At 37.6% G+C, this 142,621-nt stretch overlaps 10 protein-coding genes and 3 pseudogenes across 13 annotated transcripts; 7 read left to right on the top strand and 6 right to left on the bottom strand.

Annotated features, from left to right (window-relative positions):
• Positions 1-389: 389 nt before the first annotated feature.
• LOC143588990 (subtilisin-like protease SBT5.4) lies at positions 390-2,571 on the top strand (the record flags this gene model as incomplete). Its single annotated transcript, XM_077069860.1, has 6 exons — positions 390-944; positions 1,021-1,115; positions 1,198-1,443; positions 1,522-1,636; positions 1,715-1,904; positions 1,977-2,571. Coding segments are annotated over 6 exons (1,740 nt in total), but the record flags the coding sequence as incomplete, so codon positions are not given.
• A 1,631-nt stretch (positions 2,572-4,202) lies between these two features.
• On the top strand, positions 4,203-5,979 carry LOC143588987 (ATP-dependent 6-phosphofructokinase 2-like). Its single transcript, XM_077069859.1, has 2 exons — positions 4,203-4,950; positions 5,140-5,979. Exons 1-2 carry the CDS (start codon positions 4,375-4,377, stop codon positions 5,977-5,979), a joined length of 1,416 nt encoding a protein of 471 aa, XP_076925974.1. The 5' UTR covers positions 4,203-4,374.
• On the bottom strand, positions 5,942-7,999 carry LOC143588986 (DNA-directed RNA polymerases IV and V subunit 4-like). Its single transcript, XM_077069858.1, has 9 exons — positions 7,870-7,999; positions 7,700-7,765; positions 7,047-7,112; positions 6,895-6,960; positions 6,707-6,818; positions 6,557-6,634; positions 6,401-6,434; positions 6,259-6,327; positions 5,942-6,184 (listed from the first exon to the last, which is right to left on the bottom strand). The coding sequence occupies exons 1-9, from the start codon at positions 7,925-7,927 to the stop codon at positions 6,086-6,088; spliced, it is 648 nt and encodes a 215-aa protein (XP_076925973.1). The 5' UTR covers positions 7,928-7,999; the 3' UTR covers positions 5,942-6,085.
• A 732-nt stretch (positions 8,000-8,731) lies between these two features.
• LOC143588981 (C2 and GRAM domain-containing protein At1g03370-like) lies at positions 8,732-15,048 on the bottom strand (annotated as a pseudogene). The gene is made up of 9 exons (XR_013145196.1): positions 14,429-15,048; positions 12,018-13,233; positions 11,356-11,538; positions 10,991-11,274; positions 10,679-10,795; positions 10,326-10,588; positions 9,892-10,123; positions 9,525-9,797; positions 8,732-9,283 (listed from the first exon to the last, which is right to left on the bottom strand). The product of XR_013145196.1 is annotated as a C2 and GRAM domain-containing protein At1g03370-like (transcript).
• Positions 15,049-21,083: 6,035 nt separating this feature from the next.
• LOC143588982 (phosphoglycolate phosphatase 2-like) lies at positions 21,084-24,596 on the top strand. The gene is made up of 11 exons (XM_077069854.1): positions 21,084-21,277; positions 21,409-21,476; positions 22,115-22,207; positions 22,289-22,360; positions 22,445-22,516; positions 23,163-23,222; positions 23,297-23,349; positions 23,445-23,542; positions 23,635-23,734; positions 24,040-24,143; positions 24,258-24,596. Exons 1-11 carry the CDS (start codon positions 21,175-21,177, stop codon positions 24,356-24,358), a joined length of 924 nt encoding a protein of 307 aa, XP_076925969.1. The 5' UTR covers positions 21,084-21,174; the 3' UTR covers positions 24,359-24,596.
• A 7,319-nt stretch (positions 24,597-31,915) lies between these two features.
• Positions 31,916-35,348, bottom strand: LOC143588985 (phosphoglycolate phosphatase 2-like). The gene is made up of 11 exons (XM_077069857.1): positions 35,228-35,348; positions 35,032-35,099; positions 34,301-34,393; positions 34,148-34,219; positions 33,992-34,063; positions 33,286-33,345; positions 33,159-33,211; positions 32,966-33,063; positions 32,774-32,873; positions 32,365-32,468; positions 31,916-32,250 (listed from the first exon to the last, which is right to left on the bottom strand). Exons 1-11 carry the CDS (start codon positions 35,328-35,330, stop codon positions 32,150-32,152), a joined length of 924 nt encoding a protein of 307 aa, XP_076925972.1. The 5' UTR covers positions 35,331-35,348; the 3' UTR covers positions 31,916-32,149.
• A 14,923-nt stretch (positions 35,349-50,271) lies between these two features.
• On the top strand, positions 50,272-54,250 carry LOC143588984 (phosphatidylinositol/phosphatidylcholine transfer protein SFH9-like). Its single transcript, XM_077069856.1, has 11 exons — positions 50,272-50,452; positions 50,535-50,563; positions 50,923-51,006; positions 51,574-51,625; positions 51,757-51,836; positions 51,911-51,964; positions 52,053-52,112; positions 52,960-53,055; positions 53,140-53,241; positions 53,327-53,407; positions 53,861-54,250. Exons 1-11 carry the CDS (start codon positions 50,404-50,406, stop codon positions 54,185-54,187), a joined length of 1,014 nt encoding a protein of 337 aa, XP_076925971.1. The 5' UTR covers positions 50,272-50,403; the 3' UTR covers positions 54,188-54,250.
• A 192-nt stretch (positions 54,251-54,442) lies between these two features.
• Positions 54,443-67,158, bottom strand: LOC143588979 (sister chromatid cohesion protein PDS5 homolog A-like). Of its 3 annotated transcripts, none has more exons than XM_077069849.1 (31): positions 66,989-67,158; positions 65,292-65,495; positions 65,044-65,225; positions 64,819-64,945; positions 63,578-63,799; positions 63,286-63,502; positions 63,072-63,217; positions 62,858-62,988; positions 61,900-62,049; positions 61,764-61,812; positions 61,476-61,667; positions 60,541-60,708; positions 60,293-60,447; positions 59,543-59,669; positions 59,316-59,465; positions 59,175-59,234; positions 58,972-59,108; positions 58,762-58,879; positions 57,877-58,199; positions 57,188-57,338; positions 56,812-57,111; positions 56,302-56,727; positions 56,139-56,231; positions 55,974-56,065; positions 55,845-55,896; positions 55,667-55,753; positions 55,294-55,331; positions 55,136-55,198; positions 54,872-55,041; positions 54,697-54,800; positions 54,443-54,629 (listed from the first exon to the last, which is right to left on the bottom strand). In XM_077069849.1, the coding sequence occupies exons 1-31, from the start codon at positions 67,079-67,081 to the stop codon at positions 54,585-54,587; spliced, it is 4,572 nt and encodes a 1,523-aa protein (XP_076925964.1). In that variant the 5' UTR covers positions 67,082-67,158; the 3' UTR covers positions 54,443-54,584. The 3 variants fall into 3 exon arrangements, with proteins under 3 accessions (XP_076925964.1, XP_076925965.1, XP_076925966.1); XM_077069850.1 differs by having other exon boundaries at positions 54,872-55,017; XM_077069851.1 differs by lacking the exons at positions 64,819-64,945; positions 65,044-65,225; positions 65,292-65,495; positions 66,989-67,158 and having other exon boundaries at positions 63,286-63,498; positions 63,578-63,730.
• A 14,277-nt stretch (positions 67,159-81,435) lies between these two features.
• On the top strand, positions 81,436-110,552 carry LOC143588989 (nudix hydrolase 2-like; annotated as a pseudogene).
• A 2,426-nt stretch (positions 110,553-112,978) lies between these two features.
• LOC143588977 (nudix hydrolase 2-like) lies at positions 112,979-116,292 on the top strand (annotated as a pseudogene).
• Positions 116,293-118,626: 2,334 nt separating this feature from the next.
• LOC143588983 (uncharacterized) lies at positions 118,627-120,695 on the top strand. Its single transcript, XM_077069855.1, has 3 exons — positions 118,627-118,895; positions 119,420-119,467; positions 120,440-120,695. The coding sequence occupies exons 1-3, from the start codon at positions 118,627-118,629 to the stop codon at positions 120,693-120,695; spliced, it is 573 nt and encodes a 190-aa protein (XP_076925970.1).
• Positions 120,691-123,294, bottom strand: LOC143588980 (acyl carrier protein 3, mitochondrial-like). Its single transcript, XM_077069852.1, has 3 exons — positions 123,219-123,294; positions 122,104-122,307; positions 120,691-121,225 (listed from the first exon to the last, which is right to left on the bottom strand). The coding sequence occupies exons 2-3, from the start codon at positions 122,236-122,238 to the stop codon at positions 121,043-121,045; spliced, it is 318 nt and encodes a 105-aa protein (XP_076925967.1). The 5' UTR covers positions 122,239-122,307; positions 123,219-123,294; the 3' UTR covers positions 120,691-121,042.
• A 1,462-nt stretch (positions 123,295-124,756) lies between these two features.
• LOC143588976 (oligopeptide transporter 3-like) lies at positions 124,757-130,016 on the bottom strand. The gene is made up of 4 exons (XM_077069847.1): positions 129,428-130,016; positions 127,399-127,654; positions 127,074-127,256; positions 124,757-125,482 (listed from the first exon to the last, which is right to left on the bottom strand). Exons 1-4 carry the CDS (start codon positions 129,961-129,963, stop codon positions 124,868-124,870), a joined length of 1,590 nt encoding a protein of 529 aa, XP_076925962.1. The 5' UTR covers positions 129,964-130,016; the 3' UTR covers positions 124,757-124,867.
• Between the last annotated feature and the right edge of the window lie 12,605 nt (positions 130,017-142,621).

Here is a 142,621-nt window from a genome sequence, read left to right as displayed (position 1 = left end):
ACACAACCCGGTCTTGGGATTTCTTGAATCTTCAAAAGAATGGTCTCAGCGGTCCGTCCTCTTTGTTGACAAAAGCAAGATTTGGTGAGAACATCATCATTGCCAATCTTGACACTGGTAACATGTTTTGTGCTCTACTAATGATAATTTTTTAGTGTAATTATATTTTAATTTTCTAGTTTTTTATTTTATAACTTCTTCGCGTTTAAGGTGTTTGGCCCGAATCGAAAAGCTTCAATGACATTGGTTATGGTCCCATTCCACCTAGGTGGAAGGGTGGATGTGAGAATGAAACCTTAGTTTCTTGTAATAAGTAAGCATGCATATTACTTCTTTGTTCTTGTCTGTTAAAATATATCAATATTACTACATTTTTTATTTATTGATTGATTGATGATGTTGGCAGTAAATTAATTGGTGCCAAGTACTATAACAAAGGTTATCAAGCTTCATTTGCAAAGTTGGATCCTTCGATGAACAATGCGCGTGATCATGAAGGGCATGGTAGCCATACATTATCTACTGCTGGTGGTAACTTTGTTCCAGGAGTCAGTGTTAATGGAATAGGAACTGGAATCGCTAGAGGCGGTTCACCACGAGTGCGAGTGGCGGCTTACAAGGTGTGCTGGCCACGAACCCGTAATGGAGGTGAATGCGATGATGCAGATGTAGTAAAAGGGTTTGAATCAGCCATTCAAGATGGCGTTGATGTGATATCGGTTTCTCTTGGTGGAACCCCTACTGATTACATGGATGATGGTCTAGCCATTGCCTCATTCCATGCTGTCAAGAAAGGTATCACTGTTGTGTTTTCTGCAGGGAATAGTGGACCCACACCTGGATCAGTCACCAATGTGGCTCCTTGGGTTATAACCGTCGGGGCTAGCACGATTGACCGCGAGTTTCAATCCTTTGTTCATCTTGCTAGTGGACTTAACTTAAAGGTACAAACATCCACAGTGTGCAATATATTAACATCTTGTTTTTCTTTGTTGTGTATTTAACTATTTATAATAACAGGGATTGAGCATGTCCAAACCCTTGCCACAATCTGGATTTTATCCTCTAATTAATTCTGCAAATGCTAAAGCTGAAAATGCAACGATGATGAACGCGTAAGTTATTATTTTCTTGAAACGTTTTCTTAGTTTCTGGCAGTTTTGTATATTAATACTGATCGTGTTCATATATGTGTAGAACGCTTTGTGCTCCAGGTGCACTTGACCCGGAAAAGGTTCAAGGAAAGATATTGGTGTGCTTAAGGGGAGTAAATGGTAGGGTCGAAAAGGGCAGAGAAGCCGCACGTGCTGGTGCTGCTGGCATGATTCTTTGCAATGATAAAGCCAATGGCGATAGCATAAACGCTGATCCTCATGTGCTCCCAGCAACACACGTCAAATATGCGGATGGACTTCGTATCTACGCCTACCTCAACTCTACCAAGTAACTACCATTTTGCCACCTCTAAATTTTTTATAACTTGTGTCTCTATTTCTGACATTATAAATTATATTGATGTAGTGAACCATTGGGAAACTTAACCCCTCCCAAAGATGCTATAAACACAAAGCCTGCTCCATTTATGGCCGGGTTCTCGTCCAGAGGCCCGAATACAATCACACCAGAGATTCTTAAGGTTTTTGTTCTTTCAAATATTTTGGATTTCATGTCATTAGCTGAAAATTAATAAACTTAACTTTATGAAAATCAACAGCCTGATATTACCGCGCCTGGAGTGAATATCATTGCAGCGTTCTCCGAAGAACCAGAACCAGTATCTCCATATAACTTAGAATCAGGCACTTCAATGGCTTGCCCACATGTTTCTGGAGTTGTTGGTCTCCTCAAAAGTGTCCACCCTGACTGGAGCCCTGCAGCCATCAAATCCGCCATCATGACCACTGGTAAACTTAACTGATTCATTGTTGCTAATATGTTAGTTTAATAACTGCTTAACATCTCGTGTATTTGTACAGCAAATACAAAAGACAACACAGGGAGCCCAATGCTGGACGAAACGAAAACTGTGGCAAGCCCATTTAGCCGTGGTGCTGGACATCTTGATCCAAATCGCGCAATGAATCCTGGACTTGTTTATGACTTGACCGCAAATGATTATCTTGACTTCCTATGCACTAGAGGATATAACAAAACCATGATTCAGAAGTTTTCTGATCAACCGTACCAATGTCCTGAAAACAACAGCATCTTAGACTTCAACTACCCTTCCATAACCGTCCATAAACTTAACGGTACTGTTACTGTCACGAGAAGATTGACGAATGTGGGCCCACCCGGCGTCTATACCGTTAACGTTGAGAGCCCTGTTGGGATATCAGTGGATGTGAAGCCAAGCACTCTTGCATTTGGGAAGAAGGGTGAAGAACAGAAGTTTGAGTTGACCATGAAAGCTGAAGGCGCAAGTGTGATTAGTGATTATGTTTTCGGGGAACTAGTGTGGTCTAATGGCAAGCAGTACCATGTGAAAAGCCCCATTGTGGTTTATGTGGCCTAAACCATATGTTGCTTGTTCATTGATTCTTTTAGTTTTGACTTCTGTTTTCAAGTATCTTATTAGGATTTATATGCTGAACATTGTAATTATTTTAGTATTTATAAGGTGAGTTTATTAGGATTTATATGCTGAACATTGTAATTATTTTGGATTTATTTTGGTTTTCTATTTATGGAATATGATTTAGCTTTATAATTCCAATTCTCTAACAAGGGTTATCTAGTTTTGGTGCAAATTAGTTTTATCATTATCCAAAAAAACGAAGAGTTTTATACCAACTTAATTTCATAGAGATCTTTTTACATGGATAAATGATCTTTTTTCGTTGCGGTTAAATTCGTTGTTATTTACCAGCATGAGATGATAATATACAGAACTTGGAAGTACAAATGTCATCTAAACCCAAAATAGATTGAGTTGCTCTTGTTCACAAATCACAACTCTTAACATATTCTAGTTGGATATGGTTTCATTTACTTGTTAATCTAGAGCCAACACACAAGGGTGGAAGTGCATAAAACAAGGTAACTAAAAGCACCCACAACAAGAACCCTCTACAAACTGTTACATCAGCTCCACCTTATATTTCAAACTTCTCACAAACCACCAACCCTCACCCCTCTTTTCACTACAACAAACCTTCACAAACCAAACTAAAAGGTTATATATATAACTAGTTTTTATCCCCCCGTATTACGGGGTTATTTTATATTATTTGTTCTAATATTTATTTGTTTTTTGCATTTATATTTTTTTATTGTATGAATATATATTACTAGTTTTTATAACCCGTATTACGGGGTTATTTTATATTATTTGTTCTAATATTTATTTGTTTTTTGCATTTATATTTTTTTATTGTATGAAAGTTAATAATATACTTATGGTTTGATGATAAATTGTTTGACAAATAAATGAGATGTTATAACCCGGTTTAAAAGCTATATGGTTTTAATGAGACCTAAGACTCGTTTATTTGTTTTACTATAAAATTGGTTTTTTAATTATAAATAATATTTATGAAAGTTAATAATATAATTATGGTTTGATGAGACCCAAGACCCGTTTATTTTTTTTATTATCAAATTGGTTTTTTAATTTAAATAATATATATATCTTTTTTAAAATAAATAAGATATTAATTTTTAGTATATCCTATTTTATAGGATTTTTACATCAATAATTTGATGAGAATAATTTTTAATTTAATGAGATGTTATAACCCGTTTAAGGAATATCTGGGTTTATTAAGACTCGTACCCATAAATTCGGGTCAAATGCATGAGAAGCCTCCATTTAAAAATCAAGCAAATCTGGTGACTCCAAAAATAGGGAGAGCGATCGCATCACGACACGTAGGATTTTTATGTTTTTGTTTATACATATTATAGATAGATATATCTATATGTGTATGAGAATGGGAGTGACCCATGGTCCCACACTCCTTTGCAACCTCAGACGGACCTCGGGGTAGAGCGATGTGGGTGCTCTAAGAACAGGAAGTGACGAGCTGGGAATGAGAACTTGAATGGTTTAACTGAATGTAGCCTCATTCCTTTTAACAGAAAATGGAACCCCAAATAATAAAACAATGTGAACGCAATACTCAGAAAAAAAAACTATAATTTTATGTTTAATAATATTTATAATGAAACATAATAAGAAATATGACATTCATGTTAAATATAGAGCAAAATATGGTTGGTTTTATGCACTCCTACAACTGTTGTCCTTTGGCCAAGTGTTGGATCATTATATCAACCTCCCTCACATTCCCTTAACCACCAAATTAACATAATTCATGGCAAATGTTTATGTCAAACTAACTTAATTCTCTCCGGCCACCGGAATAAACCACCATGAACACCGACAACATCCAAGATCAGCTAGAAACCCTCACAATCTCCCCCATCAACGTCAAACTAAAACGACTCCCCTGCCTCACCGACTACCTCCCGGCCCTCCAAACCCGAACCAACCCATTACAACACAACACGTTTTACCACCACTCGTACCGAGACGGGTTCTTTATATCGCACTCCGATATCATCCTCCGTCAGACTGTTTTTGACTTTTCGGGTAACTTCCCATCATCGACACCGCATTTGGCATACCACAATGCCGGCCCCCGCAAGGAGATCTTGTTTGATCCCAAACAAGTGCGGGCTGCCATTGTCACGTGTGGGGGGCTTTGTCCCGGTTTGAACACGGTTATTAGGGAATTGGTGGTTGGGTTATGGGAGTTGTATGGTGTTCGGGAGATCTTCGGGATCAAGGCGGGGTATCGTGGGTTTTATTCGGGTGAGCCGATGCGGCTTGACCCGAAACTGGTTCATAATTGGCATAAAAGAGGTGGGACCGTGCTTGAAACGTCTAGAGGCGGGTTTGATCTTCAAAAGATCGTTGATGCTATTGAAAGGCGCGGATATAATCAGGTTGGTCATTTTGATTCTTCAATGCTTACAAAAAAGATAAAAAATAATTATATTTTCTATTTAAACCGGCCAATTGACTTCGGTTTGGACAGTTCGATCACATTTCAACGGTTCTTGAACACCTGTAAATTGCAGATATCATAACATACTTGTATAAAACCAATGATAACCCGCCTCAATTTGAAACAGGTTTACATAATCGGAGGAGACGGCACGCTTCGAGGGGCGGTAAAGATATTCAACGAAATCCACCGCCGCAAACTAAACGTTGCGGTTACAGGTATCCCCAAAACAGTCGACAACGACGTGGGAATCATCGACCGATCATTCGGGTTCCAAACAGCCGTGGAGATGGCCCAACAAGCAATAAGTGCAGCCCATGTAGAAGTCGAGAGTGCACCCAACGGTATAGGCCTGGTCAAGCTCATGGGCCGCAACTCGGGCCACATCACCCTTGATGCAACCCTAAGCAGTTGTGATGTAGATTGCTGTTTAATACCAGAAAACAACTTCTACCTCGAAGGCAAAGGCGGTCTGTTTGAGTTTATCGACGGTCGTTTAAAAGAAAACGGGCACGCAGTTATCGTGGTAGCCGAAGGAGCGGGCCAAGATATTATCCCTAGGCCCGATTCGCAAACCCAAAAAACAGATGATTCAGGGAACCCAGTTTTTTTAGATGTCGGGTCATGGTTAAACACCGAGTTAAAGAAATGGTGGGACCGGGATCATAAAGGCGAGTTGTTTACAATTAAGTATATCGATCCGACTTATATGATACGTGCGGTTACAGCTAATGCTACTGATAACTTGTATTGTACATTATTGGCCCATGCCGCTATACACGGGATTATGGCAGGCTACACGGGGTTTGTAACGGGCCCGATAAACGGGAACTACGCGTATATTCCTATGGATGAGGTGGCGAATGCTAAGAGCCCGGTTGGTACTAGTGACCATAAATGGGCTTGGGTTAGATCGATCACGACCCAGCCCGATTTTCATAGAACAGAGCCCAACCCGAAACATTAACTGTTGTCAAAAGTCAAAACAACGGGTACATAATAAAAGCCACGTCAGTGTTTACCTAGTCAACAAGATATTTAGGTTAAAAGTAGAATGCATCATACATGTTCATTTAATCATCAAGCACTATAGTGCTTTCGGTAACGGTTTTCAGTTTCTTCAGCTCGGTCAATGCAGCAGTCAACGGTTCCTTTACATTGCTTTTCTTGGCCTGGAAGATAGGATAACTTGTGAAGCAAGTAAAAGAAAACGTATATAAAGATGTATGTATCGTATATATCGTACCTTTAACGATGGCATGAAGGCAAACGCTTGTTTAGTAGATTCAGTTCCGGTATTTGCAATGACACATATCTGAAACGATATAAAATTTTAAATTTACAAATTAATGTTTTAAAGTTTTTGTCATAGAGGTTTAGATTAATACCTCGCCATCAGAAACATCATGTTTTTTGAGAGATCTAGATTTAAGTTAAAAATCAGCAACGATTACACAGATAAAAGACAAAATGAGTTAAAAAAATAAAAAAACAAAACGACTAAAATTGAAAAGTTATAATGCATATAACTCTATAAAGGATACTCTAGTACTTGTCTAACAGCCTGCGGGTTGGTGTAGAAGTTGCCTGTGTTAGCATACTGTAAAGCCCTGTCAAATGAACTGGAAAAAAGAATGCAAGTTCAGCAATGTATCGTTTTGATTACCAATTTTGACCCGACCCATTGGACGCACCTTGGGATTTTTATTGTCGGATCCTTGGACAATAGAACCATGTGGTCTTGGATTCCTTGCAAGATTTGAGCAGCTTCACAGTCCATCACACATGTGGCATTTTCAGGAAGCTCTGCATAATAATAATTTTATCAGTTTTTAAAGAATAATACATAAAAAATATTAATAATAAGTAAAACAATACTAACCTTCTTCAACCTTGAGTAAAAGTGCAGGAGGTTCTTTCTTTGAAGATCCTCCCTTTCCGCCTTTGCCTTGAGTTATATAAACAAGCATACACTAAATATAAGCAACATAAATTTAAAGAAAAAAGAAAAATGAAATTAAAATATAGTCATACCTTTACCACCATCTTTCCCATTTGATTTTCCATTTCCATTAGTCTCAAACTTCTCATCAAACATATCTATAACGTAAAACCATTATCATACACATAGCAAAAATATTACAAAAAAACTGAGAATTTTTTCGATTACTCACGGTCCAGTTTTGGCAGTTTTTAGCTCAAACCATGAGCCAAACAGTTAGTAACAATTTTCGGTAAACCAACACCAAACTGTTAAAAACTAAAACCAAACCATGAAACAACATCATCATACACATAACAAAAATATTATGAAAAGTGTAAACTTTTTGGGTTATTCGGTCCAGCTTTAACAGTTTTAGGTCAAACATTTAGTAACGATTTTTGGTAAACCAAAACCAAACCGTTTGAAAATTAAAACCGAACCATGAACACCATTATCATATACACATAGCAAAAACATTATGAAAAAAACTGAATTTTTTCGATTATTCACGGTCCAGTTTATGAGTTTTTAGGTCAAATCGTGAGCCAAACAGTTAGTAACCATTTTTGGTAAACCAAAACCAGCCAAAACTGAATTTTTCCAATTATTCATGGTTCAGTTTTTAAGTCAAATCATGAGCCAAACCAAAGCACTGAAAACCCTAGAAAGTATAATAATAAGAATTGAAGTAAAAAAATGAAACCTTCAGAATCGAATTGAACTTTCCTTCCTTTGGATTTAGCCGAGTTATCATCTTTCCCTTTAGAAGCTACATATGAATTAGTAACACATCAAATTAAAGCCCTAAATGTAAATTCAGAACATAAATAAATAAGCAAGTTTGAGAATTGAATCAGGGTGGGTTTTAGTTACCTGGAGATTTTAGAGCAGATTTTCCGCCTTTGCCTCCTCCTCCTCCTTTATCTGCCATTTTCCACGGAAGATTATTAGGGTTTAAGGTGGTGATCAGTCTCTACCTTGTATCTGATTCTCCGTCTTAACAAAAAAGAGAGAGTCACACTATTTAAGAAATTATTATTATTATTATTATTCTAACTTTGGTATTTTACTTTTAAAAAAATTTATATACATTTTATTTATGTCCTATTAAAATATGTTATTATAGTCTTTTGTTTTTTTTAGCTCAATTGACATTAAAGAAAGTAAAAAATTTGGATTGAGGTCGCAAGGTCTCAATAGGTCTTTGGGGGACGGGTATTTCCCATAACAGGAGATGGTGGACTTGGCTACTTAACACGATCTATGATCGCAGGCTTATGGAGTCATCCTTTACCATTGGGTTACCCTGGATAACCGGGATTTATTCGTTTGCCATTAAAAAAATAGCCTTTTGTTAGACAATTGATACAATAACAAAAGTCTTAAGTTGTTGGGAGTCTCACTAACTACAATATATAAAATCAATTAGTTCAAGTGTATGTAGTGCATAAGGTAAGAGTATAAGGTTGTCAGTTGGGATGAGATCAAGGGTTATTAGAATGCCGAGTCGCAACTAATGGGGTCCTTGATGCTTTTGGTGGTCGACACAATGAGCGATTACATGTGGGGCGTTTTATGATTACTTGAGTCAAGAAAATCTTAGCTCGGGAAGGGTACAGGGAAAGGAGTACGAAAGAGTCAGCAAGATATAATATTTAATCACATAACATGTCAATGTAATAAAGGTTCTAAAATAAGCATGAAACTTCCAACACAAATTTGTTGAATTACATACATGATTTCTCGAATTAGGTCTAGAGCATATAACACTACTTTGTTTAAAAATATAAATATATTTGTTTAAAATAAAGAGTATACAAAAGTGGCAAATGTCTACATGAATCATACAAGTCTAGACTATTTCCTACACTATCACACAACTATATCTATCATTCCAAAACCATTATTACAATCATCAAACTGTACAATAACAAATTATCAAATTACAAAATGAACCCTGAGCTTCCACTTAATCCCGCTTTTGACCCGTCTTTGCTTTCATGAATCGTCACCGAGAGCCCACGTAAACGGATACCCGACATTACAACTGGTGTTACAATGCTCTTTCACTATAGAATAAAGTCTGAATCTATTGCTTTCCCGATACGTATTCCTTCTCGATTGTACTGAACATGATGGTCATACGGTCTTGCAGATTCGCGTGTATGTTTTTGGTAATCTTTTTCTTATGTTTGGTGCTTTTTAACCATGCAATCCCAAAATGCACCACCACTTTACATCCTGTTGATCTTGACCCTATATCCTCTATTTGGTACTTTGTATGAAGCTGCAATAATTATGTTAAAATTAATTATTCACACTTTTCATAACAATTTTAACATCATAAAAAACCGGTATACTTTGTTATTAAAAACGGATTTTAATATACAACAATTAGTTTAGTGACTATTTCGTGTATCTTTTACAAGTCGGAGGACTTTTTTTGTAAAAATAATCAACTACATTAGTTTTTTACGGTATTAAATTATTAATCCTAATTGTTAAACGCATTATATATACATACATACCGTGAAATAGTCTCCAAGCGGGACCCCATGGAGAGTCGTTACTTCCTCTACCAGCCAGCCGTTTCTATCAGTCAGACGTGACTTTTGTTGACTTGAAGTAACCTCTCCTCCATACCGAGAAACACTAATGTCAAACTTATAATAAGTTTGTCTCTGATAAACATCCGTCTTTTCAAACTCCCACGGGCTCGTTGAATAGTTAACACAGTGGGCCCGGTCCATTGCTCTTCGCTCCAACTCACTCCCACTAAATAACTCCATCACAAAATTCGACTAAATTCCAAAAAAAATAAAAAAGAAAAATAACCCATGTCAGCAAAATGAATATTAATACTAAACTACTAACAATAATAATATTGGGACTTACTGGAACTGAAAGAACCGAGGAGTACACAACCGACATGCTGACATCTTCAAGTCCTAAAAAGGATCCACTTTCTTCACTTTGGAGGCTTCGGTTTTCGGAATCATCGTCACTTTTGATTGATGATGATTCATCTTCAAGAATCTGTTGGTTTTTATCATCTGATTCTTCTTCGGCTATTTCGGCCTTTTGTTCCGGGCTTAAGGCTCTAGCTCTCCATAGGGCCATAATTGTCCTGTGCTGTTTTAAACAAATTACAATTTTTTAGTCTACAACATATTAAAAACCTGGTTTCATAATGCAGAAGGCGCTCTGTGGCATTTAGGTCCAAATTTAATAAACAAACTTCCTGCTGAACAATTTACAAGCTGTTCACTGAACGTTCGGTTCATTGACGGGCCTAATAAGGATCAAAGATTTGTAACAAAATTAGTTACCTGTGTGCAACACTAAAAGAGACAAACGACTGAAAATGGAACTTTAGCCGGCATTCTGCATCTTGAGTTTTAGCACCATGTTTTGCATCCAAACCTCGGCCCGGATGTAATGTTATAACCACAACAGGACTACCCATTGATGACAAAGTTGGTGGGACCACTTGAACATCTTCTATATCTTCCCATAAAAAGTAAAAGTTTGTTTTGTGGCCAAACAAGTCCCCATGAAACCCTATTATTCTTGCTGATAAAAACAAACGCCCCTGCATACCGTTCAAACATTTAGTTTCCATTTCATTCATTTTCTGGAAAAAAAAACAAAAAAGAATAAAAGGAAGCAAATCATTTCTCACCTGAAGGGGCATTTTGCGCTTTAAATGACAAGTGAAATCATTTATCAGAAATTCCTCGGGTGGAAGCTTAAATAACTTTTGAAAAGCCGAATTTGTTTGAGGCGAGCGTACTTTTATCTAGAATCAAATATAAATAAAAAAGGAGAAGTAAGCATATTAAACAAACAAGAACTAGGGGGTGTAAGACAAGCCTGAACTCGCCTATGATCGAGCTCAACTCATTTAACATAAGAGAGCTCGGGCTCATATATATAATGTATGTGTGTGTGTGTATGAATTTAATACAAACCAAAGATTTTGTTAGTTTGTTACCTTCTTTCCAACCTCCTTTTCCATCTTGGTCAAATATTCTTTAATTATATTGCTACCCCGCGTATTATTCAAGAATATCCTCAAATGCAATTTAGATTGACAAGCTTGGGCTAACTGCCCTTGAAGCGGGACCCACACGTCACCTAACTCGGTTATATTACTTCTTACAAAGTTAATTTGTGTATGTCCCAGTGATACCGCTTCATCAAACGGTCCATCAAAATCAAAAACTTCAACATCCAGTGTAGAGGGCGGGTCATCCATTGCATCAAACTCAAATATTTCTGCAATTAACAATACAATATATTTGTATAAAAGATTATTATTATTATTATTACTATTATCAAAATAAATGTGTTTCTCACCGTTCCATCGAGGATCAGCTTTTTGGAATTTAATTGAGCTAGTTCTTGTTTTCCCATTGCAAGTAAAAACCACATACGGGTCAGACAAAACGTTTGATTCAACCGTTGGTATATTGCATCCTTCAACCAATGCAACTGTTAGCAACCATCCATCACCTGTTGCTTTTATTCCATGATCACCACCTACAGTTATTATTAAAGAGAAAGTTAAAAGTCATCCAACAAATAAAAAAGTACCAAAGTCACTCAACTACTCTTATTAGGTGTTCCTATCCTATGTGATTCTTTAATGAGTGTTAAAAAAATATATAAAATTTTGTTAGGCAAATGAAAATATATGAGTTGTGGTTAATATATTTACATAATTATAGTTATTATGCCTAAAATTATTATAAAATAACTGAATAATATACTTTGGTACATACAGAAATTGTAACTAAAAAATATGTATAAAATTATAATTAAATTATATACATAAAATAAATAATTACTTAATAATTAATAAAAGAGCTGAACCCCGAGCTTTAAAAACTATTCACGAGCTGAGCTTGACCTTCGGAAACAAAGCTCAAGCGAGACAAGCTCGAGCCTATTCAAACTCCGCTCAGCTCGGCTCGCTTACACATGACACAAAAAAGTTATCTTATAAACACTTTGCATACCTTTTTGCCCTCTCGCTTGCATGAACCTCGATATCAAATGCATAACCCGTTCACCTTGCAAAACCAACACCCCACACACAACAACTTCACCAATCGAGTCCGGTAAATCCAACCCACCGAACTCAAGCCCTTGAATTGTACTCGGCTTAGATAAAAATATATGCACAAGCAGATAAAACCCCATCAAAACGGTCGAAACGACCGTAAAATTAGCAAAGTACTGAACCGCAAGCTTCCAGTCCGACTGCTTTTCCACTTGTAACGAAGCCAACGCTTGTTCTTTCTCCGACCCAACATTTTTCACATCGACCAGTTTTAACTTTTCCGATAACAACCTAGCCACTTGTTCAAAACTCTCCTTTACCCCTTGGCGGGCCCCACCTTCAATCATTCCCTTCATCATTGTATTGTGTAAAAAGTTCATTCGCCACGAAACCACCAAATGTGAACACTCTTCACCCGACGGAAGCTCGGGCCCTGGTGATATGTTTGTTTGAACCTCGACCCGGTAATTACTTGCATACGGAGCTTCAGGCGTGTTCACGCTCGCTAAAACCGAGAAGCGTTTACCGTCTGCTTTTAAATACGTCTGATCTTCAATCGCTTTTATAGCTTTGATCAACCGAGACGGTGCTTTAACGTACGTAAACGTTCGTTTCAAACTCCCGGTTTCCGGTCCACGGACCCACTTGGAGATCCGTACTTCCTTGAACTTCCGCTAGTTGTTTCAGATAATTTGATTCAGATGAAAATATAAACGTGTTTAACTCCCTTGGTGAAATTGCATACATTTGATCCAACATGATCCCGCCCGGTAAATTAACGGGCATTTCACCACCATCATCTTTTTCTTCCAATTTTTTAATGAGTTCTTCAAAGCTTGAAGATGATGATGATTGATCTTCGGTTTTGTCTTCGGGCAGCTCAGATTCGTCGGTTTCGGGCACCTCTGGAAGCTCAGTTATTTTGTTTGATGCTGGTGGTAATAATTCGTTGTTTCTGTTGAATATTTGTGAAATTAGACCTGAAAGTTTTTCTTTGTTTGACTTTTCTTCTTTGACTGGAGCGGCCAACTCTTCTGATCTTAACGGGGATGACATTCGTGAACTTGTGGAAGTGGATGATCTTGCGGGTGACATTGTTCCGTTTTCATGTTGCGGTTGCGCATCTAATTGCGAGTTATTTTGTGTAAAGCATATTGTGAGAAGGATTTCACCTGGTAATAAACGCAATCTCGGGTTAAAAGCGTGTTTTGAAACTGACCCGTGTTATAGTAATCAGACTTTAATGTTTGGATAAACAGAATGTCCTGACTAGCTGACTGTTTAGGGGTCAAAATACCCACTTTGTTAAACTTAAGTAATTGATTATGCAAAGCCAGATAATCACTTTCAAACGCGTATCCAAACAACCCATATATGACTGTTTCTTTTTTGTACCTTACAGAGCAGCACATAGAGGCAACATACACACGAATCCCCTAAAGCAGGAAACACAGTTTAAATCATGTGACATCATCAAAAGCTGATTATCAAAATTTAAAGTTAATCTCCTAATTACCTCTTCGTTTAACCGAACTTTAAACACTTCTACATTGGCAAGAAACTACCCTGTTGTGACACGTGAAATGAGTGGGTACCCATTTAGTTAAACCTAAGTATTTGATTATGCAAAGTTCAATAATCACTTTCAAAACCGTGTCCAAACAACCTATATATGAATGTTTATCATTTTAGTGCCTTACAGGGCAGCACACAGAGGTAACAAAACACAGGTACCCCTAAAACAGCATACACAATTTATAATAAATGTCATCGTCAAAAGCTTACTGTCAAAATATAAAGTTACCCCACCCAATTACCTGTCCATTAACCAACTTTTATAACACGTATCGTCCCCTTCTTTACCAAAAAAAAGAGTCTTTTTCATCACTTTATGCTTTAACTTCTCAAATAATCATAACTTGTGTAACGCTCAAACAACCTATTATCTCATTCTTCCAACACTAAAAAGCAAATCCAAACACTCCATTTTCTTAAATGTACCCAGTATAATCCCACTTATATCAGAGCTAATTACCTCAGTATTAACCAAATTTCATAACATCTAGTGTCTCCATATTTACAATAAAAATGTCGTTTTCGTCACTTTATGCTTTAGCTTCTCAAATAATCATAACATGTTTGATGCTCAAACAACCTATTATCTCATTCTTACAACTCTACAAACTAAAAAGCAAATCCAAACACCATCCCAGACACCCTTTTTCTTAAACTAATTATAAAGTCCCGTATCCAAACAAGCAAACGTACCCAGTATAATCCCACTTACAGCAAAACTATTAAACCACAAAAAAAAAAAAAAAAAAGCAAAAAGCAAAAGCAAGAAGCAAAAGGGTATTTGAGATATACCACAATCTTTAATCTTGGACTTCTTCTTTGGCTCCAAAGGGTACCAAACAGTCCCTAAAGACTTGCCAACAGCGTCAAAGACACTAGAGACAGGAACCTTAACACTCCCAACAAAATCATCACTAAAGAACTTATCCTCATCAAACACAGACACCACAAGCTGCTCTTTCAAATCCTCAACTTTGAAGCTAAACTCCTCACACCAAGATGGGTTCAAACTCTTCTTCACCACTTTAGTCTTGAACCTTTGATGCCCTAATTTCAATTTCACGTATGGATCACTTGGCCCGTTTGGATCCATGGGTGGCATGTTTCTTGCTTCGATCACACGGACTAAAAGCTTCATGGGTAATTGATTGGGTGTTATTGTTGTTGTTAAAGTTTCAAACTTTAATTGGTTTGGATCAAGAAAGTGGGTTGCATTGTGGTGGGTTTGAATAATAATATTAATAATAATAAAGGTTGAAGCTTTTGAATTGATGGAATGATTATTGAGAAAATATTGAGAAATAGAAGCAAAATCAACAGGAATTTGTTGTTATTATTATTGATTTGGGGGCTTATGATCGAAGAGGAACAAGATCGTTGAATTTGTGTAGCAGACGACGGGAAAAAGACTTTTTATTTATTAATTTCTAAGAATATTAATAATAATATTATTATAATTTATATAAAGAAAGTATTAAAACATCCCACGTTAACAAATCAAAATAAATAATGGATTAGTTTTGTAAAAGGTTAGAATCAAATACAAATTAAATTAGACTTGCTAATTATGCGAGTCAGCTAGTGTAATTAACTAATTATATATACGTGTAATTACAGCATAGTTAATTACACTATGACGTAATTATATAGTTACACAACTTGTATATACATTTACACTACTTGGTTAACACGTTTTATAATTTGTACGTTAAATTTCCCCGTTTCATATATACACCTTTACAAAGCTGAAAATTTCATATATGTTCAACGAAAATGAATATATCATATACTTAACTTTAATGAACTTTTAGTTAATGACCTTTTTTTTCGTTTTTCATTGTATTTGTTTAAAATCTAATTTCTGTTTATGTGGATTTTATCCGTCGGTGATGATAATTAAGATAACTGAATCGTTGTTTCTTTTCTTTTGTTCTCTCGAGGGCATATGATCGAACAATCGAATTTGTATGCTTGAATAAGATAACTGAAACAGGTATAGTCACATTATAATTGAACGATTAGCAATCTAATAATTTAAGAGAACTGTTGTTTATTGGCAAAAAAAAATGTAAGTTAAAACTGGTTAAAATAGCTTAAGCTAAATATGGGTAAATAAAATATATTGAAATTATAGATTGCTATATATAAATTTAAAAGTTTTTGACAAATACAGTTTATTTATTAAATTGTTTTTAATTGATTGAATATATTTGATATTTTTAACAATTTTGTAGAAAATATACGGTTTTTTAGTTTTTCATGGATATGTATAATATTTTCTATATTTACAAGTGTATATATAAAATTGTCTCCAAAAATAGATCAAACCTTATTACTTTGTTATAGGCTTGTGTACCAATATACAAAGTTCAATAACTCATACTCATACATGGCCATATATGTTTGTGAAACTTAGGTTTTGAAAATTCCATTGGTGGTATCGAACTAAAAACCGAAACTTAGATTTTGAAAACTTCATTCGGTTTTAGTTTTAATTTACATGTAAAATCAAGACCGTACCGAAAATTTAACTTTTATAAAAGTATAAAATCAAACCGTTGGTTTTATTTGGGTTTGATTTTGATTATGAAACTCGGTTTTTACATTTAGTACAACATGATGATATAAAGTATGCATATCGTAGGTAAATTTATACAATGGATGAGTATGCATATAGCATCTTTTATAATATGAAAGAATAAATTATTAAATTATTTTTTGTTTGTGCAATCTAGTTACAATTGCACGTCAATGTTTGACTTTTTGGAAACCCGTAACGTATCTTGGTTTCTACTTTCCATTTATAGTTAACCAAGTTTGGAAAGTTGATCTATTCGACTATTCGAGTAATATATATGTAAATCATCCTTAAAACTATTTAAATAATTTAATTATTAAGAAACACGGGTTTGAGTGGAGTTAAACGGGTATTTTCACAAAGTGTGGTAAATTGAGAATCTTGAATCCATGTATGAATATGTAAATTGAGAATCTTGAATCCATGTATGAATATGTTGTGATCCGTAAAACTAACGTTGTAAGCCTTGTTACAGTAAGAGGAGTGTCCTGTAACAATCATATGGCATGAATCATTATGGTAAGTTGTATGTATAAAGAGAGAGTCGAGAAAGTGAGATCGGAATCCTTTACCATTTGGTGGAGTCGTTTATGTATAGTTGGAGGTATATAATGATTATTAGGCCACGTGTCATGAGAATATCTGGTTTGTCTCTTCTCTATAGTGAGATTGTTGACGTCATTTTGCGTGGGGCTCATTGTTCAATATTGTTGTGTCATTTGCATGATTGTTATAGTGGTTCCACACACACCTACTGTATAGGTGGTGTTACTTTTTTAGTGTTAATGCTTGCACAAATTTGGTACCAACGGTGATCCCGAGTGTACCTCACCTATTGGCCCCAAGGTGTGTTGGGGGGTGGGGGGGGGGTACTGTGGGTGTTTCTCTTTTTTGATGTTTTCCATGTTTTGAAGGTATTGTGTTTGGATTTGGGACCATATCTCTTCAGTTATCTAACTTGCTACTTTTAACAACACACTAACATACTTTTAAATATTTCCATAAATCATCTATACTACGCATCTACATCTTACAAACTCTTCACCTTTATAATAAAGACCATGCACATTATTGAAAGGATTTGATTATATAACTTATTCAATAAATATGTTATATTATGGTTTATTCATGTTTTTAGGATCTTTTTGTTAAAAAGCTTATGCTTTTGTATGGCAAAATTTGCATAGTCATTGATGTAGCTAGCCAACCAAACTAGTTTTTTTTAATAATAATAGGTAAAGTTATGGGTCTAAGACGAAACTAATCAAATGATATCAGGTGTTCTTGAAATTTAAATTTTGTTAGAGACTTCTCGACAAAGTTGCATGACCACAGACGGATCCTCTTAATGTTGGCCTCCAATCACGAGACCTAGGTTTTTGTGTTAACAATGGAGAAGTATACAAACATCGTAAGCATTCAAATAGTTATGCTTTTGATAAAATACAGTCAAATAGATGGTTAAGTTATATTTTCAGTTAAAGTGGTCATTTATGTGTTTCTCAAATCATCATCCTTCTCTTTATAATGTTTTTGATAGTGGTTAGATTATATTTAGAGTTTTCCTACTTATAAAGGTCAATGATAACATTATCTTATCACATTTCATTAACACTTTACAAAATTATCCAATTACAAGAGAGAAACAGGCAAGTAGACAATAAGATGTGCCGTCCTCTCTTGAATGGAAAAAGCAAATCTTACTAAAAACAAAGTTATAGTTCTTTGGTTTCGATAAGACCCTATACACAACGTGCTAAACTCTTTTCAGAAATATAGCAACTTTGGTGGCAAATGACTTAAATGTATCAAAATTAAAAGGAATAAAATTGTGTTAATTTTCATGCTGTTAGGCAAAAGACGTGTTAAATATAATGCACGCTTATGTTTTCCAATAAACTAAGTCTTAATTCTGTCTCATGTAGGCAAAAGAAAGCCATCACTGAATAGAAATTTAGCAACGTACCAAGTGAACTAGTCATTGTCATGTTAAGGCAACCAATACGTTATTCAACTATAGTTTGTCTTTACTAAATAAAGACTACAACGGCATTGATTAAGAAACAAGTGAAGATAACTTCAAACATTCTAGTCAAATTGAAATAAAGCTAAAAAGTCATTCGGTTTTACTATAATAATATTAAACAATATGTAAATCCTATATTAATCAATCAATCATACACAATAATATCCAGCCAATGGCAAGACTATTAGCGGGATCTAGGGATGATGTGATGTAAGCAAACTGTATATTTATCCCAAAAGATAGACATATTGCTTTTAAAGAGACTTGCAACTTCAAAATCAAGTGTATGCAGCCATAAAAAGAATGTTCAACAAAAGACTTCTAAACAACATGGAGTAAAAAACGAATAAACGCACTAACTAATATTACTAGTCATAACAATCTACCTATCTAACTATACTAATAAATAAAAATAATAGCGATGACGTGTCCTAACCACATTCGATCTTTTCTAATCTTCATTCTCCTTAATCCAAGCTATCCATGGGTTATGTATGTAATTGATATGACACATTAGTTGTAACCCGTATGAAAAAATCTACATATACTAATAAACAAAAATAATAATGATGACGTGTCCTAACCACATTCAATCTTTTCTAATCTTTATTCTCCTTAATCCAAGCTATCCATGGGTTATGTATTTAATTGATATGACACATCAGTTGTAACCCATATGAAAAAATGTATTTAATGTAATTTAAATCATAATAACTTTTACTAACCCATTAAATCTAATTTTACTACTAGATATATAAAATTTTATCATAATTTTTAAAAAAACATATAAACCATAAACCATTGAATATATATAATAAGTTTAAAATCAAACAGTGAATTATTAAATTAGTTAAATAATGATTTACTAACCATTATCGTATAATAGATATTTAGTTACGTGTGTATATCAAATTTCGTTGAATAAATAAAATATTTATAATCTTACAATTTGTGAAACACTATTTAATTTACATTCTTATTGATCATATAAAACATCTTGAATATATTTAGGTATCAATAATTGATTTTATGTCATACTGAAACATTATTTCAATATTAAGAAAATGTATAATTTAAATATGTAACATTTAAAGTGTGTGATAATATTAAAACTACCCTATAGATTCAAAAGAAAATCCGTGAATTACGTATGATTAAATACCTAAATATCAGCATTTGACAAATCATGTGTAATACACGGGTTCAAAAGCTAATAAATGGATAAATAAAAATAATGATACAACATACATTTATTTAAAAATCAAACATGATGGGTAACTTGTAAATTCCATTTCCATCAATTAAGCATATTGGCCTTAATTTTCCATGACAAAAAAGTCAAAGTCAGAAAAGCAATGGAAGCCACCACCACCATTCCAAATTTCCAACCTATATCATTCATTGAATGTCTAGGTGGATTGGATTTAGATTGCACTAGAAGTCTAGCTCTCACATTTTTACATATTTTATTGCAAATTTCAATTCCTCGCTTTTTAATTTCTCTCATTTTTCTTTTATAAAGTTTCTCTCTCATAAGTATCAACAACAATCTGTCTTCTCTCCACTTGCTTTCCGACGACTGTTGATGGCCGGCCGTTTCCATGGTGGTGGTTTTTGGAGAGGAAATGGAGAGAGATGGCCATGGGTGATTCGAGGGAGAGAAACTCGTATATTCATTTTCTAACTAACAAAAAAGTATAATAAACTTGTACAATGTTTAGAGCTACAGCATTTAATTTGATGAAACTGGTATTTAAATAGCTAGGTTGATGAATTGTGAAGAAAAACTTAAGTAATTCCAAACAAACTAGGCTGCAAACGAACTGGTCAAACACGAAAAGGCCTTGTTTATTACAACCCTTCAACATATGTTTATAGCCCCTAAGCTAGGCTGCAAACGAACAAGACCTTGTTCATGTTTGTTTGGTAAGAGATTAAATAATGTGTTCGCGAACACTTACCGAACAAGATTTTTATGTTCGTGTTTGTTCATTAAGGAAATGAAATGCCCACAAACACAAATAAAATCAGCTGGTCCTAGAAATTGAGATAGATGCATTCATCAATGTGATTAATGAGAAATAAAATGGGAACAATGCATGATAATGTGAGAATATGATTTCCTATTTTATGTTATGGGCAATAAATTAAATAATATAAAATGTTTAAATAAAATAAATAAATGTACAAAACACTTTCATAAACAACATATACAAACGAACATGAACGAAAGTTCACGAACATGGGCTCTATTCATGTCCGTTTGTTTAACTAAACGAACGGCATTTCTTGTTCATGTTTTTTCATTTAATAAACGAACGAACATAAACGAGCATTCTACCGAACGATTCACGAACTGTTCGCTGAACATTTGGTTCGCTTACAGCCCTACGCAGAGCACGTCTACAACCTATAAACCAATTTACAACTAGACAATCCGTTTAACTCGTTAACATAAATAAGTTAAGCGGATCATGTTTGATTTACATCATTTTAATTTTTTCAGTGCTTAACTAATATCCTTGTTAAAAACAAAATATACGAGTCATGCTCAAGTTTACTAATTCAACCCAACAACAAACACACTAAACATGCACTAAGTACGATCGTTGTTGTTAAGAAGGTTTAAACTACCGGGTACCAATTCAGTATTGACTTTTTGAGGTTTCGGATATGGATCTGTACGAAACCGATGTTTTACCAAAATTTTGCCTTCAATACCCTTACCGTACTACTGGCACATGTACCTATTTTTCACGAATTTCGGTACATGTATTTTCGGTACTGATACCATTGGATTAAAGTTTAAGCTAGTGGTGGTGATGGAATATTCATATTGGTATTCGTTTGTGAAATAACGCACTCTTTCTTTCCATTTTTTTCTCCATAATAATATTATTATTATTCTTATTCTTTCTTTGTCGATCAAGAATCATGGGCGACGAGAAATCAACAGCAGCTGCTTGCCAACGTCTATCTGTCAGCAACGTTCAAAGTCTCTTAGATTCAGTTGATTGCTTCCTCTTCGATTGCGATGGTTGGTTTTCATTTCATCATTTCAAATTGAATCTACTGTATTCAATCCTTTTGATTCATAAAGTTAGATCATAGTACATTATATTACGTGAATTCAAATATTATTATTATTATTATTATGATGATGATTAGGTGTAATCTGGAAGGGGGATACACTAATCGATGGAGTTCCACAAACATTGGAGTTCCTTAGGTCCAAGGTAAAATCAATGTATTTAGGGATAATTTTTAAATCAGGGTTTTCAATTTCATTGAAATTAGGACTGGCAAATGAGTCGGGTCGGTCCGGGCCAGTTCCGGTTAAAACGGGGACCGGGTCGATTTAGAAATGGGTTATTTTGGTTCGGGTCGAAAGGGGTCGGGTCAAAACGGGTTGGTTTACAAAATGGTTTTTTTTTCTTAATTTAAATTCTTGTATTCAGAACCGGTTACGCATGTGGCGTAGGTTATGTGGTTACGCATACCGGGCCCAGGAAACGAGCATAGGGAACCAAGTAACGCATGCAACCCAGCCCCGGTATGGCGTATGCGCTTAACCCAGCGCTCTGCACCAGGAACTGGTGTCGGTTACACGTTTAATGCTGGTTACGAGCATTTCGGTGTGGTTATGCGTGACGAGGCCGGGAAACACGTGTAGCCCGGCCCAGGTACGCGCTTAACCTAGTGCACCACACTAGTAATCGGTTACGCACATTCTGCTGTTGGTTACACGCACAGAGGTTATTACGTGTGTTTAATGCCGGTTACGTGCGTGACATTGTTTACTAGTGCTTAAAGCGAGTTACACGCATTATGGTTTTGAATTTCACTGAAAATTAGAAATGGTTGGTTATTACAGGGGAAAAAGCTGGTTTTCGTGACCAACAATTCATCAAAGTCCAGAAAACAGAATGCTCACAAATTCCAGTCCCTTGGAATCCAAGTTACCGAGGTTTGTTTCTTTCAATTACATGCTTTCATAAAGATGAACTATGCTATATATACACAATATTAAAAGTATAAGTGGTTGCAGGAGGAGATATTTTCTTCATCATTTGCTGCTGCAATGTACTTGAAAGTCAATGAATTTCCTCCTGAAAAGAAGGTCAATAACTCGATATACAGAAAATTTTATATTACAATTCATATCTTTGTTTATGATGTTTTGACTAAAGTGTGTTCGATATAGGTGTATGTGATCGGTGGAGAGGGTATATTAGAAGAACTAAAACTTGCTGGTTTTACCGGGCTCGGTGGTCCTGTAAGCATTTCCTTTGTTTTTCTATATACAATTTGAGAGTTTTTAAATCTTTTTCCCTAAATACAAATGTGTAGGTTCTATATTATATATATACAAAATTTGTTTTTTTTAATATTTCAGGAGAGTATTGCATGCCAACCAATTTCTTATTTTTAAAATAGTTTAAAATTGAAAAACTGAGTGATTCGTTTTGTTTTGCATATTTTCGCAAAAAAAAATTAGTGTTATGGCTTGAATTCTCGCGTATATAAAATTTGAGATATATAGTGTTCATTAAGTGTGAGAACCACATTAAATCTTGTACCATTTATTATTAAATGACTAGAATGCATGTACATTTCAATATTTTCAAGAAGTATAATATTGGTCTTTTATCTAAATCCATATATGCACATTTATATGCATATGTGCACATTTTAATGTACTTTTTTATAGAATTCAGGAGATAAGATAAAATCAAAGAAAGAACGGGGAGAGATAACTAAACATATGTTTTTCAATTTTAACTTTTTCTTTAAAGCGAAATATCACCTCTTATGCGGTTCTCAACATACTATTGGCCTTAAAAGATACACCCCTATTTGTGTGTGTGCGCTTGTGTTTGTGTTGAATATTTTGAAACTAATATAGGTATATGGATCTGCAGGAAGATGGTAAAAAGACGGTGCAGTTTAAAGCAAATACTCTATTCGAGCATGATAAGAGTGTAATGTAACAACTTAATATTAACATTTTTCTTTTATTTTTTATCAATGCTAACTTTTTGATTTATAATGCCAGGTTGGAGCGGTTGTGGTTGGAATTGACCCGCAGATAAATTATTACAAACTACAGTAAGATCATACCTCATTTAATAGTTCTTTGATAGTTTATTTCAAATATTTCAGTTAGAAACTAAAATGTTTCAAAAACGTTATGTAACGTGCAGGTACGGAACTCTTTGCATTCGTGAGAACCCAGGGTGCATTTTCATTGCTACAAACCGTGATGCCACTGGCAACATGACTGATTTGCAAGAATGGCCAGGTAAGCGCCAGCTTGGCAACTGCATTCATATAACAATATAAGACATAATACTAGAAAACTAATATTTTATTTCCATAATTATTATTCTCCAGGTGCTGGATGTATGGTTGCTGCAATCTGCGGGTCAACACAGAAAGAGCCGATTGTAGTTGGAAAACCTTCAACATTTTTGATGGAGTTTTTACAGAAACAGTATGTATTCAACTCCAATATTAACCAATTTAATAAACAGGTTGTGTTCGGGTTCACCTGTTTCACTGTCCCGTACTCCCGCCAACCTTTTCACTTAAACAGGTCGACCTGCTAACCCGTTTACGATATGTTTAACACATTTATTATCTGATTAACACGTTTGCAACTTGATCACTACCCAACAAACCGTTTGACACATTTAGATAAGTTAGTTAAGCATGCCATGTTCGGGTTTCATGATTTTTTGGCTGTGCGGGTTGTTTTTGACACAAATATGTAAGTTGACTCGAATCTTGACTTTGCAGATACAAGATACCCACAGCCAAAATGTGCATGGTTGGTGACAGATTAGATACCGATATTTTATTTGGACTGAATGCTGGTTGCAAAACTCTACTTGTTCTATCAGGTAGCTAAGTAAATTATATACACATATTTATCCGTTTAATCATACATTTTTATTTTCTATTTAGCTTTAGATATTCAATAGTCACAAATATTAATATGCTGATGATGGTTGCAGGTGTGACAAGCGAATCGAAACTTCAAGACCCCTCAAATCATATCCAGCCAGATTTATACACAAACCAAATTTCCGATATTTTTGATCTATTAAGTTCATAAATAACACCATGCGACGGTTGAAAACCAACCATTGTACCAGGTTTGTTTGTACTAAATTAGTGAGTGCCATAAGCATTGGCCTTTTACTGCCTAATAAATTTCCATTTCAATAACTTATAAGACAATGCTGAGATTTATAGCTTTGTAATTGGTGTAACAAAGAATTTAATGCAACTAGAACATGTATTCGATTATTCACCCGCTTGGTTTGCATAATACGTTAAAATTCGAATTCTCTTATGTTCGGTTATAATTTCTTTTGGGTATGTTTTGACTTCTTTTTTCTCTGAAGTTTGATTAACCACATACTATATTATCGATATTAAGCGGCTGTTATCGATGAAAACAAAGATACGAACAATCTATCTCTTCTAATAAAAGCCTACCACTTTTGTCACTTGTCAATACCATAGCCCTCATCACCTTTTTTCAACCAATTTTCATATATGGTCCTTATCTTTTAAGTCATTTCAATATATGACATTAAAATTATAGGTTTATTCCAACTAAATTGTTACTACATATAATAAGTATTCTCCATATGGATTGACAAGAGACGATTAGTAATTAGTGTTTATTATGGTTTATATTAAAAATAATAAACAATAAACAATCGATTCATAATATGTGGAATGAGAACAATCAACTTGGACTAAATCCTAATAACGTCAGCGGCTTTAATACCTAAAAATACATATGATTTTAAAACTAAAAGTTTTCAGGTTGACCCGAAACCTAGAATTCGGACCCAAGAACCAACCTGAATTACTTCGGTTCAGGTTCTGGTTAGTATTTTCTTGGGTTCGAGTTTCTCGGGTCGGGTTAGTTTGGGTTCAGGTACGGGTTTCTTGGGTTGGGTTCCATGTTATGGGTAAAAGTGACAGCCCTACTTTCAACGATTATATATAAACTTTATGCAACTTTAAATCTTATAATATTCTTCTAACTCAGAATAATCATTATTATTTGAACATGGTTTTAATGTTAGTGTGTATTTTTCATTTTCCTGACAATTACATTCATATGAAACAAACAAATCATTTTGTTATATTTAAATTTTCGGTTTTTAATTTGCTTGATTATACTTTTAATTGTAAAATATAAAGTTAATTAAAACATTTGTCATACACAGAATATTGATAACAATAAATTTATCATGATCAATCAATTTCAAATCGTAAAGATTCTAAGGATGATTATATCATCAAAGTTCAAGTATATGGTTTTTGAGATAATCATGTTTTTTTTTTATAAATATGAGCAGATATTATCAAATGACATGATATTTTATGTGTATGAATATTTTTTTTATTAGTATCATATATATATATATATTATCATTTATCTAGAGTTGATATGTACTTGGAAACTTTTTTTGTCACACGGAAAATTATATATGGCTATATCAATAGTTATAAACATGCCTATATGTTACTTTATTAATAGCTACAAGTAGACATGGACTAAAGATTTTGATTTTTGATAAACAATAAACAATAAACATATGATTTTGACGTTATGGTTTATATTAAAAAATAATAAACAATAAACAATCGATTCATAATATGTGGAATGAGAACAATCAACTTGGACTAAATCCTAATAACGTCAGCGGCTTTAATACCTAAAAATACATATGATTTTAAAACTAAAAGTTTTCAGGTTGACCCGAAACCTAGAATTCGGACCCAAGAACCAACCTGAATTACTTCGGTTCAGGTTCTGGTTAGTATTTTCTTGGGTTCGAGTTTCTCGGGTCGGGTTAGTTTGGGTTCAGGTACGGGTTTCTTGGGTTGGGTTCCATGTTATGGGTAAAAGTGACAGCCCTACTTTCAACGATTATATATAAACTTTATGCAACTTTAAATCTTATAATATTCTTCTAACTCAGAATAATCATTATTATTTGAACATGGTTTTAATGTTAGTGTGTATTTTTCATTTTCCTGACAATTACATTCATATGAAACAAACAAATCATTTTGTTATATTTAAATTTTTGGTTTTTAATTTGCTTGATTATACTTTTAATTGTAAAATATAAAGTTAATTAAAACATTTGTCATACACAGAATATTGATAACAATAAATTTATCATGATCAATCAATTTCAAATCGTAAAGATTCTAAGGATGATTATATCATCAAAGTTCAAGTATATGGTTTTTGAGATAATCATGTTTTTTTTTATAAATATGAGCAGATATTATCAAATGACATGATATTTTATGTGTATGAATATTTTTTTTATTAGTATCATATATATATATATATATTATCATTTATCTAGAGTTGATATGTACTTGGAAACTTTTTTTGTCACACGGAAAATTATATATGGCTATATCAATAGTTATAAACATGCCTATATGTTACTTTATTAATAGCTACAAGTAGACATGGACTAAAGATTTTGATTTTTGATAAACAATAAACAATAAACATATGATTTTGACGTTATGGTTTATATTAAAAAATAATAAACAATAAACAATCGATTCATAATATGTGGAATGAGAACAATCAACTTGGACTAAATCCTAATAACGTCAGCGGCTTTAATACCTAAAAATACATATGATTTTAAAACTAAAAGTTTTCAGGTTGACCCGAAACCTAGAATTCGGACCCAAGAACCAACCTGAATTACTTCGGTTCAGGTTCTGGTTAGTATTTTCTTGGGTTCGAGTTTCTCGGGTCAGGTTAGTTTGGGTTCAGGTACGGGTTTCTTGGGTTGGGTTCCATGTTATGGGTAAAAGTGACAGCGCTACTTTCAACGATTATATATAAACTTTATGCAACTTTAAATCTTATAATATTCTTCTAACTCAGAATAATCATTATTATTTGAACATGGTTTTAATGTTAGTGTGTATTTTTCATTTTCCTGACAATTACATTCATATGAAACAAACAAATCATTTTGTTATATTTAAATTTTCGGTTTTTAATTTGCTTGATTATACTTTTAATTGTAAAATATAAAGTTAATTAAAACATTTGTCATACACAGAATATTGATAACAATAAATTTATCATGATCAATCAATTTCAAATCGTAAAGATTCTAAGGATGATTATATCATCAAAGTTCAAGTATATGGTTTTTGAGATAATCATGTTTTTTTTTATAAATATGAGCAGATATTATCAAATGACATGATATTTTATGTGTATGAATATTTTTTTTATTAGTATCATATATATATATATATATTATCATTTATCTAGAGTTGATATGTACTTGGAAACTTTTTTTGTCACACGGAAAATTATATATGGCTATATCAATAGTTATAAACATGCCTATATGTTACTTTATTAATAGCTACAAGTAGACATGGACTAAAGATTTTGATTTTTGATAACCAATGTATACCTGCTAATACAATCACAAATGTAGTGTAAAAGGAAGTTTTTACCTATTTGTAAACATATTTGTGTAATCTTAGTTATGTAATTTTAATTTAATTGTAATTGTATTAACAATATATAATCAATTTCTTGAATGTATTTCACTTAATGGTCAAAGTTTAAAATTTTCAACACTTACCCGTGTAATACATGGGTCTCAAACTAGTTTATAATATATATAACGTCAACAACTTTATTTTGGTTATGTTTTATTATTTAAGATTGAACATATGTTAAACTGTGATATGAGATTATCTACTATATTTACAACTTTATTTTGGTTATGAATATATGATGTATGCATAATGTATGTATGTTATGATGATGGTACGTGAACGCTCTTCGGAGATTGCACGTATTGTCAAGGAAAGTATGTATGAACATGTACGGTACAGTTACACGAAACAAAGGGACCAGACCCTAATAATATCTGTGATGTTAGGGAGCACAGTTTAACATATGTTCAATCTTAAATAATAAAACATAAATATAGTAGATAATCTCATATCACAGTTTAACATATGTTCAATCTTAAATAATAAAACATAACCAAAATAAAGTTGTCAATTACAATTCTAAATAGTAATGAAAATTTCCAACTCTTCTTTAAGATCCCGAAGTACTCGAATAGGTAACTTTTCCATAATAATCCGCATCGTAGCCTTAAAAATTGCTCGTTGGCTATCAAAATATTTCCGCATAGCTTCTAGTTCAATTTTTTTCCTTTGATAGTCTTCTTCAATTTCTTTTCACATTTCAAGCAATTGTGTTAATGTTGATATAAAACTTCACTAACTTCACCCGCCATCGGATTAATTTTGACCTGTAAATAACCCGTTAATAGATCTTTGTTTGACCTGTAAATAACCCGTTTAATCGCCAGTGTTATTTCCCGGTGAGAACTAATAAAAAAATATTTTTAATTTTTAAAAGATATATTTCAATTTTTTTCTTTCATCTTTCTTATATGTTGTTATTTCTCACCGGGACAAAAAAAAACTTGATGTAGTGCACATATGCAATACATTGACCTTTTTTTATTACTCATGTGTAATAATATGTATTTCATAAAGATAATAGTGTCGAATAACATATATGCAATTGTTTGTATTGTATATGTGCATTATGGTTATATTGTTTGCAAAAAAAAAAACCCTGTTTAGTTTTATATACTAAAAATATTTATAATAAGATTAAACATTTTTCAAATACTCGGGTATTTAACAACCGAATAATTTTTATAAATAAATATTATATTTTAAACAAAAGTCTTCCGTCAAAACAACCTGCAACTCTGATATATTTACAAAACAGAAACTCACTATTGGTCGTACACTTAGACCAATGAAGTCGGATGTGGTATAATCCGCCTAAAATCGGAGTATTACATATATGAAATATTTTGACTGTTATCTTTATATTTAATACATTAATTTTAAATATATAAAAAACTCGTCTATCGGTGTGTAATTGTTTTATACATTAATTTTATATTTAATGTAATTGTTTTATCAGCGTGTAATTGTTTTATATTTAATACATTAATTTTAAATATATAAAAAACTCATCTATCCGTGTGTAATTGTTTATTACAAATATGTAATATGTGTTATATGTCAAATGACATATACGTAATATATGAAAATATATATAATGTGGCATATTACATCTGTGATCTGTGTGCTTGTGATATATGTAATTTGTCATATTATGTCTATCTAATGTGAGGTATTACGTTATAATTAGTAAACTGACGTGTTATGCTATGTAATATGTCAAACTACATACATATGTAATATGTAATGTAATATGCCATACTACATGTATATGTCGTGATATTAGACACGTATAATAACACTTGGTACAAAATTATTATTTATTATTTAATATAGTAATACCTTACTAATATAAAAGATAGAATTATTCGATTTTTTAGTTTATTTATATTTTTTAAAGAGTAATGCATGAAAAGTTACGAGCATTACGGTGGTGTTTGTTTTTTCCTAAAATCACTTCTTCACCTCTTTTGTCTGCGCTACGCAGACCACGCGCAGACGTTAAGCTCTGCAGCGTGTTTGATTTTTAAAAGACATTTCATTTAAAAACGTCTGCGCGCCCTCTTCTCCTAGAAGTGTTGCCCTAGTCACTTCTCACCTCTTCTTATTTTCATTATCAACAACACTAGCAGACCTCCACCCTCCTCCTTCTCTACCCCAACCCTAGCTGACTCCACCATCGCCGCCGCCGCCGGCCTTCCTCCTTCACCGCCGCCGGCTATCTCCAAAGATCCGTCGCAGTCCGCCTCTCTCTCTCTCTATCCAAAGTTCCGCTGCCTCTCTCTCTCTCTCCAACACAGATCCGTCGCCGTCTCTCTCTCTCTCCAACAGGTTATCTAATTACCTTTTGTTTTAACTTTGTTAGATTATGTTATTGTTAGTTTTTTGTTAGATTATGTTATTGTTTGTTTTCAAATCGTAAAGATTCTAAGGTTATCTAATTACCTTTTGTTTTAACTTTGTTAGATTTGTTTTAACTTTGTTAGATTATGTTCATATATTCATAACCAAAATAAAGTTGTAAATATAGTAGATAATCTCATATCACAGTTTAACATATGTTCAATCTTAAATAATAAAACATAACCAAAATAAAGTTGTTGACGTTATATATATTATAAACTAGTTTGAGACCCATGTATTACACGGGTAAGTGTTGAAAATTTTAAACTTTGACCATTAAGTGAAATACATTCAAGAAATTGATTATATATTGTTAATACAATTACAATTAAATTAAAATTACATAACTAAGATTACACAAATATGTTTACAAATAGGTAAAAACTTCCTTTTACACTACATTTGTGATTGTATTAGCAGGTATACATTGGTTATCAAAAATCAAAATCTTTAGTCCATGTCTACTTGTAGCTATTAATAAAGTAACATATAAGCATGTTTATAACTATTGATATAGCCATATATAATTTTCCGTGTGACAAAAAAAGTTTCCAAGTACATATCAACTCTAGATAAATGATAATATATATATATATATATGATACTAATAAAAAAAATATTCATACACATAAAATATCATGTCATTTGATAATATCTGCTCATATTTATAAAAAAAAACATGATTATCTCAAAAACCATATACTTGAACTTTGATGATATAATCATCCTTAGAATCTTTACGATTTGAAATTGATTGATCATGATAAATTTATTGTTATCAATATTCTGTGTATGACAAATGTTTTAATTAACTTTATATTTTACAATTAAAAGTATAATCAAGCAAATTAAAAACCGAAAATTTAAATATAACAAAATGATTTGTTTGTTTCATATGAATGTAATTGTCAGGAAAATGAAAAATACACACTAACATTAAAACCATGTTCAAATAATAATGATTATTCTGAGTTAGAAGAATATTATAAGATTTAAAGTTGCATAAAGTTTATATATAATCGTTGAAAGTAGGGCTGTCACTTTTACCCATAACATGAAACCCAACCCAAGAAACCCGTACCTGAACCCAAACTAACCCGACCCGAGAAACTCGAACCCAAGAAAATACTAACCAGAACCTGAACCGAAGTAATTCAGGTTGGTTCTTGGGTCCGAATTCTAGGTTTCGGGTCAACCTGAAAACTTTTAGTTTTAAAATCATATGTATTTTTAGGTATTAAAGCCGCTGACGTTATTAGGATTTAGTCCAAGTTGATTGTTCTCATTCCACATATTATGAATCGATTGTTTATTGTTTATTATTTTTAATATAAACCATAATAAACACTAATTACTAATCGTCTCTTGTCAATCCATATGGAGAATACTTATTATATGTAGTAACAATTTAGTTGGAATAAACCTATAATTTTAATGTCATATATTGAAATGACTTAAAAGATAAGGACCATATATGAAAATTGGTTGAAAAAAGGTGATGAGGGCTATGGTATTGACAAGTGACAAAAGTGGTAGGCTTTTATTAGAAGAGATAGATTGTTCGTATCTTTGTTTTCATCGATAACAGCCGCTTAATATCGATAATATAGTATGTGGTTAATCAAACTTCAGAGAAAAAAGAAGTCAAAACATACCCAAAAGAAATTATAACCGAACATAAGAGAATTCGAATTTTAACGTATTATGCAAACCAAGCGGGTGAATAATCGAATACATGTTCTAGTTGCATTAAATTCTTTGTTACACCAATTACAAAGCTATAAATCTCAGCATTGTCTTATAAGTTATTGAAATGGAAATTTATTAGGCAGTAAAAGGCCAATGCTTATGGCACTCACTAATTTAGTACAAACAAACCTGGTACAATGGTTGGTTTTCAACCGTCGCATGGTGTTATTTATGAACTTAATAGATCAAAAATATCGGAAATTTGGTTTGTGTATAAATCTGGCTGGATATGATTTGAGGGGTCTTGAAGTTTCGATTCGCTTGTCACACCTGCAACCATCATCAGCATATTAATATTTGTGACTATTGAATATCTAAAGCTAAATAGAAAATAAAAATGTATGATTAAACGGATAAATATGTGTATATAATTTACTTAGCTACCTGATAGAACAAGTAGAGTTTTGCAACCAGCATTCAGTCCAAATAAAATATCGGTATCTAATCTGTCACCAACCATGCACATTTTGGCTGTGGGTATCTTGTATCTGCAAAGTCAAGATTCGAGTCAACTTACATATTTGTGTCAAAAACAACCCGCACAGCCAAAAAATCATGAAACCCGAACATGGCATGCTTAACTAACTTATCTAAATGTGTCAAACGGTTTGTTGGGTAGTGATCAAGTTGCAAACGTGTTAATCAGATAATAAATGTGTTAAACATATCGTAAACGGGTTAGCAGGTCGACCTGTTTAAGTGAAAAGGTTGGCGGGAGTACGGGACAGTGAAACAGGTGAACCCGAACACAACCTGTTTATTAAATTGGTTAATATTGGAGTTGAATACATACTGTTTCTGTAAAAACTCCATCAAAAATGTTGAAGGTTTTCCAACTACAATCGGCTCTTTCTGTGTTGACCCGCAGATTGCAGCAACCATACATCCAGCACCTGGAGAATAATAATTATGGAAATAAAATATTAGTTTTCTAGTATTATGTCTTATATTGTTATATGAATGCAGTTGCCAAGCTGGCGCTTACCTGGCCATTCTTGCAAATCAGTCATGTTGCCAGTGGCATCACGGTTTGTAGCAATGAAAATGCACCCTGGGTTCTCACGAATGCAAAGAGTTCCGTACCTGCACGTTACATAACGTTTTTGAAACATTTTAGTTTCTAACTGAAATATTTGAAATAAACTATCAAAGAACTATTAAATGAGGTATGATCTTACTGTAGTTTGTAATAATTTATCTGCGGGTCAATTCCAACCACAACCGCTCCAACCTGGCATTATAAATCAAAAAGTTAGCATTGATAAAAAATAAAAGAAAAATGTTAATATTAAGTTGTTACATTACACTCTTATCATGCTCGAATAGAGTATTTGCTTTAAACTGCACCGTCTTTTTACCATCTTCCTGCAGATCCATATACCTATATTAGTTTCAAAATATTCAACACAAACACAAGCGCACACACACAAATAGGGGTGTATCTTTTAAGGCCAATAGTATGTTGAGAACCGCATAAGAGGTGATATTTCGCTTTAAAGAAAAAGTTAAAATTGAAAAACATATGTTTAGTTATCTCTCCCCGTTCTTTCTTTGATTTTATCTTATCTCCTGAATTCTATAAAAAAGTACATTAAAATGTGCACATATGCATATAAATGTGCATATATGGATTTAGATAAAAGACCAATATTATACTTCTTGAAAATATTGAAATGTACATGCATTCTAGTCATTTAATAATAAATGGTACAAGATTTAATGTGGTTCTCACACTTAATGAACACTATATATCTCAAATTTTATATACGCGAGAATTCAAGCCATAACACTAATTTTTTTTTGCGAAAATATGCAAAACAAAACGAATCACTCAGTTTTTCAATTTTAAACTATTTTAAAAATAAGAAATTGGTTGGCATGCAATACTCTCCTGAAATATTAAAAAAAACAAATTTTGTATATATATAATATAGAACCTACACATTTGTATTTAGGGAAAAAGATTTAAAAACTCTCAAATTGTATATAGAAAAACAAAGGAAATGCTTACAGGACCACCGAGCCCGGTAAAACCAGCAAGTTTTAGTTCTTCTAATATACCCTCTCCACCGATCACATACACCTATATCGAACACACTTTAGTCAAAACATCATAAACAAAGATATGAATTGTAATATAAAATTTTCTGTATATCGAGTTATTGACCTTCTTTTCAGGAGGAAATTCATTGACTTTCAAGTACATTGCAGCAGCAAATGATGAAGAAAATATCTCCTCCTGCAACCACTTATACTTTTAATATTGTGTATATATAGCATAGTTCATCTTTATGAAAGCATGTAATTGAAAGAAACAAACCTCGGTAACTTGGATTCCAAGGGACTGGAATTTGTGAGCATTCTGTTTTCTGGACTTTGATGAATTGTTGGTCACGAAAACCAGCTTTTTCCCCTGTAATAACCAACCATTTCTAATTTTCAGTGAAATTCAAAACCATAATGCGTGCAACTCGCTTTAAGCACTAGTAAACAATGTCACGCACGTAACCGGCATTAAACACACGTAATAACCTCTGTGCGTGTAACCAACAGCAGAATGTGCGTAACCGATTACTAGTGTGGTGCACTAGGTTAAGCGCGTACCTGGGCCGGGCTACACGTGTTTCCCGGCCTCGTCACGCATAACCACACCGAAATGCTCGTAACCAGCATTAAACGTGTAACCGACACCAGTTCCTGGTGCAGAGCACTGGGTTAAGCGCATACGCCATACCGGGGCTGGGTTGCATGCGTTACTTGGTTCCCTATGCTCGTTTCCTGGGCCCGGTATGCGTAACCACATAACCTACGCCACATGCGTAACCGGTTCTGAATACAAGAATTTAAATTAAGAAAAAAAAACCATTTCGTAAACCAACCCGTTTTGACCCGACCCCTTTCGACCCGAACCAAAATAACCCATTTCTAAATCGACCCGGTCCCCGTTTTAACCGGAACTGGCCCGGACCGACCCGACTCATTTGCCAGTCCTAATTTCAATGAAATTGAAAACCCTGATTTAAAAATTATCCCTAAATACATTGATTTTACCTTGGACCTAAGGAACTCCAATGTTTGTGGAACGCCATCGATTAGTGTATCCCCCTTCCAGATTACACCTAATCATCATCATAATAATAATAATAATATTTGAATTCACGTAATATAATGTACTATGATCTAACTTTATGAATCAAAAGGATTGAATACAGTAGATTCAATTTGAAATGATGAAATGAAAACCAACCATCGCAATCGAAGAGGAAGCAATCAACTGAATCTAAGAGACTTTGAACGTTGCTGACAGATAGACGTTCGTAAGCAGCTGCTGTTGATTTCTCGTCGCCCATGATTCTTGATCGACAAAGAAAGAATAAGAATAATAATAATATTATTATGGAGAAAAAAATGGAAAGAAAGAGTGCGTTATTTCACAAACGAATACCAATATGAATATTCCATCACCACCACTAGCTTAAACTTTAATCCAATGGTATCAGTACCGAAAATACATGTACCGAAATTCGTGAAAAATAGGTACATGTGCCAGTAGTACGGTGAGGGTATTGAAGGCAAAATTTTGGTAAAACGTCAGTTTCGTACAGATCCATATCCGAAACCTCAAAAAGTCAATACTGAATTGGTACCCGGTAGTTTAAACCTTCTTAACAACAACGATCGTACTTAGTGCATGTTTAGTGTGTTTGTTGTTGGGTTGAATTAGTAAACTTGAGCATGACTCGTATATTTTGTTTTTAACAAGGATATTAGTTAAGCACTGAAAAAATTAAAATGGTGTAAATCAAACATGATCCGCTTAACTTATTTATGTTAACGAGTTAAACGGATTGTCTAGTTGTAAATTGGTTTATAGGTTGTAGACGTGCTCTGCGTAGGGCTGTAAGCGAACCAAATGTTCAGCGAACAGTTCGTGAATCGTTCGGTAGAATGCTCGTTTATGTTCGTTCGTTTATTAAATGAAAAAACATGAACAAGAAATGCCGTTCGTTTAGTTAAACAAACGGACATGAATAGAGCCCATGTTCGTGAACTTTCGTTCATGTTCGTTTGTATATGTTGTTTATGAAAGTGTTTTGTACATTTATTTATTTTATTTAAACATTTTATATTATTTAATTTATTGCCCATAACATAAAATAGGAAATCATATTCTCACATTATCATGCATTGTTCCCATTTTATTTCTCATTAATCACATTAATGAATGCATCTATCTCAATTTCTAGGACCAGCTGATTTTATTTGTGTCTGTGGGCATTTCATTTCCTTAATGAACAAACACGAACATAAAAATCTTGTTCGGTAAGTGTTCGCGAACACATTATTTAATCTCTTACCAAACAAACATGAACAAGGTCTTGTTCGTTTGCAGCCTAGCTTAGGGGCTATAAACATATGTTGAAGGGTTGTAATAAACAAGGCCTTTTCGTGTTTGACCAGTTCGTTTGCAGCCTAGTTTGTTTGGAATTACTTAAGTTTTTCTTCACAATTCATCAACCTAGCTATTTAAATACCAGTTTCATCAAATTAAATGCTGTAGCTCTAAACATTGTACAAGTGTATTATACTTTTTTGTTAGTTAGAAAATGAATATACGAGTTTCTCTCCCTCGAATCACCCATGGCCATCTCTCTCCATTTCCTCTCCAAAAACCACCACCATGGAAACGGCCGGCCATCAACAGTCGTCGGAAAGCAAGTGGAGAGAAGACAGATTGTTGTTGATACTTATGAGAGAGAAATTTTATAAAAGATTGAGATAAAAGAAAAATGAGAGAAATTAAAAAGCGAGGAATTGAAATTTGCAATAAAATATGTAAAAATGTGAGAGCTAGACTTCTAGTGCAATCTAAATCCAATCCACTAGGCACCAACTCAAACATGTCTAGACATTCAATGAATGATATAGGTTGGAAATTTGGAATGGTGGTGGTGGCTTCCATTGCTTTTCTGACTTTGACTTTTTTGTCACCTTTGATGGAAAATTAAGGCCAATATGCTTAATTGATGGAAATGGAATTTACAAGTTACCCATCATGTTTGATTTTTAAATAAATGTATGTTGTATCATTATTTTTATTTATCTATTTATTAGCTTTTGAACCCGTGTATTACACAGGATTTGTCAAATGCTGATATTTAGGTATTTAATCATACGTAATTCATGGATTTTCTTTTGAATCTATAGGGTAGTTTTAATATTATCACACACTTTAAATGTTACATATTTAAATTATACATTTTCTTAATATTGAAATAATGTTTCAGTATGACATAAAATCAATTATTGATACCTAAATATATTCAAGATGTTTTATATGATCAATAACAGTGTAAATTAAATAGTGTTTTACAAATTGTAAGATTATAAATATTTTATTTATTCAACGAAATTTGATATACACACGTAACTAAATATCTATTATACGATAATGGTTAGTAAATCATTATTTAACTAATTTAATAATTCACTGTTTGATTTTAAACTTATTATATATATTCAATGGTTTATGGTTTATATGTTTTTTTAAAAATTATGATAAAATTTTATATATCTAGTAGTAAAATTAGATTTAATGGGTTAGTAAAAGTTATTATGATTTAAATTACATTAAATACATTTTTTCATATGGGTTACAACTAATGTGTCATATCAATTAAATACATAACCCATGGATAGGTTGGATTAAGGAGAATAAATATTATAAAAGATTGAATGTGGTTAGGACACGTCATCATTATTATGTTTGTTTATTAGTATATGTAGATTTTTTCATACGGGTTACAACTAATGTGTCATATCAATTACATACATAACCCATGGATAGCTTGGATTAAGGAGAATGAAGATTAGAAAAGATCGAATGTGGTTAGGACACGTCATCGTTATTATTTTTATTTATTAGTATAGGTAGATAAGTAGATTGTTATGACTAGTAATATTAGTTAGTGCGTTTATTCGTTTTTTACTCCATGTTGTTTAGAAGTCTTTTGTTGAACATTCTTTTTATGGCCGCATACACTTGATTTTGAAGTTGCGAGTCTCTTTAAAAGCAATATGTCTATCTTTTGGGATAAATGTACAGTTTGCTTACATCACATCATCCCTAGATCCCGCTAATAGTCTTGCCATTGGCGGGATATTATTGTGTATGATTGATTGATTAATATAGGATTTACATATTGTTTAATATTATTATAGTAAAACCGAATGACTTTTTAGCTTTATTTCAATTTGACTAGAATGTTTGAAGTTATCTTCACTTGTTTCTTAATCAATGCCGTTGTAGTCTTTATTTAGTAAAGACAAACTATAGTTGAATAACGTATTGGTTGCCTTAACATGACAATGACTAGTTCACTTGGTACGTTGCTAAATTTCTATTCAGTGATGGCTTTCTTTTGCCTACATGAGACAGAATTAAGACTTAGTTTATTGGAAAACATAAGCGTGCATTATATTTAACACGTCTTTTGCCTAACAGCATGAAAATTAACACAATTTTATTCCTTTTAATGTTGATACATTTAAGTCATTTGCCACCAAAGTTGCTATATTTCTGAAAAGAGTTTAGCACGTTGTGTATAGGGTCTTATCGAAGCCAAAGAACTATAACTTTGTTTTTAGTAAAATTTGCTTTTTCCATTCAAGAGAGGACGGCACATCTTATTGTCTACTTGCCTGTTTCTCTCTTGTAATTGGATAATTTTGTGAAGTGTTAATGAAATGTGATAAGATAATGTTATCATTGACCTTTATAAGTAGGAAAACTCTAAATATAATCAAACCACAATCAAAAACATTATAAAGAGAAGGATGATGATTTGAGAAACACATAAATGACCACTTTAACTGAAAATATAACTTAACCATCTATTTGACTGTATTTTATCAAAAGCATAACTATTTGAATGCTTACGATGTTTGTATACTTCTCCATTGTTAACACAAAAACCTAGGTCTCGTGATTGGAGGCCAACATTAAGAGGATCCGTCTGTGGTCATGCAACTTTGTCGAGAAGTCTCTAACAAAATTTAAATTTCAAGAACACCTGATATCATTTGATTAGTTTCGTCTTAGACCCATAACTTTACCTATTATTATTAAAAAAAACTAGTTTGGTTGGCTAGCTACATCAATGACTATGCAAATTTTGCCATACAAAAGCATAAGCTTTTTAACAAAAAGATCCTAAAAACATGAATAAACCATAATATAACATATTTATTGAATAAGTTATATAATCAAATCCTTTCAATAATGTGCATGGTCTTTATTATAAAGGTGAAGAGTTTGTAAGATGTAGATGCGTAGTATAGATGATTTATGGAAATATTTAAAAGTATGTTAGTGTGTTGTTAAAAGTAGCGAGTTAGATAACTGAAGAGATATGGTCCCAAATCCAAACACAATACCTTCAAAACATGGAAAACATCAAAAAAGAGAAACACCCACAGTACCCCCCCCCCCCACCCCCCCAACACACCTTGGGGCCAATAGGTGAGGTACACTCGGGATCACCGTTGGTACCAAATTTGTGCAAGCATTAACACTAAAAAAGTAACACCACCTATACAGTAGGTGTGTGTGGAACCACTATAACAATCATGCAAATGACACAACAATATTGAACAATGAGCCCCACGCAAAACGACGTCAACAATCTCACTATAGAGAAGGGACAAACCAGATATTCTCATGACACGTGGCCTAATAATCATTATATACCTCCAACTATACATAAACGACTCCACCAAATGGTAAAGGATTCCGATCTCACTTTCTCGACTCTCTATACTTACAACTTACCATAATGATTCATGCCATATGATTGTTACAGGACACTCCTCTTACTGTAACAAGGCTTACAACGTTAGTTTTACGGATCACAACATATTCATACATGGATTCAAGATTCTCAATTTACCACACCTTGTGAAAATACCCGTTTAACTCCACTCAAACCCGTGTTTCTTTAATAATTAAATTATTTAAATAGTTTTAAGGATGATTTACATATATATTCTCATGACACGTGGCCTAATAATCGTGTTGTGGTGATTGATAGGGAAAATGAAAGCGTTTAATCCTAAGTGCCCTCTAAAATCATGAAATTGCTCAATTCCCCCACAAATACTCGGTCAAAGAGTTTGATAATAACCCTTCAAAAAAAAAGGTCTGGTTCTAGAAATTAAAATCAATTAAGTGGATATAATATACGTGAAATTAATATTTTATTATTTATTATAATTTCCATTCATATTACATTTTAGTAGGGTCGTAAACGAACAGAATGTTCAGCAAATAATTCGTGAACTATTCGTTGTAAAATTTGTTTGTGTTTATTCATTTAATAATTGAATGAACATGAAGAAGAAATTTTGTTCGTTAAGTTAAATGAACAAACATGAACATAGGTTGCGTTTGTTCATTTATGTTCGTGAACATTCGGTAATATGTTCATTGACATTTATTTGTTTGTTTATTTATGTTCGTTAGTTAAATATTTGTTTTATATTTTTTTTTATAATTTTTTATTTATAATCAATAAACCAGACTGACTTTTTTTACCGTTGATTTCTTTACTTTTATCTATCATCTTCTTACATTTATATATGTAACTCACATATCTTTCATTGATTTTTTTTATATTTAATTAGTTTTCACGTTATATGAAATAAAGCATCAATATATTTTTTTGACATTTTTATTCAATTACGCAACCTTTAAAAATATGAGTTGTATATATAAGTTTTAACAATGTAACATTTTTAACAAAAGTTGTAAAATTCAAACAAATTTGTAACTTTTCAAGAAAAAAGTTGCAATATGTAATAAAAGTTGCAATTTGTAATAAAATCCGCAACTTTTTTTAAAAAAAGGCTACAAATGTAGTATAATTTTGCAACATTTTATGAAAAAGGTCGCGTAAGGTCTTCTAATGCAACCTTTATGTTCAATGAAGTTGCATTAGACCATGTGTAGTCGTAAAGCTCCACATCCAGGGGTTATGCGCCACGTGACGCCCAATCAGAGTTATGGTTTTGTACAAAAAACAAGTGTGGTCATAAAGCCTCCATAACTTGGAGGGGGGCGATGTTTCCAGAGTTATACACTTGTTTTTTGGTGCCATTCTCAGCGTTTTATATACAACGCTTGCAAAAATGAAATCAACATAACGCAGGGGGGGCGGTGTACCCCCCGCGTTTTGGTTCACAACGCTGGTGGCAAAGCCACCACTACGGGTGGTCTTAGAGTCAAATGCAACTCATTTGAAAATAGTTGCTACTAAAAAGTTATATTAGACCTGTTTTCTAGTAGTGGATTTTCATTTGTTATATGTTTTGACTCTTTTGGAACAAATATTGATATGTTCCATAGGAGTACGACTATTTAATAAGTTTAAAGTATTCACCTTTCTGCTATGTCGGTGAAGTGGTTATGATAATATTTAATTTTTTGGATGCTTAAGCTATCATAAATAAGTTTTGATAAATACCTAGATCTCCTGCTGTGATCCAGCTACATACCATATTGTCCTGGTTTATCGTGTCAAACATCGTTTATAAATACTGGTTCGGTTTTTAGGTTCAAAACTTAATCTCAAATACATTAATAAAGTTTAATTTGAGACGGTCCGTATCATCTTAATTTGACCAGTTGATTGAACCTTTGTTGTGCCGGACCGTATCAAGATAAGAAGTCCCATCTCATCCTTTTGTTTGGGCCGTTAAGGCTAAAAATCATTTGAACATCTTTCTGACATCCGTTTATATGTTCTAACAACTTATACATGCTTAAAAGACTTAGTGCAACTTCTTTAGCTTATTATGCCTGAGGTTTGATTGATAACAGCTTGGATACTCGCTTAAATATGATAAACAAACTTTAAACGAGTCTAAAACATTATATCTTACTTCCAAACTTAAACACGATCTAATAATGGGTTGTTAACCATTCTACGACTATTAGAACATGTGATCACAGCCTATGCTTGACTAATACACCTCCTTAATGCTTGAACTTGATCAAAATACACCAAAACTAGTCTTGGTTTGATATAGGGTGTTTAGTATATTAATTTGATTGTGAGTGCATGTTATGGTCGTGAAATGAGTTGTATTTATAGGCCTAAACAATCTAATGAGTCATAAATCGGGTCTTGACACGTTACGGTCGTATTTGCTAATTGCTATCAGGGGTGGTTAGTGTGACATCTGCCCGATCCGACCCGACCCAGGTACCCGTTTCTCTGACCCGATCTCTTTCTTTTATGATTTAATATTTATTTATACTTATATTTTACTTTTAATAATAATATATATTTTCCTTCCCGCCTCTTTCCCTCTTCCTTCTCTCTTTCCGCCTTCTTTTCCCTCTTGTCGCCGTCCCGCCCTTAAGCCTTGTTTCCCTCTTTTTCTTCTAACTCTTTGCTTGTCCTTTGTTCCTTCCCGCCTAAGGTTGTCTGCGCAGCTCCACGCGCCAGACCCCTTACAAGGAATCCTGCGTGAAGACCACCTGTTTCAGCGATACGCGAGACGAACTCTTCTCGCAGCGCGCTAAGAATTGTAATTCTTCTCGCAGCGCGCTAAGAACGGTAGTTCTTCCCGCGACGCGCTAAGGATTTGTAGTTCTTCTCGCAGCGCGCTAAGAATCGTAGTTCATCCCTCGACGCGCGAAGAATTATAGTTCTTCCCGCGGCGCGCTAGGAATTTTAGTTCCTCCCGCGGCGCGCTAAGAAATGTGATTCTTCCCGCGGCGCGCTTAGAAATGTAGTTCTTTCCGCGACGCGTTAAGATTGGTTCCGTCTGCCTTCGCGCTCGCGCTCTCTTGACCTTCTGTGTCTGCCTTCGCGCTCGAGCCTTCTCGCGCTAAACCCTTTGAGTTTTCTTCTGTTTAATCTAGCCGTTTGCTTTTGTGTTGTCTTATCTTTTGTGCTGTTGACCTAATCTGCTTTATGTCTGAAAAGTTACTTTCGGCGCAGCATGCGCACCAACCCCATTGGTTGGCAGAAAAAGTGACTGACATTATCTTTTGAGATCTGCTTTTTCCATGCTTGACCAGTACCTTTTTCTGAACTGCCCATGCCTTTTTTACTGTTCCCTGTCAGCTTTTTCTCTTTTTCCCTGCTGCCATATCTTTTGATATCTTTTGCTTTTGGAATCTTTTGCTTTTTGAGATCTTTTCTCCTTTTTCTAGGGATTGTGTTCCCTAGGGTTTCTCTATAAATAATAGTATTATTTTTCCTAACACTACACACACAAAACACTTAATCTCTCTTATTCTCTCTTGCTCCTTGCTCTCTCTGCCGTCCTCCTCTCTGCCTCCGTCTTCCTCTCCGTTCTGCCCTGCTTTTTCGGTAATATATATATATAATAATTTACTTATGCTAACTTATAATCAAGACTTAAAACAAATCATTAAAACAATAATCTTATTTATAGGTTAACTTGTGCTTGTTTAAAGTTGGTTCTTGCTTTATCTTACACCGCATCGTTTATCAAGTGAGTAATCTCGTACCTAATCCCTTTTTATTTTTAATGTTTTGGGATGTTCATGTGTTCGTACAAACTTGAGTCTTAAACTTGTTTATGAACTTTAGTCGCGCAGTATCCCATGTGTTGAGGACGTTTACTTGGCTGTTTATTTGTATGTGTGTATCATTAACCGCTTTGTTCGGCCTATTCCGAAGTTTTCATGGATCCATTAGATGAACACCGGAGACCTATCGTTTACGGTTTTTCTTTGTTTACACTTGCACAGATGTTTTCTCGTTTTTGTGCTCAATTGGGAGCACGGATTGAACTATGAACTATGAGCTATGATCTATTTAGGCTTGATCACAATCTGATTGCACCCTTGTTAAACACCAGACATACACGTGTTGCGCGCAGATTTATTGTTATCTATTATTATCTATTAAACTTGATTTCTCACCAACACGCAAGTGTTTGACGTTTATTTTAACACATGTTCAGGTTTGCAGTAGCTGTTCTGGAGCTTGTGGACACATAGGAAGTTTTCTTTATTTTGGACCTAGATTAAAATGTATCAAGACAAGTTTTTGCTGTTCGAATATTATGATTTATAATATATTGATTTATGTTATCTTGTGTTTACCTTGCGCGTGCGCGAATAAATGTATTTATTAAATATTGACACCCAATAGTGTCACGAGTAATGAAACAATATGTGGCGCCCCGATGTATAATCCGCCTTTGGTCGGGGTGTTACAGATTGATATCAGAGCTCGTTGACTTTAGGATAGGTGGTTAGACGTAACGGCCTAGAATACCTAAGAGTCCCTTCTCGCGCATGAGAGAAATCTCATGTTTGCGCGCTTATTGTTAATTACTCGTTATTTATGAATATGCTCGCGCTTGCGCAGTATATGATTTTATGGTTTATTTCGCGATATTTCGACTTTTGCTGAATTTCGATTTTTATTGATTTTTCTTGCATATTCGTTTGTTGGGATTTGAAAATCCGAAAAGTCATGGTGATGCATGAATAGTTGATTTTCAATTTCCATTTACGATTACGTTCTAAGGTTGGAGACTTGAAAAGTCATGGTGATACATGAATTGTCAACTTCCAATACTCATTTTCTTGTGTATTTTATATTGAAGATTGAAAAGTCATGGTGATACATGAATCGTCAATCTCCAATACTCGTTTGCCCGTATATTTTAAATTGGGAATTCGGAAAGTCATGGTGATACATGAATTGTCGATTCTTGATTCGAATTTGTTACCTTTATTAAGTCTGCATCTAGGGTCATTTATTTCACTTTAACTTTTGACAGTAACTGACTCCGCGAAACCAAGCTTTTCGAGGTTATACTTTGCGCTAAAACCAAGATATTAACTAAAATTAAAACTTTTATAGAATGCCTCCGCTATCTCGCCGATTTCAGAGAAGAGAAGCCTCGCGCATGCGTAGACAGCAACGTTCCCATGAAATGGCCGCCGCGATAGCCCAAGCCTTGAGCCAAAACAATACCTCCAGTTATAACATTAAGTCCTTTAACGCGGGTAACCCTCCAAAGTTCACAGTTGTTGAAGGAGCCACCGTGATGCTCCAGTGGCTTGAGAAAATAGAAAACACTTTCCTCCACACCCAATGCCCCTCAGACAGACGAACCCTGTATGCTTCCAGTGTCCTGGAATCTAGAGCGCTTACATGGTGGAATGGAGTAGCTCATGCGCGTGGCGCAGAAACTGCTTCTAGCATGCCCTGGGAGGAATTCAAAGAAATTCTGACGCGAGAATTCTGCCCTCCCAACGAAGTTAAGCGCCTGGAGGAAGAATTTTGGAATCTCAAGCAGTACAGCGGTGAAGCGCGCGAGTACGCGACGCGTTTCCATGAACTAAGTTTGCTGGTCCCTCACCTTGTTACCCCTTCCCGCCGAGCCATAGAGAAATTCCTTGGGGGTCTCCCCATGGAAATTCAAGATTCTGTATGGGCCAGAAACCCAGTAACCCTCTCTGACGCCATCGAGTTGGCCGCTGTGCTCAGCGACAACCATGTCAGAGCAGGAACCCTGTTCCTGCGGGGAACAGAAAAGACCAAACTCACCAAGACTGCCCCTGAACCAACAGAAACCAAACCTGAACCCTCAAACCGTAACAACCTCAAGCGCAGGCGCAAGGCCTATGCGCTTACCAACCCGCCCATTGTCCAGCAACCCATCTACCAACCTCCAGTTTACGCGCCTAACCCTCTGTCAGCCTACCCAACACCTCCAGTAGTCCATAACTATGCCTTAACCAATCCCGCACTCCCTGCCCCGCCACTTAAGAAACCTTACACAGGAAACCAACCCTTTTGCCCAACCTGTAGACTTCACCACCCAACCCAAACCCCGTGTCGACAATGTAACCGATGTGGCCGCGTTGGTCACTCTGCCGAATACTGTAGAGTCCCTCTCGCCAACCCAATTGCGCCAACACCACCAGTCTACCCGCAGAATCCACAACCAACCTACCAAAACCCACGACCCAGATCGTGCTTTAACTGCGGTGATCCCAGTCATTTCCGGAACGCGTGCCCAAGGCTACAAGTTCAGATTACGCAAGCGAATCCGGTGAACCAGATTTCGAACCAAGTAACGCGCGGACGAGCTTTTAACATAACCGCGCACCAAGCGTAAGCGAATAATGAGGTAGTTAATGGTACATTTTTGCTTAACGGATTTTATGCTTCTATACTTTTTGATACTGGCGCCGATCGAAGTTTTATCTCTCGCGCCTTCGAGCAGAAGCTTGCGCGACCGCGCGATAACTTAAAAGAAGATTTTTCAGTTGAATTGGCTAATGGCGAAACTGTTTTAATTAACTCTGTGATTAAAAATTGCACGCTTAACCTTAACGAAAACGATTTTCTGATCGACCTCATCCCCATGCCTCTTGGAAGCTTTGATGTTATCATTGGTATGGACTGGCTTACGCATAATCGCGCCGAAGTTATTTGTGCCAAGAAGATGATTCGCATACCTCGAGAAAATGGTGATCTTCATATCTACGGCGAAAAACCCTCCAGTGGTCTTAAGCTTATGTCTTGCGCCGAAGCCCGAAGGCTCATGCGGAAAAGGTGTATTGCATTCTTAGCCCATGTGGTTAAACCCGATGAAGGAAAGAAGAAGCTTCGCGATATCCCCGTTGTGCGTGATTTTCCTGAAGTTTTTCCTGATGATCTTCCTGGTATCCCTCCCGCTCGTGAAGTCGAGTTCCGTATTGATCTTGTCCCTGGTGCTTCCCCCGTAGCTAAATCTCCTTACCGTCTTGCGCCCGCTGAGATGCAAGAATTGGCAAGCCAACTTCAAGAGTTGACTGCTAAAGGATTCATCCGCCCTAGCTCTTCGCCCTGGGGTGCTCCGGTGTTGTTCGTTAAAAAGAAATATGGATCGTTTCGCATGTGTATTGATTACCGCGAGTTGAACAAACTCACTATTAAAAACCGGTATCCCTTACCGCGTATTGACGACCTCTTTGATCAACTCCAAGGTGCCTCTTGTTTCTCGAAGATTGATCTCCGCTCTGGCTATCACCAGTTGCGCATCCGCGATGAAGATGTTCCAAAGACTGCTTTTCGAACTCGTTATGGCCATTTTGAATTCTTGGTCATGTCCTTCGGTCTAACCAACGCACCCGCCGTTTTCATGGATCTAATGAATCGGGTGTGTAGGCCTTTCTTGGATAAATTCGTGATCGTGTTTATCGATGATGTTCTGGTGTATTCTAAGACCAAGGCCGAGCATGAGCAACATCTCCGATTGGTATTGCAAAAGCTTAGAGCTGAGCAACTCTATGCTAAGCTTTCCAAGTGTGAATTCTGGTCTGATGAAGTACAGTTTCTTGGTCATGTTGTTAACAAGATGGGTATTCATGTCGACCCATCCAAAATTGAAGCAATCAAGAACTGGATTACGCCATCCTCTCCTTCTGAGATCCGTTCCTTTCTGGGCTTAGCTGGTTATTACCGGCGCTTCATTTCGAACTTCTCGAAGATCGCTTTGCCTTTAACAGCTCTAACGCACAAAGGTAAACCATATATTTGGGGCTCGAAGCAAGAAGAAGCCTTTCTATCGCTCAAGCGATTGTTGTGTGAAGCTCCTGTTCTTGCGCTACCTGAGGGTAATGATGATTTTGTCGTGTACTGCGATGCCTCCAACCAAGGTCTCGGTTGTGTTCTTATGCAACGAGGCAAGGTTATCGCTTACGCATCAAGGCAACTTAAGGTTCATGAAAAGAATTATACAACTCACGACCTCGAACTTGGTGCAGTTGTTTTTGCCTTGAAGATCTGGAGACACTACCTTTATGGTACTAAGTGCATCCTCTACACTGACCATAAAAGCCTTCAGCATATCTTTGATCAAAAGGAACTCAACATGAGGCAACGCCGATGGAACGAACTCATCAGCGATTACGATTGTGAGATCCGGTATCATCCTGGTAAGGCTAACGTGGTAGCCGATGCGCTCAGCCGAAAACCCTGCCAGCTTAACTGTATTTTGCGGCGCACCCAGCTTCACTTCGCGCCGATTCAAAGCAACCTTGAATCGCGTATTCGTGACGCCCAGCGCGCATCCATCAGTAATGGTAACCTTCGCGCCGAGTTAGCGTGTGGCGCGGAAGCGCATTTTGTGCCTAATCTGAGTGGAATTCTCTGCTATCTCAATCGCATCTGGATTCCCTTTGATGAGAATCTTCGCGCTGATATCCTGAGGGAAGCGCATAAATCTCGGTATTCTATTCATCCCGGCGCTGATAAGATGTACAAGGATTTGCGCATTACTTATTGGTGGCCCGGTATGAAAAAGGATATTGCTGTGTTCGTAGCTAGATGCCTGACTTGTTCTAAAGTAAAAGCTGAACACCAACGCCCATCTGGTTTGCTCGAACAACCAGAGATTCCTACGTGGAAATGGGAATGTGTAGCGATGGACTTTATTACCAAGTTACCTTTGACAGCAAGCAAACATGATAGCATTTGGGTAATAGTGGATCGTTTGACTAAGTCTGCTCACTTTCTGCCCATTCGTGAAAACTACCGTGTTGAGCAACTCGCGCAGCTTTATGTCAAGGAAATTGTCTGCCGCCATGGTACTCCTTTGAGCATCATATCCGATCGCGATGGCCGTTTTATATCTCGCTTTTGGAAATCTCTCCAATCTGCGCTAGGAACTCGCTTGGACATGAGTACGGCATATCATCCTCAGACTGACGGTCAGTCTGAGCGAACTATTCAAACTCTTGAGGATATGCTCCGATCTTGTGTTCTTGATTTTGGAGGTAATTGGGATTCGCACCTGCCTTTGATCGAGTTCTCTTATAATAACAGCTATCATTCCAGTATTGGTATGGCCCCATTTGAAGCACTTTACGGTCGTAAGTGCCGCTCCCCGATTTGTTGGAGCGAAGTGGGAGAAGCTCAAATCACAGGACCCGAACTTGTTCAAGAGACAACCGATAAAATCGCCAAGATCCGTGATCATCTGCTGACTGCCAGAAGCCGACAGAAGAGTTACGCAGATCGCAGGCGAAAGCCTCTCGAATTTCAAGTTGGTGATCTTGTTCTCCTCAAAGTGTCGCCCTGGAAGGGTGTTGTCCGCTTTGGGAAGAAAGGTAAGCTTGCTCCTCGTTATGTTGGTCCATTCAAGATTCTCGCGCGTGTAGGAAAAGTTGCCTACAGACTTGACCTGCCGCCCGCGCTCAGTAATGTGCATCCAACGTTCCATGTATCCAATCTCAAGAAGTGTTTAGCTGACGAGAACCTTCACATTCCACTTGATGAAGTTCAAGTTGATGAAACTATACATTTCGTTGAGAAGCCTGTTGAGATTATGGATCGCGAGGTAAAGCAAACCAAGCGCAGTCGTATCCCTATCGTGAAAGTTCGCTGGGAGTCCAAGCGCGGAGCCGAGTTTACATGGGAAAGGGAAGATCAAATGAAGATCAAGTACCCGCACCTGTTCTCTGCGCAACCTACTTCGAGATAAATTTCGGGACGAAATTGTTAGACGGGCCGTCTAATAATGAGACAGTCAGTATCATCGGGTCGTCACAAATAGTAGGCGGATGAGACACCCCGTCACAAATTGAAACTTAATATCCAAGTTTGCTTTGATACGGACTATCTAATAATGAGGCGGTCCGTCTCATATGAAATTTGAAAAATTACATATTAGACCCCATACTTTATGTTTAGCAGAATGATCATTTGGTCCCTCAACTTTCAAAGTTGGTAAAATTGACACAAATTTTCAGGATGTTACACATATATGGTATCTAACATCATATTATCGGGACACAAATGTAAGACCCCAAATCTGAATCTCTCACAATTGGTCTTAGCTTATAGCATTGTAGTTATTAAACATAAGAAATTCTTGTAAAGTACAACTAAAACATTAAACGTATACATACACACATCAGTTTCATTCTTTAACCTCCAATGAAAACGTATATCTTCCAACTAGTGATGCGAGTCTTCAACGAGCAGTTCACTTCAAACAATTTGGTCTGATTTTTTATTATGTAACCAACCCAACCTAAACAAACCAAAAAAGTTAACCTATATCGATAGTCAACTGAACTCTCAAAACTTTCCAGTAAAAAAATTTGTGAGCCCGCTAGTTGTGAAAGAATATAAAAAAAATTACTTTTTTTTTCTAAAAAAACAAAAAACTGATAGGGGCCTACTGCACACTGTTTGGTTTGTAGTTTTATGCAATCTTTTATAAAGTGTGACGTGTCTACAAGCTCACATCACCATACCTTTAAACAGAAGAGAGAGAAAGATAGCTTCAGTGCTTCACGTTCACAAATCTTTAATACTAAAATTTTAATCTTTCTTCTTCTTCTTGATTTTTTTTTCTTTTTTTCGATTAATCCAGATGGGTCAAGAAGCAGCAATCAACCAGTTCAAGGCGTTAATGGAACAAAGTGTGTACTTTATTCATATTACTTCTCTTTTTTATCTTGATCTTTGGCTTACTAATTTTGACTTTTGGGACATTTTGTGTAGTTGATGAGCCTCAGGAAAGAACATTTAAGGTCTGCACACTTTCTGCTTTAAAACCCTTTTTAGATCTGTATGGAAATTAGTAGATGTGCAAATGCTGGTTGTTAAAGAAAGTGTTTTAAAGTCAAGATCTTTAATCTTGAAATTTGTGAATTTGAGTACCCAATTGGAAGCTTTAATTTATATAAATGATGGATCTTTAGACATTTGATTGCATTTGGTGATTTAATTTCTGAGTTGGGTTTGAATTGATGACCCAATTCTGAAGGTTTTTTTTTTTTCTTTTTTAGGGAAGGGGGGGTTAGTAATTTTAGAAATTTTCTTACATTAATAAGGGGTAATGTTATTTTAGTTTGGGTTTTTTTTAATAATTTTGATATTATTTGTTCAGAATGTTCATCAGGGATATATAGTGGAAACTTTGGAGAGGTTTCTGAAAGCAAGAGAAGGGAATGTTTCAAAAGCCCACAAGATGGTTTGATCCTTTACACTTACGGCTGTAAGCGAGCCGAACCAAGCTAGGCCTGCTTGGGCTCGGCTCATTTATCTTAACGAGTCAAATGCTGAGCTCAAGCCAACTCATTCAATTTAAAAAATTAACTCTATTGGCTTGGCTCGGCTCGGCTCGGCTCGTTTATCTTAACGATACGAAATGTTGAGCTCGAGCTTGCCTCGTAAAATGCTTCAGTCAGCTCATTTATTTAAAAAAGTTGCTTTTTTGGCTCGGCTCATAGAAAGCTTATGCCAGCTCCTCGCTTGTCATACCGGCTCGTTTATTAAAAAGTTACATTTATTTTTTTTACACATTGATATATATATAAAAATACAAAATAATATTTTTAACATAAACATAATGCAGATAATATAAACAAAAGAATTTATAGTTTTTGTTACACTTTTGGATTAATACTTATACATATTAAATTTTGGGCTTTAAATTAAACGAGCAAGCTAAACGCGGGCTCGGGTCGTTTACACTTAACAATACTGAATTTGTCATCTTTTTTCTCATTGTTATTAATAATCTTTTATGTAATTACAGTTGGTGGATAGCTTACAGTGGAGGCTGCAAAACGGGATCGACGACATATTAGCTGCAAGTGCCTTTAACCCGATCAATGACACTAAAACTCGATTAATCTTAAAACTATAAAGATTTGTTTGAGTACATTTTTTGTTTAATATATGTTGTTAATAATATAGTAACCCGCGTGTTTTTTTACACAGAAGCCCATAATTCCTACTAATTTCTACCGAGGAGTTCGTGATTCACAGCTGATTGGATTGTCTGGTTACACAAGAGAGGTTACATTTATTATTATTTTTTTCTTGGCTTTTAGATATTTTTAATTACTGTCACTTATTTTTATTTATTACAGGGCCTACCAGTGTTTGCTATTGGTGCGGGCCTCAGCACATTTGATAAAGCATCTGTAAGACTTCGGTTAAACAAATAGGAATTTACTTAAATTTTATTTATTGGAAATCTAATGATGTAGTTTATTTAATTTGAATTTGCAGATCCATTATTATGTGCAATCTCACATTCAAATAAATGAATATCGGGATCGTGTGATACTGGTGAGAAAAATATCAAACGATTTATTAAGTTTTATTATACCATGTAAACATGGGTGAAATGTTTGACACGACCCAAAATTTGCGGTTTGAATTTTGTTTAAAAGGATTCGGGTCAAACACATGGACACGTGTACCTAAACGGGTAGTGGTTGGGTTGACCTAGTTAGTAGGTTGAAAAGTTTATTTTATATTTTTTCTTAAAAAATATGTGTTTTTATGCCAAAATTTTAGGGATAAAAGAGAAATTGACATCATGTAACGAAACATTATTATTTTATACACATTGTATTTTTGGTTGCAAATGTGTTATTTTAGAGTATAATGTAATGTGCAAAAAAAGATTTAAAGTGTCATGTTTATGTCGACGTGTGAGCATTTATGTCGTAATCGTGTTCATATATCGGTCTAGCATGATTCTTGTGATCGGATTCATGTCTGGTTTGACCCGCAAACACTTTTAGCTAAACAGGATCGGGTTTGGGTCAATCTGGTGAGTTCACTTTGAACCATTCATTTATTATTTTAAGAAAAATATTTTGTGTGTTTAATGAAGTTGTTTGGGTATTTTATGTCAAAGCTTAAAGGCTAATATAGAAATTGCCATCATGTTTTATAATAATTAAATATAACTATTTTATAAACATTGTATTTTTGGTTGCAAATTATAGTATTAATGTGCCGAAACGATAAAAGTTGATTTTTTTCCTTATTCAACGAACCGTGTTTGTGTCCTGTGAACATTTGTGTCAGTCTGACATTATTTTCGTGTTCGGTTTCTTGTCCAATTCGACCCGTTTAGCACTCCTACTCATAAGATGCTAACCGCCACTTCTTAATTCATTAACAGCCGGCTGCAACTAAAAAGAACGGAAGATATATTGGCAAGTGTGTGAAGGTTTTAGACATGAGTGGTTTAAAGCTTTCTGCATTAAACCAGATTAAGGTACATTGATTAACAATATTATTTATTGATATATATAAAGTTAAACAAATATTAATCAATGATCATTGATGTTTTGCACTGCAGCTGCTGACGACAATCTCTACCGTTGATGATCTTAACTACCCGGAGAAAACGATCACATATTATATAGTAAATGTCCCGTACATATTCTCGGCTTGTTGGAAGGTCAACTCGATTCTGTTGACTCCATTTTGATTAATAAAAAAAGCTAATTTTAAAGACTGTTATAAAGACATTTTGGCACGTGCAGGTTGTGAAGCCGCTGTTACAAGAGAGAACAAAGTTAAAGATACGTGTGCTGCAAGGTGGGGGCCGTGACGAGCTGTTAAAGGTAAATGTGTCGGTTTTAACATGTGGCAGCTGTCCAGCTGATTTCAATGCCACATAGAGTCTGGGGGTGGCAATTTCGTACCCGTTTGATAAACAGGTCGTGTTTGGGTTTACCTCTTTAATTAAACAGACTGACCAAGGAGAGTGCATCCGTCGGTTTAGGGCCCAAATTAAACCAAAAACCGAAATTTGGTGTTTGAGCTACTGAAAACCATCCGGTTTAGTTTTCGGTTGCGGTTTGGTTCAGTCTCGGTTTTATCCTTTGGGAACAATGATTTGGGCCAAAAGTTTTTCTTTTTGTTAAAATGACTAATTTATTATTGATAATATATTTTGATCACTATATATTGAATTTGAAAAGAAAAACTATACATCGGTTCGGTTTTTTCGGTGTTTGTTACATGCAAAACCGAAAGCCGAGAAATGACTTGATATATGATACTGTTTTGTGTAGATAATGGACTACTCTTCACTCCCTCATTTCTGCCGAAGAGATGGGTCCGGATCCGGGTCTGGATCAGGCTCTGGGTCAGGCTCTATGAATGATAATTGCTACTCATTGGACCACCCATTTCATCAAGAACTTTACAACTACATGAGGCAACTATCCGGTATACAAGACCCAAAAGAGCCTACAAAGCAAGGATCAGTCCACGTGGACGTGCCATTCGACGACCAAGAAGGTGAAGAGTTACATCGAACATTGGAGTCAGAGCTCATGAAGCTTAGAACCCGAAAGAGCCTTTCGGGCTCTTTAGAGAAAGTCAAAATCAGTGATTAATAATATAATTATGAGGACGAGTGATTAGTAGTAAGATTATGTTGATGTATTTGTATTTGTATTAGATCTCTGGTCTATTTAGGTGGTATGTTTTAGTTGCTTTAGTAATGGATATAAATAGAGGTTCATGTTATTAACCAACTCTCTAATGTATCAATTATGTATGTTTTTTTGTCAAGTGGTTTAGTCTATCAAACATTAATGATAATACATTAGTGTATACATAAAAAGTTAAAAAAGCTACATAGAAGTCAAAAGTCCAAAACAAGTCAACTATATCTGTATTCAACAGCCTGTAAAACATACATCACTGCACATACAAAGTTGATCTAAAACATATGCTGCACATTAAATGAACCTTTTTGATATTTGCTGTGATGATGTATGTCATCAAAACCTATTTGCTTTCATTTGGCTTCCTAACTTGTGACTTCCATACACTCTGCATGCACATGATCATCATATTATAAAAAAGTACTAATAAAAATATAAAGATGTGTACGACTTACAAGAGGCATGTCATCGGACAATTCCGCCTCGTCTTCAACCAATCCTGACACGTCAGCAACATTTTCAGACTCGGGCTCACTGAACCTGTTCTCTGCTTCTTCTTCTACAGAAATAAATCGAAACTTTAGAAAAAGAGAATCAAAATGTAAGATTAAGTAAAGTCAAGATGTTGACCTGAGTCCAACGTATCGACTTTTGAGAAAGTCAAATCCTCATGTTCATGTTGAGAGTCTGATATATCATCGAGATCTTCTGGTTTTTCAACTTTATATTCAAGTCTTTTTCGTCTTTGCCTCGTGCTTTTTCTAGGGGCTCTTTTGCTTCTTATCATGGATGATAAATATCTGTTAATGTTATCCCTTTTAACATTAATATACATCTGTTGATGTTATCCCTTCAATAAAAACAACTGTAATTACATTGAAAATAAGCACTCACATGTCACTTGATTCCTTATTTTCCTTGAAAGCATCCGTAACTTCATTTTTCTTCTTTGATGACCTACATGCAAAACAGTCACAATAGACCAAAACCAAATCACTCGCTAAAATAAGTTTACAAAAAAAATATTAGATAAAGAGTGTGACGATACTCACCCTTTTTTAGAACGTGGACTCTTGGACGATTTATTCCGCTGTAAAGGTTAATCAAATATTTAAAAACATGTCAGAAACTAATCGTATAAGCTATATACACTCCAAACATGTTAAATACAGTTTATAACACGAGCAATGCAACCTCCTCACAATGCGAGATTTAAGAGAAGGGTATGCATGTCACAGATTTGGAAATAGGTATATCTGAGATTATGATTCTTTAGTAAATATGACCATTATAACCTTCTATTTCTTCTTACACGCCAAACTCTCATATCCTAATGCAAATTTTAAGAGTAAGGCGTAAATCTCTTATAAAACTAGCCCCACTTTAAGCATATAATGTAATTATAAAAACATATTTAGCGCTCACCTTTGTAGGCTTGGGACTGTTTTTAACAAGCATCCACCGCTCCTTATCCAAATGTAGCACTTCAACATCACCATCATTGTATAAGACCTTCAACATAATACAAATATGAAAAAGAAATTAGATGAAATAAACGTATTTAAATCAAATATTGCATTTAATAAATAACTGGTCAACTTACCACATGCCTATTCTTTTCATGGTCATAAGACTTAACCAATCCTTCATAAAACCTAAAAATAATATTTAGAAGGTTAATACTTAACAATTAACAATTATCTTACTTACTAAATACAGAAAAGAAGCTAACTCTTTATCTTTAGGCCACCAAATTTTTATCCTTCTGCCAATTAAATCGGTGGTGTGTTGACTTTTTTTATTTTCACCTTGTGTTGATGTGCACTTAAAAGAAGAAAAAATCATGTCAGAAACAACAATTCATAGTATTAAAAAAGTCAATTTCAAAGCAACAAACCTTTATTAGTCCTGCAACACTTGCTCGTTTCCGCTTCCTCACAGGTCCTGACTTCTTATTGTTATCATCGGTATTAACATCCTTTTTAGGATTCTGTAAGAAACAATGACAATTTTAGCAAATAAAAATGAATAAAGCAAGTTTTTATTTTTAAAAGAGTTACCTCCAAGTCACTGCCATCAGTATTCCCGTCTTCTTTTGTATGTATACCGTCTTCTAAATCACTCATTTTGATGTCATCAAAGACCGACAACACCGTTGACTTTTGCCGTTTGACCACTGAGACACTTATTGTTTGGTTGGGTATTCTTTTCCTCTTGTGTTTTTCATCAGCTTTAGTTATTTCGTGACCATTCGACAGGACTATGTTATCCACATTATTAGTATTATCATTATCCTTATTACTATTATTTTGTACAGCAGGCGGTACTGGTACTGATACTGGTACCGGTGAAGATCCAGTTTTAACTAACTTTCTGTCCTTTGCTCCTCTAGCTTTTAAGCGTTCCAGTATTTTTCCTAACGGAACCTCGTTACCATCTGTGTCTTCAATATCCTTCATCAGATCATCAATAATAACTGAATCCGCCTGAATAAAAAAAATATAATTATCACTAACTTGTTAATTTGTAAATCATGATTATGTGAAATAATAATAGCAATAAAAGCATACACTTTCATTAGCTTCAATATTAAGCGAATCAAAGTGGGCCACAACACTAGGTTCACCCAACCATGTATGGCCTTCGGTTTTCATGCCTTCTTTTTTGTCTTTATCTGCCACCTTTTCGTCTTTTTCTGTCTTGTTTTTTTCTTTTTTGTCTTTTTCTGTCTCGTTTTCTACTTTTTTGTCATGTGATACGTATAACCCCTGAGGCAGACTGACATGTACCAACGGTTCCTCAAGATCTTCTTGCTTTTGGGCTAACCGTTTGGTGATTAAGAAGCAAAGGTCGCAAATTGCATACAAGTTCTGAATACATATGAAAGTTTAAAAAGTATATCATTATGTAACTATGTTATTTACAATATTGTTTAATCATGACTACCTTTGACATGTTTGTATCTATAGCATCTTCAGATTTCCGGATACTTCCAAGAATAGAAAGTACTGAAATAACCTCCTCCTTCTTTAGAGTACTGCCAGGCTTCCCGTTTTCGTCTCCGTGTGCCAACATAGAAAGAAATAAATACAATTTCCTGGAAATTTAAACATGTATCGATCATTCAAACAATCAAATGTAAAAACCGAAACCAAACCGAACCCATTGAGAAAATTAACAAACGAATGGTTTTCAAAAAACTGAATTTCGGTTTTTGGTTCAGTGAGCCCAAAAGTGACTCAAACCCACCTATGCACACCCCTAGAAGCCGTTAAGTTATCGGGCCTAAGAGCATTCACATCCCCTCCATTTTCTAACCTATAACGTAACTAAAAATCAAACTTTTCAAAATTTATCTTTCATTTAAAACCCTTCCACATCCCATCCACCATTTTTATCTTTATCTTACAAACACTTATTTTATTATATTTCTCGTTTTTATACACTCACAATAATTTGATGGAGAATGAATAGTATCTTTTCATTGTAGCAACTTTTTATAATTTAGGGTTAGAGAAGTAAAATGGTGGAGAGGATGTGGTGTCAGGTGTGCCTTTAGAAGAATTTTTTATATTTTAAAGATAGGGAGAATTTGATGGATGGATTGTGAATGCTCTAGCTTAGATATATCGTACCTGTATATTGGTTCATATGCTTTGAGTTCCTTGCATTCATCAATATTTGGAAACAAAGGATGATGGGCAAGCGCATGAATCAAATATTGAAGAATGTATTCTGGATGAACAACAGAAAATTTTCCATCACTTTGCCCTGAAACCTGTCTTGCTTTTCCTTGCAGACACATCTGAATGATGTCATTCAATTTCTCTTTTTGAACTGATTGATGAGAGTTTAAATCTAATAAGAAAGCACAAGCATATTTAAGGTCCAAACTTCGGCCCTTAATATATTGATGAACTTTGTTGAGAAATAATCTTTTAGCTTCAGGGAATTCAAACTACACACATAATTACAGAGAGAAAACAATCGTAAGTTGTAATAATTGCTGCATACAAATAAACTGGATGAAGTATATAAAAATATCCATAGGGGTGTGCATGAGTAGATCAATATGCAAAATTACTCAATATGCAAAATTAAGATACATTCGGTCTGGTTCAGTTGTAGTTGCATGCAAAATCGAAACCAAACCAAAAATTCAGTTCTTATGAAAACATAAAACCAAACCGTTTTGTTTGGGTTCGGTTTTTTTGGTTTCATGTACACCCTTAAATAACTGAACCTCTAACGCAAATTTCAATCCACGTATTTAAAAACGAGAAAATTCGGGTTTTTATTGTTTTATAACGAGACAGTTCAGAAAATAATATAAAATGATAGCCAAACTTTATATGGGTCGAACTGGTCATACGAGTTAAAGCATATAAAATGTATTTCAAAACATACCACTCCCGAATCATTTTAATCAACAAAAACGTATTGTTACTATAATAACTTTTTGTTTTAATCATATTTAACACACTAATTATTTACAAAGTTTCATAAAAAGAGAACTTTACCACTGAAGTTCTTAACGCGAGGTAGAATACATCAACTGGGATCTTATTATCCCAATGCCTTGATAGACGAAGAATAGCCTTAGCTGAAGCTAGCTTTAAGTGAGCCTTATCAACACGACTGTGAATGATGTAAGAAAAACAATTAAAGCCTTAGAACATTAATAAGTTAAATAACCAGTGAACATAAAAAATTCCAGTAACCAAAAATACCTTGATTCAATATCTTTTGAGATTTCCCCAAAAGTAAGTATGTTGTTGAGATCTTTTATAAGTTCATCAATCCCAACACGAAGATGTGCATCTTTCATGGGCAAACAGCTTTTTACCAGAGTTTTGATTCCATATATCTAAATAGAATGAAAACTTTATAAAACCATCAAAATTAAAATTTTCAAGTAATAATAATAACTAACCTTGAGGGAACAAAGTTCAGTTCTATCATCCCAAGATTCTTTTGTTTTGTCACTTGCTTTCTGAAACACGATTAAGCAAACGTTGCATTACTCATATTAAATAGCAATTATAAGATAGATATAAATTATTAAATCCAATACCTCACTGCACCCTAAGATATCTTTCTTTATGAAATTCTGAATTTTGGCCTCTTGAGTTTCGAAAACTGGCATCGCAATCTGTGCAGTGCAACCAAGAGATTGTAGAACAGAGGGCAAATGTGTCTTTTTCTCTAGCATATCCACAAGTTTCTATACATTTTCCAAAAAAAACAAGTATAATTAAGACATGTTTAGAATAAATATTGAATGATATATCAACTCAGAACCTTGTATAATACAGATAGTGATTTGAACTCATCATCCTTTGTTATTGCTGCTAACGCCAGCACAGCATGCTTTGCCAACCGCCAACTACCTTCCAAGCATATTTTCTCCAAAAGTAGATCTAATTTACTGGAAAAGAATAATATAACGTTTAAAGAGACAAAAGTAAAAAAACATCATATAGGCCTGTAAACAAACCAACGTCAATGAACCGTTCGGCAAGAAGTTCGTCTATTTGATAAACGAAAAAACATCAAAAAAAAATTGTGTACAATTAGTTAAACGAACGGGCAAGAACTTGAGTCTCGTTTGTTAATCTGTGCTTGTTTACTTACGCTCTTTCATATTTATGTTCTCAATTGTTTAGTTCATTTAAGTTCATTTGTTAATAAATTCAATTAACTTGTTAGGCCCATTACAATTTAGTCCTATTTTGTATACTTTTTAGGTCCAACAAATTTATTCGCATTTACTTCTAATTGGATTTATCTGAGTTATGTTTGTTCATTGACGCTCAATTATGTTCGTTCATTTACGTTTGTGAACCACTCATTTATATTGTTAACGGACAAACATGAACAAGTTCACTTTCTTAATCAACAAACATGGAGAAGAAAACCTCGTTCGTTTAATTGTCCTTGTTCGATCATTTATTCGGTTAAAGTTAAACAAACAAACATGTCCGTTAGTCTTCATTCGGTTCGTTTACGCCCTAACACCTTAAGTTTCACAAAAGGTTCATTTATTCATACCTAGAGGATTCTCCCAATTGTTTCCTAATCACTCCACCAGCTTTTGCTAGAATATGCAAAACACCCTCCTTTATTATGTCATTATCATCTTCTAAAAGATGGACCAAATCTTTTTCAGTCCCACTGAGTAACAAAGGACTAAAGGATGCAAGAGTCTGAAAATATGTATCATAATTATGTCAATATTTTTAGAATCACAGGAAAAGTAAAGAAAAAACATATTACCATAATAATTAAAGAGGCTTTACCACGAGTATATTCATGCAAGACTGTGTAGAAGATCTATTTAATTCCATCTCTAGAATAATATCATTAACATAGTCCTTGTTAAAGAGTATATATGAGCATTTTATAGAAAGAATGCTCAAAAAACCATATAGCGGATGCTTCTGACCAACTATTTTAAGTAATTCATCCTGTAAAACAAAATAAAAATGTCACAGGTCAATTTTGTGTTTTACTGTATGTAGTAGCTTTATATATCCAACCCATCAAATAGATAACATTAGGCCTGCTGCCTGCAAATGAAGCGAACGTTCAATAAACCGTTCGTGAACTGTTCAGTGGGAAGTTCGTTTATGTTCGTTCATTTAATAAACAAACAAACATGTACGTACGCATGTCTTGTTCGTTTAATTATGTCCGTGAACGTTTATGTATGTTTGTTCATTTACGTTCATTCAATTATCAAATTTACTTTTTACTAATATTACTTTAAAATCAAGTGAACTTAATATTTTAGAACCAGTTGTTAACTTTTATAAAGTTGGATGTAATGATAATAATATTCTAGATTATTTACGTTCACTTTTAAATGGTGTACATTTATGTCAATAAATTAGAATATTTACGAACGGACATAAACGAACACATTCATTTTCTTAACAAACAACCACAAACAAAAAAATATGTCCGTTTAATTGTTTTTGACTGGTCGTTTGCTCGGTTAACATTAAACAAACATACATGAACAGCCTCCTTTTGTGTCCCTTCAATTTGTTTACAAGCCCAGATAACATTGTCAATTCGGGAAGAAAGCATAGAATCACTTTCTTTTGCAGTTTGTTACAACTTTGTTACTTGTTTTCGGCATCAATACATTAGTTGGGCACTGACACGGAAAACAACCAACAAAGGATCTACTTTACAACTAGCTCCTTCACTTTTGGTTATTTTTTCTTACCCGAGCTTTGAAACTTTGAAGCGAACTAGTGGTGGGATCAAGTAGTGTAGTCAATATTTTCCAAACGTTAGCATCCTTTAGTTGGTGAAGAAGCAAGAAATCTGACTCAGCTTTTGTGGGGTCCGTGAAACAGTGAGACATGAAGCGAAAACATGCCATGACTTTCTTCTTGACCTCTAAAGCATCACTCCCCTAAATTGTAAACAAAAAGAAAATCCTCTAGTTACAAATTATATATAGTTTTGTCTTACATGTGGCTGTCACTTGTCAGTTAATAAAAGGCCAAACCTTAAACATCTTCCTAAGAGAAAGATACTTCTGTAACTCTAGCTGTAACCTGCAATCCAATTAAAAAAATCAAATTAACTTTTGTAAATGTGTGTACTTATCAAAGAAAATCAGGTTATCTTAACAATTAGCAAACCTTTGTTTCTGCTCCAATATTTTCTCCAACGCTTTTATCTCAACTTTATCAAATTTTGAAAATAGTCGGACCCACATTCTAACCTTATCTTTAACAGAAAATTCAGATGGGAATAGTGACGTGGAAAGAATGTATTCAACCGTGTCTGATCTGAAACTCAACAAATGGTTCTGATTAGACATGTAAATGAACTGAACTTTAACTTCAACCAAACAAACGATCAAACACGACAATTAAACAAATGGGATTTTCACGTTCGTTCATTAATAGAATAAACGAATGTGAAATACCGAATATTACTGAACATAAATGAGCAAACACTAATTAAAAGTAACCATGAATATCAAGTTGTTCGTCCTAAAAAATTAATAAAACCAGCCTAAATTGTAGTGGGCCTAACAATTTAAATGAATACATAAACAAACAAACTTAAAGAAACGTAATAACGAGCATAAATGAATATAAACGAATGAAGATAAGCAAACGTTCATGAGCAAAAATAAACAAATGAGACGCGTGTTCACGTCCTTCCTTTGTTCATTAAATAAACAAGCATAAATGAACTTCACGCTGAACAGTTCATGAACCGTTCTGATGGGAATGAGCTATGATGGAAAAGTAATATATGTATTTTCAAAGGAGGCAAGGGGAAAATAATACAAGTGGCTAAAGTGTAATATGGAGGTAGTATAAGTAACAGAGATAAGGCTTGTTAGGGCTAGGATTGTGTTTGTTCAGATTGTTAAGGCTCCTGCATGATGCATGGAGAGAGGGCATAGCCCTGGATTATCTGTAACTCTCCCTTTGCCCCCTTTGAGAATACACATATTACTTTTCCATCATAGATCATTCCCATCATGTTCACTGAACGTTCAGTTCATTTACTTGCCAAATTGTAACAGTCAATATGGTATCATAGTTATTAAAAAAGAAATAACTAAAAAGTCATAACTTTTACCTAAAATCTTTATCATAAAAACACCTTAGAAGTCGTCCCGGAATCCAAATATAGCCATCACTCATGTGCTTGGTGCAGCTCGTGAGGTATATATCGGACAATCTCTCCATGGTATACTTTTTCACAAGAAGCTGTAATGAAATAATATTACTTGATATTAGCATAGAGTTTAATAGAAATCTATTCATAATATAAAATTACAAATAAGAATTACAGATTTGTCACGAAGCCGGTCAGCTACAAGCTTTATGGTGTTAGGTGATACAGAAGATAATTCACGGCACGCTATGCCTGAAACTACCTCAACCACTTTTTGGCGAATGCTTTCATCATAATCCAGCAGGCGGTCACATAAGGCAGCTATCAAGTTAAAAAAAATAACTATATTAGATAACATGGTAAATAATATAAAATTAATCAAGACTTACCAATTAATTGAGGAGATTCTGATCTGGAAGGAGTGGATAACATACAAAGCTTGATATGTTCAAGAACTGATATTCGAACCTCAACAACTCGGTCGGTCAGCCGCTTTAAAAAGTCCAAAAATAATGGATGAAACATGTCGGGAATGCTACATCCTGGGATCGAGAAAAGGTCTCCCACTAGTTTGACCGCTTTTAACCGGACGTCTAATTTATCTGTCTGTAAATCTCATTAATTTACTCGCTAAAACTTATTAAAGATTGTTATGCAATGAAATGACAACATTAAATTTACCAGGAGCTCTCCGCTTAGGTAGGGAATGATACCCGCTAAGGCCTGAGGGGCACAACGGTAAATATCATATATGATTTCATGGTAATTAATCTGGGAAAGTGAAGAACTAGCCGCTTCTCCTGACATTGATTTTACAATGACATGTTTTATGCCCGGTTCAAGTTTTACAGCACATTGCCCTATAACACTCATAGCAAGCTTCCTTGCAGCAGTAGTTGTTGCCTATAATAATCAATGTTACACGTTTAATCCTCGGTAGAAATGATACATATGTATTCTTTTCAGATACCACATCATGTAGAGATTTAAGAGAACTGCATAAAGCGCTTTTACCTAGTGCATTGATGATTTAATGAGATGATGGGTAGGCGGTTATGTAACTGCCCTATGTATCAAATTTATAGCAAAATGTACTATTCCATTATGCAGTTATCACAGTTCCCAAAATCTTTTGGCTCTGATTCGAACACATCCCTATGTATATATATCCTCTATGTACATATATGTATAGAAAAGGGTTCAAATAAGAATAAGGAGTTTCCTAAGAATGGTAAGAACCAACAAATTTTTGACATTTGGCATTACAAATGATGGTGAAAGAACAATTCTAGGAAACTATGTCGGTTATAATGATGAAAGAGTAATTCTAGGAAACTATGTCGGTTATTGGTAATTTTAAATCTCAACCATTGATTAACATGATCCAATTGCTATGATTTATTCCTAGTCTTCCTAGGAAACTACTTCTTTTTAGGATAACCCTCCCCTATATGTATATATACATATATATGTGTGTGTGTAGGTACATATATATGTAGGGTTAGGTAATTACAAAACACTAAATTATTGCAAGATCAAAACGAACAAAACTAATAATTTAATTCTTTGATTAATGATTCATAAACTGTGTACTTCTAAAATACAAATGTGCATGTTATGTATACATAAAACCATCAAACTAATTTGCTCATATGTTCCTTGAAATTTTTAACGGTTTACTGACACATTGTAGATTATGTGTAGGTTATATAACCTACACATGACTTACACATGTGTAGGTTCCATAAATAAATGAAAGTTGTTCATGATTTCTTTAATTTCAGGAGAGATGAATAAACATAGCATTTCAACACATTGCAGTACACGTGACTCGCACATGTGTGTGTGCGCATGTGTGTAAATAAAAATCTACATATATTTATATGTATATATGCATGTGTGAGTGAAATAAAATTGCTTACTTTCTTATCTCGGCCTAAAATAGACAGAATGATGAGCAAAAGGTCTTGGTTAATGTCTTCATTCTCTTCCAAAAGAACCGCCATGATTGTCTTCATTGATGTGATAACAGAATCAGAATGCACATCACTGCACACATAAAAAAGAAATTGGACACCGACTTAAAGCTACTTGTTTGAATTTACCGTTTGATCATCAAAACTAAACATCAAGTAACAAAAATGAACCTCGCAACAGCAAAAAATGTTGTGAACATTTCATTGATTAAATCATCACATTCAAGATCCAACATCACAATGCACAATCTATATTTAGCTAACATTTCCAAGATAGTAACTCGTCTCCCGTATGATGGGCCTTTGGTATCTCTTAACCCACTGAATGTGCTTACAATCAAATGAAAGATATCCTGAAGTGTGAAAAAACCACCATTAGTTGATTATTTATGCAACTAAAACAAATAACTAAATTATACCTTTAACACACCATCATCATATGGTGCTTCAGGAGCAGTTACTCTGGTTATTTCGCATGTGCATGCAGCAACAAGAAGCTTAACTTCTTTGTCATGATGTTTTAGCAATTCTGGCTTTACAATTGCATGTACAAAAGGTTGCATAGATTTTAATACTTCCTTTGGTGGTGATTGTTCCAACTCAGATAAAGATGATGTAGCTTGCTGCAGTAAACCAAAGCATATGCATTACGTTTATAACATCCATCATACATTACCACTTCAACTTTTGCCCATTTTTCCAATATATAATTCAAAGATGTTCTTGGTACTGGTAATATGATGCTATTACTGGCAATAAGTGATCTTAGATTTCTAAAATTAAAGGTTCAAGCTAGCCAAACCTAAAAGTATTGTACATTGACCCTCAAAAGTACAGGCCCAAAAAACATAATCAGATAAGCCATGGAGTAAGAATAATAAAATCTGCAAACAGTCACACAATTGCACCCACTAATTATCTTCCTCGCCCTTCAAACCAAACCCTAATGCCAATTTCCAACCAAATTTTCAACATGGTTATAAATTCTCCCCCAAAATTAACAATAATAAACCAAGAAAAACAGAAAATCAATCAATTTCTGTGTTTTGTACAAGTTGACATCACTGCCCTAAGACACCACAAAGCAGTTTTCTTAGATTACATGCCCAAACATATTATAAATTCGAATACATTCTCCACTCTCTAAAAAAAACCCTAATTTTAACCAAAATTCACACAAATTTCCAGCAGGCACACCAACATCCTCGCAACACTATTCTTTCCTCAACCCTTCAAACTGAACCCTAATTCCAATATCCAACCAAATTTTCATAAAATTGTCAACATATTTATTCATTCTCCCCCAAAATTCACAGAGAACAAATTTATGTGTTTTGTACAAGTGGAAATCATTACCTTATAACACCAGAAAGCAGTTTTCTTATATTAAACTAAAAATAACCTAACTACAGGTCCAAACATACGATAAACTTACACATATTCCTCATTATCTGAACCTAAACTATGCAGGTGATATCGCCAATATATCAGTTATCAGCCCCTTGGTAAAATATCGGTGCAAAATATCAGTCATGCTATTGGTCCCGGCAATATTGATGAATATTTGACCGATAGATCACCGATTTTCCCGATATCAGTTTTTTTAAGTCATAATTGTCAATTTTTAGCGTTTAATGTTAGTGTTTTAAGTCTTAATCAATTCCTAGTGTCTACAAATGTTAGTGTTTTGTAAGTTGCAAAAGATTAACTTGTTAATGGTAGGAGAGTATACTGAACTATTAGTGTTAAATTGCTACATATATGCATGATATTAAGATTACTGATATCCCACCGCAATAACAAATGTCTAGTATTTTTCTGCATTAACTGCGCATAACCTAAACCCTAATATAACCAAAATTAAGACAAATTACCAGCAAATACATGAATTATTCCTATCCTCCAGTACCTATTCATTGCTCAACTAACAAACTACAAAATCCAAAACCTAACACCTTGTACACAATCACAAAATTCAAAGCTAATGAATCGAAGCTAGGTCCGATTCACTTCAACGAAATTTGACGGAATTGAGGTATACGAGCTACGAAACCCTAGCAGACAGCTTAATTAAGAATAATCTGTGAAATGAAATGAAGAGATTGAAGGAAGGAACCTTAAGGAGTCTGATGAGAGCGTCTTTGTTAGGAGGTGGATTCTGGAGTTTGGATCCGACATCTTGGAGCAGGATTAAAGGCTTTTGAGACATTGTTTTGTTGAGAAAGAGAGAGTTTGAGGTCTAAATCGCCATTGAAGGAAGGGTGGGTGGGTTTGTTTGTTCGGACACGAAAGGATGAAAATTTGAAGAGTGTTAAGTTTCTCGAGTCGTTTTGACCTTGTAAGTCCACTAAAACTCGTCCTCACAGAATATCTGGGTTTTGTAAGAGCCATACCAATGAATTCGGGTTAAATGCATGAGAAGCCACCATTTAAAAATCAACCAAATCTAGTGACTCCAAAAAAAGGGGGAGCGACCACATCACGACACGTAGGATTTTTATATCTTCGTTTATATATATTATAGATATGTTGTTAGAATATATATATTTCACAGCGTACTTTGTGAAATCCAAAAATAAACAACAAATCGTGTTTGTTAAAGATTGAAACTAATATAATTTTAAATGTTAATATTAACATATTATACAATGTATATTGTTGAAGATTTTAAATAAAAAGAAAACTCTAATATGCTTCCATTTTATGAAGAAATTTTTTTAATCATTAAAATATAAATATATGCTTAAAAGTTGACCCATTTTTTAAATCAATACATTTATCTATTGATTTTTTATTTTTGGACATTGTCATATATATTTATAAATTATAAATATATGATTTAAATATACCCATTTGTTTTTTCAATTAATCTAGTAAGCTATATATATGTGTGTTAAATTGTAAGGATAATATATGCCAATCGCTTTCAAATATAATAAAGTGTACCATGTTTAGTTTATTGGTTTTGTTTTATCAAGTATTGTTTTGGGGTTTTGTGGAACTTAAATTTGATTGTTACGGATCAAAAGTTGATAAATAGATTGTTTTGTACAAATTAACTACATTTGGCTCAAAATTTGTTACGAGTAAAAAATGGATAATCTGAATATTTTAAAAGTTTGAGAATGCAAATACATTTATCATCAAATTTTTTACGAGTTCAAAGTTTTTACTTGAAAATGTAAAACAAATGAAAGTTGGAATTTTATATGTGATTGAGTTTCGAATTTATTTTCAAGGGCATCATTGAAGGTAAACAAAAAGATTCATGATATGGAAATTTGAGTATTTTTCCCATGACTATTAAAATTTAAGAAAAAATGATAAACACTTCCGACATGCCAACTCCAGGCCTATCAAATAATACTTTTAACCTTTATCAAATTTGAAACATTTGTGTCGGTATTGACTTTTCATTGAATAGTAATATAAATGTTGTATGTGAAGCCTGTTATACAAAATTATGTTCAAGTGAAGTAAAACATTCACAAAATTGAACGGGTTAGCGTGTTAATTTTTATGTTGCCACTATAGAAAAGTCGAGAAACACCTCAAACTTATCAAAATATTTTTCATGGCATAGCTCAAACTGTTATTGTATGAAAAGTATTCTCCGGAAATGGTTCATAAGCAAAAAATTTTCAGTTATACATATATGATATTGAGAATAAAATTTTTAATAGATAGATCGTTCTCGGGTATGTTTTTTCCCTAACATTTTTTTTATTAAGTTCATTCTTTTTTTGAAAAATAATATTTTGTGATACAAATAAAATCAATTTGTGTACACATAGTATTGATACAAACATATATGTAATACATTTTTTCATATTCATTATGTATTGTTTTATTTGTAACTTTATTAGTTAGATCATCAAGCGTGTAACACGGACTCTAAAACTAATATTATTATATAGCAATTAACACGTTTGGTGCCGCTTAGTCCCGATTGCCCCCTTGACATATGTTTTTTTTAAGTTACAGTGTTGTAACAAACATAATAAAAACCGATCGAATTCGCGTAGACTCACAGCCCCAATGCTCGGAATCAACGAGCAAATGCTCGAGGATTGACCAGTGCCCGAGTCAACCGACGCCATCCCATTGGTCCACCTCGATTTTTATATATATATATATATTTCGTTTTTTAGCAATGGTATCATAACGAAAGTAATTGAAACCGACCGAACTCGTTTTATACATTCAGGGAAGAATGATGTAAAAAGTATTTTTTAAAGAAAAAGGAAAAAAAATATAGGTTCAGTTATGATACTTCATTAAAGATATTTTTATTGCCTAATATGAAATGACAAGGATATCTACCTATACTAATAAAAGAAAATAATTCTGACACATGGCATTCTGATATTAACTCTTACTATCAAATTTCTGCTAAAATCACTTCCCTTCTATTGATGGAAAAGAAAAAAAAACTTGGTTCTAAATATAGTATTGATTATAAACTCAACATACCGTATTAATTGGTCAATCTCCATTGATTGAATTATTAATGCCATAAATTATATTCTAAATATACTTAATATAAAAAGTTATTAATATAATAATTACGTGTCTAAATATATTTTCTTTAAAATTGGAATGTATATTTAAAAAAGTTTTTGTTTAAATAATACATTAATATTCAATTTTCGTGGCATCTTCATATTAAAGAAAACTATAATAATTTTTTTTAATTTTTTTTACAAATATTTAATCTTAAAAATCAAATTTTCCATTATTTATATTTATTATAAGACTATTGTGATAGTTGAACAATCGTGTGTGTATAAGGACAACATGAAAGTTATTCAAAAAAAACCTGTTGTCTTTTTTGTCTATGACAAGGTATGGAATGTATAACGTTTTTGTGAAAAATTTTAGCTACCTCCTTCACATCCAAAAACCTCATTATTTTAAATGTTGCTTTCAGTGACATTGCTTCATTATTGTATACTGATAGTAGAACAACTCATTTTCGATTTAAAATTCAAATATATTTGATGATATAAAACGACTATATTTATAATAAATTATTTTTACATAATATAAAGAGACTTAATTATTTTTTTTATTTATATTAAATTATTTATTTTAATTTATACATAAATTTATCCCGTGTAATACACGGGTTTCTAAAGCTAGTTGAATATATATGCATAATTGATTGGTGTTGCCTCGTGTTATAGGCTTCTTCAATGGTACCATTATGCTTGGTAGAAAATGTTACCTAATTAGTATTATCTTGGATTCTTGCCTTTCTAAGCAAAATGTACAAACTGTTTACATTTGTAACATTTAATTTTTGCTTTTATTAAGACAAACTTTTGATCTGGGCATATTGTTAGGCCATGGGGTCAGTGGCAGAGCCATGTTCATGACACCGGGTTCGGCCGAACCCGGTCCATTTTCGGTTTTATATATAACTTATAGGTACGATTTAACGAGCGAATCCATTCTTTTTCGGCGAACAAACCCAGTGTCACGAAATCTCTGGAAACATTTCACCGTTCGCCGGTGAAAAAACAAAAACTTGAATTTTAGAGAGAGACAACGATGTCGTTTTCTTAAGCTTTGAGTACATGCCATTTAATTTTAGGGCATCCATAGAAAAGAAGATGGTATGAGGATAACTCTTGTCAATTTATTTGCGCTCACAAAATACATGTCTAGACAAATATTTTATAATAATAAACGTATCACCATATTTTGTTTGATGGTCGTCATCATTGATCCATATTTAATTTTGTTAATTTTAACGGCTAAATTATTAGTATTAAAAAACTCTAATGCCTAGCAAGAAGCTTGAAACGGAGGAACGCACAACACCAAACTTCAATTTTTTTAAATGTACAATTACATAAACTTGACCAATCGAATTCCTCTCGTCGCCCCCTATTTTTATCCATAAGAATATACTCCTATAATTTTGATTTCCTCCATCATCATATTATAAAATAAATATTCAAACTACTCGTATGTGTATCAGTTATATAAACAATGCTTGCATTTTTTATATTGAAAATAAGTTCTTTCTGATAGTAATGGTCGAAGATTTTATGATTTGTTTTCGATACATGAAAACGCGTATTGAACAATTATAATTTGTAAACATTTTTATTTAATTTGACTTTATATTTTATTTTAATATTTATAATGTACTTTGGTTATGGTTGTTTATATTGCATTTTATTTATTAGGCAGAATGACGGACCCGGCCCATCCGGGTATACTCTAACTCTCAACATAAGTTAAGATGACATGACACTTTAAATATGCATTGAACCACTCCTTACTATTGTTAAGTGTGTTAAAAAGGTCCATGGATTATGTTTTTCACGGGTTAAAAGGAACAATATGTATTAATTACTAATTGATTTGTTATTTTAATTTTTGATTAAATGGGTTAAACCATTTCCTTTGGATGACACAGAGTGAAATCAGAGAAAAAAACGAATGATGTGAAACTAAGATGGGTTAGATTTTACCCTTTGAGAATACTCTTCAAGTCAATTAAATAAACTCTTCTTACCTTTAAATAGATAATTGCTTATTAATACTGGAGATCTGGATCTTCTAGATCATCATGATGACTATCGTCGCTTCTAGCAATGAATGCTTCATTACGATTATCCTTTCTTGAATAGCTGTAAGACTGTAAGAGGTAGCATCAAGATTACTAGAATATATAGTAGGGGTGACGAGTGCAGGTATTGCGGGAACATGTGATCCTGCTTTGGTTGAAGATCTAGGAACGTATTCATGTACCTATTTAGATTCGTTAAGAATCTTACTATTTTGGATCATCTCAGGTTCTCATGTTTTCAGCTTCCCAGTTCATCTTTATCAAGGAAAGATTCTTTAGTTTAGACGAGTCTTATACATCCTTTAGTGCGGTGGCAATGCACACATTATAAACTTTTCCAACATCTCTTTGTTTCCATAAGTTCTTCCAGCGATCTTTAGCTCACTTTTCAGCCAAGTGAACCTTTCAAACTAGTGTGACATTGATTCTCCCTGAATATGAGTTGATTTCTATTAGGATACAATAAAGAACTGATAATACAAACATAAATACAAAAGATAAGCACTAACAGTTGCTTTCTATTATATCTAAGGTATTTATCCATGGCTCGGAAGGGTTACTACTAATGAAAAGACAGGAGGTTGTTGCTAGTGACTTGCTACCCATGAAGAAGGTTCTTTCGAAAGCAATTGCGATCGATAAGTGTTCATGCTAAAGAACGTTTCTACCAACGGTAAGAGTCACACTTGAAAGTTTAAAGAGGTCAAGATCGAGATAAGGATGTTATTAGTTATTACAGCTTAATATTGGTCTGTATCTACTATATTGTAATTGTTATCAGGATAATTATAGCAATTTGTATATACAAAATTGAAACTAAATACGAGAGAACGGTAAATGGGAAGCTCATAAATATTATTTATATTCTTCTTTGATCAAGTTTAAATGATTTCCTGTTTTGTTTAATTATTTCTTCATTAACAAACAAATACAATAATTTAAAAGAAAATGCATAATCGATCCAACAGAGTCTGTAAACAACTAAAACCTTAATAGTTAATATGTTCTAGGATTGTTAGTTGTAGATCTGAGTATGTTCTAGGATCAGGTTCTTGTTCAATAACGTGCGTATTTCGGCCATGCAAATGCTAATTATAAATTTCTTGATACATATTTGAAGAAACACCTGTCGAACCCCGACAGATTACGAGTAACCTGAGGGTTAGATAGACGTTTCCCACGAGGGGTTAATTCCGGCAAGATGGTTCTTCCGATAACCTGCAAAACAGACACCGTGAGCTCGTCACTAAGAAAGGGGGGGGGGGTTCCTCCTTGTGACCACCCTCCGGCGTGAGAATCAGTCTATATTACTCTTTGAATATAAAAGTATATTAATAATACTAGAGCAGTTATCAGGTAAATTATATAAGATATTAGATGATGAAATGATATTACCATTTGATGTCTTTTATAGCCGGAGGTGGGTTTCCAAGGAGGTTTAGCCGGCCTATTACTCTGCCAACTGTGGCCTACGCACGTGCTCTGCTGGTAATTGGTGGATAGGTAGCGGCTGACAGTGACCAGGCGTGCTGTTCACTTTTCCTTTTCCACCAACTACAGGCTAGGCACGTGGTATGGCAGGAGTTGGTGAGCAGGCGGCGGCTAATGGTCACAGTGCTGTGGCGTGTTGCCATGCTGCTGTCAGTGAGCTGTCGTATCGTTGGTCAGATCTTTTGTCCATACCTCGTCAGGTATCACACAAAAGATCCTCCATTATTATACGGACTGGCTCATTTAGGCGGGAGTTTTCCCCCTCCCGCCTTTATGCGGGAATGTTCCCGGCTTTGCTCATTCCTTCTTCAGGTGACTACTGAATTATTACGAGTCTGAGCCTTATGCGTGTAGCCATGCTGCGCGGGTGGCCAGTCCCTAATGGCGGGTATCCGCACCTGCGGGAACAGGGGATACTTGGAAACCATAGGGAGGCATTTCCTGCGGGACCAGCTTGCGTACCGCATGTGAGGTCGTCACAACTCTGAGCGTGGTGGGTCCTGCAGGTTTGGTAGGTCGCGGCGCAGACGTCCCTATGGTGAAGTCTGCGGGTTCAACTGCGCAGACGTCCGTTTAATGAGTCTTGCGTGTTCAACTGCGCAGACGTCTCCTTTTTAAGGAAGTCTTGCGGGTCCTAACCGCCTCTGCTGGGACCTACCTCTTCAAGTCCCCCCAGTCCAATGTTCTTCTCATGAATGTTTAATAAAGTGAGGTGAACTTTTGGACTTAAGCAAGGGGTTTTTGAAAAGGGTTTAGTTTTATGGGTTTTCCGCGGGAAGTCTTACCCACGGGTTTCCCAATGTCACGCAGAATTTCCCAATGTTCTGCTTGATCTCTGGGATGATGCGGATAGGTCTGTAACCTCCCCGCAAGTCAGGAGCGTTTAGAACCTTTTGTGTAGATTCTCCATGAGGTCTTGGTGGTTTTGAACATAGTGATCAATCATGTTATAACCACCAATTCCATCCTGAAGTTTCAATCAATCTAGTTCTTGACGTTCCCGCTATGCGGGGATGTTAATCCCGTTTCTGCAAGCATGGCCCAGAAGATCCTTCTTGGTTTCAATTCCCATGGAGTGCTCGGTATGCGAAGGGTTTTGCCTTGACGCTGTACCCGCACTTCGTCTTATTAGTTACTTTACTCCCAAGGTATCCCTGGCGTTAAATCCCTGCAGGGCTAGGTGCGTGAAGGGTTTTGCCTTAACACTGTACCCGCACCTGACTTGTGGTTGCCGAGGTGTTCCTGGCGTTTAATCCCCTGCGGGTGCTAGGTATGTGAAGGGTTTTGCCTTAACACTGTACCCGCGCCCGACTTACAATTGGGTGCCGAGGTATGACTTTTTACGGGTGTTAGGTATGTGGAGGGTTTTGCCTTAACACTGTACCTGTGCCCGTTTTGTAGTTGGGTGGAATGCCAAGATTTTCTCGGCTTCACTTCCCTGCGGGTGCTAGGTATGTGAAGGGTTTTGCCTTAACACTGTACCCGCACCCGGCTTTATAATTGGGTTTTTCCGGTTTCCGTTCCCTGCGGGTGCTAGGTATGTGAAGGGTTTTGCCTTAACACTGTACCCGCACCCGACTTCATAGTTGGGTTTTTCCGGTTTCCGTTCCCTGCGGGTGCTAGGTTTGTGAAGGGTTTTGCCTTTACACTGTACCCGCACCCGACTTCATAGTTGGGTATTCTTGGCTTCTGTTCCCTGCGGGTGCTAGGTATGTGAAGGGTTTTGCCTTAACACTGTACCCGCAGCCGACTTACGGTCAACTGGATAGCCGGGGTAAGGGGTTTTTCCCGCTTACTTTTCGAATCTTTTTGAATATTTGAAATTTGAAAAGTTGGTGAAAGGATAAGAACAGTCGTCGTGCGACGGTTTCTTCTGACTGTGTCAGGACGTGCTGGAAGTTATGGCGACGTGACATTATATGGTCATTCCAGACGCTTTTTACGGCGCGTGGGCGCGATTTTTCTGGCGCGTGGCCGCTAAATTAAATTCACTCGTCCTTTCAACAGCTGTTGCCAGCTTGCCTGGTGCCACATGTCACGGTTTCATTGCACCTTCAATTTCTCTCTCCTCCGCATTAAATTCATCGCATTAATTGCGATCCCTATATAAAGGGGGAGAGGGTCCTTTGTAATTCACATCTTCACTTCTTCTCTTCATCTCTAAGGCGATTTCTGGTGAATACTCTCTTATTTAATTGAGCATTCCTCCGAAATCGTTTCTTCTTCCTCTGCAATATGTCTTCTCATGATGCTGAAGCTGTAGCCGACGATAGGAGTACTGCTGGCGAGTGCCAGTGTGCTCTACCTATCGATCTGTACCAGTATGTTGTCAGGAAATTCATGCTTGAGTCTCTTGAGCCTGAGTTTCCTGAACCTCAGCAGACTGTGTACGATGCCCCCAGTGGCAAGATCGGGGTATATGCTGCATTCTTTGTTTATGGGAATCTTAGGTTCCCATTGACAAAGTTTGTGTACCGTGTCCTGGAGAGGCACGGTGTGCACCTGACCGAGGTGCATCCGATGGCGATTGCCAAGATTCGGCACTTCGAGTGGGTGTGCCGAATTCTGGGCATTGAGCCCTATGTGGACCGCCTGATGACCTTCTATACTTGGAGGTGCATCCAGGGGTGGTACACCCTGACAACCCGGATCAAGGGTTTGAAGATTTGCGCGACCGAGCGCAGTCTCCGATCGTGGAAGCGGGAGTTCTTCTACATTTCTGCCCGCGCCATCCCCATTGCCATGAAGTTTAAGAAGGGGCAAGCGCTTCCGAGCCTTCACGCTTCCAACTACCAGGAGGCGGAATGGTTCGCGAAGATATCTCGGGTCCAGTCTCCGGTTTACCGGTTTCCGGAGTCCGGGATGGTGATGCTGGGGATGAGCCGGGTATGGAAGGAGGCGTCTCGGTTTCCCATCCTTCTCGAATACGGTTTGAATTCTATTCCTTATGGTATGTCTTGTCTTTCTTGCCGATATGAGTTTGTCTTCTAACTGTTTCTTTTCTTTCAGAGAGGAACGATTTGGAGTCGCTCCTGTACCCGCGGGAAGCTGACGGTCCCGTGCGGGTGGGTACTCGTGCTCTAGACGAGCACGAGTTGCCCATCTTAGAACAAACAGCGGATCGGTTTGTGGAGGTCTATCCGCTGGGCCACGAGATCCTGAGCCATCGGCGGCCAGGTAAGGCGTTATTCTCTCCTCCACCCCTCAATGCTGTACCCGCTGCTGGAATTCCTGACATCCTGTCTTCTTCTGAGGAATCCGCAGATGGTCCTCCGCTGGTGCGGAAGAAGAGGGCTGCCGGCGGGAAAGGGAAGGAGAAGGCGGCCCCCACAGCCGATCCAGTGGTCCTATCTGACACCGAGTCAGATAATGAAGAGGTGGCGGGGAACCCCGGTGGTGAGAAGACCACTGCTCCGGAGGTTACGACTGTTACCTCCGGAGAACCAATGACGACGACGGTGACCGGCATCAAGAGACCGGCTCCATCGGGTTCGTCCCCGCCCGTCCGTACGTTCAAGCTCAAGAGAACCCGTAAGTACAAACATCCTTCTTATCTTCGTAGATTTCACTTTCTAAATTTATTGAAACACTTATCTTCTTGTGCAGGCGTGGATGTTGACGCATTCCAGGGTGGAGCGCAGAGGAGTACCTCTCCGCCGATGACGGTAGGCTCGGTCAGCCTACCTGAGGCGACGACCCAGGCGGCTGCGCCTGCTTCCGCTGGATCAGTTGCTCACTCCTTTGAGCCGACTGTTCCAGCCGAGATGACGTCACCGCCGGTGGTAAGTGCGATTTTTACAGCATCTTTCACCGAGCCGGCGGTTACGATTGCTGCAGATTCTGCGGCGGCGACCGCGGCGGCGACCACGGCGGCCGCTACTATGCCTCCGCCACCGGCAACGACGGCCGGCCCATCAGGTACGCGCAGGGCTTCTCGCCAATCTTTGTCACCTTCCCATCTGCCCGACCTTTTGGATGGATTTCCCTTAGGTTCAGGCGATGGGTTCGGTGGCTATCGGCCTGTGATCGACCCTACAGGTGCGTAGGGTTCTTTTAGCCTTTATATTTTTTCTTCATCTTTTCCTAACTGCTTTGTTTCTTTTGCAGTGTCGGATTCCAATGAAGTGTATGTTCCGCGATGGAACATCCGCCGAGGAACAACCCTTCGTACCCCTGTGGAGTGCGTGGAATGGGCTCGCCACGCTGCTCCCCATGGTGCGTTGGGGGAAGCCATGGCTAGCTACCAGGAGGGTAGGCTAACCAATGAGCTTCGGGTTCTCCAGGCCCGGATGCAGCCACGCGTCGAGCTGCTTTGTCGTGAAAACGACAAGTTGAAAGCAGCTCGCGCCAAGGAAGTATCTCAAGCGCGGGCTCTTCGGGAGGAGAACCAACAGTTGGCCGCAGCTGCTGCGGAGAAGGAGAAGGCCTTCAAGGCCCTCGAGGTTGAGGTTCAAGCGCGACTCGAGGCCCGCTCCAAGGCTGCCCAAGCTGTTAACGAACAGCTTCGGCTGGCTAAGGAGACTGCGAGGAACGCAACCGAGAGGGCCACCAAGGCTGAAGCCGTTGCTGAGCCTTTACGCGTGGAGAACGAGGAGCTCAAGGCCAAATTAGAGGCTCTCCAACGTGCTCATGATGCCTTGGCGATGGAAGATGCCAAGAAGCTCCAGGAGATCCTGGACCAGAGGGGCGTGCTTGACCATACCGAGCGGAAGCTTAAGGGCGTCGAAGAGGCTGCCGCAAAAGAAGTGCTACTTGCCAACCTTAACAAAAGCGAAGCCGAACGCGCCTGCACCCAAGCTCAAGCCGCCCTCCAAGAAGCTCTGGTTGCCAAGGAGTGGCTTCTTCGAGAAGCGTTGTCTCAGGTATGTTTAGCTTTACGTCTTCACGCTTTCCTTTGTTCATAGAAAAGGTGTTTGACACTTGTATTTTCTTTGTAGGTTGTGCATCGGGTCTTCTCAGAGACTACTTACGATGATGCCATGAGCGCAGCCCTCAACGCTTCTCATGAGGATGGGGAAAAGGCCGGCTTCCTGCTTGGTCTAGGGTTCGTTGAGAAAGGCGTCCCGCCTTCCAACTTCCCTTTGTTCGATGCGGACACCGAAGCTGCATATGACCAAGCGGTGAACCAATATGCCGCCTTCCCGCATCCGGTGGTGGAGAAGGTGAAGGAAGTCGCTGCTGCTGATGATGGACTTGCTATCCTCAAGGCTTTCCTTGAACCGCCACGCTCCACTGATGGAGCGGGTCCAAGTGGAAGTGGTCCTGAAGCTTGATTCTGAAGATCCCTTCCCGCTGCTAGGATAGACTAGATTTTGTTTTGTAGGCGGGTAGTTACCCTGCCATTCTTTGTAATATATCTTTGTGAAATACAAATCTTTTTGTGGATAAGACTGTTATTTCCTTTGGGTTCATTGCTTTATAAACCTTATATGACTTGCATACTTAGTTTAAATTAGCGATTTCCTAAGTGTTTAGAATAAGTTAACCTTGAATGTGGTTGACAGTAGGTTGAGGTTTTGCTTCCCCCTTTGTGAGTGTGCGGATAGGGCCGGCACTTGCACTTGGTAGGATGGCTAAACTTTACCTATGTCTGACATGCGCATAGGTTTTTCCTTATCCTTTCAGAATGACTTTTAACCGTTCAACGCGCGGTTGTTAATGAGTTAGTGTTCAGCTTCCGCTACCAGGATTCATGCGGGTATACCGGCACTTTCACATAGTGGGATGGCTGAACTCTTCCCCTTTAACTGTCCTGCATGAAGGTCTTGTCATTCTGGGTTTATGCGGGTTTTGCCGCCTTCCCCACGCAACGATTCTTCACTTGATGCGGTGAATACCGGCATTAGTGTTCGAATCGACCGTTCAACGCGTGGTTGTTAATAGGTTAGTGTTCAGCTTCCTCTACCAGGGTTCATGCGGATATACCGGCACTTTCACATAGTGGGATGGCTGAACCTTTCCCCTTTAACTGACCTGCGTGAAGGTTCTGTCGTTTTTTGGGTTTGTGCGGGTTTTGCCGCCTTCCCCACGCAATGACTTCTTGATGCGATGACTACCGGCATTAGTGTTCGAATCGACCATTCAACGCGTGGTTGTTAATAGGTTAGTGTTCAGCTTCCTCTACCAGGATTCATGCGGATATACCGACACTTTCACATAGTGGGATGGCTGAACCTTTCCCCTTTAACTCACCTGCGTGAAGGTTTGATGCTTTTGGGTTTGTGCGGGTTTTGCCGCCTTCCCCACGCAACGATTCTTCACTTGATGCGGCGAATACCGGCATCTTCATGTGCAAAGTTCATAAAATACAAATATAAAATCATCAGCTTCAATTTGAAGGAGAATCGTTTCCATTAGAAGTGGCTCTAGGCCTTTTCTTTACAAATTTGGAATTGATCTACATAAACTGTGTAATTGAGCTCCCATTAGGCGTGGCTTGGATGGGAGCACCATCGAGCCGACATGTATCTTGTTCGGGATCTCGTTGTTTACGCAGTATGTAGTCTCTGTTGAAGCTGCGATTTTTATTCGTGCGTTTCCCCAGGTGGGGTTCACGCATCAACCTGCTTGACGCTCACTTCGCCACAAGGTGCGCGAGTGTCCCATCCTTAACAAATGCTTCGACCAAGTCCTTTACGTCTAAGCATTCTTCAGTGTTGTGGCCTTTGACTTTGTGAAAATCACAATACTTTCTCCGATCAGCGTTGTGGCGATGTGAGCGTCAAGCAGGCTGATGCGTGAACCCCACCCACGAATAAAAATCGCAGCTTCAAGAAACACCGTGAGCTCAAGAAACACCTGTCGAACCCCGACAGATTACGAGTAACCTGAGGGTTAGATAGACGTTTCCCACGAGGGGTTAATTCCGGCAAGATGGTTCTTCCGATAACCAGCAAAACAGACACCGTGAGCTCGTCACTAAGAAAGGGGGGGGGGGGTTCCTCCTTGTGACCACCCTCCGGCGTGAGAATCAGTCTATATTACTCTTTGAATATAAAAGTATATTAATAATACTAGAGCAGTTATTAGGTAAATTATATAAGATATTAGATGATGAAATGATATTACCATTTGATGTCTTTTATAGCCGGAGGTGGGTTTCCAAGGAGGTTTAGCCGGCCTATTACTCTGCCAACTGTGGCCTACGCACGTGCTCTGCTGGTAATTGGTGGATAGGTAGCGGCTGACAGTGACCAGGCGTGCTGTTCACTTTTCCTTTTCCACCAACTACAGGCTAGGCACGTGGTATGGCAGGAGTTGGTGAGCAGGCGGCGGCTAATGGTCACAGTGCTGTGGCGTGTTGCCATGCTGCTGTCAGTGAGCTGTCGTATCGTTGGTCAGATCTTTTGTCCATACCTCGTCAGGTATCACACAAAAGATCCTCCATTATTATACGGACTGGCTCATTTAGGCGGGAGTTTTCCCCCTCCCGCCTTTATGCGGGAATGTTCCCGGCTTTGCTCATTTCTTCTTCAGGTGACTACTGAATTATTACGAGTCTGAGCCTTATGCGTGTAGCCATGCTGCGCGGGTGGCCAGTCCCTAATGGCGGGTATCCGCACCTGCGGGAACAGGGGATACTTGGAAACCATAGGGAGGCATTTCCTGCGGGACCAGCTTGCGTACCGCATGTGAGGTCGTCACAACTCTGAGCGTGGTGGGTCCTGCAGGTTTGGTAGGTCGCGGCGCAGACGTCCCTATGGTGAAGTCTGCGGGTTCAACTGCGCAGACGTCCGTTTAATGAGTCTTGCGTGTTCAACTGCGCAGACGTCTCCTTTTTAAGGAAGTCTTGCGGGTCCTAACCGCCTCTGCTGGGACCTACCTCTTCAATATTAGTACGTAATATATAATAATCATAATAATAATAGCAATACTAATAATACGTTGATAATAATAATAATAATATATTAGTACATATTATTATTACGTACTAATAATAATAATAATATATTAGTACATAATATTATTATATAATAATAATACGTTGATACTCGTACGTATTTTCCATATTCATACTCACATCTGCCCACCCTCCATCTTACTACACACTAAAAAGACACAAAATCTATGAGTAAAAACTAACAAAATGACTTAAGAACATTCACAATAGATTCTCTATAATTACGTGAGAGAGTTCTCTAAGATTAATTATAACACAATAATTACACTCAACCAACTATCAATTTTGAATCGCCATTCCGTTACATAAAACCCTTATCTAATGTCTAACTAATGAGAAACCAACTCAGAGTTCTAACGTTGCTAGTCTTGCCAATCATATAAACTAGGTTTAAAACCCGCCGCGTTGCGGCAACGGCTTGACCAAATTCGGCTGGTATCAGTAAAGTTCGTCTCGACATCAACACTAAATAAAAAAAATGTTGTGAACGTCTAAAATAGTGTCAGCAAGTGTATAACTTATGATGAGAGCGTATAGCTCATCATACAAAAAATAATATATGTAAAACCACGCTTATTCAATTGGCAAAATGGTGGGGGAAATTCAGTTAGTATCAACAGGTTTGCCATAATACTGGAACTAAACACGAAAGATAATTTCGAAAAAATATTTAAAAAAAAAAAACAATACGCGGGCGTTGCAGCGTTGAGTCGACACGCATTCGGTCATCGTACCAGAAGTAAACATAAAAAAATAATTTCGTTATTGGCTAGGTTCGTTACGGTAGCAAAACTAAATAAGAAAAGCACGGGTGTTGCGGCGACGATGCGTTGCATATTTAGTTGGCATCTCTTAGATTTGTTACGATATCGAAACTAAATATAAAAGTTAGTTTGCTCAAATTAGTATACTTAAAAAAGACCTGCTCAAATTAGTATACTTAAAAAAACCTTTAAAAGAAATCCTAAATTCAAATAAAAATATTTTAAAAAACAAATACAATACGCGGGCATTGCAGCGCTAAGTCGACAGACATTCAGTCATCGTACCAGAAGTAAACATAAAAAAAATAATTTTGTTATTGGCTAGATTCGTACGTTACCAAAACTAAATAAGAAAAACACAGGTGTTACGGCGTCGATGCGTTGCGTATGTAGTTGGCATCGCTTAGATATCGAAACTAAATATAAAACTTAATTTGCTTAAAGTAGTATACTTAAAAAAAACTTTTAAAAGAAATTTTAAATTCAAATAAAAATATTTAAAAAAACAAAAACAATACGCGGGCGTTGCAGCGCTGAGTCGACACACATTCGGTCATCGTACCGGAAGTAAACATAAAAAATAATTTCGTTATTGGCTAGGTTCGTTACGATACCAAAACTAAATAAGAAAAACACGGGTGTTGCGACGACGATGCGTTGCATATTTAGTTGGCATCGCTTTGATTCGTTACAATATCAAAACTAAATATAAAAACTTAGTTAGCTCAAGCTAGTATAATAATAAAAAACCTTTTAATTTCGTTATTGGCTAAGTTCGTTACGGTAGCAAAACTAAATAAGAAAACACGGGTGTTGCGACGACGATGCGTAGCGTATTTAGTTGGCATCGTTTAGATCCGTTATGATATTGAAACTAAATATAAAACTTAGTTAGCTCAAATTAGTATAGTATCTTTAAAAGAAATCCTAAATTCAAATACCTTTAAAACAATAGATAGATACACTAAAACAATTAAACACCAAAAAAGAGAAAGATTTGAACAGCCCAGACAGTCGAGCCCAGGCCAAGCAAACCCAAAGAGGTTAGCAAGACAAACTTCAACCAACCAACTACACCCACAAAGTTGATTAAAGGGTGAAACTAAATACATAAATGCACAAACTGTCTATTTCCACAAAAGTTGTGACACCGACAAATGCATATTAATCTATATATATAATTGGATAGATATGATGCTCGGTATACGTTAAAAGGGCCGGCCATAAGGCCATAAGGTGTGGCTGGCTAGTCAACGACCACAGGTCCGACACTCCGTTAGGTCCGAATTTTTATTTTTTAAATTATATGTATTTTTATTAAAATAATATGTATATTTAGTGTTTAAACTAAATTAACTAATTACTTGGTCTAGTGGCAAATGTGTATTATTTCCAACCCAAAGGTTATGAGTTCTAGTTTTTCTGAGGCATGCTTAATCCTATTTTTATAAAAACGTTTTTTACACAACCCAAATTTTAAACAAGTAAGCCTATGCAAAAATTAAATTGTTTAAACCCAACAAAATACTCCTTTTACTTAAGAGCAAAAAAAATTCCGTCTTCAGCCCAATTATTTTTTTGATTTCTTAGAGCCGGCCCTATATGTTAACTAACACCAAAAGTCTTTTGCATGCATGTGAATTAGATTAACCATTTGTAAACCTGATCGATTCCAAGATATTCACGATCATTTATTATCAATTAATTAGATCACTATTTCATATGTAGATAACAAGACGTCTAACCCCATTAAAGAATTTTAAAGAAGCATCAATTCAAATTAACACACGGAGTTGACAAAATTCAAAGCAAAATTGAATTAACATCTAAACATCAAAAATTTCAACAGATATTAATAATCCTTGGTAAGAGTTTGTTTAAAGTATACAAAGTCTATTGGAACATGATGAATGCGAAAAACAAGCCATAAGAAGAATGTTAAAAGCAAAAGTCTTGAAACATGTTTAATGATGAAGTTTCACTAGCTATAACTAAAATTTTTATTTCTAAAGTTAGTAATCTTTAACTATTAATTGTCATAGTACTATTTGAAACTATCGAAATCTCCCAGGAGCACAAGAATTATAAGAAGAAACTAATAATTCTCTGATTAATCATAACGAATGAAAATTACATAAAATAACCCCGGTCCCCCTAGTTTATGATTTTTATAATACATTTTGAGTCCCCCCCGACGAACTCGCCCAAGCTTCGCCACTGATCATGCAATACCCATTAGAAATTTTTAAAAATCTAACAAATTATAAAATAAATACAAAACACTAGAGAAATAAGCAAACATATAATAATAATAATAATAATAATAATAATAATAATAATATCACATACCAAATCTAAAGCCTGTATCTTGATAAAGAAACAAAATCCTTAAAAACCTTTTACTTGGTGGCTATGGAAACTCCAAGAGATCTTACTACATGTTCCACGTAAAAGATTGTACATGCACTTGGTGGCTATGGATCACACACATTAGTAGTAGAAGCCGTGTAATCATGAATTTTGACAACAATGCGTTTAACTAGATTTCATAACTCCTTATTAATTTCCAACACCTTCAGTCTCGGGTCTCTATATAAGCTTCGCCCATGTATACATACATACACATGTTCTTCACTCTCTCTGCAAGAACACCCAGATTATATTAAAACATAGCGAGAAGTAGAATGATTATCTCCAGTCCATCACCAGCTCCATGTTTCACCACGGCCCCTAGTCGACGTTCCTTCTTACGTCTCCGGCCAAACTTGTTCCATGGAAAAGGTCAACTTTTTTACTTTGCTTGTTACACTTTAATTTGGATTCTTTTATGATTCTTTTAATTTGTTTCCAGACGGATACAACCGCACATATGGGATGCGTTTGAGTGTACGATCCATGCCAGCTTCTGTGAGTTCTTCTTCTCCATCACCAGATAAACTGGTGCAAACAGTAGATAGCATATTAATGGGTAAAGATGATGAACATGGAGGTGTGATTGTGGAAATGCCTACAGAGCCCATTGACCCGATTACGTTTGTGTCTTTACTCAAAGCATCAATGTTGCATTGGAAGCAAAAGGTCATTCTTACTTAAAAAAAATATTAGTTTGATTTTATAAATTATTATATATATATTAAAAGGTGGATTCTTTTCCCCTCACACAATTACTATTTAATTTACGATTCATTTACTTTTTCTTTTATTAAGCTCACTACTTTCTACATGTGTTGTGTTTTAAATTTTTATTACTTAACTTTTTTACTTTATTATTTGTAATTATATATGTTTTAACTATTAAAAATATAGTATAGATCTGTACCCCCCTATATTTTGCTTTTTATTTCAACTATTTATAATATTTAACAAACTATATTTCTAAACCTTAAATTTGGACAAATGTCAGATTTACATGTTTTATTTATTGGTTAAAAATTTTCTTAAACTTTGCTTTCGTATTTCTTATGGTTGGTCTTTAAAATGGCCGAAACTTTTCACGATTTAAAATTATCTCATCGTCACATGTTTTTATATCCGCGTTTAGAAGTTTGAGACCACACCTTTAAAATATGATTTTTTTTGGCTTACTAATTCATGTTTACCCATTTGTGGTGATATCGTCGATACTAACCGAATTTGCGTTGGTTCGCAACTGTAACATACTCATTTTTTATTCCACATGATAATATGTCGTATTTTGACATTGACAGGTTTATTTTTTTTTAGTTTCGATGTCGTAAGCCGATATATGTTGATTTCGCATCGACTCACAAGAAGTTCATGGTTTAACATTTTTACGTATGTAATTTTTGTTGTTTGGTTTATGGCTCCGCAGCGAAGCGCGGGGTCCTATATCCTAGTTAGTATTAAAATGGGTTCGGACTAAAATGAATTTTGGTTGAAATGAATTATTAAAAAAAGTATTATAATAGTTACGTACGTGCGCTATGTTTTTAGTTGAAATAACAATTTCTTGAACATAAGCTTTCCATGTTTTTAGGGCATACGGGGTGTTTGGATCAAATTGCCAGTCGAGCTTGCGAATCTAATCGAGCCTATGATTCAAGTAAGGTTATTACTTTTCTTGTTACATCTATACAAGGGCGGACCCACATAGGTCCGATCGGGGTCCCGGGACACCGATGTTTTTTAAAAATTACTTAGAGACGGTATATTAAATTTTGTAAGGACCCCATAAAAATTAATACTTGGAACCCATGCTATTAAGATTGAACTGGTACAGTGGAAAGTCTCTTGTTTTACTTGTGAGAGGTTGTAGGTTCAAGCCCCATCATACTCCTTTTTTGTTGTTTTTTTAATATCCTAGTCTTAGTTATTCAGTTAGGGTATTTGTGCTTTTTGTTAGTTTCTCTCATATAGTCATTATCACCATGCAACATATATAATGTTAACATGGATTTTGCATATTCTTTTATTATTTACCTTGTGTATGTATACTATAATTAATCATTTATTTGTGTTAGAGTTATTTGAGTAGATAATTATTTGAGTCTTACTTTAACGGCGGCTAAAGGGTGCAATTAAACCTCATTTTTTTCTCTATTGTTGTTTGTAGGAAGGCTTTTATTATCATCATGCTGAACCAAAAGACTTGATGCTTGTACATTGGATTCCAGAAACAATAAATACTTTGCCACCGAATGCAAGTCATCGAGTAAGTATCGGTGCTTTTGTGATGAACGAAAACGGAGAGGTATTTGCTTGCACTTGATCAATATCCCGATAATTTATTATTTTATATTTTATAAGATATATGTGGTGGACTCTTATGTCAACCAAGTTTAATAAAATGACTCAACTAAACACGGATATGACTTTTGATCCATCTAGAGTTACATGCCCGTAAAATATAGACAACACGGAATAGCTAGACGGGTGTTGTTAGTTGTCACAAACGACCTAGGAGGTTTTCTTGTCTCTCGAACTCAAATATCCTCTTTATGACTTTGACAGTTGTTCCCCAGATTTTATGATTTCAGTTGATTTGATTTCTATTAAAAACACGTGAACCGTGGGATGCATTTCTCGTGTAATTTAGGCAGCCGGTTTAAGAATTATAAAACGATATTTGAGATAAGATACAATTGAAATTGTGTATTTAGGTTACTAACTAATAATTTAATGTATTTGAAGTCAAATGTCTCGTATACTTATTATATCTATTTAATATACTTAATTAATTTATAATGTTTAATTACTATAAATACAAGTGGGTGAAATAATAGAAGCGGAAAAAAATATCTTAGGCTCACAGAATTGCGATACGTGGGCGTGACGCAACCAGTCACTTAATTATATATTAGGTAAAGATTTTGCTAGTTTTGTTGTGCTTTTAGGTTTTGGTTGTGCAAGAAAAGAATGGAAAGTTCCAAGGAACTGGCTTATGGAAGTTTCCTACCGGAGTAGTTGATGAGGTATGTTTCTGCTGGTATATTCGTCATCGCAAACACTAAAATACTTCGATATGAAAGGAACTATTGAACAGGGTGAAGATATATGTGATGCGGCAGTTAGAGAGGTGAAAGAAGAGACTGGAGTAAGTCGCAATTAATCACTTCATCTCTTTTCGTTGATTGGATCTATAGGTGTAGTTTCGACCCATTTAGTTATGAATAGTGACTCTTGTATTTTCCAATACAATTACATGAATAATAAAGAGTTTTCCAACCTTAGAATTACTTATAAAGTTCATGTGTTTGAAGTTTGAACTTGTGGTAACTAACTGGACTTTTTTGATGCTTCAGATAGACACCAAGTTCGTGGAAGTATTAGCATTCAGGTAAGCATATGAGTATATGACAACAGCCAATTTGGAAATAACCAGACTTTCCTAGGAGTAGCAATTCTTGCTAAACATGAGTCAAACACAAAATGAAGAATATCAGTTTTTGGGTTGTCATTTCTAAGTTCTAACCTATTTAGTAAACAGATCTTATCCGGTTGGCCGGTTTAACCCTAACAGGTTAGCCCATTTAACTTATTATTACAACCCTACAGCCTGTTTAACATGTTTACATTTTGGCTGCATCATGACAACTTGTTGTACTTTTTTAGATAACCCGGTTAAAACACTTTATGATCACACATTTTAAGTGAACTAGTGTCAGGGTTGATGTCCTTAAGACAAATAAATATTACGGGTCGTGATGGAGCTCAACAATTCAACCCATCAACCTGACATAGTGTCACATGATGTTCAATGGGGCTGGTCGGGTATCGGGTATACCTATTAGTTTGTTAAACACTGTCATTTTATATAATTTTATTACCCAATAAAATTTAAAATATAAAAACAAAAAATTAGTGAATTATTCTATTGCTTAAGGGACAAAGAAAATGAAATGTTTACGGGTATGGTATGGTTCGAGTAATGTATATATGCATGTTCAATACCCGCAATTTTTTTAAACTAGTCACATACCTGAATACCCGTTCCAAAAAGTCAACAATGATCAAAGCATTTGCCCTTTATTTTGTAGACAAAGCCATAAATCATTCTTTGAAAAGTCAGACTTATTCTTCATTTGCATGTTGCAAACTTTATCCTCCAACATTCAGAAGCCAAAAGGAGAAATAGAGGCAGCCCAGGTTAGCTTCTAGGCTAATAACTCATAATGAATGAAACCGTCTTTAATTTTGTTAAACCGTTGTATAGTGGATGGCATTCAAGGATTTTGCTGCTCTACAATGTGACAATCGTCAATTTCAGGTTAACTCCGTTAACTCAACTCCGTCAATTCAAACTTTAAGATCGTTAAATTTATAACGCACACTTCATTACATTTAAACTAGGGTTTAAATGACGCTTAACACTTACTACATGTGTAGTCTTTCGGGATTTGCACCGAAACGCAAACGAGTTGACGCAAACGATTGATAAATGAACGAAAAACGTCAAAACAATAATTATGTGATAATTATGTGTTAGATATATGTGTGTTACTTGATTATGTTATGAGGAATGTTAAACAAGAAACAAGAACCAATTAGTTAGGCTAGAGATGTAACACTTGGAAGTAGAGGGACTAGAGTGTAACTTGTATAATTATAAATATAACCTTAACTACAAACCCTAACTTATTTTCTTTTCTTTTCCCCCACACCACAAACCCCGATCGGCCCTCCCTTTGTTCTCCACGGCTGCCGTCCACAAGAACACACACATATACACATCAAATCAAGTGATTAATCCAAGAACTAGGTGCTAGGAAGGTATAATTGATCATCCTTTACCTTCTTGTTGTTTAATTTTGATGTTTAATGGGTTAAGTACAAACCCTAGGCAGCCGATTTTGTTCATGTATATGGTTAATATGATTGTTGTTATTTGGATAATGAATTGATAACTAGATTGATGTTGTTGCATGATTCATTGTTGTCTTTGATTTGAGTTAAAACACAAACCCTAATCTTGTATGTATGGTGTAATTGAGATGCATGGATAGTAGTATTAGTGTCTAGCATGTTATATGATTTATTTGTGATCCATGGCTAGTGAAATTGTTAAGTTTTGATGTGAACAGAATCTGGGCAGAATGTGTATACGATGTTTAAATGACTGTAACGAAGTGTAAACGTGAAAATTGGTTGAGATTGTGGGTACTGCAGTAAACTAGGTTGAGTCTAGTTTCCATGAAGTATAAGTTTGTAATTTTTGGACAAGTAGAAGTGTACTTTTATTATTTTACAAAAACGTGGTGCAAAGCTGAGCTGTTAGACCTGCTGTTAGGTTAAGTTGTAAATGTTATATCTCATGAACCACGAGGCCAATTGGGTTGGTTCCACTTCTGGAAGTTGACTCATTGAGTTAGGAACCAAACCCAAGTGGTCTTGCATTTATTGGATTTTTCGTTTAACGGGAATTGCAAATAACATTCTGTTGCGCATGAATCTGACTGATATGAGTTTGCTGTAATGTTTTGGTCATTATAAGAAAAATATGTGGAATAAAAATAAGATAAAATATGTTCTGGAAACCTAAGATATGTATGCTTCTGTGGTGATTTTTGGTGAATTAATTGAGACGTTATGATCGGTGAAATAGTACAATCTTTCAAGTAGAAATTCTGTCATAATGAAACTAACTGCTGAGTTGTGTAAAAATGCATGAAATATGATAGTTTTTATATATTTGTTATGTTTTGACCAAAATACCCTTGCGGGGAATAGTTGCTAATTGATTGCCATGAATTGACCAAATTGCCCTTATGGGGAATAATGGTTAGTTAATTTTGTTTGTTGACCAAAATGCCCTTACGGGGATAATTGCTAGTAAAGTATGTTATTAGTACGTGACACGAAAGTAATTGCTCACTCATGTATCGTATCACAATTGTACTTGTTTAAGTCACACACGATTCACAAACGAAACACGAAATCTGTTACGTGCATAGGTATTATGTGCCGAGTCTAGAGACTCGTTAAACGTACCGATACTTAGAAAATCTCTTTGTTATTTAGAACGCTAGAGAGTTTCTACGACGCGCATCACTTGGTGATCTATATCGGGATATTCTTCGCAAACAGTGAGTTTCACTTACCCCGCTCTTTGAACTGTTTTCAAACGTTTTTCACTTGGGGGAGATAACATACTCCGATAAACGCATTTTCTGAGATAAGCGCATATTTAAGATTTTGTTATAAATTATATATCACTTGTAAAGGCTAAGCGGCAAACGTAACATTTGAAGTCCCACACATCGAACCGGTTAATATTTGGAATAGCGAGTCACTGTTGAGTAGTACTACTGGGTTTGACAAACCCCACCCGACGCTAAGCTCAACTGGAGGTTGAGTGGGTGTAATTTTGGCTAACACTTACCATGGTCTGGGTTGACCTGGTGACGGGCACTTGATAAACAGTCAGCTTCGGTCTCGAACCACTTAGCGATACTTGTTGTATAGATTAGCTACCTATCGATATATAATTTGACGTAACACTATCTGGTAATGCAAAACACTTAAACGCCGTAACGTGGTTACGCAACACTTAAACGCCGTAACGTGGTTACGCAACACTTAAACGCCGTAACGTGGTTACGCAACACTTAAACGCCGTAACGTGGTTACGCAACACTGAAACGCCGTAACGAGGTTACGCAAAACGCTAAACGATTTATCTTATATAACTTGTGAACTCACCAACCTTGTGTTGACACTTTTAGTATGTTATTCTCAGGTAGCCGAGGCGGGCGCGCGGTTTAGGAGCATGCATTAAATGAAAACACTTTTATTCTGCAAACTTATTTTTAACAGTTATCTTTGGTTTTAAGTCGTCCTGCGTGACGCAGCTTTTGAATTAAGGTTTTTTACGCTTCCGCACTTATTTGCATTTAAACGTTTTTATGGTTTGATTATAACTGATGATTCCGATCCTGCCAGTTCACACCCTCTGACGGTAAAACTCCGTTAGTGGATTTTGAGGGTGTGACAGATTGGTATCAGAGCCATTGGTTATAGCGAACTAGAAGCTGCATGCATACTAGACTATAACCGCGACGACCCATTAGTTATAATGATACGCACTGCATAGGTTTGTGTAGTCTGGTAATCTTATCTCTTTATCTCTTTCACTCATACGCGCGCATACACGGCTTACCTGTAGGAATGTCGACGCCACCCTCATCATCGTCCGATTCGATGACGCATGCTCACGGGAAGGAACCTCAGTTACCTACCGCCTCGCCACCCCGCGTAGTCCCGGGACTCGAAGCTCCCGCACCGAAGAGGTACCGCCTATCCGGAGGCCTTTACGAAAACGACGTTAGCTGGGATTGGTACCCTAACATGATCAGACGTATGGTCTATCGCGAACAAGTTCCCCCGTTGCCTCACCCGAACCACCCTGCTTATCCCAACACTCTACCACCCATAACCGAACCTGTGGAGCGAGTTCTCGCAGCTGTTGTTTCTTGTTTGGAGCGTGATGTGGGTTACATGCGCTACACGAGAGAAAATGTTGCCAGACTGTTTAAAGACGGAACCGAGACTCAGGAGGAGATTGCCCGCATGGCAGCGGCAATGAAAGATATGCAAGAGACTAGTGAGCAACAAACGAAGGTTATGATGAACATGCAAGCTGAGATGATAGACTTGCAAGAGCAACTCCAAGAAGCAAGGACCCGAACTGAGATAGCTTTAGAGCGTTGCGATGTCTTACAAATGCAACTTGCTCAGAACGCAGCCGAACCTGAGGCAGAGCCTGAGGCCGAGCCCGAGGCAGAGCCTGAAGTAGAACCTGAAGAAGATCCCGAAGAGGAGCTTGAGGAAGATCCCGAGGAAGATCCCGAGGAGGAACCCGAAGAAGAACCGGAGGAAGAACCGGCTGAGGAGGAGGCACACTCGGAGGTGTCCTCAGATGACGACATCTAGTGATGATGACACTTAGATGGAGGGGTTGTCTCCATCCGAACTATTATTTTCTATGATTTTAAGGATTGATTGGAAATACTTTGTAGCGAATACAATGGTTTTAATCATGAATTTTTATTTAGACTAATATGTGGTTGTGATGTGATGTTGTTTCTTATTTTCTTTCTTACCTATTTTTTTTTTTACATGTATGGTGTGTTGTATATGAAGGAAAAATTCATGTTTAACATTTTATACTGTGATTCTAGGAAATGGCCGGAAGAAACGCTGGACGAGGACGTGGTAACATCAGCATGACTGCAGCTGAACTCCAAACTTTGCTGAATGACCATGTGGCGGCCGCTTTAGCCGCACACGTTCAGAATCAAACTGGAGGTCCGAGTGGAACGTGTACCTTCAAGAACTACCTAGACTGCAGGCCCAGTACGTTTAAGGGCACTGAGGGAGCTATAGGCTTCCTGCGTTGGGCTGAGAAGGCCGAGTCGGCTTTTGAGATGTGTAATTGTCCCCCTGCCAGTAGGGTCAAATTCGCTGCTGGGACACTTGAGGATTCCGCCCTCACTTGGTGGAATTCAAACGTCCAGATCCTTGGGTTGGAACTGGCTAACGCGATGAACTGGGAGGAGTTCAAGAGCATGATGCGAGAGGAGTACTGTCCGAGGGAAGAAATTTCGAAGTTAGAGTCGGAGTTTTGGTCGTTGAAGATGGTGGGTTCGGAAATCGAAGCCTACACCACTCGTTCGCACGAGTTGGCTGTGATGTGTCCGCGGATGGTGGATCCGCCGAGCAAGAGAATAGAAATGTACATTGATGGTTTAGCACCGCAAATTCAGGGCATGGTGACGTCTTCCCGACCAGCCACGATCCAACAAGCGATCCGTTTAGCTCACAAACTGACGGATCAGGCTGTGACCCAAGGTGCGTTACCACCTAGGGGTTCGACCACTAAAGCCCGTGACAACCCGAGTAATGACCACGTCAGCAACAGTAACAGCAACAGCAACCCGAACAGCGGGAAGAGAAAGTTTGACAACACCAGATCTTCATCCTCGAACCTCCCACCGCAACACCACTACCGTAAGCCCGAATTTACTCGGAGCTTTAACACTCAGAATCACAACAACAACACCAACCACAACGGTAGCGGGCAGGTTTCGAGCGGATATGCTGGGAAATATCCAAAGTGCAACAGGTGCAACTTTCATCATGTTGGCCAGTGTGACCGTGTCAAGTGTCAAAGATGCGGAAAGATAGGTCACCAAGCGAAAGAATGTAGAGGAGGCCTTGCGGCAAAGGGGTGCTCCTAAGCCACCGATGACAACTAAGGGATGCTTTGAATGTGGGCAGGAAGGTCATTTCCGGAAGGATTGCCCCAAGCTGAAACAGAATGACAATAACGGGGGTAATGGAAGTGGCAGTAATGGTGGAGGCAATGGCAAAGGAAGAGCGTTTGTGATTGGATCGGGTCAAGCCCGCAATGATCCGCATGTGGTGTCTGGTAAGTTCCCTGTAAACGATTGTTTTGCTTCTGTTTTATTTGACACTGGAGCTGATAGGAGTTTTGTGTCGAAAGCCTTTAGCCAACTTTTAGACCTTACTCCAACCCCGTTAGACGCTAAGTTTCCTGTCGAATTAGCTAACGGTAAAACTGTAGTAACAACTCATATACTTGCGGGATGTAAGTTGAAACTGTCAGGTCATGTCTTTGATATCGACCTTATTCCTTTTACGCTTAGTAGTTTCGATGTCGTTGTCGGCATGGACTGGTTATCCGAGAACCGAGCGGAGATTATATGCCATGATAAGATAGTCCATATTACCACCCCTTCCGGCGAGATCATTTCGGTCCGAGGCGAGAGAAGCGGCATGACCACCAGCGTCATTACCCTTTTGAAGGCACAGAAGTATCTACGAAAGGGTCATCCGGCAATTTCCGCGGAGGAGAAACGAGTTGAAGACATACCGGTTGTGCGAGACTTTCCGGAAGTTTTCCCAGAGGATTTGCCCGGACTCCCTCCTATTCGTCAAGTCGAATTCCAAATCGAGTTGACACCCGGTGCAGCACCCATAGCACGAGCCCCGTATCGGCTCGCACCGGCGGAACTTCAGGAGTTGTCCACTCAGTTGCAAGATTTGTTGGATAAGGGTTTTATCCGACCTAGCTCATCGCCATGGGGAGCCCCTGTCTTGTTTGTCCGAAAGAAAGACGGGACTTTCCGAATGTGCATCGACTACCGGGAGTTGAACAAGGTGACGGTCAAGAACCGTTATCCTTTACCCCGAATTGATGATTTGTTTGACCAGCTTCAAGGATCGAGTTACTACTCGAAGATTGATCTACGATCCGGTTACCACCAGCTGAGAGTGCGCGAAGAAGATATCTCAAAGACGGCTTTCAGAACACGGTATGGTCACTACGAGTTTTCGGTTATGCCTTTTGGCCTAACCAACGCGCCAGCCGTATTTATGGATCTCATGAATCGAGTATGCAAGGCGTACCTCGACAAGTTCGTGATTGTTTTCATCGATGATATTCTCGTCTACTCCAAGAACGAGACTGACCACGAAGAGCACCTAAGGGTAATTCTGGAACTATTGAAGAAGGAACAACTGTATGCTAAACTCTCGAAATGTGAATTTTGGCTTCGCGAGGTTCACTTTTTAGGACATGTGATCAACGAGAATGGTATACATGTCGATCCCGGTAAGGTAGAGGCCATCAAAAACTGGGAAGCACCTAAGACTCCGACTGAGGTGCGACAATTCCTAGGACTGGCCGGCTACTACCGGCGTTTCATCGAGGGATTTTCAAAAATTGCTCAACCCCTCACCGCTTTGACCCACAAGGGCACTAAGTACAACTGGGGTGACGCGCAAGAATCCGCTTTTCAACTGTTGAAAACCAAGCTTTGTAGCGCCCCTATTTTAGCCCTCCCCGAGGGAACGGAAAATTTTGAGGTACACTGTGACGCATCTATACAAGGTCTCGGTTGTGTGCTGATGCAACTCGAGAAGGTTATAGCCTACGCCTCTAGACAACTACGGGTTCACGAGAAGAACTACACGACCCATGATTTGGAACTCGGAGCTGTGGTGTTTGCTCTTAAGATATGGAGGCATTACTTGTACGGTACCAAGTTTACCATTTACACCCACCACAAGAGTCTCCAACATATCTACGATCAGAAGGAGCTGAACATGCGACAGCGTCGTTGGGTCGAGCTGCTTAAAGATTACGATTGTGCCATCAAGTACCACCCTGGCAAGGCCAATGTGGTGGCCGACGCCCTCAGCAGAAAGGAAACAGATAAACCCAGACGGGTGAGAGCATTGCAACTCACGATTCATGCCAGCTTACCCGATCAGATTCGCGATGCGCAACTGGAAGCTTTGAAAGATGATAATCTTCCGTCGGAACTCATGCGGGGCATGAACAAGCAACTTGAAACCAGATCAGACGGGGCCCGATATTTTGAGAACCGGATTTGGGTTCCACGATACAGAGAGTTGAGAATTCTAGTGATGGACGAAGCTCATAAGTCCCGATATTCTATCCACCCTGGCTCAGATAAAATGTATCATGATTTAAAGGCACTTTACTGGTGGCCGAACATGAAAGCCGACATTGCCACCTACGTGAGCAAATGCTTGACTTGTGCCAGAGTCAAGATAGAATACCAGAAACCATCTGGTCTACTGCAACAACCGGAACTCCCAATGTGGAAATGGGAGCACATCTCAATGGACTTTATTACGGGTTTGCCTAAGACACCGACGGGATGCGATACCATCTGGGTAATCGTTGACCGGTTGACTAAATCGGCACACTTCCTAGCAATTAAGGAAACGGACAAAATGGAAAGACTGACTCGCGTATACATGAAAGAAGTGGTGTCTAGACACGGAGTGCCTGTCTCGATCATTTCCGATCGAGATTCTCGTTTCACCTCGCACTTTTGGAAGTCGCTGCAAAGCGCACTGGGCACCCGTCTCGATATGAGTACAACATACCATCCTCAGACGGATGGGCAAAGTGAACGGACTATTCAGACCCTGGAGGATATGTTGCGTGCATGCGTTTTAGATTTCGGAAAAAGTTGGGAACCCCACTTACCCTTGGTAGAGTTTTCGTATAATAACAGCTACCACGCAAGTATTAAGGCAGCGCCGTTTGAAGCGCTGTACGGACGGAAGTGTCGATCACCACTCTGCTGGGCAGAGGTGGGTGACAGCCAAATCACTGGTCCGGAACTGGTACTCGAAACCTCGGAAAAGATTGTTCAAATCCGAAATCGCATGGCAGCAGCACGAGATCGCCAAAAGAGTTACGCCGACAAGCGCCGAAAACCTCTCGAATTTCAAGTGAACGATCGGGTGTTACTCAAAGTCTCACCTTGGAAAGGTGTGGTTCGCTTTGGAAAGCGAAACAAACTCAACCCACGGTATGTTGGTCCGTACCGGATAACTGAGCGCATTGGTCCGGTGGCGTACCGACTGGACCTACCAACAGAACTCAGTGGCGTACACGAAGTATTCCACGTATCAAATTTGAAGAAATGCCTATCTGATGAATCCCAAGTAGTCCCTTTGGAGAAACTACAAATTGATGAACAGTTACGTTTCGTTGAAGAACCAGTCGAGGTTTTGGATTGGGAAACCAAAACGCTCAAACACAGCAAAATTCCAATCGTTAAGGTTCGTTGGAACTCGAGACGTGGACCGGAGTTCACGTGGGAACGCGAGGATCAAATGATGAAAAAGTATCCTCACCTTTTTGAAGGGCTAACCAAACACAGAAAACCGCGAAACTCGGCAAACCGTCAAACATCACCGGAGGTATGAATTAAATTTCGGGACGAAATTTCTTTCTACTAGGGGATGATATGACAAACTGAAAATTTTTTTTTTTACTCTTTCAGACTCTCATCACGACTTGACTCAAATTTTCGGGACGAAAATTCTTTAACATGGGAATGATGTGACAATCGTCAATTTCAGGTTAACTCCGTTAACTCAACTCCGTCAATTCAAACTTTAAGATCGTTAAATCTATAACGCACACTTCATTACATTTAAACTAGGGTTTAAATGACGCTTAACACTTACTACATGTGTAGTCTTTCGGGATTTGCACCGAAACGCAAACGAGTTGACGCAAACGATTGATAAATGAACGAAAAACGTCAAAACAATAATTATGTGATAATTATGTGTTAGATATATGTGTGTTACTTGATTATGTTATGAGGAATGTTAAACAAGAAACAAGAACCAATTAGTTAGGCTAGAGATGTAACACTTGGAAGTAGAGGGACTAGAGTGTAACTTGTATAATTATAAATATAACCTTAACTACAAACCCTAACTTATTTTCTTTTCTTTTCCCCCACACCACAAACCCCGATCGGCCCTCCCTTTGTTCTCCACGGCTGCCGTCCACAAGAACACACACATATACACATCAAATCAAGTGATTAATCCAAGAACTAGGTGCTAGGAAGGTATAATTGATCATCCTTTACCTTCTTGTTGTTTAATTTTGATGTTTAATGGGTTAAGTACAAACCCTAGGCAGCCGATTTTGTTCATGTATATGGTTAATATGATTGTTGTTATTTGGATAATGAATTGATAACTAGATTGATGTTGTTGCATGATTCATTGTTGTCTTTGATTTGAGTTAAAACACAAACCCTAATCTTGTATGTATGGTGTAATTGAGATGCATGGATAGTAGTATTAGTGTCTAGCATGTTATATGATTTATTTGTGATCCATGGCTAGTGAAATTGTTAAGTTTTGATGTGAACAGAATCTGGGCAGAATGTGTATACGATGTTTAAATGACTGTAACGAAGTGTAAACGTGAAAATTGGTTGAGATTGTGGGTACTGCAGTAAACTAGGTTGAGTCTAGTTTCCATGAAGTATAAGTTTGTAATTTTTGGACAAGTAGAAGTGTACTTTTATTATTTTACAAAAACGTGGTGCAAAGCTGAGCTGTTAGACCTGCTGTTAGGTTAAGTTGTAAATGTTATATCTCATGAACCACGAGGCCAATTGGGTTGGTTCCACTTCTGGAAGTTGACTCATTGAGTTAGGAACCAAACCCAGGTGGTCTTGCATTTATTGGATTTTTCGTTTAACGGGAATTGCAAATAACATTCTGTTGCGCATGAATCTGACTGATATGAGTTTGCTGTAATGTTTTGGTCATTATAAGAAAAATATGTGGAATAAAAATAAGATAAAATATGTTCTGGAAACCTAAGATATGTATGCTTCTGTGGTGATTTTTGGTGAATTAATTGAGACGTTATGATCGGTGAAATAGTACAATCTTTCAAGTAGAAATTCTGTCATAATGAAACTAACTGCTGAGTTGTGTAAAAATGCATGAAATATGATAGTTTTTATATATTTGTTATGTTTTGACCAAAATACCCTTGCGGGGAATAGTTGCTAATTGATTGCCATGAATTGACCAAATTGCCCTTATGGGGAATAATGGTTAGTTAATTTTGTTTGTTGACCAAAATGCCCTTACGGGGATAATTGCTAGTAAAGTATGTTATTAGTACGTGACACGAAAGTAATTGCTCACTCATGTATCGTATCACAATTGTACTTGTTTAAGTCACACACGATTCACAAACGAAACACGAAATCTGTTACGTGCATAGGTATTATGTGCCGAGTCTAGAGACTCGTTAAACGTACCGATACTTAGAAAATCTCTTTGTTATTTAGAACGCTAGAGAGTTTCTACGACGCGCATCACTTGGTGATCTATATCGGGATATTCTTCGCAAACAGTGAGTTTCACTTACCCCGCTCTTTGAACTGTTTTCAAACGTTTTTCACTTGGGGGAGATAACATACTCCGATAAACGCATTTTCTGAGATAAGCGCATATTTAAGATTTTGTTATAAATTATATATCACTTGTAAAGGCTAAGCGGCAAACGTAACATTTGAAGTCCCACACATCGAACCGGTTAATATTTGGAATAGCGAGTCACTGTTGAGTAGTACTACTGGGTTTGACAAACCCCACCCGACGCTAAGCTCAACTGGAGGTTGAGTGGGTGTAATTTTGGCTAACACTTACCATGGTCTGGGTTGACCTGGTGACGGGCACTTGATAAACAGTCAGCTTCGGTCTCGAACCACTTAGCGATACTTGTTGTATAGATTAGCTACCTATCGATATATAATTTGACGTAACACTATCTGGTAATGCAAAACACTTAAACGCCGTAACGTGGTTACGCAACACTTAAACGCCGTAACGTGGTTACGCAACACTTAAACGCCGTAACGTGGTTACGCAACACTTAAACGTCGTAACGTGGTTACGCAACACTGAAACGCCGTAACGAGGTTACGCAAAACGCTAAACGATTTATCTTATATAACTTGTGAACTCACCAACCTTGTGTTGACACTTTTAGTATGTTATTCTCAGGTAGCCGAGGCGGGCGCGCGGTTTAGGAGCATGCATTAAATGAAAACACTTTTATTCTGCAAACTTATTTTTAACAGTTATCTTTGGTTTTAAGTCGTCCTGCGTGACGCAGCTTTTGAATTAAGGTTTTTTACGCTTCCGCACTTATTTGCATTTAAACGTTTTTATGGTTTGATTATAACTGATGATTCCGATCCTGCCAGTTCACACCCTCTGACGGTAAAACTCCGTTAGTGGATTTTGAGGGTGTGACAGATTGGTATCAGAGCCATTGGTTATAGCGAACTAGAAGCTGCATGCATACTAGACTATAACCGCGACGACCCATTAGTTATAATGATACGCACTGCATAGGTTTGTGTAGTCTGGTAATCTTATCTCTTTATCTCTTTCACTCATACGCGCGCATACACGGCTTACCTGTAGGAATGTCGACGCCACCCTCATCATCGTCCGATTCGATGACGCATGCTCACGGGAAGGAACCTCAGTTACCTACCGCCTCGCCACCCCGCGTAGTCCCGGGACTCGAAGCTCCCGCACCGAAGAGGTACCGCCTATCCGGAGGCCTTTACGAAAACGACGTTAGCTGGGATTGGTACCCTAACATGATCAGACGTATGGTCTATCGCGAACAAGTTCCCCCGTTGCCTCACCCGAACCACCCTGCTTATCCCAACACTCTACCACCCATAACCGAACCTGTGGAGCGAGTTCTCGCAGCTGTTGTTTCTTGTTTGGAGCGTGATGTGGGTTACATGCGCTACACGAGAGAAAATGTTGCCAGACTGTTTAAAGACGGAACCGAGACTCAGGAGGAGATTGCCCGCATGGCAGCGGCAATGAAAGATATGCAAGAGACTAGTGAGCAACAAACGAAGGTTATGATGAACATGCAAGCTGAGATGATAGACTTGCAAGAGCAACTCCAAGAAGCAAGGACCCGAACTGAGATAGCTTTAGAGCGTTGCGATGTCTTACAAATGCAACTTGCTCAGAACGCAGCCGAACCTGAGGCAGAGCCTGAGGCCGAGCCCGAGGCAGAGCCTGAAGTAGAACCTGAAGAAGATCCCGAAGAGGAGCTTGAGGAAGATCCCGAGGAAGATCCCGAGGAGGAACCCGAAGAAGAACCGGAGGAAGAACCGGCTGAGGAGGAGGCACACTCGGAGGTGTCCTCAGATGACGACATCTAGTGATGATGACACTTAGATGGAGGGGTTGTCTCCATCCGAACTATTATTTTCTATGATTTTAAGGATTGATTGGAAATACTTTGTAGCGAATACAATGGTTTTAATCATGAATTTTTATTTAGACTAATATGTGGTTGTGATGTGATGTTGTTTCTTATTTTCTTTCTTACCTATTTTTTTTTTTACATGTATGGTGTGTTGTATATGAAGGAAAAATTCATGTTTAACATTTTATACTGTGATTCTAGGAAATGGCCGGAAGAAACGCTGGACGAGGACGTGGTAACATCAGCATGACTGCAGCTGAACTCCAAACTTTGCTGAATGACCATGTGGCGGCCGCTTTAGCCGCACACGTTCAGAATCAAACTGGAGGTCCGAGTGGAACGTGTACCTTCAAGAACTACCTAGACTGCAGGCCCAGTACGTTTAAGGGCACTGAGGGAGCTATAGGCTTCCTGCGTTGGGCTGAGAAGGCCGAGTCGGCTTTTGAGATGTGTAATTGTCCCCCTGCCAGTAGGGTCAAATTCGCTGCTGGGACACTTGAGGATTCCGCCCTCACTTGGTGGAATTCAAACGTCCAGATCCTTGGGTTGGAACTGGCTAACGCGATGAACTGGGAGGAGTTCAAGAGCATGATGCGAGAGGAGTACTGTCCGAGGGAAGAAATTTCGAAGTTAGAGTCGGAGTTTTGGTCGTTGAAGATGGTGGGTTCGGAAATCGAAGCCTACACCACTCGTTCGCACGAGTTGGCTGTGATGTGTCCGCGGATGGTGGATCCGCCGAGCAAGAGAATAGAAATGTACATTGATGGTTTAGCACCGCAAATTCAGGGCATGGTGACGTCTTCCCGACCAGCCACGATCCAACAAGCGATCCGTTTAGCTCACAAACTGACGGATCAGGCTGTGACCCAAGGTGCGTTACCACCTAGGGGTTCGACCACTAAAGCCCGTGACAACCCGAGTAATGACCACGTCAGCAACAGTAACAGCAACAGCAACCCGAACAGCGGGAAGAGAAAGTTTGACAACACCAGATCTTCATCCTCGAACCTCCCACCGCAACACCACTACCGTAAGCCCGAATTTACTCGGAGCTTTAACACTCAGAATCACAACAACAACACCAACCACAACGGTAGCGGGCAGGTTTCGAGCGGATATGCTGGGAAATATCCAAAGTGCAACAGGTGCAACTTTCATCATGTTGGCCAGTGTGACCGTGTCAAGTGTCAAAGATGCGGAAAGATAGGTCACCAAGCGAAAGAATGTAGAGGAGACCTTGCGGCAAAGGGGTGCTCCTAAGCCACCGATGACAACTAAGGGATGCTTTGAATGTGGGCAGGAAGGTCATTTCCGGAAGGATTGCCCCAAGCTGAAACAGAATGACAATAACGGGGGTAATGGAAGTGGCAGTAATGGTGGAGGCAATGGCAAAGGAAGAGCGTTTGTGATTGGATCGGGTCAAGCCCGCAATGATCCGCATGTGGTGTCTGGTAAGTTCCCTGTAAACGATTGTTTTGCTTCTGTTTTATTTGACACTGGAGCTGATAGGAGTTTTGTGTCGAAAGCCTTTAGCCAACTTTTAGACCTTACTCCAACCCCGTTAGACGCTAAGTTTCCTGTCGAATTAGCTAACGGTAAAACTGTAGTAACAACTCATATACTTGCGGGATGTAAGTTGAAACTGTCAGGTCATGTCTTTGATATCGACCTTATTCCTTTTACGCTTAGTAGTTTCGATGTCGTTGTCGGCATGGACTGGTTATCCGAGAACCGAGCGGAGATTATATGCCATGATAAGATAGTCCATATTACCACCCCTTCCGGCGAGATCATTTCGGTCCGAGGCGAGAGAAGCGGCATGACCACCAGCGTCATTACCCTTTTGAAGGCACAGAAGTATCTACGAAAGGGTCATCCGGCAATTTCCGCGGAGGAGAAACGAGTTGAAGACATACCGGTTGTGCGAGACTTTCCGGAAGTTTTCCCAGAGGATTTGCCCGGACTCCCTCCTATTCGTCAAGTCGAATTCCAAATCGAGTTGACACCCGGTGCAGCACCCATAGCACGAGCCCCGTATCGGCTCGCACCGGCGGAACTTCAGGAGTTGTCCACTCAGTTGCAAGATTTGTTGGATAAGGGTTTTATCCGACCTAGCTCATCGCCATGGGGAGCCCCTGTCTTGTTTGTCCGAAAGAAAGACGGGACTTTCCGAATGTGCATCGACTACCGGGAGTTGAACAAGGTGACGGTCAAGAACCGTTATCCTTTACCCCGAATTGATGATTTGTTTGACCAGCTTCAAGGATCGAGTTACTACTCGAAGATTGATCTACGATCCGGTTACCACCAGCTGAGAGTGCGCGAAGAAGATATCTCAAAGACGGCTTTCAGAACACGGTATGGTCACTACGAGTTTTCGGTTATGCCTTTTGGCCTAACCAACGCGCCAGCCGTATTTATGGATCTCATGAATCGAGTATGCAAGGCGTACCTCGACAAGTTCGTGATTGTTTTCATCGATGATATTCTCGTCTACACCAAGAACGAGACTGACCACGAAGAGCACCTAAGGGTAATTCTGGAACTATTGAAGAAGGAACAACTGTATGCTAAACTCTCGAAATGTGAATTTTGGCTTCGCGAGGTTCACTTTTTAGGACATGTGATCAACGAGAATGGTATACATGTCGATCCCGGTAAGGTAGAGGCCGTCAAAAACTGGGAAGCACCTAAGACTCCGACTGAGGTGCGACAATTCCTAGGACTGGCCGGCTACTACCGGCGTTTCATCGAGGGATTTTCAAAAATTGCTCAACCCCTCACCGCTTTGACCCACAAGGGCACTAAGTACAACTGGGGTGACGCGCAAGAATCCGCTTTTCAACTGTTGAAAACCAAGCTTTGTAGCGCCCCTATTTTAGCCCTCCCCGAGGGAACGGAAAATTTTGAGGTACACTGTGACGCATCTATACAAGGTCTCGGTTGTGTGCTGATGCAACTCGAGAAGGTTATAGCCTACGCCTCTAGACAACTACGGGTTCACGAGAAGAACTACACGACCCATGATTTGGAACTCGGAGCTGTGGTGTTTGCTCTTAAGATATGGAGGCATTACTTGTACGGTACCAAGTTTACCATTTACACCCACCACAAGAGTCTCCAACATATCTACGATCAGAAGGAGCTGAACATGCGACAGCGTCGTTGGGTCGAGCTGCTTAAAGATTACGATTGTGCCATCAAGTACCACCCTGGCAAGGCCAATGTGGTGGCCGACGCCCTCAGCAGAAAGGAAACAGATAAACCCAGACGGGTGAGAGCATTGCAACTCACGATTCATGCCAGCTTACCCGATCAGATTCGCGATGCGCAACTGGAAGCTTTGAAAGATGATAATCTTCCGTCGGAACTCATGCGGGGCATGAACAAGCAACTTGAAACCAGATCAGACGGGGCCCGATGTTTTGAGAACCGGATTTGGGTTCCACGATACGGAGAGTTGAGAACTCTAGTGATGGACGAAGCTCATAAGTCCCGATATTCTATCCACCCTGGCTCAGATAAAATGTATCATGATTTAAAGGCACTTTACTGGTGGCCGAACATGAAAGCCGACATTGCCACCTACGTGAGCAAATACTTGACTTGTGCCAGAGTCAAGATAGAATACCAGAAACCATCTGGTCTACTGCAACAACCGGAACTCCCAATGTGGAAATGGGAGCACATCTCAATGGACTTTATTACGGGTTTGCCTAAGACACCGACGGGATGCGATACCATCTGGGTGATCGTTGACCGGTTGACTAAATCGGCACACTTCCTAGCAATTAAGGAAACGGACAAAATGGAAAGACTGACTCGCGTATACATGAAAGAAGTGGTGTCTAGACACGGAGTGCCTGTCTCGATCATTTCCGATCGAGATTCTCGTTTCACCTCGCACTTTTGGAAGTCGCTGCAAAGCGCACTGGGCACCCGTCTCGATATGAGTACAACATACCATCCTCAGACGGATGGGCAAAGTGAACGGACTATTCAGACCCTGGAGGATATGTTGCGTGCATGCGTTTTAGATTTCGGAAAAAGTTGGGAACCCCACTTACCCTTGGTAGAGTTTTCGTATAATAACAGCTACCACGCAAGTATTAAGGCAGCGCCGTTTGAAGCGCTGTACGGACGGAAGTGTCGATCACCACTCTGCTGGGCAGAGGTGGGTGACAGCCAAATCACTGGTCCGGAACTGGTACTCGAAACCTCGGAAAAGATTGTTCAAATCCGAAATCGCATGGCAGCAGCACGAGATCGCCAAAAGAGTTACGCCGACAAGCGCCGAAAACCTCTCGAATTTCAAGTGAACGATCGGGTGTTACTCAAAGTCTCACCTTGGAAAGGTGTGGTTCGCTTTGGAAAGCGAAACAAACTCAACCCACGGTATGTTGGTCCGTACCGGATAACTGAGCGCATTGGTCCGGTGGCGTACCGACTGGACCTACCAACAGAACTCAGTGGCGTACACGAAGTATTCCACGTATCAAATTTGAAGAAATGCCTATCTGATGAATCCCAAGTAGTCCCTTTGGATGAACTACAAATTGATGAACAGTTACGTTTCATTGAAGAACCAGTCGAGGTTTTGGATTGGGAAACCAAAACGCTCAAACACAGCAAAATTCCAATCGTTAAGGTTCGTTGGAACTCGAGACGTGGACCGGAGTTCACGTGGGAACGCGAGGATCAAATGATGAAAAAGTATCCTCACCTTTTTGAAGGGCTAACCAAACACAGAAAACCGCGAAACTCGGCAAACCGTCAAACATCACCGGAGGTATGAATTAAATTTCGGGACGAAATTTCTTTCTACTAGGGGATGATATGACAAACTGAAAATTTTTTTTTTTACTCTTTCAGACTCTCATCACGACTTGACTCAAATTTTCGGGACGAAAATTCTTTAACATGGGAATGATGTGACAATCGTCAATTTCAGGTTAACTCCGTTAACTCAACTCCGTCAATTCAAACTTTAAGATCGTTAAATCTATAACGCACACTTCATTACATTTAAACTAGGGTTTAAATGACGCTTAACACTTACTACATGTGTAGTCTTTCGGGATTTGCACCGAAACGCAAACGAGTTGACGCAAACGATTGATAAATGAACGAAAAACGTCAAAACAATAATTATGTGATAATTATGTGTTAGATATATGTGTGTTACTTGATTATGTTATGAGGAATGTTAAACAAGAAACAAGAACCAATTAGTTAGGCTAGAGATGTAACACTTGGAAGTAGAGGGACTAGAGTGTAACTTGTATAATTATAAATATAACCTTAACTACAAACCCTAACTTATTTTCTTTTCTTTTCCCCCACACCACAAACCCCGATCGGCCCTCCCTTTGTTCTCCACGGCTGCCGTCCACAAGAACACACACATATACACATCAAATCAAGTGATTAATCCAAGAACTAGGTGCTAGGAAGGTATAATTGATCATCCTTTACCTTCTTGTTGTTTAATTTTGATGTTTAATGGGTTAAGTACAAACCCTAGGCAGCCGATTTTGTTCATGTATATGGTTAATATGATTGTTGTTATTTGGATAATGAATTGATAACTAGATTGATGTTGTTGCATGATTCATTGTTGTCTTTGATTTGAGTTAAAACACAAACCCTAATCTTGTATGTATGGTGTAATTGAGATGCATGGATAGTTGTATTAGTGTCTAGCATGTTATATGATTTATTTGTGATCCATGGCTAGTGAAATTGTTAAGTTTTGATGTGAACAGAATCTGGGCAGAATGTGTATACGATGTTTAAATGACTGTAACGAAGTGTAAACGTGAAAATTGGTTGAGATTGTGGGTACTGCAGTAAACTAGGTTGAGTCTAGTTTCCATGAAGTATAAGTTTGTAATTTTTGGACAAGTAGAAGTGTACTTTTATTATTTTACAAAAACGTGGTGCAAAGCTGAGCTGTTAGACCTGCTGTTAGGTTAAGTTGTAAATGTTATATCTCATGAACCACGAGGCCAATTGGGTTGGTTCCACTTCTGGAAGTTGACTCATTGAGTTAGGAACCAAACCCAAGTGGTCTTGCATTTATTGGATTTTTCGTTTAACGGGAATTGCAAATAACATTCTGTTGCGCATGAATCTGACTGATATGAGTTTGCTGTAATGTTTTGGTCATTATAAGAAAAATATGTGGAATAAAAATAAGATAAAATATGTTCTGGAAACCTAAGATATGTATGCTTCTGTGGTGATTTTTGGTGAATTAATTGAGACGTTATGATCGGTGAAATAGTACAATCTTTCAAGTAGAAATTCTGTCATAATGAAACTAACTGCTGAGTTGTGTAAAAATGCATGAAATATGATAGTTTTTATATATTTGTTATGTTTTGACCAAAATACCCTTGCGGGGAATAGTTGCTAATTGATTGCCATGAATTGACCAAATTGCCCTTATGGGGAATAATGGTTAGTTAATTTTGTTTGTTGACCAAAATGCCCTTACGGGGATAATTGCTAGTAAAGTATGTTATTAGTACGTGACACGAAAGTAATTGCTCACTCATGTATCGTATCACAATTGTACTTGTTTAAGTCACACACGATTCACAAACGAAACACGAAATCTGTTACGTGCATAGGTATTATGTGCCGAGTCTAGAGACTCGTTAAACGTACCGATACTTAGAAAATCTCTTTGTTATTTAGAACGCTAGAGAGTTTCTACGACGCGCATCACTTGGTGATCTATATCGGGATATTCTTCGCAAACAGTGAGTTTCACTTACCCCGCTCTTTGAACTGTTTTCAAACGTTTTTCACTTGGGGGAGATAACATACTCCGATAAACGCATTTTCTGAGATAAGCGCATATTTAAGATTTTGTTATAAATTATATATCACTTGTAAAGGCTAAGCGGCAAACGTAACATTTGAAGTCCCACACATCGAACCGGTTAATATTTGGAATAGCGAGTCACTGTTGAGTAGTACTACTGGGTTTGACAAACCCCACCCGACGCTAAGCTCAACTGGAGGTTGAGTGGGTGTAATTTTGGCTAACACTTACCATGGTCTGGGTTGACCTGGTGACGGGCACTTGATAAACAGTCAGCTTCGGTCTCGAACCACTTAGCGATACTTGTTGTATAGATTAGCTACCTATCGATATATAATTTGACGTAACACTATCTGGTAATGCAAAACACTTAAACGCCGTAACGTGGTTACGCAACACTTAAACGCCGTAACGTGGTTACGCAACACTTAAACGCCGTTGTAACATCCCGACCAAAGGCGGATTATACATCGGGGCGCCACATATTGTTTCATTACTCGTGACACTATTGGGTGTCAATATTTAATAAATACATTCATTCGCGCACACACAAAGTAGACAGAAGATGACATAAATCAACATAAATTAATATATTATAAGGCAAAATATTCGAACAACAATAACTTGTCTTGATACATTTTAATCTAGGTCCAAAAGTAAAAAAAAACGTCCTACGTGTCCACAAGCTCCCAATGTAGCTACAGCAAACCTGAACATTTGTTAAAATAAAACGTCAAACACTTGCGTGTTGGTGAGAAATCAAGTTTTAATACCATACATAGATAACAATAAATCTGCGCGCAACATGTGTATGTCTGGTTTTCAACAAGGGTGTAATCTGATCGGGACCAACTCTAAGATTCATAGACTGCCAGTGCTCACAATTGAGCTCACAAACAAGAAAGACTGTGCAAGTGTAAACAAAAGAGAAAATCATAAACGATTGTTCTCCCGTGTTCATCTAATGGTACCATGAGAACTGCGGAATAGACCGACAAGACGGTTAATGATCCACACATACAAATAAACAGCCAAGTCTACGTCCTCAACACATGGGATACTGCGCGACTAAAGTTCATAAACAAGTTTAAGACTCTAAGTTTGTATGAACACATGAACATCCCAAAACATTAAAATAAAAAGGGATTAGGTACGAGATTACTCACTTGATAAACGATGCGGTGAAAGATAAAGCAAGAACCAACTTTAAACAAGCACAAGTTAACCTATAATTAAAGATTATTGTTTTAACGATTTGCTTTAAGTCTTGATTATAAGTTAGCATAATTAATAAGTAAATTATTATATACAATATATATTACCGGAAAAGCAGGGCAGAACAGGGAGGAAGACGGAGGCAGAGAGGGAGGCAGCAGAGAGAGCAAGGAGGAGGTTAAATTAAGTGTTTGTGTGTGTAGTGTTAGGAAATATAAGTTTATTATTTATAGGGAAACCCTAGGGAACACAATCCCTAGAAAAGGGGAAAAGATCTCCAAAAAGCAAAAGATTCCAAAAGCAAAAGATATCAAAAGATATGGCAGCTGCAGGGGACAAGGAAAAGCTGACAGGTAACAGTAAACAGGCATGGGCGGGTCAGATAAAGGTACTGGTCAAGCATGGAAAAAGCAGATCTCAAAAGATAATGTCAGTCACTTTTTCTGTCAACCAATGGGGTTGGCGCGCATGCTGCGCCGAAAGTAACTTTTCAGACATAAGATAGGTCAGGTCAACAGCACAGAAGAATAGACAACACAAAAGCAAACGGCTAGATTAAACAGAAGGAAACTCAAAGGGTTTAGCGCGAGAAGGCTCGAGCGCACGCGCGAGGGCGAAGGCTGACAGAACAAACCTTAGCGCGCCGCGGGAAGAACTATTATCCTTAGCGCGCCGCGGGAAGAACTTCCGTTCTTAGCGCGCTGCGAGAAGAACTACAATTCTTAGCGCGTCGCGGGAAGAACTACCGTTCTTAGCGCGCTGCGAGAAGAACTACAATTCTTAGCGCGTCGCGGGAAGAACTACCGTTCTTAGCGCGCTGCGAGAAGAACTACAATTCTTAGCGCGCTGCGAGAAGAACTACAATTCTTAGCGCGCTGCGAGAACAGTTCGCCTCGCGTATCGCAGGAACAACTGGTCTTCGCGCAGGCTTCCTTGTAAGGAGTCTGGCGCGTGGAGCTGCGCAGACAACCTTAGGCGGGAAGAAACAAAGGACACAAAAATAAGAGAAGGGGTTCAAGGCTTAAGGGCGGGACGGCGACAAGAGAGAAAGAAGGCGGAGAGAAGAAGAGGGACGGGACGGAGGAAAGGAAAAGAGAGGAAGAGGCGGGAAGGAAAATATTATTATTAAAAATAAAGTATAAGTATAAATAAATATTAAATCATAAAAGAAAGAGATCGGATCGGAGAAACGGGTACCTGGGTCGGGTCGGATCGGGTCAGATGTCACAGCCGTAACGTGGTTACGCAACACTTAAACGCCGTAACGTGGTTACGCAACACTGAAACGCCGTAACGAGGTTACGCAAAACGCTAAACGATTTATCTTATATAACTTGTGAACTCACCAACCTTGTGTTGACACTTTTAGTATGTTATTCTCAGGTAGCCGAGGCGGGCGCGCGGTTTAGGAGCATGCATTAAATGAAAACACTTTTATTCTGCAAACTTATTTTTAACAGTTATCTTTGGTTTTAAGTCGTCCTGCGTGACGCAGCTTTTGAATTAAGGTTTTTTACGCTTCCGCACTTATTTGCATTTAAACGTTTTTATGGTTTGATTATAACTGATGATTCCGATCCTGCCAGTTCACACCCTCTGACGGTAAAACTCTGTTAGTGGATTTTGAGGGTGTGACATACAATTTCCTCAAGAGCATGATCTTCTTATGTATATGGTGAAGATATGCACAGCAATAAGAAACGGGAAGTATACTGGTTTCTTTCCCGTTACTACTTTCGTACGTTTCCTTAATCAAAGAAGCAACCTTTACTTTTAACACCAAAGATGTTAATCCTTAGTTAATATCTCCATCTTCTTTGTAATCGACGCATAGCTTCATATTGTACGCCGTAAGGTTATCGTTGTAGATCGGTCAGTTTGTTCAATAATGTGCATCAGTGCATGTTATGGCCAAGAAAATGTATGTTAGTTTCTGTACATATCAATAAATGCTTACATTAAATATTGTACTCTTGTTTGTAATTTTGTATCGACACACTTATGTAACGTCTAATTATTGAGAAAATAAGTACAGAATTTTAAGGTGGCTAATCATGTAAATCATACAAATTTGCTCAATATATAAACTAACACCAAAAAGTCTTTTGTATTTTGTTATTCATGTGATTTGAGTGGAACCATTAGGAAACCTAGCAAATCCTTAAGCATGGAAAAAATAAATAAATAAATAAATAAATAAAGACCCTCAAACCCGATGAGAATACTTGAAACAACGGTACAAGAAATGAGACGGGTAACCGATATGGGTACCGAATTGACAAAAAGAAAAATTACTACGAATATGGTAATCTGGAACCATGTATAAGTTTACCCGAACCATATACACGATTTTTTTGTTTTAAATTTTATTTTATTTTAACCATGTTTTTTTCCCATCAAATTACTTTTGATAGTATTATGAAATCATATGATTCTTTACTTGTTTTCATAAAATGATTGATTTGTTTATTTCCGGCTATTACATGAAGTGTTAAATTTTTTTGAACGACGCATGAAGTGTTAAATTAAATGTTTTATGACATGTCTTACTCTTAAATGTCATGTGGTTTTTTGTTTCATCATACGTGTATCGGATTCTTTTATACAATCTGTAGAGATAGGTATTAAACCCACCTCTAAACAAGTTATATACTATCCCGCCGGTTGGAAGGGCCAAGCGCCATGCGGATACCATGGCGCCAAAACGATGAAAATACATATGACCTTATATGATAAACATTCACTAACACCTCGGGAATGGTAGCGCCAAAGATCTCCACAAGCATGAGACAAAAAGGAAGGATATTCATCGTGAATGACGCTCAACTAATAAGGGATAAACAACACATAGACGATAGTACTACCTAGTACGACATGTCAACGTCAAATGACCACGATGCCCACCAACTCCCTAGAACACACGTGCAGGGAATATAATTGGTGGGGAATCTGACAAGGCAGTTGACCACACACACTCTCTCTCATCCAATGGCTATAAATACCAAGGTATCTTCAAATGGTAAATGATCCTAAATTGAATACTCTCACTCTATATACTTATCGCTAGCCATATACTGATACTCACGCCGGAGGATGGTTACGAGAGAATCCCCCCCATATTCCTCGTAACAAGCTCACGGTGTTCTGTTTTGTAAGTGACATTCATCTGCGCCAAGAAGGAAATCCAACCCATCGTGGGAAATACTTAATCATCACCCTTGGACTAAGCAATTAGACTTAAGAGGGAATTTCGTGTTTCTTCACAATCATATGAAATCTAAATTTCTACAGCTATAGAAAGTGGTTATCTTGTTGTTGGCTTCTAAAAATGTTTAAAAATTAAAAATACATTTTTTCCTATGGGCCTTTTTTTTTCTTTTATTTGCATATGAATTTTTGGTGAACTACTGGACTTCAGCATCATGAACTTATTCTTCTTATGAATCAATGTCCAACCGTCACACCTTAAATCTTGGTTTCCTCTTAGCGGTGAATTCTCTAGCTACCGCTGGTTCTCCAACTCCATTGCTCGCCTATTTAAATCGGTTCGGTTACAAGGGTTAAACCATAACCAAGAATGTCGGTTAACCATTGGTTATGTGTCGATTTCAGTTTAATGCGTAATTTATTAAACTTTGAAGATAAATGAGATGATGAATGCAAATTGAGGCTAAACTTATAATGCTTTTTATTTTTAATTAAGAATTTTGTTAAATTTTAAACTCTATTTAACAACTTTATATTCGTATAGTTTCACGTAACACGTGTCTGTTTTTGTATTTTTTAATTCAATATATATGTGGTAATTTAATACGTTCTCATACAAGTTTAAAATATGCATTTTTTTTGCAATGTCTACACAGTTCACAAAAAAAACCCGAAAATAACTGAACCGGAATCGAAAAAACCGAAAAACTAGAAAACCGAAAACCGAAAACTAAACGGTTTTTATATTCAAATAACCGATTACTTCGGTTTGGGTTTGGGTTTCGCCTAATAACTGAACCGAGCTCGGCCCTAAGTTATGATGTGTAAAAAATAAAAACAGAGTGGTAAAAAAATGGAAATAGAAGTATACAATTTAGGAAAAAAAAAGCATAACCATAAAAGGTTCAATACAGTTTCTGTTAACAGGAACACGTTAACCGTAACCAATGAGTCCGTTAAATCATATTGTTTGTAAAGTAAAACCCCCAATTATAATACTGAGACAGTCTCACAAATACAATGATCATCCGATTTCTCCACAGACCAATACAAATACCATCATCATCAATTCTATGTTTCATCACCACCAAACTCCGTCTCAGACCAAATTTGTACTCCGGTGAAGCTCAATTTCACAAACCCACTTCACTTCTTAAAATCCAACCGAGGAGGTGTCATTGTGGAAATGTCAACCGAGGAGCCCGTTGACCCGCTTGTGTTTGGTTCTTTGCTCAAAGCTTCAATGCTGCATTGGAAACAACAGGCTGGTCATTCTTGCTTTCTTTTGTTTTGATGATTTTTTAGCAATGTTGATTAATTGAGTTGGTTATTGTATGAAATATATGAAATGAGTAGACTTGTAACACGGCCCATTTAACTAAATGTATCGTTTAGCTGAACACGGATATGATCATGTTTAATAAACATGTTACACGACACGAGCTGTTTAACACCATTAAATATGACATTTAGGTTTTTTAGGATATAACTATATAATTTATAAAAAATTAATGTGTTCTATCATTAAAAAAATGTGTATAGTTAGATGGTTTTTAATTTTTATTGTATCATAAATGGGTTAGGCGGTTTAATCATGTCATAGACGTGTCAACATGTTTATGACACGGGCATGTTTAAGTCTAACCCAAACCTGCTTAGCTTCCTGTCGTGTTAACGGGTCTTGTCAGAAATTGCCAGCCCCTATTTGTGAATCTTGTTAACTTTGGCACTAAACCATAATTATTTTCTCATGACTAAGTTCTTTCATGACCGGAGTTATAGCTAGTAAAGTCCTATATTGATCAAGGATATGTGTTCAAGTTTGGTTAATTATGCATCAACCTAGATAATTCTTTTTATTACCATTTTTTCTGTTGAAATAACATATCTTGAACATAAGGTTAATATGTGTCTAGGGTAAAAGGGGTATTTGGATCAAATTGCCAATCGAGCTTGTGAATCTCATCGAGCCTACGGTCCAAGTAAGTCTTTTTTTATTACATCTACAGATGCGATTTTTTTAATACATTTATAATTTATCTCAAATTTTCTTTGATTGCAGGAAGGCTTTTATTATCACCACGCGGAACCAAAACACTTGATGCTTGTGCATTGGATTCCCGAAACAATAAATACTTTACCCGCAAATGCAAGTCACCGGGTCGGTATTGGTGCTTTTGTGATGAACGAAAACGGAGAGGTACTTGACCAATATTTATATATTTAATAATTTTATATTTTTTTATGATGTATAGCAGACTCATATTGAACTGCATATTGCATAAGAAGCAATAGAACGTGACCCACTTTAAACTGACATAAGATTTTATCAGTCTGGAGTTGCGGGGCTTATAAAATATGGACAAAAACAGTGTAACGGGCTGGACATTGTGACAAACGTTCATAGATGGTTTGCCCAACTTTCCAACCCAAATTTACACATCCGGATCCCTGATATTGACTTTTAACAGTTTCCCCAATTTTTGTGATTTTACTTGAATTTATTTTGTTTGCAAAACGAGTGAATCATGGATTTTTTAAGCGAGTCGCGAGCTTTTTGAACAGCTCTAATCACTTGTGCCAAACCTAAATTTCCCCTATAAAAAGGGTTGATGCAATAGTTGTTCTTATTGAGTAATTCATCAATTTTTCTCTTAATAGAGAGTTTTTTTTTAGTATATATTTTGTGCTCCCTCAGTCCCGCTCTGTGACTCTGTCAGCATGTGAACTTGAACGTATAATTATTTTTGTATATATTCTATATTTGCTAACTTCTTTGTGGTTTTATAAGGTTTTGGTAGTGCAAGAGAAGAGTGGAAGGTTCCAAGGGACGGGCATATGGAAGTTTCCTACGGGAGTAGTTGATGAGGTATGTCTATTTTGGTAATTTACTCATCACATACACAAAAATATTTTGATATTATGAAAGGAATGTTTTTACAGGGTGAAGATATTTGCGATGCAGCAGTTAGAGAGGTGAAAGAAGAGACTGGGGTAAGTTGCAGTTACTTTTAAGCTATTTTTGTTGATTGGATGTATGGGTGTCATATTTGACCCGTTACTTATGAATGATGAATTTGGGTTATGTGATGATTAACTGGATGTTTTTTATGGTTCAGATCGACACCAAGTTCATGGAAGTATTAGCGTTCAGGTAAGGAAATGATTGCAACTAATTTGGAAATCATTACATTTGTACCAAAACATGACACCGACACGAAAGTATTAGATTTTGGGTTGCCATTGCCATTTCTAACCCGTTTAATAAATGGGTTTTTTTCTGGTTGACCCGCCAATCTCTTTAACACATTTACAACTAGGTTTTGGTTTGTCATGTCTAACCTATTTTAACGGGTCATGTGGTTGACCTGTATAATTATACAGGCCGTGTGCGGGTTGATCTATTTAATCCATTTAACTAAAGAAATTGACCAGCCTGTTTAATTAATCAGGTTGACTCGCTAACCCGTTTAACTCATTTCAATAACCCATTACCCATCAACCCAATCAACATGTTTGCAACTTGATTATCATTTATCAGCCACTAACCCGTTTGACACGTTTTGATGAATCTGTTAAACAGATCATGTTGGTCAGACAATTTCAAGCATGTGCGAGTCAAGATTGATGTTTTTTTCACGAATGAAAATGCGGGTCGTGTTCAGATTGAACAATTCAACCCACCAACCCGAAACCCATCTCGGTTGCCCATTTGACGTTTTTTTTATATAAAAGGCTTAAACAGATCTGTGTATGTTTTACACAATTTTAAGTGTATCGCGTTAGGGTTTATCTATTTTTTGACACGAATAAATACACTGCTCGTGTTTTGCAGACAAAGCCATAAGTCATTTTTCGAAAAGTCAGATTTATTCCTCATGTGCATGTTGCAACCTTTATCCTTCAACATCCAGATGCAAGAAAGAGAGATAGAGGCAGCCCAGGTTAGTTTTATATATAGCTAAGAACTCATGATCAATGAAACCGTCTTTATTTTATTAAACGTTTGGTTATTTTATGCATAGTGGATGGCGTTTGAGGATTATGCAGCTCAACCATTTGTTCAAAATCACGATCTTCTTAAGCAATTGGCGAAAATATGCATGTTAAAACGAGATGGAAAGTATGCTGGTTTCTCTCCTGTGCCTACACTCACAAGTTTACAAAATAAACCAAGCAACCTGTACTTAAACACTAAGGATATTAATCCTTAGTTAACATTTGTGTCTTCTTCGTAATCTAGCATATCTCGAGGCACAAGTCATTGTTTGTTAAAAGTTGCATTATGGTTTTCACCCCATAGTGAAATGTAGAGTGTTCATAAACCCTTGAAACTGAACCGTGTAAAATGAATATGCCATTTAACTTTAATTATTATTTTATAAATATTTAGAATGTGTGGTTATGTATATGTTTTATATTCTATGTTAGCGTATACTGGTGTCTCTCATCATCAAGTTTTCTAAATAAACAAAGCAACCTATACTTCAACTACAAATGCCTTAATTCTTAGTTGACATTTGGGTCTTCTTTGTAATCAACACAAAGCTTGATACTCCGGTTAATCTTCTCGAGACGTGTGAGTCATCGTTTGTAAAAATAGTGCCATTGTATTCATCCGGATGTGAAATGTAGAAGTGTTCATAAACCAATGAAACTGATGACTTTGTAAAAGGAATTCATATTTAACCTTTATTATTATTATTATTATTATTATTATTATTATTATTATTATTATTATTATTATTCATGACCCATTCTTTATTAAAAAGTTTTAGTACAAAAACAATTCAAACTGTTAAGACCGAGTTGTCAAACCATCAAAGGGCTGTCTTGCTAACCCAACCAGACCGGTTTATTGTCATTTCTTGAAACCGTAGTTAGTGTTTTGGTCCATAATTGACAAGCGAAACCAGACCATGAACATAAGTGACACATGGATTAAAATTGATTAGAGACATAGAAAGATTTTGGGACACATGGGTTAAAATTGATAAGCAAGATAAAAAGATGGTTAGAGTAGGCTTGACCATGAGTGTGTGTTGGTTAGCTACCAAACTAACAGCCTCTCTTTCTTTTGTGGTTATCTCCCTCTCCATGTATGCTTACAAAATTTCTACATTTACCTACCACTCATGTTAAGAAGTTAACAAAGAAAAAAAAAAGGCTAAAATACCCTTCCCACATTCATGTGACCAACATGTGCCCACATTGTTTAGAACTAGGGTGGCTTATGGTCCACTTCAGTTGGAATGAGGTGGTTTAACAGTTAAGTCAACGGTTTACTTTTAAGAAACATACAAAAGTTAAGTTGAGATTAAATCAACAAATAAGTGAATAATAATATTACAATTAACATTGTCACAGTCTCATCTTTATATTCTTCATTTGTAAACCAATTAAATAACATATAACATAATACAAGGATATTTCTTTTTTAATTTATACTTATGAGTAAAAATAAAGGAACATCAAAGAATCACAAGCTTTTTGATTCTCATTAAAAAATGACAACCCAACTCTCACTCCTTATTTCTCTCTCTCTCTCTCTCTCTCTCTCTCTCTCTCTCAATATGAGTATATATAAAATTGTGTATGTATGTGAGTACATAGAGATGTTCATTAAAGAAGACAATTTATTGCAAGTAAAGAAAGAACAAATTTGAATCATTTTACTTCCTTTTTTTTACCAACTGTTCTTTTTTAAGAAACTTTTACTTTTAACACACAAAGGTCTATTTTGTATTAAAAAGAAAAAAAACACCATTAAACTAATTTATTTATATGCTTTTTTCACCTTTAAACGTTTGTGCAAGCATGTGTATGAAATATACATACACATGATACAGATAACCTACACATTTGTAAGTTTTACAAATAAATGAATTTTGTTTATAACTTTATATATTAGTTAACACTGTAAAAAGTGATGAATAAACACTGCATTTCAACCATTTTCTTGTATTTTTTTTAAAAAAAGTGAAAAAATGATTGATATAATCTTGTAATTTACCTTCTTGTAATAAATTGTCTACCGCGTAGTACCACCCATCTAGACAATACACACACATGGGAAAAATCTACACGTAACTCTAAATATTACGAGAAATGTAATACAAAATTTATTTTTTCAGTTTTAAAGAATTTCAAATTATAAGAGATTAATAGGAATACGTACAATGCTCATTCGTATCTTTTGAAATAAACAAAAATAAAAACAAATTTCTTTCATACATATAACACACAAATAAATTTAAGTCATGTGACATGTAAATGATTAAAAAATTTTTTAAACATTTTAAAAATACAAACCATTGATAAAATAAATAAATAAATAAACGATGTATTGCACTTATTTAGTATTTCTTTATCTGAGTCATTTGTAGTTAGATGGTATTTGTCTTGAGGGGTATTACCTATCCAAATAAGGTGCAAGGCACCGGTCAAAGCTTAAAGTAGGTACACAACCACAAGAATGTTGACAAAAAGTATAATTTATTTATAATATATAACTCTATAAACATAACTTTAATTAACCCCATGCACAAGCATAGGATTAAAGGCATATATATATAAATAAATCCTTCAAGGCAGTCAGGTAGCTTTTCATTGTCTTACCCATTGCGTTGCTCCTAAGTTCTTTCCTAATATCCACAAACGCAAAACATGACAATCAGTTTTCAAGAAAACACTAATAACATGAGACTCCTGTTCTTCATCTTCTTTGGTTTTCTCGGGGCTCATAAAACGCTCGCTAGATATGTGGTTGAAAACCCGTTGGTTAAGCCCTCTAGCAGTGATGAGTTGAGTAGGGTGGCGGGATATGGTGATGAGAAGCTCTCAACGGTTGTGGTTAGCGGCTCGGTTCTATGTGATGTTTGTATGGATAAAAATGATCTTCAATCCCTTCCCATCCCGGGTATGTTGTTTAACTAGTAGAGTTTGCAGTTTTGATCCATTTACTTATGAACGGGTGTAATATGTTTTTTTAGTATCTTTATTAGATTCATTTACTAAGTTTGATACATTAACAAGCAAACTTATTATGTGGATGTTGAAACGACCATTTTCAGCAACACCCGTCAACCAATTCGAAAAAAATAATTGGTTTTTGAATAAATTCAAATAATTTATAAGAATATATTAAATAGTGTAACCCAAATATTTTAGCCTAAATGTACAATAATCAATTAGTCATTAATTAGCAAAAAGTTCTAGGTCCAAATCCATCATTCGGAGCTATTGTATTTTTAGTCTAAAAGTTTTAAGCCCAAATGGTAAAACTGAAACATAGCGGTTTTCACGAACTCGGTTTAATATGAGCCCGAAGCTAACCCAAACCGACCATTGCACACTCCTAAGTCCTAACCTAGTACAGTTTGGCCAAAGCCACCTATTTTACCACCTCTAGTAATGAGTCATTATCAAAACCGAACTCTTTTATACACTAACAAATCAGCTATATTGGAATATCAGGAGCATCAATCGCGGTTTCTGTTGGAATACCGTATGCCCGAGACACATAATTAGGTTAATGTGGCTAGTCGTGTTTGATCCAAGTCGGGTCATACCCAATAACGAGTTAGACACACACCAATTATGTATTTGTTGAGATATGATCTATAAAACAAATACAGAACACGACACATTCAGAAATCGGGTTTCTGAATAATTACTTGAAAGTGTTAAATAAATTAATTGGTTAATTTATTTATTCAAATAATTATTATTGGAATGATTATTTAAACATGTGTTCTTTTATAAAATGGTTTATAAAAGAAGGGGTGTTTATATATTTTATAAGGTATAAAATATATATATCATTTAAAACATGAGTCACATACACTCCATACACTTGGTCAAAGTTGGTAAAGAGTTGATGTAGGTTGAGTAAGACTTACTTGATCAAGACCTAACCAAGGATTTGATTGAGATATGATCTCATTTTAAATAGCATCAACATACTTTCAAGTAAGAAGAGAGATATACAATACCTTTTCTCTCTTGCTTTTGGTTCGGCCGAAGACAAGAAAAGAAGAGGTTCGGGTCTCGTTTTTTTCTCGTGTTCAAGCTCCCTAACATAGCTCGGTGTGTGTTGGAGGCTCAGGGTATCTTCCGTTTGAGGATCTTCCCTTTGAAAGTCTAGCATCAACATCATCATCTTCTTCAACCATCAACTACATCTCTTAAAGGTTTAAGAATGTAAGTTTTACAATCTTTGATAGTTTAGTTTTTTTTCCCGTATTATTTGATCTTTTGTCTCGGGTTTCTAATCTTAAGATTAATGGTAATCTTGAAACAAGAATAAAGGGTTATTCATAGATTAACATATCATATAAACTTGTATATATATATATATATATATATATATATATATATATATATATATATGGATACATATGTTTAAGTTTGTGATTATCACGCTTCCGCCTTAATTAATGACTAGTTAAATGGTTAACTAAGTTTAAAATTTCCATAGAAACCCAACAGTTTCGTGTGTCACCAAGAAGAAAACAAGTAAATCCGATTGGATAACAGGCACAACCGATGAATATGGTGACTTCCTAATCGATCTTCCTTCTCATCTACATGCAATTCCCGCTATGGAAAACAAATGCTGCACGAGAATAATCAATTTACCAAAAGACTCGCCTTGCTACCAAGCTTTCACGGGCCGACACGAAAAAATAACACTGTTGTCAACAGATAATGGATTTCGTGCATACCGCTCATGAGTTTCATTTGAAACCTAAATATTCACAACCATGCATGAATAAAGAAGAAACACTCTAAACATTGTACATCATCTTAATGTAATGGCCATGTTTTCGTATGCTCATTCGAGAAGGCGCTACAGTCATAACAATGAGTTATGGGGCTTGATCATTTTCATATGCTTCTTTTTTTAATGTTTTTTTTGTATGTACATATTATAAAGTTGAGCATATAATGAAACACGTTATATGTATTCGATAAAAAGATACGATCTTTGTACATAGAAACATCATCTCGCAACGTTTTAAACCGTATAACCAGAAGGAATATGAATTGAAATGTGATTTTAAGTCAAGAAAACAATTCATCAAAAATGTTCAGATTTAGGGGCTGACTGGACATACTTTGCCACGTCAGCACAGCATTTGAGTTTATCTGCCTGCTCATCTGGGATTTCAATGGAGAATTCTTGCTCAAACGCCATCACGAGCTCCACCCGGTCCAAACTATCAAGGCTCAAATCTTTCTGAAAGTCGGCTGATTCAGTAACCTGTTTAAGGTTATATAAAAGTTTAATATAGGTAATTTAAGAAATTATCATGTACACACGATAATTTCTTAAACAAAGAAGATGACCAAAAACAAAAATCAGACCAAAGTTGGCCAACTTTGGTCTGATTTCTGTTTTGGGTAATAATCTTTGTTTTGACTCGTAAAAAGTAGTAAACTTTAAAAACATTTGGTAAAGCCCAAAAATACTGTCATGGGAGTTGACTTTTCAGTAAGTTTGACCATGCTGCAAATTACCTAAAATAAAAATTCTGAAATGAGCGAAGCCACTCGCAAGCTACTCGAGACCAGCTTGCTAAAAGCTTGAATCAAGCCGAGTTTAAACGGGCTCAAGTCTAAAAATAACCATGTTTTTTATTAACGAAGCCCAAGCGGGAGCTTCACTTGTCCAGCTCGAGCTGGCCCACAAGACTAATATTACATGATTTTAATTTAATGTATTATATAGATATATATTAATAAATTATTATTTATATATATATAAAATTATGAAAATACAACTAAATAGTATATATATAAAATAACTGTAAACATATGTAAATTAACTAAGAAATAATAAACGAGCCCAGCTTGAGCTTTAATAACTACTAGCAAGCCGAGCTCGAGCTCACATAAGTTAAACAAGCCAAAGCTTAAGCCTAGACAGGCCCGGGCTCTGCTCGGCTCGTTACACCTCTACTCAAAACAAAAAAAAAACAGACCAAAATATATCTTACGAACATGCCAAACCTCACATTTTGCCAAAAAAAATTCCTCCAACTATAACTCTTTGAAAATATGGAGTACGAAAACAGCAAACTTGAAAGTTGAAACACAATCATACAGCATTAACAGGTAAAATGTCATTAGCATAGGTACCTTAGTGGCATCAATCTTGTCAAACTTCTTCACGAGTCCAATCACCCGAGCCATTACCTGATCATGATTGGGCCCGGTTGATGTGCAAAGTAGCCGGTGAAGGGTGCGAGTTACAGAAATGTTTTGCGTTAACATAAGCTGTGTTCTAGAAGCCCTAACCCTCAAATGTGTCAACACAGAATCTCTTAAGCATTGCAGATTGATCTGAAATGACAATTGTGGCAAAAATAAATGATGTTAAGATTCAAAGGCAGAATAATCACTAAATCATATCTGTAATTTTACATCTATTTCAGTAATTACTTTTTTGTAATTAGTTTGTTGTTAGGATCTCGGATATGTGAAACACACGCAGAATCAAAATGCAGGAATTAAACGAACACGGGAAACAAGGATTTATGTGGTTCGGTATACTCTCGTGACGAGAAGTTACAAGTACAAGTTATGAATATATAGAAATACACTAGAGTTTCTAGCTTAAGAAACAATAAAACTTAAACGGGTCATAATAATAAGATATATAGAGCCGACCCAAAGACCTCCCATGTAGGCCTGTAAACGAACCGAATGAAGACGAACACTCAATCGTACAAATATTTGTATTCATGTTCGCTCGTTTAAAATATGTACATGTTCGTATTCGTTTATGAACGTGCGCTTATAATCTAGAGAACAGTTCACGAACATAAACAAATATATTATGATTTATGAACAAACGTAAACGAACACAAACGAACAAATATAAAACCATCTATTTGTCCATATAATATTTAAGTATTTACTATTAACATGTAAACGAACACAGATAAATGAACAAAACACGTGTTCATGTTCATTAAATAAACGAAATTTCATTATTAAACCCAGTAAACATGTCTTCTAAACTGGGCCCAAGCCTCCACAAACCCAACATTTGTTAATATTCAAATTGCAGATAGATATAAAATCAATTTATAACTTACAGAAGTCTAAATGGTGTGAGGTGAAAGTAGTACTGATTAATTATTTACAGCAAATAAGTGGATATAAGTCATTTCATTAATTAAACTGCAGTGTGTGAAGTTGTTGGATTGAAGATTGATGAATGTAAACTGTTAATAAGAGGCATACGTGACCTTAGTTACTTGTGCGGCGGTGACGGTGACGGTGACGGTGACGGAACCCTGGCGGAGTAATCGGCGGTATGATGTAATAAGGGGCTCCGAGTGCTAATGGGCTGATTGATTGGGCCAACTGATAAAATGCTAACCATGTACGTACGCAAATCAATTCTAAAACCGACCCGACCCGACCGAAAAACCTGTTATTGGAAACCCGTTTTGTACCCGATATAAACCACATGTTAAGAACCAATATGGTTAAATCGGTTATTTTATTTGGTTATTATCGTTGGAAAAAAAATATCACTTTGTAACAGTTTCAGTCTTTTAAACGATATGCTATCATAAATAGGTATTGGATGTATCGGTTTTATCTCCTTACATTTATAGCTCTCAAAAGACAAATCAGAAGTCTCAAACGCTTAAATGATAGACACTCTAAGTTCCGTTGGTGTTGATACTTCCTCAAGTGGACCAACTATGGTGAGGGTCAAACCAACAAGGAAACCATGGTTGGTGATGGCGGTTGTTGGTTAAAATGGTTGGTTCCTACCGCGGTTTGACTTGAAAAGGTGATGTTTACACAATACGTTCTAGAAATGTGGTAGAAGAGCCCCGTCATCCAATTTTTAAATTCGATATAGCCGGTTCAACTTGTGGATCGATAAGACACTAGATTCATTGTTCGTTCCGTTATAATAACAAAAGATATATAGCCAACCTTTTCCATTGGATCAAAATGGTTACACATCATTTTTTACCTTGGATTCAATTGGGTAAGAGTTTCTAAGCTACCCAATTTCACATTTCAAAACAAAGCAATATTGTTATTCGAAAACATTTCGGGTACTTTTAGCCGATTTGTTTCACCGTATTACTTTGTCGAACCAAAGGTGCGGTGTTCTAGAAGTTCCCTTTCTACTCGAATTGGTTTTCCGAGTACGCCCTTTTAACCCATATTGTGCATGTGCCAGTCCACCCGAACACTCATAAAGATTTTTTTTTAGTTTTTAAGGGAAAAGTGTTCTTGTTATCTGTTTTTTCATTCTCATTTTCTTCTATATCACTAAGTAAGAAGCATGCTAATTTGAAATGTCCCAGCATGTTACAATTGTTATAGATTATACGTATCTTGTTCTCTACAAGTTTCTATTTTTCATTGTCATGTCGATTATTTAGTTTCAAAATAGCTTAACCATATTATTACACTTTCTAAAATACCAATTAACCTATTTAACCATAGTTTCATAGATTTGGCATTTTAAAAGTAAGATTAGATGCAAATTCCATTTTGACTCTTGTGCATTAGCACAAATTCATTAAAACTTTCATCCAAACATATTTCATACATGATTCTCATAACATGTGGATTATAATTAAGGTTTAAAGCATCATTTTATGAACTCACTCATCTAAGATCATGATCGACCATTGTTTACCAAAATTACTTTTGACTATTATTACACAACAAAAAGTTGTCACAAAATTGCTCGTAATGCAATACATACTAAAGGTAAAACCTTGCCCAAAACTCCAAAATAGTAACACAAATACAAAACACAAACAAATCAAAGTCTACACAACCAATTTACATCAACCAATTAGCCCAAACTTGCTTTCTACAAACATGTTTGTCCCCCTTATTTCATTCCCTATAGCCACCCCTAAAAAACCGGGCACCCGGTCACATTAATCCCGGGGGCAGTCGGGCAAGTTGCCAAAGGACAATGATCCTTTTGTGCACCCCACCACTTCAAATCAACACCCTCATTTTGCAAAGCAAAAAACAATAACACCCCCATGAATGCGGTCCCCGCATCAAGCGCAGCCGACAAGACATAATTGTACTTCTGCCACCATTGTTTACGATATTTAAATACAAAATAGTTAAATATCATTCCGGTTACTAGCCAGCTGGCAATGTTTGTTGGCGTTGCAGGTGGCATTCCTGCAAACCCGTATGATATAACGGGTATGTTAATCAACGGAATCCATTTCTTTTCGGGGTAGATTTTGCTCATTATCCATACTGGTATGGGCAAAAGTGCTCCGATCAGGAATAACCATACGAGGTTTCTATATAAACCATTGGGACCGAATAATCTTTCGGGCCCGATGAGTCCCCATATGACAGACGCATCGAATGTGACCTTGAATTTGGGACATGTCCATGGGCCATCATCATGAAGTCCGTCAATGTTGCATAGGTCTTCGATATTTTCCAACATCCACCATGATACCGCGAGGTTTACTGTCCCGGCAACGAGGGTTCCTACCAACTGTCAATTATAGTTAGGGTTGTTAAATGGGTCGTGTTTACATGTTGACAAGTTGAAGTAGACACAGGCAAGAAAATTTGACATGAACTTGAACATGGTAAACAGTTCAGACACATGAACCCGACCTGAAATTAGTTTTTGCGGGTTGACACGAACACAACCCGCTCAACCCCAAATTTCTTTTCTTTTTCTTTTGCATATTAGTATTCTACAATTACAAATTTACACCAAAATATAGAAATGTGTATAACTATATATAATATAATATAATCATATTTAGATTTTTGACTTTAAAAACTGGTGTTGATTAGTGATTACTCTTTATATTCTAAATTTGGATATAAATTACCCGAAAACGGGAATTTTGACACGAACTTGAACGTGAAAAAGGTTTAGACACATGAATCACAACATGGGGGTGAGTTTTTGCATGTTGACACAAAAATGATCAATTTAAGCTTAATTTTTATGGGGGAAGTTAACGTACAAATTAAATGAACGTGCTAATTGTGAGAATCAAGTAGAGTAATTATATATAAGTAGAGTAATTACGTAATTACTCTAAGATGTAATTACGTAATTACTCTATTTGTATATATAATTGTTCTACTTGATTCTCACAATTAGTTAATGTAGTTTGTATTTGATTCAAACCCTAATTTTTATTGCTTACAAATAGTTGTCCTAAAATGGCATATTTACAAAAAAAATATTGAAATGTATATAAAAAATGTTTTTAATCTATAAGATATGTTTAATTTGTCTTATATCTTCTAGATTTGGGTAGAAAGTACCTAATCAGTTTTTTTTTTGAACGGCCAACTTAGTAACGCCGGGTATCCCGTACGCGGCCCCCATAACATATTATACATTAGAAAAAAATAAGCATACAACTAAATGGGTTAAACCTGTGAAGATGCTAGGTCGAGCCTAGGGGTGTTCATCGGATCAGATAACAGATTATTCGGATTTGAAAATTTTTGGACCCTATCCGAAATCCGATCCGATCTGATCCGAATTAGGAATATTCCTTTCCGATCCGAATCTATCCGAATTCAATTTGGATCGGATTAGGATAATATCCGAATAATCCGAAATTATCCGAAATAAACCTAAAAAAATCTCCGATTCTTTTGTTCCTAACACTTAATAGTTTAGAATCACAATCAACATACAAGCCGGAAAATACGAATTACTTTTAACACAAATTTAAAGTTTAAACTTCAAATAATAGTCTAATAAATATACCAAACCGGAAAATATCACTAAAACATGTTTTTTAATCGGATTAAACGGATATCCGAATAATCCGAACAATCCGATTTTTTTAAAATTCCAAATCCGAATCCGAATTAGTTATTCGGATCGGTTTATTTGGGTTTCGGTTTCGGTTCAGAATTTTTTCGGATTTCGGATTTCTTGAACACCCCTAGAAACGAGCCACACATGACCCGTTTAACTAAGGTTCAACTCGAACCCTTTTAAACTAAACTTAAACTTGATAATTTCATGTTAAGTTTGTTTCATGTCAAAAATTTGCACCCATAAATTTGTTGGCGATGTTAGGTCGTAGCAACAAAACAAATCAAACCTGTGCTGTGAACATGCATCGAGGCGGGATCTTCATGTAGTGCCCAAGCTTAAGATCAGCCAAGAAAGAAAGAGCATGAACTGTACTGATTCGCCCATAGATCTTGAAAAGCAAGTTAGCAATGGGTTTTCCCGGCAAAATATACCCAAATATGAATTGTGCTATGATGTCATATCCAGGTTGCTGTATCACATAATATATTGAGTTATTGATGTTGTTTTTATTATTCATTGCTATAATTAGAATATATGATTTGATTAAATTCCGTTTGTAATTATTCTTATTGTACCCCTACATATAGTTGATCAATAATATAAAATAAAACCTGGTTAGTAGTAGCTTGAATGACACCAATCGGGAGAGTGACAATGAATGCAAGGGCAAACGCGAACAGAAAGCCCCACCATGGAAGTTGCACATCTTCTTTGTAGACGAAACACATGAGTAGTGATAACGCGATGCTTCCAAACAGTAAAACCAGATACCACCATTGTGGTACCTGTTTGTAACTCTTCATTAGTTTTGCATGAATGTCGAGTTTTGCATTTTGAATTGCTGATTTACTCTGCTTCCATATATCCCTAACATAATCACAGATTTAAATTAACAAAAACTACTAATTTATTCAACTTTTAACAAATAGCATTTGTGATTTGAAATTATTTTTAAAATGGGTAGTTTTGATAAGGCGATTACTTGGGGTATTATATTAGTGCAATTTCATGTAATAGTAACTAAGTTTTAAAAGTGTTTCAATTAGGTCACTCAACTTTAAAAAATGTTCTAATTAGGTCACTCAACTTTCATATTTTATTAAACTAAAGGTTTTAACATGTTTTTTTAGCGTTTTTCTTTTTGTTTCACATAGGAAATCTTTTTATCTTTTCTTTTTATGTTGACGTTGAGTGGTGTGTGGATTTTATTTTTTATTTTTGAATTTTAATATAATTAATGTTTTTAAAATTTTTAAAAATATAACTACATATATTGCAAATTCTGACCTCCACATCTTATCCTCCATTTATTTCTTAACGCACAAAAAAATCGGTGAGACTCGATTTGAAGATTTAGTGACCCGATTTGAGAAAAAAAATAAATGAGTGACATAATTGAAACACTTTTGAAAGTTGGTTATTATCCTATGAGATATTCCCTATATTAAAATATGGTATAATTCATTTTTTATTTGAATTTCATTTTAGAAAGACATAAAACTAATAAGATTGGGTACTAAGATTTTAAAGTTACAAGTATGGGTTTTAAGGTTTCAAATTTGTAACAATGTTATGTACCAACTTTAAATTATGTCAAAAGTTAACATAATTTGCGTCAACTTACCGTCATAACGCACAGGTTTACCATGCGTAGGCTTCAACGCTCGGGTTTCACCAACGTATAATTTGTATCGACCGAATAAACAACATTTTTAAATATTTTATTTTTTTCGTATGTTAATCCTTTTATATGTCAATTCAACAAATCAATATTTTGGGTTTTCTTAAGTTACCTTTACGAACGTAATCAATACCACCGAATATGCATCAACTCGACGTCGCAACACAACTCCCGCTTTTACCGACTGAATAAATATTGTCATAAAATATGGTATTTTTAATGTTATATGAGCGCCGCTGATTTCCTTTTTTTGGTTTTTTTTGTTTTAAATATATTAATTTGATAAATTTATTTTTTAGGTTTAGTTATGGTACCATAACGAATGCAGTTAATATAAACTGAATTCACGTTGACTCGTAATGCATGAGTTTTACTGACCGAATTTGCCGTGCAACGCACCGGTAAATCACTAGTTGTCATACTAATCAGATCGTGAAATTCCAAAACACAAATATGCCAAAGATTTTAGTGAGAATGTGTAATGACAATAATGCCCTGAGCTTTTTTGCACTTTATGTTAACATTTAACGGAAGTTAAAGTTAGTATGTAACATTGTTACAAAATTAAAACCTTAGGACATATAAATGTGAATTTTTAACCTTAGTACCCAATCTTGTTACTTTAGATAGACATCAGAGACCAAGAACGTAATTGTGTCTTATAGAAATGGATAATTTTAAATTTTGAAATTCTTTGTGTTCAGTTAAATTAATTTTGTTGTCCACGGTTCTTAATTTTGTTGTCCACGGTTCGATATAGGTCTTAAATACCACTTGGTATTCAACAAAATTTATATCGAAACATGGTAAGAAAAAGGAAACAAACAAATTTGTGTCTCTAATTTTTTTTATAATAGATGTCACATGTGATTAGAAAAAAACAAAAGTTAAATAATACCCCTATGTAAAAAAAATAAGAGAACTCGTTAAAACAAGATATGATTAGGATAATCAATTACCCGCCATTAAATAGAGCGACATGCGTGAGTGTTGCAGTGAACCTTGCGAACCCTGAACCAATTGAAAGCGCAAACAACGGGCTCAGATATAGTTTACTGTAACTCTCGTAAGCGGCCACATTCAAGTCAAACTGCGGGGTCAAAACTCGAGTGGTGTCATACTCTTGCCCAGTTCGGGTAAACAACTTGTTGGAGAATATTGGAAATCTGCGGGCATCAAATGTGTCATATTTCCAATAACAAAGGGGCACAATGATGTAGATGAACATTATGAACCCGACACCAACGTTGACTATGGAGGACCATGGTGCGACTAATGGGCTTCCATGGTAAGCTGAAATGCCGGCCCAATCAAGGGTGAAGGCCCCGACACCAAGACCGTGGTAACCCGACCCAATTTGTTGGGCGGTTATGCTGTGGGGCCAGACCCAACAAACCCATGAGAAGAAGGTCAAGATCTCGAAAAGATAGCCTGGAAATGCATAATATACGAAGCTTAAAATTAGGAAGATCATGAAAAATCGCATCCTTGTCATGCCTTGTGCTTTGGATTCCTTTTCGTGTAATGCCCTGCAAATTATGAAGTTAAAACACTTTAGCAAGTAATGATTATTTTTTGAGCTTTGAGTGTTGATTAGATGTTATAATTCAATTTTGGTTAAATGTGAATCAAACTATTATTAACAGTTTTTATTCGTTTTTAAACTAAAACTAGACCGTTAAAAAAGTAAATTATACCAAATTGTTATTACTGTAGGAAATATGACATACAAAGTCACCCGAAAGTTGAGTGACGCCACAGCTTAATGACACTACAATTTAACGCAACGCGATCATTTTCTTTGGTTTGGTGGTTACTCGCTCATAATCTCATATGTTGGATTTGATTTAAATAGTTGCTTTTTATTTTTCAAAATTCTTTTATTGTATTTGGTTAAGAGAGTTGCAACATATTTCTTATATTTTTTTTAACTGGATTTGCTTTAATTAATTACTAAAAGTTTATATACATATTTTTTATTTGATTTGGTTTACACTTTTTACTGAATTTTATTAGATAGTTAATAACTGCTAAAATTCTTCAACCCACTTATTTATATATTTCTTAAGTTTATATATAAATGATAAATTCAGAAAATGCTATATAAATGTTAAGGTGACTAACCTGGCCCGAAAAATGGGCATACGACATAAAAAGGACCATACGGCATCACTCAAGTAAACCATTACAAAACAAAATGAGCTTATTACATACGTTTAAAATGACCACCAAAGTTGACTAGAAATTTTATAGTTCAAATTGATAGATATTCAAGAACCAAAAGAAATTTACACGTTTGTTATGATTCTATTTCTGTTTAGGCCACGAACACATCGATCCTCTCTCTTTCCTTCCCTACCAATTCGCAGCCCCCTTCTCTTCTTCCTCTTCCATGGCCGAAAACTCTTCTGCAAAGTAAGACCAAACGAGAGAGTACCTTTGACATAACGGAGTATTCACTTTACTGCTTTGAAATGATCAATGGTTGTGAAGAAACGTGGATCGACTCACTGGTAGACGATCTACTTTCCTCGGGTGTGATTATACTATTTCACCGATGGTTTTCTTGGATCTGGGTTCTTCCACCTACAAAATGAACAGCACCGTCAACTTACCCCTCAGAAAGGGACAGAGGGGTCCTCTTTGGGGTAACCCTCCGGTGTGAGAATAAGTATTTGTGGGAGAAGATAATAATATCAGAGTAAGGAAATCTGGAGAGTATTGCTTAATAGCTGAATACTCTGTGTGATTGTGTTATTGGATGTAACTGTCTGATTGAATGTAATTGAATATGATTGAATGTGATATCATCCCTCTCCTTGTGGAGTTGATGCTGTATTTATAGTGCTAGGGTTTCCACTGATTGGGCTCAGCCTTGTTGGCCTCCTCCAATTGCTCTGCGCCACGTGTCTTCTGGGACACCTGGTGCTTTCTCATTGGTTATAATCACGTGGTAGCACATGGGTTATGCTGAGTTGTCCACCTTTCATTTGGCAGCTGTCAACATCAGCATATTCTTATTCCTTAAAAAGATACCTTCTGGAAGGTTGTCTGACGTGCACAATCAAGGTTGCCCTAATCCTGATTTGGATAAGGACGAGGTTGATTATGTGCATGTGTGATATGTGCCAATCCTGAGGATGCGCGAGGTCTTCTCTTTATTCTCACGCGCAGATGTTTCATGCGCAGATGTGATATGCACGAGCATGTGATATGCGCCGCGCGCTGATGCGCCACGCGCATATGTGATATGCGTGAGCATATGTGATGCGCGAGCATATGTGTGCCTGGGCATATGATGCCTGAGCATGTGTGGTGCCTGGGCATATGATGCCTGAGCATGTGTGATATGCGCCATGCGCATAGGTTTTGGCTTTGTGCCTTCATAATGTCTTGATTTCAAGCCTCTTGTCCATATCTTGTGGGTTGACCCGCCTTGCTCGGTGTTGAGGCGGGTACATACCTCTTCAAGCCCCCCCAGTCTAATGTGTGTCTTGTCTCGCGCGAGCGAGGTAAGACAGATGTTAGACTAAATAGTTTGCTCTTTTAGTAGGGGTTGTCTTTTTCTTCTTATTATTCATCGTTGCGCGAAATTCTATCCTTTTAGTTGAAAACGAATCGTCCCTGTACGTGGTTGGTTGTTGCTGACGTGGGTCAGTGATGTAGACGTGTCAGACCTTTCGTGTGCTCGAGGTGCTACAGTTGCCTTTCGTGTCCCCTCACATGCTGTCAGGGACACGTGTCGCGCTCGCGTTGTTCCGTTTCTGCGAGTGGTGGCGCGTGAACTCTGGCAGCAGCTGTAAAGTTTCTTTTCGTGTCCCCTCACACAGTGTCAGGGACACGTGTCGCGCTCGCGTTGGCTTACACCTGCGAGTGGGGGCGCGTGAAGTCCGATCAGCACCAATATTTCTCTCTCCTGGGCCTATAAAAGCCAGCCCTTAGAGTTTTTTTATCCTTCATCTTCTTGTTTATTCTTCTGATCTCTTTTCTTTCTTTCTTTCTATTCCGATTACTTGTCTTCTGCTTCCAGGTCTCTGTTCTTCAGATCATCCTTTGCTCGTTGTCACAGTTGTATGTCTGATAGCTCAGACAACACAATATCCCCCATCCATTGCCGTAGAAAATCGTTAGTAATGTCTACATTGAAGAAGACCGGCAAGGGGAAGAAGGCTGCTGAGGGCTCATCGGAGGAGGTAGGGAGGACCAAGGCCGTGAAGAGGTGGAATGAAATCCCCTGCAAATTGAGGCAGGCCGATCTTGACAGCCTCATCGCCTCTCAGGGTTTTCCCCCTCTGTTTGGCTGCATGTTGCCTGTGGCCGGGCAAACGGCGGCGGACCCGCCCACCGGCTATATATCCCTTTATAGCCACTTTTTCACCCACTGCAACCTTCGTCTCCCGATGACAAGGTTTGTGGGTGCGCTGCTTAAGTTTTATGGGATTCATATATCCCAAGTCCATCCGTTTGGACTTGTGCGCATGACTCACTTTGAGTTCATGTGCAAATCCCAGCGCGAGGAGCCCACACCTCGGCGCTTTCAGTTTTTTTACAAGCCCAAGATCCAAGATTCTTGGTTCTCATTTATTCCTCGCAGTCAGAAGGTGAAGTGCTCCAATGTTTCATTCAAGAGCCTTCATGACTGGTCTGAGAGGTTTTTCTATATAAGGGCTGGTGTGATCCCCATCCGCATGACCATGCGCGCGATTTCTTCTGCGCCTGCGGATGTGGGTGTCCTCAAGAACCCAACTGGCGCCTGGGTTAAAAAGTTGACCGCTGAACCATCCCCCGCCAAGAACATTTGTGAGGAGGCGCTAGTGGGGGTTGGTATGAGCAGGAGGTGGGCGGACAGCGCGACTGGGCCCGTTATCCAAGTGGACGGCTTGTGTAAGTTAATCTCATTGCTTTACTTCTGCGCGAATATAATTCTTTTTGCTGATATCATTTGACTTGTTTTGTGCAGTCACCAAGGAGTATATCCACGCCGCATATGATGAGCATATGGAGGGTGGCTCCGTCGCGCTCGGCGCTGGGGAGGTTGGTTTCCCCGATCGCTTTGATGACATGTTCATCCCTGTTGATCTGGGATTTGTCTTCGACAGCGATGCGCCTGGTAAGCCTTTGTACTTATGCATTTTCCTTTATAATACCAAATTTTGCTAACACTTCTGTTGCGTGTATTGTAGATGCGCTCGAAAACTACGAGCTGGAGCTCGCGGAAGAGGAGGAGGAGGAGGAGGCGCCCCAACTAAAGCGTAAAGCTAAGGGGAAAACTGGCGCAGGGGCCAGTAAGAAACAAAAGAAAAATGATGCCCCTGTTGTTCAGGATCCCCCTACTCAGGCGAAGGGACCTGAGAAAACCCAGGTGTTTACCACCAAGTTTTCCTTGTCCTCCCTGCCTCAAAAAGTGGGCAGACCTCCTGTCCACCTGAGGTATGGTGGCGCTACCTCCTCCCTTCGCGCGGCGGAAAAGGGAAGCGGTGTTGCGCCTTCGACAGGTATACTTTGCTTATCCTTCATGATTCTATGAGCGCGATCCTAATGAATGTTTGCTCTCTCAAATGTTTGTAGAGCCGGCGACAGCGCCACAAGATGTCGAGGCTGCGCCTGTGGTCGCTTCGAAGTCCCCTGTTTTACCCTCGAAAAAGGGTAGAATGGACTTCATGGCGATGTTTGCCTCGCGAACGGAGTTGCGCCAAGGTACGTATTGCGCTCTTTTTTTTTCTGACTTTCTTTTAGATCAAGTCATGAACCAATTCTTATTGTTGATTTTTTCATAGAAGCCGTAGCTGGCGCACAAGCTGCTGGCGGCACTCCTGGCGCCGGTGCCAGCGTCGTTGGCTCTGCTCCTGCTCCTGCAAGCGTAGAATCTCCCCTCATTGGGATTACTCAGGAGCAGGAGGCCGTTTTGCGCGCCGACCTGGCGGCGTCGAGACCTCCCTCACCTCCTCCTGCGCACAGCCCTCCTCGCGAGACCGATTTTGGCTCTAGGTCTCAGGAGAAAAGGCCTGTTTTCGAGGAGGATGAAGAGTTTGAAGTTGAAGACTCCGACCGCGGTCGCGCCAGTCCTGCAGCGCCACGAGGCTTCGCGGCGGAGCCTTCTCGTGGGGCTGGCGCTGACTTTTCTGCTTCATCCCCGCAGGTATAGGTTCTTTTTTGCTCCGCTGCGCGGACTTCCATCTTAATGTGTTGACTTAGATAATTACTTTGTTTTTGCAGGAAGCCGATCATATTTACCGCCCGAGATGGACTATTACTGAAGACAACACATTTCTGTCCATGGGTGTGTGTGCGGAATTCTGGGCTCATGCTGTGCCTCCATCTGAAAGGAGGTTCCAGGAGGACCGCGCTCGCGACGACTTGCTCAACGATCATATGTTTGCTGGGTCGGCCTTCGTTGCTGCCTCCCAAGAGCTTCGCAATGATTACGTAAAAGTACGTGATGCTCTTGCGGAAGCCAAGCAAGAGGCTAAGGTGTCTGCTTGGCATCTTTCTGATGCTCGCGAGAGAGCTGAGAAGCTCCAAGCAGAGCTCAGTGAGAACAGAGCAAGTGCCAACAGCGCCTTCGTGAAGCGCGGTCATGAGCTTCAGGCTGCGCGGGAGAAGCTGCAGGCGGCGGAGGCGGAGGCGGCCAAGTACTCGCGCAGAGCGCGCGACTTGGAGCTGGAGGCGGAGGCGCGTGACCAAGCTCTTGTCCAGTCTATCACTGAAAAATCATCACTGGAGAGTGAGGTTGCGCGCCTGAAGAGGGAGCTGGCGGCCGCGCAGGCCGATAAAGATGAAGCCTTGGCGACGGCAGCGTCTAGCCAGGAAGCACTTGATGCTGCGTGGGCGGAGAAGGAAGAAGTCCTGGCGGCAGCAGCGTCCGACAAAGAGGAGCTAAAACAGACTAAGGAAACTGTTGAGTTATTAAACTCTCAGGTTCCTGCCCTCGAGACGTCTGTTGCTGGCCTCGCGCAGGATCGCCAATGGCTAATCTCACAGGGCATGACTCGTTGCGCTTTCGCGATGAAATACTCAGATGAGTTTCAGGCCCTTGTGATGGACTGCAACGCTGCCGCGCGCTTGGTGGGTCGAGCTGAAGGGTTTACGGATGGCTATGAATATGGCATGTTGAAGAAGAACCCATCCGAGTACCCTTATCAGAGCGACGCTGCCTGCGCGGAAATGGCCGCGATGGGGGAGAAGTATATGAATACTCCCATTCCCATCCTTGCGCAGGTACTTTAACTTTAATGAGATTACTTTGATTTATTTTCGAAGTATGTGTGTACTCATATTTTTCCTTATGATTTGCAGATATCCGCGCTTGCTGACCAGCCCGATCTCGTCGCGCTAAAGAAATTACTTGATGAGTGCGAAGGGGCTGGCGGCGGCAATGATGGCGCGGGGAATACTGCTCCTGCTAGCGGCTCTGGCGTGGCCAAAGGATCTGCTCCTGACACTGTCGTGATAGAACACTCCATTTTTGACGAAGAACTTGACTATGGTCAGTTTGGAGATGACGAGGAGCAGGCTGCGCCAGATGCTGAGGGCGATGATGAGGATGATGAAGAGGCTGATGTCAACGTGGAGACTTGAGAAGCCCTTCATGTTTTTTATTTTTATTTGTAGTTTGTATCTCATCTTGTAAACTTGTAAATTTCAATGCTTTGGAATGAAATTTTGTTTTTCCCTTCTTCGCATCTTGCGCATTCCCATTCATTTCTTTATATCGCATGTTTGCTTGTTGAATATAAGATATGCTTGCACGTTGGAATAAGAACAAGGTTGTAAGGAATTTATTATACTTAATCCTTGTCATATTGTAAGTGATATTTCCATATCTTGATTATGTTGACACGCGCCTTGGCGTTTTCATTATTCCTCTTTTGCGCGACGTTTTCGCGCATGGAATTATGAATTTTTTAGCCTTTACGTGTCAATATGTGTTACTCAGATATCCATTACATTTTCATGCGCGACCTCGACCTGAGACCTTAACAACTATGTTTTGGCATTTGCTTTGCCTTAGTTGTGTTTAGGTATTTTTATGGTCAGGGTGCGCAGGATGTAGGATGGATGTTGTGAGTGATTTGAGCTAAGGCTCACATTATTGGGCTAAGGCCCTGACGTTTTAGAGTTAAGACTCGTTAACGCGTTTGAGCTTGAAGCTCGCGCATGTATGTTTTACTTCGTTTTATTTCATTTTGATGTCAATACAATGTTGTCATATTGCTCAAAATTAATAAAGGGAAGTGTGAAACATGTATGCAAAAGGTAATAGAATTGGGCTAAGGCCCTGACGTTTTAGAGTTAAGACTCGTTAACGCGTTTGAGCTTAAAGCTCGCGCATGTATGTTTTACTTCGTTTTATTTCATTTTGATGTCAATACAATGTTGTCATATTGCTCAAAACTAATAAAGGGAAGTGTGAAACATGTATGCAAAAGGTAATAGAATCCACATTAAGAGAAGATAGCGCGTATCATTATTTATAATGGCTTAAAAAGCCTTGATTACAAACTTGACATTTTTACATGAAACATTTTCTAAGCTGTGCCGCGTTCCATGCGCGCGGGATCTTCTTTCCATTCAAATCTTTTAAAGCGTATGCGCCTTTTCCCAATTCTTCCGAGACTTGATAAGGTCCCTCCCAATTGGGGGACATTTTTCCCGGGGGTATCGCGCGGCTAGCTTCATTGTTTCGAAGGACAAAATCATTTTTCTTGAAGTGGCATTCTTTCACGCGCTGGTTGTAATATTTTTCCAGCTTTTTCTTGTACTTGGCTTCACTGATGATAGCCGCCTCTCTGCGCCCTTCAAGTAAGTTGAGATCCAACCGTCTTTCGCGCTCGTTATCAATCTTGCTCATCATGAGCACTCTATGGGATGGGCATCCAATTTCTGCTGGAATCATTGCCTCTGTTCCATAGGTTAGGCTGAACGGGGATTCGCCATTGCTGGTTTTGCTTAATGTCCTGTGTGCCCACAGGACATTAGGTAGCTCTTCGACCCAAGAATGGGATTCTCCCTCCACCCTTTTCTTCAGCCCATTTAACAAGCTTTGGTTCGCGCGTTCCACTTGTCCATTCCCCTGAGGGTGATAAACTGAAGTGAAAATTTGGTTGATGCGCAATTCCTTGAGCCAGCTGGATATCTTCTTGTCAGTGAATTGCTTGCCATTATCGCTCACAATTTCCATGGGCAAGCCAAAACGGCATATGATGTGGCTCCAGATAAACTGCTTCATCGCTTCGGCTGTTATTTTTGCTAGTGGCTTGGCTTCAACCCATTTTGTAAAATAATCTACTGCCACTACCAAAAATTTTACTCGCCCAGGCGCTTGCGGTAGGGGACCCACAATGTCGATTGCCCATTTGTGGAAAGGCCATGCTGAGGTTACTGGAATCAAGTTGTTCTTTGGCCGCATGGTGTTTGGCGCATAGCTCTGACATGCTTTGCATTTTTGGATCTCCTTTAGAGCGTCCAAGTACATGCCTGGCCAATAGTAACCTGCGCTCATTGCCTTGGCAACCACCATGCGCGGGCCAGCATGAATTCCACAGATTCCTTCGTGTATCTCTCTGATCACATAGCTTGCTTCCTCAGCATCTAGGCATTTCATGAGCGGTCCCAGATAAGAGCGTCGATATAATGTACCATCAAGCAGTTCATAGTTCTGCGACTTGTGTCTTATCTTCCTCGCTTGTGCGCGACTGTCCGGTACTTTTCCCTCCTTCAAGAATTCCATTATTGGAGTTATCCATGATGAAGGGGTTGTATGAGTTACAAGGACAGACTTCGCTCCCACCGATGGGTTGCTCATTACTTCTACCCTGACATCTTTGCCAAAGTGATCGAAACTGGTTGATGCCATCTTACTCAGCGCGTCGGCAGATTTGTTTTCACTGCGCGGAATATGAATGATTCTGAAGCAGTCAAATTGCTCGATGAGCTTTTTCGCCTGCTCTAGATATAGAGGCATGGTGTTCTCCTTGGCATCATAAAGGCCATTGACCTGTGCTGCTACCAAGTATGAATCAACATGGGCCTCTAGATTTTTAACTCCGAATTTTTGCGCGATGCGGAGGCCAGCCAGCAAGGCTTCATACTCAGCTTCATTGTTGGTGCTCTTGAAGTCCAACCTGATGGCGTAAGTATATTCATGATTCTCTGGATCCACCAGCTTGAGGCCTGCGCCCGACCCTTCGTTGTTTGAAGCTCCGTCAGTGAACAAACTCCAAACATTTTCTTCATCATTGGCTCGCGGAGGGTCTACCTCGCGCTGAGCCTCTTCAATTTTTTCTTCAGGGACTTCTGCAATGAAATCAGCCAAGACTTGTCCCTTTATTGCTGGACGGGGCTTATAGGCGATTGTGTGCTCACCTAATTCCAGCGCCCACTTTGTCAGCCTTCCCGAGAGCGCGGGGCGCCGCAAGACTTGCTGGATGTTGTAACCAGTCAGAACTTCAATGGGATGACCATTGAAATATCTATGAAGCTTGCGCGACGCGTGTGTTAGTGACAAAACTAACTTTTCCATGATGGAGTAGCGCGTCTCAGGATCTGTCAGCACCCGACTCACATAGTATATTGGCGTTTGGATTCCCTTGCGATCCACCAATAATACTGCGCCGATGGCGCGCTCTCCTGCTGATAGGTACAATGTCAAAGTTTCACCAGGAAGTGGAGTTGTGAGCGCGGGCAAATTTATCAAACTTTCTTTTATCTCACTGAAAGCTTGCTCGGCCTCAGGAGTCCATTTGAATTGGCTTTTCTTTAAGCAATTCCTCAATGTGTTGACAAATGGGGTAGATTTGCTTGCATGGTTCGCTAGGAACCTGTTGATTGAGACCAATCTACCATTCAGCTTCTGGACTTCTTTCATGGTGGATGGCGAGGGCATGTCAAGGATGGCCTCCACCTTCTCAGGGTTCACCTTGAAACCATCCTTGGTGACCATTACACCTAGAAATTTTCCCTCTTGTACGCCGAAAGTGCATTTGCTCGGATTGAGCTTCATGTTAACTTCCTTTAGGCGCCTAAGGGTTTCTTCGATGTCTTTGAGCATTTGTTTCTCCTCCCTGCTTTTGATCACCAAATCATCTACATAGACTTCTAGGTTTCTTCCAATCTGCTCGCTGAAAACAGCATCCATAAGTCTTTGGTAGGTGGCTCCCGCATTCTTCAAACCAAAGGGCATTTTTGTGTAACAAAAAAACACCCTTGTCGGTTCTGAAGGCGGTCTTGTCCTCGTCTTGTGGTGCCATTTGAATCTGGTGATAGCCCTTGTAGGCATCCAGGAAACATTTTAGCTTGAATGGCGCCACGGAGTCCACCTTTGCGTCGATGTTTGGTAGGGGGTAACAATCTTTTGGGCACGCTTTGTTGAGGTCCTTGAAGTCAATGCACATCCTCCATGACCCGTTACTTTTCTTTACCATCACAGGATTGGCTACCCATGTCTGGTATCGTATCGGGCGGATGATGTTTGCGCGCAATAGATCCTCAACCTGCTCATTCATGGCCCTCGCCTTCTCATCCCCCATGACTCTCTTCTTTTGAGCAATTGGCTCTACAGACTTGAAGGTGTTGAGAGAATGTTGCGCCAGGTCTAGCGGAACCCCAGTCATATCAGAGTGTTGCCACGCGAAGACCGACATATATGCTGTGAGCAATCTTTTCATTCTCAACCTCGTGTCGTCTGATATCGTAGCGCCAATTGTGATTGTCTGCTCCGGGAATTTTGGGTTGAGAATCCATTCCTCTGGCGCGTTGTCTGCCATTGGAAGTTTCATCCTCCCTTCCCGCGGAGTACTTGTCACTGCGCACAAATGATCTCGGTATACAAAAGTTACACCTGTTGGTGTTGGGAACCCCAATGCGCCGTGCGCTGGCGACGGTATGGCGTTGAATTGGGCAATCGTTTCCCTACCCAAGATCATATTGTGGCAAGAAGTGGTGGGCAAGACCAAGAAGTTAACAACTTCGGCTCGCTTGTGTTTCTCATCCCCCATAGTTAGCTCAAATTGAATTTGACCTAGGGGATGAATGATTTCATTTGAAACACCAGAGATTGGTGCATTCACAATTTCAAGCCTTGCCTGGTCTGCCGGATCTAGTTTCCTGAAACATTGCTCATACATGATGTCTGATTCGCTGCCAGTGTCCACCAGGACCTTTGACACTTCATAATGAGCAATGTGTGTAGTGATGACAAGAGGACTGCTGATGGAAGGGCCTCCTCTGATTCTTGGGAAGATGACTTGTTGCTCGCGCCAATCTCCTTGGATTTGCGCGCTTCTCTTTCTTGACATTTGCCCTTGCCTTCCTCCCTCGGCTACACAGATTCTTTTGTACTTCTTGCTGGCTGAGGCTCCTGATTGTTCATTTTCTGGTCTTGAGTTTTTTACCAGGTGAGCCAGCTTGCCTGATTTCACATCCTTCTCAATTGCATCCTTCAAGTGGTGGCATGCATCAGTGTTGTGTCCTGTGGACTTGTGAAACTCACAGTACTTGCCACTGTCTGATGGTCCCTTGTAGTGTAGTGGCTTGGGGCTTTTGAATTGGACATTCTCAGTGCTTAACACCTGTGAAGGCGTTTTAGTGAGGGGAGTCCATATTCTTGGCAGAGGTCTGCTAGGATCTCTGCCGCCCCTCCCTCTTGTCACCCTCCCCGCGACTACGAACGTCTTTTTGGGGCTGGGGTGAGCTTGGTTGCGCCTGCTTTTCTGCGGAAGAAAAACTGGTTGATTGCAACCTGGACCATACAGAGTTCTGTTTGCCCCTTTTTTCGTTGCTGCGCGGTGACTCAGCTTGATGCGCTCTTTCTCTTGCCCTATCCTGGGCAATTTGTTTTTCATTTCTCGCGAAGACTCGCGATGCTTCCATTAGTTTGGCCCAAGTGGTGGGCATGCCATCTCTGCTTACGAGAGCTCGGCGGAGTTGATCACTGCGCGCGCCTTGTATAAAGGCCACGCGGAGGAGTTGCTCAGTTATACCTCCGATTGCTAGAGACTCCTGATTGAAACGTGTTATGTAGTCTTCAATCGTTTCATCATTCCTGCGCACGCAGTGCATGATGTCATCAGGGTCGCGCGTGTGTCTGCGCTGCTGTACGAAGTGGGCTTGAAACTTTTCCAATAGTTCCTCGAACCCATCGATTTGCCCAGTCGGCAAGCTCTCGAACCAGACACGCGCCGCGCCCGTGAGGCAGCGAGCAAACATGTGACACCATGTTGGCATCGTCCAGCTCTCTAGGTTTCCCGTGTTGTAAAAACCTTGCAAGAAATCGTCTGGATCTGTTGTGCCGTCATATTTGCCCAAACCACTTGGCATCTTGGTTTTGTGCTGGATGAGAGCCTTCGCGATGCGCTCAGTGAACTTTGAATGTTTCACCAAGATGGCTAGTCTGTACGGTGTGGTTACGTCCACTTGCCCTCTAACTGGTGGGCTGTACGGTATGTGCAGATCTTGATCGGCTCTGGCTCCAGGCGCCATGTTCACAGGCGCGCGGAGCTGTGAGCCTCCTGCATGAGTATCTCGCGTCTTCCTCATGCTGTGCACTTCTTCATCACTGAACTCAGTGTGTGCAGTGTGAACAGAATGTCCTTCTTCCGGCGCGCGCGGCCTTTTTGTTCCATGAACAGTTTGCTTATCAAACGCTTGCCTTTGTGTTAAGTCGGCTAGCTTTTTCTGTTTGACCATCTCATTGTACTTGTCCATTAGACGCCGCTGCTCGTTTATGAGCCATTCTTTAGGATCATTTGTTTCATCTTCTGGACCCATTGGTCCTTTTTGTTTCGCGCCGGCAAGATTTTGTAACGTGAGATCGTCTGGAGGAGTTTCAGTCTGGCCGTGAGGAGTTGTGATGAAGGGACGGTTATTGGTGGTGCGCGTAGAATCACGCGGCCCCCTCAGAAACTGCTGTCCCTCATTAACATCCTCACGTTCAATATCTTCCAGAACTTGATCAACGTTATGAACGCCAGAAACCATGTTGATTTTTTTTTATATATATAGATCTGATGAGATCTGATTGCCGTTGTAACAGTGGATGGCGCCAATGAAGAAACGTGGATCGACTCACTGGTAGACGATCTACTTTCCTCGGGTGTGATTATACTATTTCACCGATGGTTTTCTTGGATCTGGGTTCTTCCACCTACAAAATG

Source organism: Bidens hawaiensis, unplaced genomic scaffold (assembly GCF_021521415.1).
Source record: "Bidens hawaiensis isolate Kalapana, Puna unplaced genomic scaffold, B.hawaiensis_p1.1 tig00037131_1, whole genome shotgun sequence".
Lineage (NCBI taxonomy): Eukaryota > Viridiplantae > Streptophyta > Magnoliopsida > Asterales > Asteraceae > Bidens > Bidens hawaiensis.
This window is presented reverse-complemented; position numbering and strand designations above follow the sequence as displayed.

Bases quoted from the DNA above. Each gene is read 5' to 3' on its own strand.
- LOC143588987 (XM_077069859.1), top strand. From the start codon at position 4,375: ATGAACACCGACAACATCCAAGATCAGCTAGAAACCCTCACAATCTCC. The intron at 4,951-5,139 runs GTTGGTCATTTT...AATTTGAAACAG, and splicing joins AAAGGCGCGGATATAATCAG to GTTTACATAATCGGAGGAGA.
- LOC143588986 (XM_077069858.1), bottom strand. From the start codon at position 7,927: ATGGCAGATAAAGGAGGAGGAGGAGGCAAAGGCGGAAAATCTGCTCTA. The intron at 6,819-6,894 runs GTTAGTATTGTT...ATTATTATGCAG, and splicing joins TTTACTCAAGGTTGAAGAAG to AGCTTCCTGAAAATGCCACA. The intron at 6,328-6,400 runs GTATTAATCTAA...ATATCGTTTCAG, and splicing joins ATGATGTTTCTGATGGCGAG to ATATGTGTCATTGCAAATAC.
- LOC143588982 (XM_077069854.1), top strand. From the start codon at position 21,175: ATGGGCGACGAGAAATCAACAGCAGCTGCTTGCCAACGTCTATCTGTC. The intron at 21,278-21,408 runs GTTGGTTTTCAT...GATGATGATTAG, and splicing joins CTTCCTCTTCGATTGCGATG to GTGTAATCTGGAAGGGGGAT. The intron at 22,361-22,444 runs GTCAATAACTCG...TGTTCGATATAG, and splicing joins AATTTCCTCCTGAAAAGAAG to GTGTATGTGATCGGTGGAGA.
- LOC143588985 (XM_077069857.1), bottom strand. From the start codon at position 35,330: ATGGGCGACGAGAAATCAACAGCAGCTGCTTACGAACGTCTATCTGTC. The intron at 34,220-34,300 runs GTTTGTTTCTTT...AAGTGGTTGCAG, and splicing joins TTGGAATCCAAGTTACCGAG to GAGGAGATATTTTCTTCATC. The intron at 32,469-32,773 runs GTATGTATTCAA...TTGACTTTGCAG, and splicing joins ATGGAGTTTTTACAGAAACA to ATACAAGATACCCACAGCCA.
- LOC143588984 (XM_077069856.1), top strand. From the start codon at position 50,404: ATGGGTCAAGAAGCAGCAATCAACCAGTTCAAGGCGTTAATGGAACAA. The intron at 50,453-50,534 runs GTGTGTACTTTA...CATTTTGTGTAG, and splicing joins CAAGGCGTTAATGGAACAAA to TTGATGAGCCTCAGGAAAGA. The intron at 51,626-51,756 runs CTGCAAGTGCCT...GTTTTTTTACAC, and splicing joins CGGGATCGACGACATATTAG to AGAAGCCCATAATTCCTACT.
- LOC143588979 (XM_077069849.1), bottom strand. From the start codon at position 67,081: ATGTCTCAAAAGCCTTTAATCCTGCTCCAAGATGTCGGATCCAAACTC. The intron at 61,813-61,899 runs GTTTGCTAATTG...ATTGGATTGCAG, and splicing joins ATATTGGAGCAGAAACAAAG to GTTACAGCTAGAGTTACAGA. The intron at 59,466-59,542 runs GTTCTGAGTTGA...GAAAATGTATAG, and splicing joins CACTATCTGTATTATACAAG to AAACTTGTGGATATGCTAGA.
- LOC143588983 (XM_077069855.1), top strand. From the start codon at position 118,627: ATGACAATCAGTTTTCAAGAAAACACTAATAACATGAGACTCCTGTTC. The intron at 118,896-119,419 runs GTAGAGTTTGCA...CTAACAAATCAG, and splicing joins CCGGGTATGTTGTTTAACTA to CTATATTGGAATATCAGGAG. The intron at 119,468-120,439 runs GTATGCCCGAGA...AAATTTCCATAG, and splicing joins GCGGTTTCTGTTGGAATACC to AAACCCAACAGTTTCGTGTG.
- LOC143588980 (XM_077069852.1), bottom strand. From the start codon at position 122,238: ATGTTAACGCAAAACATTTCTGTAACTCGCACCCTTCACCGGCTACTT. The intron at 121,226-122,103 runs GTACCTATGCTA...AACCTTAAACAG, and splicing joins ACAAGATTGATGCCACTAAG to GTTACTGAATCAGCCGACTT.
- LOC143588976 (XM_077069847.1), bottom strand. From the start codon at position 129,963: ATGACAAGGATGCGATTTTTCATGATCTTCCTAATTTTAAGCTTCGTA. The intron at 127,655-129,427 runs GTAATTGATTAT...TGATTATGTTAG, and splicing joins GTCGCTCTATTTAATGGCGG to GGATATATGGAAGCAGAGTA. The intron at 125,483-127,073 runs GTTTGATTTGTT...TATAATTGACAG, and splicing joins GATGCATGTTCACAGCACAG to TTGGTAGGAACCCTCGTTGC.